The sequence below is a fragment of the Podarcis filfolensis genome (genome assembly GCF_964270895.1).
Source record: "Podarcis filfolensis genome assembly, chromosome: Z".
Lineage (NCBI taxonomy): Eukaryota > Metazoa > Chordata > Lepidosauria > Squamata > Lacertidae > Podarcis > Podarcis filfolensis.
In genome coordinates, this window is record NC_139617.1 from 12,016,053 (window position 1) to 12,160,231 (window position 144,179).

General features: G+C 43.3%; 1 protein-coding gene across 4 annotated transcripts; it reads left to right on the forward strand.

Annotated features, from left to right (window-relative positions):
- Positions 1-28,857: 28,857 nt before the first annotated feature.
- KLHL4 (kelch like family member 4) lies at positions 28,858-79,464 on the forward strand. Of its 4 annotated transcripts, XM_083595310.1 has the most exons (13): positions 28,921-30,061; positions 50,078-50,254; positions 51,333-51,469; positions 58,120-58,316; positions 62,326-62,538; positions 64,160-64,346; positions 67,443-67,667; positions 68,324-68,486; positions 69,097-69,309; positions 71,300-71,471; positions 72,585-72,859; positions 72,908-75,191; positions 76,115-79,464. In XM_083595310.1, the coding sequence occupies exons 1-11, from the start codon at positions 29,637-29,639 to the stop codon at positions 72,642-72,644; spliced, it is 2,169 nt and encodes a 722-aa protein (XP_083451436.1). In that variant the 5' UTR covers positions 28,921-29,636; the 3' UTR covers positions 72,645-72,859; positions 72,908-75,191; positions 76,115-79,464. The 4 variants fall into 4 exon arrangements, with proteins under 4 accessions (XP_083451438.1, XP_083451437.1, XP_083451436.1 ...); XM_083595312.1 differs by lacking the exon at positions 71,300-71,471 and having other exon boundaries at positions 28,858-30,061; XM_083595309.1 differs by lacking the exon at positions 76,115-79,464 and having other exon boundaries at positions 72,585-73,245; positions 73,325-75,810.
- The last annotated feature ends 64,715 nt before the right edge of the window (positions 79,465-144,179 follow it).

Consider the following 144,179-nt stretch of genomic DNA (forward strand, 5'->3'; position numbering starts at 1 on the left):
CACAGCAGAGCATTGATATGTGGATTAGAAGAGATTGCATGGCCAGTCTTTAAAACAGCACAGCGTTCTCTACTTTGCCTTTAAAAAGATTGTTGTGGCAACCTTGCCCTCGCCCCAAGTTGCTGCTCCGCTAAGCTCCCAATACATTTGAACAGCACTGATGCACCTGCAAAACTCTTCTGGGCAATCAAGAAGCCTGGCTGCGAGAGCAGGAAAGAGAAATGATTTATGTTGCAAGTGAAGTTCAAGCAAGTAAGGCAGAAACAGTCTGTGTTATAAGCAGAACTGAAAATTTCAATCAATCAATCAATCAATCACTTAGATAAGTGGTCCAAAAATCCCTTTAGGCTACATTCTTACATCTTGGAGTAGGGAATGTGTGAATCTATCAATTTCAGTTTCTCATTCTTCCAATCTTATGTTCAGTTTCCATATCACATCTCACTTCTCCTCATGAGAATTCATCATTTTTGTTCAGATTTCTCCTAATACACACATTTTCAAATGCAACTTTGCCAACACAACATTCTCAAATTCGGCATCCAGTTTTGTAAGCTAAAATGTTTATGCACACTTTACCCCAATATATGCCTGATTTGTACACATTATTTCTCTGGGGAAAATGAATCGCAAAATTCAACGATGTGTTTGGGTTCATGTGTAACTAGATAGCCTCATCTTTAAATGTGGACTGAATAGAATCCCCCCCCCATCCAAATGTGGATTTAGGGGAGTGTGACCAGTGGGTGATGAGACAGGGGTTCTGTAGCAGATGCCACAACTATTATACAGAATGGAGTGAGAGAGGCGGGAGACCAAATTTTGGTGTTGCACAGGGCACCACTGATTTGGGACCCCAATGTCCACCCGTGCCCCATCTCTATTATGCATGCACATGAAAGCTTTACCCAGAACAAACTTAGTTGGTCTCTAAGGTGCTACTGGACAATTTATTTCGACTGCGTCAGACCAACACGGCTACCTACCTGAATGCTAAAACACAGATATTAAAAAGAGCACAGCACCCCTTAAAAGTAATTTCCTTAACAGAACAGTCAAGTCTGTAAAGCTGGGCAGAATAACAACAAGGAGGGAGGGAGGCTGGTGGAAGGACAACAAGGAGGGAGCCAGTCTATCTTCTCTAAGGGAGGGAGTTTGGGGAGCAGCCACCAAGAAGGCCCTCTGCTTGACTGATTGCCCAGCAGAAACCCTGGATCTTTGGACTGTGCCACACCAGAATTCAACACTGGCCAATTCCCCCAGAGAGCTGGGTGTCTCCCATCAAGTGTAATACCATTCCAGCAGCAAGGGCCCAAAATGGAATTGGTTGGAATCGTTGCATGATTGCTGTGCCAACCCTGCTTGCCTCCTCTCTATCAGTAATGTTGTGGCCTGATTTCTCTCACTAAGGTCTCTCTCTCTATGTTGTGTGTCTTTCCTACTGCACCACCTGCTGCTAACATGCACCTGTGGGAGAACTCAAATAAGTGATACTGTATTCCGAAGGGAAATTGGGGAGGGGGGGAGAGAAGGAACAGATTTTAGGGGGCAGCTAATTTGAAATGTTACACTTGAAGAGCCAAGTCACACAGGCTGATAATATATGCAGTTCTGTCCCAGGCTTGTTTACCTGGCTTTCAAAAATAGCCTGCTGAGATAGTACAGTTGGAGGAGAATTAATTTCAGTAAGAATAAGCATTTCAGTATATTAACCCCAGAACATCTCCACCCCTCGCCCCCCCCCAGTTAAATATAACACAGCAATTAAAACCAAACAAAGACACTTTAATTAAACTGAACAGGCAGCTATGGCATTTCTAAGTGTGCCTCTTCAGCAGAGCTTTTTTTAAAAGCAAGAGGTTAGTGGTAAGAGTAGATCAATGGACCTTTCTGCAAATGGGAGCCCATCTCTTGATGTCTGCAAGTTGAAGGATGTGCTCAGCTCCTCCTCCTGAACTGACATCCAGAAACTGAAGAGGACAGGAAGGTAACCATCTATGTTGGGGGAAAATCTGCTGTACCCTTTCAAGAGGAAGAGACTTCCTCTCCATAAACTGCTTGCAGTTTGTGAGGCCATAAGAAAAAGGTTCTCTCAGTGCCAGTTTAAAGGCTGCTGTGACATCAGCAGCCAAAAGACCAATCCCTTCCCTTTGCCTGCCGACTCTACTTGCATGTTAGGAAGTTCTAGCAGAATCTAAACCTCCCTGCCAGGTATCTAGTTAGACACTACATTTCATTGGGCAAAATATGGAACAGGTTGGCGGGAATTGGGGGGTTAAAATTACTTTTAAAGCAATCCATTACAATGACTTCGAGTTGCCATCTCCAACCGCCCCCAACCTCTGCCTATGCAAAAACTCTCCTCCTCCCTCCGTTCTTCACCAGGGCCATGCAACCCCCCTCTCACTCTCCAACCCACCCACCCACCTGTGCAAAACCTGAGACTCCACCATAGCAGGCCCACCCAGTGCAACCCGCCCCCCGCTCCCTGCGAACTCCGCTGGCACTAAAAATCTCTCAAACTCCTCCTCTTGACCCCACCCGCATCCTGTCTGCCCGCATCCTGTGATAACTCTCACTATTAATGGTAAGTGCAGAAAGACCTTGTATTTGGGGAGGATGGGCAGTCCATATTATGACACACCAGTTTCTTGATTCTGGGGTTGACTTATCAAAGCAAAATAGTGCAACGGCCCTTTGTCTTGGTTCAGTGTTGTGACTCAGCCTGATTCATGGTTCTGCATCAGTACAATGAAATGCCAAGGATGCTAAAATAACTACAATGTCATTTATAACCTTTCAGCCTCATTTACTATGGTGAGTAAAATAACCATTGCTCATCGTGTTGTTTGGTGTTTTCTTTTTGTTGGCAGATGGGAGGCTGTTGCTGCTGTTGCTGATGGTATTTTCCATCGATTTTATATTTTGTTGTGCTTTATGTGGAAATTGTTCTGTTTGATTTTGTATTTTTTAATGCTTTATTTATTGTTTATGACTGCTTTTGTTATGTTGAAGTAAAGCCATTTCCTCCTGGGAGGAGAGGGGGTTGCGGGCTAAACCCTCCACCCACTCACGCGGGGGCGGGATCTTGCCCCCGCGTGGACAGGGAATCCCCGGGCGTGCCTTCCACCCCGTCCGCCAATCGGCGGGCCGGGGACGCGGGGCCTAGCCCATTTAAGGCCAGGCACACCCGGGGACCGCCCTCTTTTCCCTTTCCCAGCCGAGCGGTTTTCCCATTAAACTTAAAAAAAACAACAAAAAAACTCAACGCGGACTTCCAAGTCCAGTCAGATGCGGCAGGTTCCTTGGGTTTTGGAGTTTATTTCAGGGGACAGTGGTGTGCCCAAAGGTGGCCAGCAGACTGGCAGGGCCAGCCCATTACTCGCGACCTTACATTCTTGGAATTCTTCCCTATTGTAGTGGCAGTACATCTTTCGGCAGAGCAGTTCCGCAATCATAGGGTTTGTTTCAACACAGATAACCAGGCGGTAGTAACGGTCCTCTCCAGACAGTCCGCCTGTTCCACCAGGGTGGGAGACTTGTTACGGGCCTTTGTCCTCCTGTGTCTCGAGCAGAATATATATTTTTCGGCCAAATTCGTACCCGGCATTAATAATGACATCGCGGATGCTCTGTCTCGCTTTCAGATGGAGCGCTTCCGCTCATTAGTGCCGGATGCAGAACAATCATCAATGCCTTTCCCGGAGCATCTCTGGAGTCTTGGGAGGAAGAAGTGATGAAGGGAGTATTCGGTGCAGTCGCCCCTTCCACAATGAGATCTTACAAGAAAGCGTGGGCTGACTTCCTAAAGTTCCGCAATAAAACACACAGCTCGAGGCAGAACTCTACTCCCTCAACGAGGGAGGTCCTTCACTACCTGGCCCATCTGAAGGAGCTAGGCAGGGCACCAAAGACTCTCAATATTCAGTCCGTGGGGATCTCATATTTTTGTAAAACCTTTTTTGCCACCGACCCGTGCGCCGAATTTATAGTGCGTAAGACGTTAGAGGGTTGGCGCCGGACCCAGCCCCCCCCAGCTCGGACAAGAGGAGGCCCATAACTTATGATATTTTGACCCAGATTCACAAAAAGTTACGTGCTATATGCTGGTCGAAATATGAAGCGCGTCTATTCTCCGCCGCGTATTCCATAGCATTCTTTGGTGCCCTGCGCATAGGGGAGCTAGTTTGTGAGGGAGGGGTTGCCCACTGCCAGAGGGGCATTCTCTTAAGTGATCTGACCCTATCAGGGAACGACCTAATCGTTCAAGTGCGGAGCTCCAAGACGGACCAACAGGGTAAAGGGGCCCTCATTCAGTTACCAGCCGCACAGGGTAGTGGTCCCTGCCCAGTGAGAGATACAAGGCGTTTCTTATACTTAAGACCCAGTAGCCCTGGCCCCCTTTTTATCCACGCGGATGGATCACTGTTGGCTAGACACCAGTTTACACGGGTGTTGCGCATGGCTTTGGCAGCTTGTGGCCTGCCCGCGGCCGAATTTGCGGCTCACTCCTTTCGGATTGGGGCCGCCACCACAGCTGTCCACCTCGGGCTCTCCGCGGAGAGGATAAAGGACCTGGGGCGGTGGAAATCTAATGCTTACAGGGCTTACGTAAGAAAGAATCTGTGACTAGCTGTGGTATCCCTGACCTCGGTTTTTCTGTCTATTTGCTTTTCAGAGTGCAGGAAGGTGTGCATCTGGTTGGTGGGCCACAGCATCGTGCATTGGGCCAAGAATCGCGCTATGACCACCGGGTTGGGGCAAAACTTGAACTTACCTGCTAATGTTGAGCTGGTGTGGATAGCGCAAAGAGGGATGCGCTGGAACGAATTCAAGCCAGCCGTGTTGTCGAGAGCCGCCTTGGAGGGCCCCCCGGATGCCTTGGTTATCCAGTTGGGGGAAAACGACCTTGCATACCGTAAAGCTATTGACTTGAGATGGAACATCTTTGACGATCTGGCGGATCTGATGGCAGTTTACCCAAACATTACTATACTGTGGTCCTCGTTGCTTGAGAGGAGGACATGGAGGGATTGTGTGAGCCCGGTTGGAATCAACAAAGCAAGAAAGGTTTTGCAGCGGGCTGTGGAGCGTAGAGTGGCAGCTCTGGGTGGGTGCATCATTGGCCACCCAAGCATCCAGTTCAGCAACGAGGCCCTCTACAGATGGGATGGCGTGCATCTGTCAGATGCTGGAAACGATATTTGGCTGGGGGACATCATAGCAGGGATTAGGAATTGGTTGCAGGTTTGAAGGTATTGGCGGCGAGCCTTGCTCGAGTGGCGGTTAGGCATTGGCAGGGGTTAATTGTTATGCAAATGAATGGGGGGAAGGAAGCGCCATCACCTTCCCCAATGGAAAGGGTAGTCCGGTAGAGGACTCCGGGGGGCGTTGCCTTGTCCGAAACCTAGGGAGGTAAGGGCCCCCGGCACGCCCCCGAGCGGTGACACCCGTGGGATCCTAGTTGGCGTACTTCAACAGGACTCCCACGGCTTGTGGACAACCCTTCCCAGTCTCCATGCTGGCTAGTCGATAGGAGCCAATGCCTAAGCCCAATACCTTTCAATTCTGTAATCAATAAAGTTGTGGCCTTTTTATGCCCATTAACCTTAAATAATGTGTCCAGTGTCTTCATTTCTCATGGGGGGAGGGGACTTGCCACGCAATGCATTTTGTTCATGTTATAAGCCACCTTGAGCATTGTGTGAACTGTGGAAAGGCAGCATATAGTCAAAAGCTGTGTCCGGGCGGAAATTGTAGAAATGTCTGGGAAAATCAATTTTGGTGAATTTCCTTAAACATAGCTGAAAAATGTCCCTTTTAAACATAGATTTTGCCAAAAACAAAAAACCAAAAAACCAACAACTTTGCCAAAAAAAGGCTCAACAATTTCTGTGTCTGGATTTTTACCTTTTGAAATATGGCAACCTTACCAGAGGCCATGATGAAGACAAAGGAAAACAAAACAAAACTCAAATGTAGTTATCATTACAGCAATCTTGGCAGCAACTGACAACCAATCAATTGCCTCATCAAAGAAACATGCAATAATACAAAAGTGTAAGAGTCATACTTCTTGCTATTTGTTAGCTAAAAAAACAGTTGATTTTGAAGATCAACCAAAATTCCTTGCTTAATTGTGGCTGGGAGAGCGTTTTGTTTTTGACTGATACATGAATGGGACATTTGAAAAGATAACCTCTAAGGTCCCCAGTTCTTCTGCTCCACAAAAAAACATAAATATGAAACAGGGGTACCCAATGTGGTGCCCTCCAGGGTTGCTGGACTCTAATTCCCATCAGCCCCAGCCAGCAAAGCCAATAGTCAGGAATCATGGGCGCTGGAGTTCAACATTTGGATGGCACTTCATCAGTAAACCCTGAAATGGAGCACTGACTAATCAGACATCCAAAACAAATGTTGTCACCGGATTAAACCTCAGTAAGGTAAGAGTTACTCTCAATGGGTAGCAAGCAATTTGACCAAGATAATCTTGTAGTATTTGAACATCTTAAACCAGGATGTACAAGTTGCATTACTAGTACCTACTAAGATCCTGTACCAATGAATGAAAGTGTCATAGAGCCCAGATGTTGTTGAACTACAACTCTCATCATCCCAAAACACTGACCATGTTGGTTGGGGCCAATGGCAATTGTAACCCAAAACCACCTGGAGAAGACATTGCCAACTGCTACCCCTAACCTAGGCTTATTCTGATTTGGACAAATCTGTCTTTGAGAACAAAAAATAATAATTCTGAGAGAAGTTACGATATTTCTCCATTTGGATGATTATTCTTATTTTACCAAGCTGGTTAGTGAACTGAAAAGAGAGTGGGAAGCAATTGTTGACTATCATACTAATAAAAAATGCTACTATTTTAACAAATCAAGTTCTTTCAGTTAAGTTTTTATTTTTATCATTGTCCACCAGAATTACGCAGCACAACAATAAGCGGTACTGAATAGAACCCTGAAAACAAGAGACACTCGGGCTCACATTACGTTTGTGTGAAGTGGGGGAGGCCTCTCTTTTTAATTCCTTATCTCCCAATTTCTCCCTCTCTCTCTCCCCCCCTCTCTCTCCTTAAACCTTTGGACAGACATCTGTATTACTTCACTGGTAGGATCTATTTCCCAGCAATCCATGTAGCTCAGGAAACTGCCTGTTTTGCCCTTCTGTCAACTTTGTCTACTGTTTTTCAATTTAAGGCAGGAGTGAGGAATCTTCTCTGGCCAAAGGGCTGCACTTCCCTTTGGGCAGGTTTCCAAGGGCCAAATGCCAGTAGTTGTGGGTGGGTCCAAAGGCAAAACTGGGTGGAGCACAAATACTGATTTTATCTTTGTACAGCAGACTAGTTTCTGCACATACGCACACCTTCCTCTGCATCCTCCATCAAGAAGGATTATCAGCATTCAAGGATGCAGTCCAGCCATGCAAGGCCAGGGGGTGTGGGCTGGTGAGAGTTCTGAGGGTTGATTAAAGAGCCAGAAGGGATGCGTTTGGTTCCTGGGCGTACAGTTCCTCATCCCTGATTTAAAGCAACAGACCACTTTATTGATCCAGTCAACAGACCTTACAGTAACCTGTTTGGATCACACAAAAGTGGCATGCATCTATACACCAAGCAAATAAGACATGAGCATCTTGCTAAAAAAAAACAAAAAAGGGGCACAAGTGCTGTGAAATCACAGTCCCAAAATTTGTCTCTTAAACAGGAAGAGGATCGTAAAGAAAGAAACACGGCAACACACACCATTAATTAAACATGGACGATCCTGCCATTACCAGCAATCTACGCAGCAGGGAAATTAAACCAGAGTGTAAAATTTAAAAGGAAAAAGGCAGCTGATATTATCTGGATGACATCATATTCTGAGGAAATGCAGTTTCCCATCCAAAATGTGCTACTGAGTTCCAGCAAACAGTGTTTATTTGCTCAGAACTTCTATGCCACTCAGTATATAAATATGTTTGTGGTGTAAAAATATACATGCTCAGGATACAAAGCACAATGAAAAATAAAACAGTACATCCCTAAGTGTGGCTCAGTAGATATTGCTCTAAATATAGGCCACAACCCCCTGCCCCCACCCCCAGGCATTCCCACCCCCTTTTACTTGTTTAAAACCTAACTGTGTGGCCACTTGGAGATGATTTATCTTCCATACAGGTGAAAACATGAGTGACTATTATAAATTCATCTACATTGTTTTTCTAAAGCGTTTATCTTAATAATTTACTCTATTGGTCTGAATACCAGCTGAACCCAAATGTAGTCTGTGCCCCTAAAATGAGATCTCTTAAATGAAGGCTTCTCCATCCATAAGAATCTGAGTATAGGCTACACTCTGGTTTTATAAAAGGGAGAAAAGTATGGCCTATATTCAGAGCAATGTGGTATATAATTACCTTCATTTCTAAGCAGTGTCTAATAGGGGTACAGCATGCATAATAAAATCAGGTAGAATTAACCATGAAATCAGAAAAAAACGTATTTGAAATGGCAGCTGAAACAAAAAGATGTCTCATCCAAGCACCAGAAATTCAACAGAGATGGGGCTTATCTGATATCAGCCAGGAGGGAGATCCAAACAATCAGTCCTACAATGCCGAATGCATGGTTGCAGATGCCTTGCAAGATACCTTTCAGGAGAGAAAAGGCTAAGGAGTAAACCCTACAAAAATCTGGATTTCCTAATACAGTCGGGTGGAACCTTCCAGCAACTTCTGCAGCCAGCTGGTGCCAAATGTATTGCTCTGCTTTCCTTTTGACCACAACAGTGAGGCCAGGAAGGGTCTTGTCATCTGGGCCTCCACCCAGATGCTCTCCCCCCCTCTCTCGACAGATGGATGCAAACAACATCCAGCTTGATGCAAGCCATAGGTCTGAGCAATAGCGAGTCTCCTGAAGACCTCAGTGATCAGGCAGAAATGCAAGCTAAAAGAGAGTCCTTATGATGGGGTCGCCAATGTGGTACCCTGCAGATGTTATTGTACCCTGACCACTGGCTGTGCTAGCTGAGGCTGAAGGGAACTAAAATCCAAAAGCATCTGCAGGGTACCACATTGGCTACCCCTGTCTTAAGAGCCAAATTGATAAGTACCACTGTTCTGAAGGAACCTGGAGGCGTACCAGACCCAGTTCACACTCTGTGCTTCCAGATTCTGGTGTCTGGGCAACCTATGGTTTGTGCAACCAAAGTGTCACTAAGGTAATGGCAAATTATGGATCACCAAGAAACAGGAAGTCATTTTAGAAATCCCTGCAATTGAAGAGAAAGGGAAGAAGGGAAGAGAGAATGGATAAGCAGTGGGTTTATTTGTAAAGTTCAGGAGGGGGGTGATCTGTATTTGTTTCTCTCTGCTTGTGCTTGCATGGGTATGTTTGCTTGCCTGCAGTTAGTTGTGTAGTGTTTGTGTGGTGTCCACACATGTGCGTAAAAGTGTGGGGTGACCATGCCCTTTTTTGACCACACCCACTGCTGATATGTGGCATCTAGAAGGGATACAGGTGGCGCTGTGGTCTAAACCACTGAGCCTCTTGGGCTTGCTGATAGGAAGGTTGGTGGTTCAAATACATACGAAGGAGTGAGCTCCCATTGCTCTGTTCCAGCTCCTGCCAACCTAGCAATTCGAGAGCACACCGGTGCAAGTAGATAAATAGGTACTGCTGCGGCAGGAAGGTAAATGGCATTTCCATGCGCTCTGGCACTTGTCAAGGTGTCCCGTTGCACCAGAAGCAGTTTAGTCATGTTGGCCACATGACCTGGAAAGCTGTCTGTGGACAAACGTCGGCTCCCTTGGCCTGAAAGCAGAGATGAGCGCCACACCCCATAGTCGCCTTTGACTGGACTTAACCGTCCAGGGGTCCTTTACCTTTTTTACCCAGAAGGATTGTAGCAAAACTATGTGGGACTTGATTTGACCAAGGTTAGCCACCCCTAGTAAACCCTCAACCTATGCTACATACCTTCAAGATGCTTCAGCTCTTAGTTCTTGTTCTGTGCTTTACTGTGCCTTGAAACTCCTTTCCTTCCTTAGTGGAAATTAGCAGTGAAAAATATTCTCCTGGGGGAATTAAATTTGGAGCACAGGTTTTCCAGGTTTAAGTACGCAAAGAGGTTGCCATGGAGTTCTGTCAAGCTCCCTGGTTCATTGATGTTCCACACTGGGCAGCTCCTCCAAGAGTGCTGTGATCAGTATGGGTTGCTGCCTGAATGTCTGCATGATGGTGTTTAGTCTAGAGGTGGGCATTTGAGACAAACAGTGTTATCTGGAAAAGAGGTATCCTGTATTTTTCTGTTGTTAAATTGAAGATTTAAGAAGAGAACATGGGGGTGCCCTTGTTGCTACATTGTGCTGCTTGATGGAGGGGAAGGAAAGGAAAGGAAAGGTTGCAGCAAGGGATGTCTTTTTAGGTGAGTAAGAGGAGATAAGAGAGAAGAGTGCAGAATTATGCACAGCAAGCAGGAAGTGAAGAAAGAATTCTTATTATTTTGTCCCCCTCATAACATTAGAACTCATGGGCTTCCAATGAAGCTGAACGTTGTACGATTCAGGACAGAAAAGAAAGCAAGCACTTTTTCACACAGTACCTTGCCAAACCATGGGATATGTTCCCACAAGAGACAATGATGGCCACTAGATTGGCTTTAGTTGGCCTCCTCTTAAACCATCCTCCTCCTCTTGGGTGTGTAGTTGTGGGGAAGCCACAGAGTAGGGTTGGGCAGATGACTGGTACAAACAAACAAACAAACAAACAAACAAACAAACAAACAACAAAGCTGTCATTTGGATGGTCAGATATAAGTCAGATGTTTTCAAATAATAGTCTGATATTCCTAAAGAGACTCTCCTCCCTGGAAGAGAGGGGAGTGGTTGTGGGCGGGAGCTGAGCACCGCCCCTAGCAGGGGGCATCAGCCCCCTGCCTCCACCTCACCTGGCTGGCGCCCACCCCCCTCGGCAGGCACCCAACCAGGTGCCTCAGAGGGGGCGTGTTCAGCAGCCTTTTGCTGCAGCGCCAGCCTTTCCCCGGCCTCATTCTTCGCCGTCGTCTCGTGTGGACTTGTTGTCGAACATAAAAAGAGACTTGAATGCGTTTGCAGCCTTATGTCCCAGAACGACGGTGTTCTGGTCCTCCTTCCTGAAGAGAATTTTTTGGCGTGGTGCGCAGAGCTGTATGGCCATTGAAAAAACCAGGAAACTCGTAAATCGGGCAGTGGCCCGTTGGGTGCGCTTCATGAATGGCCGAGTCATTTATCATGACCGTATCCGGGTCGGCGACCAAGCCTTATACCGGAATGACGGTGTGCATCTATCGGATCTGGGGAACGACATTTGGTTAGATAGCGTTATCAGCAGCATCTGGGATTGGTTGCAGCCGTAAGGGTATTGGCGGCGAGCCTTTCGGCTCGGGTGGTGGTTAGGCATTGGAATAATGTGTTGTGGTGTCGAAGGGCTAGGTGTGGCCATCGCCTATGCCTTCAATTTTTGGGTATTCCGTTAAAGGAATCTGGCGGTCGTGTATTCTGTCCGATGCCTGCTTGGCGGGAGGCCATAGCACGACCCTCGGTGACATCAGGGGAGAGCCTATAGTTGGATTAGCATCAACAGGCTCCACCTACTGGTGAATAAACCCCTTTGTTTTAGAGATCCAATGCCTAAGCCAATACCTTTTCACTGCTGTAATCAATAAAGTTGTGGCCTTTCCTTGGCCATTAACCTTACATCACGTGTCCTTGTGTATTCATTTCACAATGCGGGGGTCGGGTCCTCGAACCACAACATTCTCATTATTAGACCAACACTGCAGAACTAGGGAGAGAAGGTAAGCAGACCTATTCAATAACTTCTGCTGAGAGACTTCTGTCTCTACTGTCCCCCAGAAACAGCCCTGATCTGCCTGGTCCAAGACTCTTAACTGCTATACCACACTGGCTTTCTGTGTTAATCTGGGGTATTTTGTATGCATTGAGCTACATCACTTTCCCCATGTTTTCTGTCCCATTAAGTGGAGGAAAGGGGTAGTCTTGAAACACTCTTCCTAGAAGCCACCAGGAAACTGCACATCAGTCCTAGTCAATGCCATTTCAGAAGTGATTTTCAGGGCATTATCCAACTGGCAAACAGAGCAACAATGTCAGGAAGAGAGATATATATATATATATCTCGAGGACCTATCCCATCTCTGTCTCACATTCATTGATACAAACCAGTATTGACTGATCTATTTTTGACACAGTGCTGATGCCTCTTAGGACAGGACATCATGGCTAGGTTCCTTAAAATGCAGTGTTGCAAACTGTCACTTTTTGCCTCCTAGACACTTTTGTCCTCTATTTTAGCAGCATGACTCAGAAGAAAGGGAGCGGGGGTTGTATACATGGTGACATCAAAGAGAAAAGGAACAAGAAATTTCCTGCCACTGTAGCACAAAGGTGAGAGTGGTAGGTTAGGACCAGGGAGTCAAACGTTCAAATATCTCACTGAGCCACAAAGCTCGCTGGATCATCTCACTCTTTCGCAACCAAGTCTATCTCACAGGGTTATTGCAGGATAAAAGGAGAGTAAGTCCCCTAAATAAGCTTTCTTGGGAATATTTTTTAGGGTCAGAATAGGGGTATCTTATTGTTTATTTATTGCGAGCAGCTTGACTTGTTATAGGCTGGTTTTCTTGAACTTTTGCAGACATCCAGATTTTTTGTTTCGGTTGTTCTAGGCTAAACCACATCCTGTGCTTGAGATTGCTGAATTGAGATCAACAATTTGTTATTTATTTAACCACCCCAGTTGCACTTACAGCAGGCCTTCATGGGTGCTGTCCTCTATTATTTTAATTACGTGTGTGTATTGTAGTGTTTCACATTAATTAGACAATTTATGCAAACACACGTGTTAGATAACTTATAGAAGCATAAGCACTTTCGGAATCAAACCCCCCCCATTTCCCCCCAAATATCCCTTCATATACAAGCTGTGGGATGTTGTAAAAGGAAGGCAAGGCTATTGTATACAATGAATGAGGACTGAGGGCTACATGTTTTTTAAGAGGCCCTGGTTCAGTTTGCTTCTAGGGTAGATCAGCATATGCTGAGATCATCAGCAGAGAATGCCATTCATGCATTTCCTCCCATTATTCTACTCGCACTGCCTGTCTTCATTGAGAAAAAAAGAGGGAAGAATATATTCTGTGAGAATAAAGACACGGCAGATAAACATCCTGAATGCAGCCCCCTCTCACTTGGCCACACCCCCTCCCAGGCCACACCTCTCAATGGCCCTGCACCATGCTGTCTTGACTGCTTTTGCTTGTCCAGTTTACCTGGCTGGAGTGCATCCTTGAACTCTGATAATTTAGGGTCGCCATATATACTGGAAAATTCCAGTAATGTCCGGGGGTGGGGGCTAAATTGGCACCCAGTGAGAACTTTCAATTTAATAGTAAATGTCCAGGATTTTGTCTGCTCCTCGGAAGAAGCAGAAGAGCTATGCAGCGATTGCTTCCTTGTAGCCTCCTAGATGGCAATTTCAGGAGTCCACTTGCCACCCTGTCATCCACCACTGCCAGTCGCCCTAATAAAGCTCAAAAACTATGGATTGTCCCCCCCCCAAAAGGACAACTTTTTGGAGCAATTGTGTCAGGATTTGTAGAGAGATGCGGGTGCAGCTGCAGACAAGTCTGACTTTGCGTAGAAGGTAGCTCACTGTCCAGAGGTTAAAAAAGAAAAGAAAAGTCACATCCATTGATACACTCACCTGTTGCCTATGGTTTCCTCTGAGAGTTAAAAAAAAGGTGTCCCTGCCCACCCCCACTCCCCGACACTGATCTAAATTGATGGTCAGGTCAAATCAGGCTGCCTCTGCTAAGCACTGGGAAAGTCATCAGTTACCACCTTTACATATATGGGAACAAGCAATGTGGCATTGCAGTGTTTAAACTGTTGTATTACAATAACTTATGGGTGACTCCCTGGAATGCATTTTTTCCCTCAAAATTGGGAGAGCAAAACAAGTGGGGAGGTGATATTCCCAGTCATATAGAACCAGGGCCAGCTGAAGACATTTTTGCTCCTAAGGTGAATCTTAAAATGGTGCCTTCTTGCCTGGGAAGAAGGAGTGTTTGAAGATTTAAATCAGGAATGAGTGGGGCGGTGGCAGGGGGCGGGAATAAAGATCTACGTTGGGAACAAGGGTGGGAATCAAATCAGCCTTACCTGATGGTTGAAGTAGGAATCAAAGGCTGTTACAGGGGGGAATGGACCACCTCCACTGGGTAGGTGCAGAGTCCAGGAGACTCCAGAGGGGATGGGGAAGAGACCAACAGCGTCTCCTATTCACCGAGAAGCCACTGTGGAGGCAGCATTGCCCAGTGGGCTCTCAGCAAATAGGTGCTGCTGCTACTGTTGCTGGTCTCTGCCTATCCCTAGGGATGAGATAAGACTAGCAGTGCCTCCTATTTGCCAAGAGGCCATTACAGAGGTGGGAGGCTGAGGGGCCAATAGATCTTTCTTCCAAGGAGTGTGCTGCAGCTGTCAGCAGAAGCAGCAAGGAATGCATTCCTAGGAGGTTGGATCTGCTGCCCCTGTAGATCCTGCCACCTGAAGCAGTTGTCTCCTCTTGTTTCATGGGTGCACCGGTCCTGTATAGAACTACTTTGCATATTAGTAAATTGTAAAATGGCAGTAGAACATTTGATAACAAATCACTAGGCTACTACTTTTTGTTTTTTAATTAATAGTTCCCTTGCTTTGTATTTTTGTTATTATAGCAAAGACACTATGTTGGATGTTAATATGAAATGGAAAATATATGCCATTACCAGGGCCGGATTTAGGTTTGATGAGGCCCTAAGCTACTGAAGGTAATAGGGCCCTTTATATGTCCAGCTGTCCTTTGTCAACAACAAATTGTCGCTGTTTTTTGTGTTGAATATATGTTTTTGGTAATTTATGGACCTAATAGGTATCTAAAGCCATTTGTGTTGCCTACACAACACAAAACACTGTTGCTGTATGTAGGTTTTATTTTATTTGTTTTTTTATCTTATATTTTGGAAATGTACATCCAGTTTTTTCCCCTTTAATTTTTTTGGGGGCCCCCAAGAGAGTGGGGCCCTAAGCTATAGCTTGTTTAGCTTATACGTAAATCCAGCACTGGCCATTACTTACAAACAGACATATTTAAAGAGTCAGCTTAAGTCAAGCCAAGTCAAATAGCACCCTGACCGCTGACTTCACAAGCCAAGTAAAAATAAAATACACAGGTTAAACAAAACTCCAAGTGATTAAAAATTAATAAAATAGATTATTCTAGGCAGACTTACACAACCAATTATTGACAGAGGGCTGTATCCAACCATGTTCTATGCAGAGCAGAACCATTGAAAGAACCATGAATTTACTCTGAGTAGGACTGGGAATAGATACGACCCAGAATATACACTAGCACACACCCATCATTGCAATACTAGCAATGCTTTTAAGTATTCCGGAATTTTAATTGGCAATAATAAATGTCTCAATATGTGACCCAGAATTACTGACTTGCTGTTATGTTATCCTGATTATGTTGGGCCAGATTGGTGGTGGAGAAGAAGATGCACATGAAGCTTTAAGTCACTGTCACCTTGAATTACTGCATAACCTCTGCAAAAAGGCATTCCTCATAAAGTAATTAAGAAATAATAGATGTCTGGAATGATTTATGGATTGGGGAGCATCTACTGAAGCCTGAAATGCAACAGATTTATGACAGCGGAGAAGAATAAACTGGGGATAATACACAAGGGCTATATAAATTCCTGATTAACGAAGAATCAATGACATTAATGTTTTCACAGTTAACTCCAGAAACTGATGATAAAACTAATGTTTATAAATAAATTGCAGAACAGGTACAATGATCCCAAGAAATGAAGGGTGTAGGACCAGTGAAATAAATGTTGCTGACTGAAGATGACTCAGGTGGGGTCATCTCATAGAGGCTGTTGAACAAAGTGGGAATGAGCAACGCTGCCCGATCTCAGTGTCCCATCAAAATATATTCCCTTTTTCATTTGGGAGAACCCTTGGGGTTGATATTGAGGATGCTGGGAAGAACATAGATGTTATTAGTTGAACCTTGCTGCTGGTAAAACACCCAGAATGTAACACAGGTTGCATCTGCGCTGTTCATTTAAAGCATGATCATACCACTTAAAATAGTCTTGACTTGCCCTAAGAACGTTGGGGGCTGTAGTTAAAGGTGCTGAGTGTTGTTAGGAGATCCCTGTTCCCCTCACTGAGAGGTTTTGCTCTTCTTGTACATAACAGAAAGACATTTAACTAACAGATAAAGCTGAAAAACTCCCTCAAAACTTTGTAGCCAATAGAGCATGAGCTACCTCACTGAAGAACATGCCACTCTGCCTGGGTTCTAAGAAACACCTCCACTGTCCCCCTCTTGGCTAACCGACATACTGATAAAAGGATTAACTTTTAAGTCATACACTGAATGATCTCTCCTGTTTTACTCCCAACAAATATTTGCTAGATTGAGGTGACCCTGACCTGGGTAAATTCAAACTGCTCCAGGGCTATGGCAACAGCCACCCACACAAGGCCTGCTGACGTGAATGACAATCTCTTTATATGCCCTCTGGTTGCCAAGTTGCACAGTCAAGAGCAATTGGGAACATACTCAACCTGTGATGAATTTAAATGACGAAAATATTTGTTTTGAAGAGAACAATTTATTTGTGCTGGAGAAATTCTAAATCCTGTACACTGAGATTAAAAAAGAAAAGGTAAGCTTGCCCTCTCTTTCAGTGTAAATGGCACATTTTGCTAAAATATTATTTTTCATTATGTGTCTGATAGGTCTGAAAGCTTAAACCGGATGAGGATGAATCAGACAAAAACACCACATGAACCGTCATCCAGCAAATAAAAGATAATCCTGCAGAAGAATAAGAAAATATTTGTTGCTTATAGGCACTGAAACTTTGGCTTCTTCCAAACAGTTTGGAAAATCTTGGGTCCTTCTGTACACTCTACGGCCCCATCTGCACTATACATTTAAAGCAGAATCACACCACTTTAAACTGGCTTCCCCCAAACAATCCTGGGAACTGTAGTTTGTTGAAAGTGCTAAGAGTTCTTAGGAGACCCCTATTCTCCACACAGAGCTACATTTCCCAATCAAACTCTTTCCTCAATGAACTCTGGGAACTGTAGCTCTGTGAAGGGGACAGGAGCTGCCTAGCAACTCTCAGCACCCTTAACAAACTATGCTTTCTGGGATTCTCAGGGTTGGGGGAAAGAGCCATGGCTGTCCAGTGTGGTGTGATACTGCTTTAAATGGTAAAGTGCAGATGGGGTCATAGAGGCATCTGTAGGAACATAGGAAGCTGCCTTATACCAAGTCAGATCATTGGGTCATCTACCTCAGTATTGCTGACACTGCCTAGTGCCAGCTGCCCAGGGTTTCAGGCAGAGAATCTTTCTCAGCCCAGTCCTACCTGGAGATGCCAGGGATTGAACCTGAGACCTTTGGCATGCAAATGAGGCACTCCGCAAGTAACTATAAGCCTTCGCCTAAAATTAAAGTGATTCCAGTCTTCATGACTCTGAGTGGCCATAGAAAACTACCATATATTGGCTCAGACCAATGTTCTACCTAGTGTTGCTTACACTGACTGGCAGCATCTCTCGAAGGCTTCAGGCAGAAGTCCTTCCCCAACCTTACCTGAGACACCAGAGATTGAACCTGGGATTTTTTGAATGCAAAGCTGGTGTTCCATCACTGAGCTAAGGTCCTTTGCATTGCAATCAACACATCTGAGTTCAAATGCTGCCACGGCAGTGGGTTACTTACTGGGCCTCATTCCTACTCAGGTTACACCAAGATTTGGAGAGAGAGAGGAGGAAAAAACCCATCTTTCATAAGCAACATCCGGAGCTGACATTTGCTAGAGGTTGGTAATTGCTTCATCCTTTGGGTGAGGGACTTATTTACTCTGACAGTGGACTGAGCACCTCTGAGATAAAGAAAAAGAAAGACATAGCTGAGACTGACCTTAGGCACGTGCACTTATTCTGTCAGGGCTCAAAGATGCTATTTGATGAAGATCCACAGTGATGAATGCCAAGCACTATTGGTAACTCTGTTTAGGAGAATGTCAGATCCTTTCTACATAGCTTAAAATTTACTCAATATTGTTACTAGTTTTGACAAGTTTTGAGGAAGGTCGTGGCACTGAGGCCAGGATGGAAAATGGAGGTGCCTTTTAATTGATAGGCATTTCACTAATGTCACCCCACTGTGGAAGAATATAATACTGCAGATTATATAGACCCAGACCCAGTTTTAGAGCCCTGTTCATGCATTCCTGCCACAAGTTTTCAGAAACTTCAGAGTTACAATTCTCAGATTAGTTTATTTCGCTTCTCAGGGAACTCCAGAAGATTTGGCTCTTTGAGGGGAATTGTTGTTGTGTTGTTTAGTCGTTTAGTCGTGTCCGACTTGTTGCAACCCCATGGACCAGAGCACGCCAGGCACTCCTGTCTTCCACTGCCTCCCGCAGTTTGGTCAAACTCATGCTGGTAGCTTCCACAACACTATCCAACCATCTCATCCTCTGTCGTCCCCTTCTCCTTGTGCCCTCCATCTTTCCCAACATCAGGGTCTTTTCCAGGGAGTCTTCTCTTCTCATGAGGTGGCCAAAGTACTGGAGCCTCAGCTTCAGGATCTGTCCTTCCAGTGAGTACTCAGGGCTGATTTCCTTAACATTGGATAGGTTTGATCTTCTTGCAGTACATGGGACTCTCAAGAGTCTCCTCCAGCACCATAATTCCAGCACCATAATTTGAGGGGAATAGGGTTCTCCTAAAAACTTAACAAACAACAGCCTTAACAAACTACAGCTCCCAGGATTCCTTGGGGAAAGTTATGACTGCTCAAAGTGGTACGATACTGCTTTAATTGTATAGTGCAGATGGCACCTTAATCTGGAGTTTTGGTTGGTGGTGAGCTCTCCTTCACTGTAGGCATCTGAGAAGCTGGACAGCCATCCGTCAGGGACGCTATAGTTTCATATTGCCTTGGAGACCCTGTATCAAGTTGATCTAATTGATCTCCATGGTCCCTTCCAAATTTGATGTTTCCATAAACTTCCATGCACAGCACAAATCAGTCAGAGCAAACCTTTCAGAAATGATAATGTGATTTCTCCTTGGCATGAGAAATCTGTGTTTGTGTTAAACACTTCTCCCTATTTTCATGTATGAAATACTGGAGGATATTTCATAGGAATTAAAAAGGAGCCGAGGCTGCAAAACCAAAATGTATCATATTTGCAAGGGGATTCCCCCCCCATCTCACCCCACTGTGCGAGGCACATTGTCTTTCTATTTTGTCATTCCACCAACTGACACCTGCAAAGTCGATTCTAAGCCACCTTGTTGGAGACCTCCTATATGGCTGCCATTGTTACATTCTTGAAAGCAACATGTTTCATGAGCTCTGATTCAGGATATCAAAAAAAAGAGAGAGTAATATGTCATTCTCTACCTAACAAGTTATTCAAGGAATTGGGGGGGGGGGCTAATTCAAAGACCGGCAACATTAGCAAACAGCCAAGATGATTTTCACAGCTCCCACGGGCTTCTCTAAAAAATATTGTTGCTGAGGAATAACGTGTTCTCTCTCTCTCTCTCTCTCTCTCTCTTTCTCTTTCTCTCTCTCTCTCTCAAAAAGAAGTCATCTCTCAAACAAAAGACAAAATGGATATAGGGAATTGGCTGGAAATAGAGAAGTGGATTGTATGCACCAATCAACTCCAATATTCAATCATAAATCAAGCTATGCGGACACAATATCCCCATGTAACAGGCGAATGGTGCATGAGGATAGGGAACTCATTTATGAAAAATGTAATTGCTTGCCAGAGAGGGAAGCTGACAGGGAATATGTGATGGGTGACATGGCAATTCTCAGGAAACTCAAAATGAGTCAAATATGCCGTAGGAGCATGTAATATGCTTGGGAGGCAAATTCACAGCCACATCCATTATTTAGGCACTTGACAGTTTCTGCTTTCTTGAGGCAGGAGTGAGGAACCTGTGGTCCTCCAGATGTTGCTGGACTCTAGCGATGAACACCCTTTACCACTGCCAAGGGGCTGATGGGGTCCAACAGAGCCTGGAGGGCCACAGGTCATTAATCCACAGGTCAACCCCACCTTTAAAAACAAACCAATAAACCAAGCATTTCTGGTGAATACGATGATGGTGATGGAATAATATACCTTAATCCCACATTTTAAGTGCTTTGCATTTCTCCAGCAAGTTCATATCACTATACATAGAAAGATGTTTCAATCCCTGGAGCATCACAGTTGTTAGGGAACTTCCGCATGACCCAGAAAAGCTGAAATTTGGTGCACATGTAATTCAGGGCACCCTGATTACTAGGAAAACTGAAAATGAGACATTTGTACTTCTCTCTTTTAAAAAAAGATAATAGGGACAAAAAGTCCACTGTAAAACAGTTAAGAGACACTAGTTGTCTGAGACCTTATATAAGAGTACAGTCGTACCTTGGATCCCAAACGCCTTGCGAGTCAAACATTTTGGCTCCTGAACGCCGCAAACCCGGAAGTGACTGTTCCAGTTTGCAAACATAGTTTGGAACCTGAATGTCTGATGTGGCTTCTGCAGCTTCCGTTTGGCTGCAGGAGCTTCCTGTAGAGTAGAGTAGAGGAGAGGAGACACACTGAAAACAAGGGATCTTGACTTGCTTAACCCTATTGACTTCTCTGGAATCTGAATGTCAATGACACTGGATACAATCCTGTATATTTAAAGGGAGCCCGGATGTATTGGACACATTTATGAGGTAGGAGTGTTGCATTCTGAGATGCTACACTACCACTGGTGGCTGGTGTCCATTGGAACTAGTTGGACAGAAAGCAGAGAGACCAACAGTAGGTGGAGCTAAAGGCAATGTTAGGCAGAGCCAATTCATTCTAGTTTTGACACCATCCTCCTCCCTGCTGAAATCTGCAAAGGCAACACTGAGACTAAGGAAGAGGGAGCTGGCAGGCAAGACCTTGTCCAGGTAGTCAGTTGAGAGAAGACTTAGGTTGGTGCCTCACTCACCCTAAAGGACCAGCCTCCACTACTGTGTAACAATTTGGTGGTGGAGAAAATGATGATGGAAGTATATTCCTTCCATGTTTGTGGGCTTATTGGAAACATATAATGGTTCAGTGGTGGGGTTAGATCTGGGAGGGAAACCCATGAATGTAGATATTGGTGGACTTCAGCTGTCATCAACCAAAGCAAGCATGGTGAACAGTCAAAAGATTATGGGAAATGTAGCCCAGTAACTTTTGAAGGGTGACTAGATTCTTGATCCCTGGATTGTGTGGATACTTGATGTGATCCAGCAGGGTACACCTAAAAAACCAGTAACACATTAATCTGATCAAATTGTGTATATAAATATATGCACTCACAGCAAAGATTTAAGTAATGCAAACTGAGTTCAGATAGAAAAGTCCTGATAAAACTTTACTAAGCAAATTGAACCAAAACAGTGTATAATTTGAGGAGAATGGAACAGAGAGATACTGGCTTTCTTAGTTCAGACCTAGCACATAGTACGGAGACATTTAACCAAATATACAGAAGAAAACTCCCTCAGACCTATACAGCCAATCAGAGCAGTGAAAATCATGCCACTCTGCCTGGTTGCTAAGTAAGATCTGCACTCATCCTCCTCTTGGTTAGTTGACTTACTGATAACCAAGGCTGGCCCAAGATATTTTGGCGAACCACAAAATGGTGCCTGACTCCTCACAAGGGAAGAAGGGGTGAGTGAGCAGCTACATCAGGAACAAGGCTGGAATAAAGATCTACATTGGGATCTGGTGCCCCTGTGAATCCTGCCACCTGAGGCGGTTACCTCACCTTGTCCCATGGTTCGGCCAGCCCTGCTGATAGCAGAATTAACTCTTAAGTTACAGACTGAATGATCCTGCTGTTGCATTCCTAATACAGTTGTGCCTCGGAAGTCAAACAGAATTCGTTCCAGAAGTCCATTCGACTTCTGAAACATTTGACTTCCAAAGCATGGCTTCTGTTTGGCTGCAGGAAGCTCCTGCAGCCAATCAGAAGCCGCAGAAGCCTCGTCAGACGTTCAGCTTCCAAAAGAATGTTCGAGAACTGGAAGACTCACTTCTGGTTTTCAATCATTTGGGAGCCGAAATGTTCGATTCCCAAGGCGTTTGGGAGCCGGGGTACGACTGTACTCTTTTTCAATAGCTGGATGTCAACCAGGCCCACCACATCGGTCCACCTCAGAACGAAAAACTATGTTGAACATTTCAGGCTTTCAACAACTATAACTTATTGTGAGAGAGGGGAGGGAGGGAAAAAAAGAGAAAAAAACCAAACTAGAGCTGACAACCTGCTTATGAGGCTCTTTCCCCCCTCTGGTTCTTCCTTAACAAGCGAGTTAAGTGGCAAGTCTGCAAAAAGAAATGTGACATTTGCTCCAGCTGCAATATGATACAAGTGTCTAAATTGAATGTTCTCTTTTTCTGCCTCTCTCTCTTTTATAAAAGTCTCCAGGCTATGTATATTTATATATTCTTTCCCATTAGAAAGTACTGGAACTTCTCAATCCCTCCTAACAAAAGGCCCCTTTCTCTGCTTTTTCTCTGAAGTATTGAAATATTGTGGGCATAATGCTTAATAGTGGAAAAGCAAATGTGTGCTTCATGCTATGGGCCACCCTGCTGAGGCAGCAGTTTGCAAGATATAGGACTGAACGATACACTTTGCTGCAGACCAAGGTCTGTGAATCCTGATTGCTGCTGGAGGTGTGGAAGGAATTCAACCAAGTTTGCATTTAAAGGTGAATCTGAAATTCACACACTTCAAAACAATATGAAAACTGAAACAAAACCTTCCTTCAAAAAACCACTCTGGTCCAGATTCTACGATGCAGCTCTCCAACAAAATAATGTTTGTAAAATTGCATATATTATGTAACAGTGTGCAGGCCATGGTGCTGTATGGATGTACAAGGGGGTGCCAGTTTTGGGAACAGTGGAGGCACAGCCCTCCCCAATAAGAATATAAAGCAATTTTAACCCCCCCACCTGCCAACTCCCCCCCCACAAACAAATAAACAAACTTCAAAGCCGCACACACTTTCCTTTCTTACACACATTTTATACTTGCTTTTCAGCTCAGAGAAGTTCTTCAGACATTTCTGCCAATCTGTTTTCTGGACAGTCCGCTCTCTGTACCACTAAACCAAAAGCATAGCTATGTCAAAGGAGGCCCTCCCTTGTGCCTCTAAGCAAAACCACCAGTGATAGGATTGCCTACTCTCCATCTGCTCTAATGAGGCCAATCTAGCAGAGGCAGGGTTTCCCAATCTTGGGTCTCCAGCTGTTTTTTTGGACTGCAACTCCCATTATCCCTAGCTTGCAGGACCAGTAGTCAGGGATGATGGGACTTGTAGTCCAAAAGCATCTGGAGACCCAAGTTTGGGAAACCCTGCTGTAGGAGATTAGGGAAGGGTGAGGAGGACACTGATTCAAGAACAGCCTTATGGGGTAGCCTTAGCCTAGGTCAGAATCATATAATGGTTCTGAGCATGCTCAGAGCTGAAGCCCACACCAATGCAGCTGAGCTTTAGGAGTGTGCTTGCTCCCTGAGCAGCCTTGCTGCTTCCTCCTTTTTCTTTGCTGCCTCTTTATGAGAGCGAGAACTACCGGCATATGGTGAGTCTCTTGTTTGCAAAATAAATGTTTTTGGTTATTACTCTTTTTATTTAGTGAACGAGAATATTGGGAGGACTTAAGTTATTATTCTTGTTTGTCAATCCTGCAGATGTTAAGCTTCATTTGAAGCTGCTGGGATGAAAATTCATTATGCTGAGACTGAGATAAGGGGAGAGTTTTGGCCTGTCCCATCTTGAAAGCTTGGACCGTTGTCCAAACCTTCACTGTCTTCACTCACTGTGCCTCAACACGCAGGTTTTACAAAGTGCTTAGGCTTGGACTTAGGAGAGAGTCTGTAGCAGGAGGGAGTAGCATAGGCACAACCACTAATGCCTTTCATCTAATTTCTTTCTGAATATAAAAACACAAGAAGAGCCCTGCTGGATCTGAAAAATGCCCATCTAGTCCTGCACTCTCTTCTCATAGCGGCCAATCAGATGCCTGTAGGAAGCCTACTTAAGAACATAAGAGGAGCCTGCTGGATAACCATCTAGTCCAAGATCCTGTTCTCACAGTGGACACCCAGAAGCCCATGGGAGATCCACAAGCAGGATCCAAGCATGAGGTCACTCTCCCCTCCTGCAGTTTCCAGCAAATGGTTTTCTGAAGCATTTTGCCTCCAACTGTGGAAGCAGAACATAGCCATCATGACTAGTAGCCATTGATAGTATCCTCCATGAATATGTCTCTTGGGGGTGTCAGTGCTGCAAACCCCTCCATTGTAGACTCAGACTCAGAGCCAGTGTGGTGTAGTGGTTAAGAGCGGTAGTCTCGTAATCTGGGGAACCGGGTTCGCGTCTCCGCTCCTCCACATGCAGCTGCTGGGTGACCTTGGGCCAGTCACACTTCTCTGAAGTCTCTCAGCCCCACTCACCTCACAGAGTGTTTGTTGTGGGGGAGGAAGGGAAAGGAGAATGTTAGCCGCTTTGAGACTCCTTAAAGGGAGTGAAAGCCGGGATATCAAATCCAAACTCTTCTTCTTCTTCTTCTTCATATGTGTGTAAATAAACCATATATCCTAAAGACACCACAGCCTCTTCTGTTTCTCATTCTGAGGAAACCGAACCCTGGGTAAGCTCCTGGAACCCCTGGGTGGGCTGTTCAGTGTGGTACTCCAGGACTCTCTGTCTGGCTCCCTCACTTGCTCTGCTTCACACCTGCCTTGAGTGTTTTTTTCCTGGCTGGAATACAGCCTAGAACTCTGATCATACCTCTTGCTTCCCTGGGTGGAACATGAGGCGGGGCCTGTGAGTGTGTGCAAACCAGTGTACTGTACAAAGATGATATTTACATCAATTGCCCCACCCATTTTTGCCTCTAGCCCCACCCACTTTTTGCACATGGGCCCTAGAAAAATGCAGAGCAGGGAATGCCGCCCTCAGAGTTCCTTGAGCTTGCCGTAAGGTGTTGTTTAGGCTAACCAAACTCTATTGCACACTCCTTGGTTTTGATGATATCTGTGGTATATCCTTTGTGGGAAGATCATTGGTGCTGACCTTTAAAGCCCTAAACGGCCTTGGTCCAGTATATCTGAAGGAGCGTCTCCACCCCATCATTCTACCCGGACACTGAGGTCCAGCTCTGAGGGCCTTCTGGCGGTTCCCTCACTGCAAGAAGCCAAGTTACAGGGAACCAGGCAGAGGGCCTTCTCGGTAGTGGCACCCTCCCTGTGGAATGCCCTCCCACCAGATGTCAAAGAGAAGAACAACTACCAGACTTTTAGAAGACATCTGAAGGCAGCCCTGTTTAGGGAAGCTTTTAATGTCTGATGTATTACATTATTTTAATATTTTTTTGGAAGCCGCCCAGAGTGGCTGGGGAAGCCCAGCCAGATGGGCGGGGTATAAATAATTAATTATTATTATTATTTATTACCTGATCTTCCCACAAAGAGGGTTGCCAGTATCTTAACTGCTCCTGCTCCTGTGCAGCAGAACATTTCTCATCAGCTGTTTCAATGCCAGGAATAAAGCCATCAGCCTGTCTGCTTGAATTCTATGTGTCAGGCTGGTGTCAGAAACATGGGAGTTTGGGGCTGTCGTTTTTTCTTAAAGTGGAAATTCCACAGACTGATCTGAGCAGCTCATAGGACTGAGTGAACTGACCTCACCAGGAGCACCCTGCAAACTTCAGGAGCAAATGTTCAAACAGGCAAGCACCTTTAGATCGTGTTCATTTTTAAAGCGTTGTTAATACCCAGATGGCACACTTTTCATCACTGTAAAACGGTGCTGAGTTAACAGAAAGCATGCTGAGCACTCCACAAAAACAGGAACACCTCCACGCAACCTCATACTTAAGCCAGATTCAGGTAATATGCTGTTAGTGTCCCGCCAGGATCAATTTAAGTCTGCTAAGCTGTGGATTCTCTGGTTCACTGTTGTTGTTGCTGTTGGATTTTTTAAAAAAATCCTGCTGAGCAAGTGCTTGAACAAGCACACACTCAGATGCACAGCACTAAGAATAATGAAATGAAAAGCATTGTAGATATCACAGCAACTAGGCCCCAATGCATTAAAAAGTCTTAGGAGTTTTTATATTCTTTCCCTGATTTTCAGTTTTATTTTGCATAAAATGTAAATGCTGAAGATTAGAAATGGGCAAATATGTCAGTTTTTGGTTTCTCTGTTTTCTCATTGTCACAGTCTTAAGTTCACATTTTGACATCACTTTGCTTTAAGTGCAGAAGAAAAATTATCAGCAGTTTAGTGAGAATTTGTTCTAATAGGTATCATTTTTGCAAAGCAAATTTCCCCAGTATAATGTGTTTTGGATGTTATTGTACTAATGCATTTCCATGCACACTTTAACCTAATGCAGGTGTGGGGAATCTATTATGGTCCTCCAAATGTTGATGAACTACAACTCTCACAATCCCTGGCCATTGGCCATGCTTGCTGGGGCTGATGGGAAGAACAGCATTGCAAAATCTGGAGAAATGCGAATTTTAAGGGGTTGCTGTGTTTCCATTCTTGTATTGTTTCAGAAAAGACACATTCAGTAAATTTGCCTTGAAATGCAAACTGGATCCAATTTTCTTTCCCCTGCTGAAGATGGAGGGGAAATAAATACATAATGGCAAAAAGCCAAAGCTACATGGGAGGACCTCTGTGGAGCTCTGAAATAGAAAGGGAAAATTGGGAACCTAAGAAGATTGAGAAAGCACAGTCCAGCCAATTAAGCCCTTAGCAGTCTGCCTTACGTTGATTGAAGGCTAAACTAAAGCTTAGCTCCACCTGGACCAGGAACATAAGGAAGTGCCCTCTACCAAGTCAAACCATTGGCCCATTTAGCTTAACATTGTCTACGCGAACTGGTAGCAGCTCTTCAGGATTTTAGATCAGGGTTTCTCCCAGCCTTAGCTGGAGATTCCAGGGATTGATTCAGGGACTTCTGCATGCAAAGTAGAGGCTCTCTCACAGACTCATAGTGTTTTCTTAAGGTAGGAACAGTCCTAGATGGAACCCCAGGTTCGATAAGGTATATAACCTTCTGATACCTCCCACTTATGCAAGTTTAGTGTCATTTCAGCTACGTAAGGACTGGCACTCAGAAGATTGTACTTGCAGTTATTATGCAGAGCAGGGGCCACTAACCCCTTTGGGCCAGTCAGCACTCTGGGAATTTTGAGAAAGTGTTATAGCTGCCTGTCACCAAATTGCTACTGTGAGGGAATGGCATGGCACAAAATGGCTGCTATGAAATTGTGGCATGGGTTCAAAGTGCGTGCCATATCTAAAAGAGCGCCAGAAGAGAGAGGACCACCAGGTGCTACAGACATCACCTCCCATTAGCACCCATCAATGAAGAAATAAAAGGCAGCTATTTGATTACAGAGAGAAGTTCTTTGCACCTCTGTTCAGAATGCAAAGGAGTGTGGATGTCCAGTCCTGGCATTCAGTGAAATAGGAGCATGCTTAAGGGGACATGTTGAATTGGGGAGAGAGGCTGAGCCACTGCAACCAGCAACTGAGCCCGCAGAACAAACAGTCTGTTCTGCATTGTGGATTCTGCAGGTAATATGGGTGGGCAGACTGGGCACCATGTTGGCAGCTCCTAATATAGAGATTCCTCATTGATGCTAATGAGGAAAAGCAATGGCACTTCTGGTCATTGTTTCAACAAGGCCGACATCCTTGACCCCAGGTGCTCCAGAAATGCAGTGTGTCAGGTGTCTGTCTGTGTGCACATACTGCACCCCTCCAAATACCCCACAATAGGTAGCTTCTTCTTCCAAACACCCCACCATCATAAATGGGAGGCATGTGGATCTTTAATAAAATGACAGAGGAACTTTAAATCCATGTGCTGGTTCTCTAGCACATGACTAGGCAAACTAAGGCCCGTGGGCTGGATTTGGCCCAATCGCCTTCTCAATCCGGCCCCAGACAGTCCGGGAATCAGTGTGTTTTTACATGAGAAGAATGTGTCCTTTTATTTTAAAATGCATCTCTGGGTTATTTGTGGGGCATAGGAATTCGTTCATTTATTTATATTTTTCAAAATATAGTCTGGCCCCCGACAAGGTCTGAGGGACAGTGGACTGGCTCTCTGCTGTAAAACTTTGCTGACCCCTGTTCTAGCGTACCCCAGCTGGTTACAGACAACATAATTGCACTGATTCTTTATGCATTGTGTGTGTGTGTGTGTGTGTGTGTGTGTGTGTGTGTGTGTGTCAGAGAGAGAAAATAGATGAGCCGGATGGCATGAGGATATTTACATGGGCACTTAGCCAGGAAACAGTGTTGTGTTTTCCATAGATATGCTTCTTTAGGGAGGGTATCTCATCTGAATGTTTCAAGTTTCCTCTGCAGTCCTTCCTATAGGGAAGGTAAATTCCACATAATTCTATGCCTACAAACTGGGGGACCCTGGGGGAGAGAAAGAAAGTCCATTTATGCCAGACTATGCTATTGAATTTAAAACTGAATGCTGTTCATTTTGTTTACAGTAATATTGTACGATACTTGAGGGCTACCTCCCTCTAGTTATTTCACTTTTAAAAAACAAAACAAAAACAAATAACAAAAACAAGGAATACATGAAAGATATTCTTAAGAAGAAACTGAACTGCTGGAGAATCACGGCATTGAAAAACCGAGCATTAAAAACCTACTTAGAAACATCCTCCCATTAATATCCCTTATAAAATCTTGTATCACATCCCTAAACCTCCTCAACTGACTTGGAAATGAACCAGATTTGATTTCACTGAGTGGCGTTTGCTTACACGTAAGAAGGCTTAAAGTTGTGCAACAAGGCATCCTGACCCTATGTGTGGGGCTTAACTTCCAGGGAAGCGTATATAGGATTGCAGCACTGGTGTGAGGGAGAGGCATTTTGGCTTGCCTTGGGGTGTGTGTGTGTGTGTGTGTGTGTGTGTGTGTGTGTGGAATAAAGTATGAACTGCTTTCTTTTTTACATGCAGCTGAGGTTGCAGGCTAAGATCCCTTAGGATGATAGTGTAGCTCTACAGTGCTGCTTGCAAGAGTGTGTGTGAGCTGAGCCACCGGGTAGTGTAATAGCAGATGCTTGCCTGCGCTAAGCTGATTTACTTGTTTAAGATCTGACCTCATCATTCTGTCAGGATGGATTCCCACCTATACAGTTAGGAAGATCTTAGCAGAACTGTCCGCGACATACAGAGGAAGCCTCAGTGAGAGAAAGGGAAGGACAAGTATTAGGAACACGAGCATTTCTTGCTTTCGTTCCTTATTTTGGAGAGGATGAAGCGGAGGCATTGAAAAACACAGGAGACGAACACAGGGTCTGTTTCCTTTCTGGAACAACAGGATTTTTTTGTAGCAGTGTTTTCCTTCTCTCTTTCTCTTTCCCCTTCCACAACTTGTGAAGATGTCAGTCTCGGGGAAGAAGGAATTTGACGTGAAGCAGATCTTGAGGCTCCGCTGGAGATGGTTCAGCCACCCCTCTCAGAGTTCCACAGGCACCGGAGGTTGCCTGCAGCAGGAAGGATATGAGCATAGAGGGACACCAGTTCAGAACAGGCTGAAGAGCCACTCGCGGGACAGAAATGGGCTGAAGAAAAACAACAGCCCAATACGACACAACATCTTGGCGCCAGTGCCTGGACCAACCCCAGTGCCCCACCGGCCGATCCAGACTTGGCCTGAGCAGCAGAACTTCATCGAGCACCTGCAAGCCACAGAGCAGGTGCCGAAAGCTGTCAGAGAGGAGGAAGGTGACAAAGAAGAGCTGGACAGAAAGGCGCAGGAGCTGCAGATGATCACAGAGGAGAGCAAGGATGAGTCCATCGAGAGGTGGGTGATTTAGAGGGCAGCGCTGAGGAAAATCAGCTGCATGTTATTGCTGTTATTAATGGTCATTGTTTGTGGTTATTGCTAACGTTGTTGTTGTTATATATAAAAAGCGCCACCAATGTGCACAGCACATTGCAATGCACAAGAGAACAAGTCCCTGCCTGGAGGAACTTACAGTGTAAAATATGACATGGCGGGGGGTGGGGGGTGAGAGAGGAATGGCAGAGTAATCGAAGCAGACAGGGTATCCATGTGCATTTATTTTGGTTGCATGTACTTATACTTGGTTACAGCAGGGTAGGGAAAGGGCCTAAACTCAGTGGTAAGGCATCCACATGCAGAAGGTCCCAGGTTCTGTTCCCAGCATCTCCAGGCAGGGCTGGGAATACCCCCTGCCTAAAATTTTGGAAAACTGCTGCTAGCCAGTGTAGACAATACAGTGGTACCTCGGGTTAAGTACTTAATTTGTTCCGGAGGTCCGTTCTTAACCTGAAACTGTTCTTAACCTGAAGCACCACTTTAGCTAATGGGGCCTCCTGCTGCTGCTGCACCGCCGGAGCACAATTTCTGTTCTCATCCTGAAGCAAAGTTCTTAACCAGAATCACTATTTCTGGGTTAGCGGAGTCTGTAACCTGAAGCATATGTAACCTGAGGTACCACTGTACTGAGCCATATGGGCCAGTGGTCTGACCTGGCATATAACACCTTCCCTTTTCCCCAGTTAAGGCTTTGTGAGCCTAAAGTTTAATGAGAAAGGTGAACTTTGGCCTAAACTGCTTACTCTTTCTTTCTCCCCCAACTCTCTCTCTTCTTAAATAAACCTTACTCTTGCTGTTGTCTTGGAAATGAATATACTGCCCAGTTCTTAGGAAGCATGCTTTGTTTCATTTTAAAAAATTGCTGGGGCTTTTTAACCCTAAGTGAATGAAACCCCTTCCTCTAAAATTCACACACATCCCACTGTGCTAAATACTGCTATTTTGTGTGTGTGTGAATGGCGTTTCCTGTTTATAAGATGCAGCCCCCACCAAGGAACAAGGTCCTTTGTGTTTCACCTTGTTTTTACTCCCACCCCCTTCCCCCCTGACACTTCCCTGAGAATTTTCAGTAGCTTCTGTAGAGCGTGTTAATTTGTCTTCAGATAAATGAACCAGCTCAAAACCTTCCCTTTCCCGTGACTTTATCAATAAGTTCAAACTTTGATGAATGGAAAACATTGGGACACACACAGACACTGCCACCAGTCCTCTTTGTTGCTGCTGTTTATTGCCTCACTGATGAATATAATTAACCTTGAACCATACTGGGAAGTGGCAAGGAGCTTCTTAAAGGTTTATTTTAAAATTGCAGTAATCTCACCCGCAGCTTGCTGAAGGGAGAGAACCGAGGGCAGTCATGCACACTTGCTTGGGAGTACTATTAAACTAAATGCTTGACGGCGGGGGCAGTGGGGGCGGGGGGGGGCACTTGCTTGTCAGGGATTGATATGTTGGATTGACCTGTAAGTCCTAAACACACATGGAAGCTGATCCTCTAGGAATAAGTTCCCTTGTGTTCATTTGAACTAACTACTAACCCAGTGTAGACAAGGCTGTGACCTTTCTAAGTAAAATGTCACTGAAAATGAGCAGGAAAGCGTTAGAGTTCAGATTTAGGATGGGAGTCGCTTCTTGTGAGAATCTGATAGCAACTGATAGCAACAAGGGCCAAAAGCAAAAAAACGGGGACGGTGGTGGAAATGTGGTTCCAGAAGTAATTTATTTTTAAAAACAGTATGTTGTAGTTGTTGGAGTGTTGGGACAAGAAACCTGAGAGGTCAGGGGTCAAATTCCTTCTCAGTCCTGAAGCTCACTGGGTGACCTTGGGCCAGTCACTTTCTCTTAGCCTAACTTACCTCACAGAATTGCTGTGAGAATATTTATTTAGTTCAGTCAGGATGCAAATGTATTTGCTCCAATACAAACTGTACATGTATTGCAAAATATATATATAATTTTAGTCTCCAGCATTTTTTCATGCCAGGGAAAAAGGAATCCTGTTTGACAACCTGCATTTTAAAAAATTGCTTCTCATTTCTCCAGCTTGTGATGTGTAGCAATCCTGATTTGTTCAAATCTATGTCTGGGCAAGTTGAACAAAAGGCACGTTGGCATATTGAAATCTATAGAGGATTCATTAAGTGCCTGACACCAGTGTACTTTTTGCACTGATGCCAACAAGAATGCAGCAACATACTCAGTAATGGAATTTTCCTTGTGAAGTCTGATTCTACACACCTTTACTGATAAGTGTTTAATGGAGGCCAATGGGGCTTATTTCCAAGTAAGTGTATGAGAGAGCATAGCTTGAGCAGTAATTTTGAGCATGAAGAACAACAAATATGGTGGAAACAGTGGAAACTGCTATACTAAGGCAAATACAGCACTGCCCAACCAACTTTGTTGTGTCCTCAGCTTGCATGACTTCTTATTTATGGCCTTTCGAAGGGTAGCACTGCTTACTAGCTGTCTACTCCTTATAACTCAGAAGAGAAGAGGATGGGGACAAACAAGAATTACTTGACTCCACCTAGCAGCCCAGATACGCACCAACCACCATTGGCTGGAAAGATCCCTTTCTCTGCTGGTAGCTGGCTAAAGTTGGGCTGAAATTCTCAGGAAAACAATTTTATCAGAATTTCTTTGAATTTTTCTTTTTCTGAACTGTTGGAAAAGGTTGATTCTCCCCTGGAGAATATTCAACAAAATGGCCTCCTCAATTTCTTAATCCAATAATTGGATGGAGAATTTCAGCTCCTGCTAAGCACCCCCAATTTTCATATTGTTTAATATTCAGTAATTCAGTAATATTAAATAAAGCAATGGGCGCACCTTCCTTCTCCTGGTCCTTTTCTCCTGGACAATTGCTTCCTTTCGCTATCAGAATGAATGAGCAACAGTCTCATTCAGCATTAACCTGAATCAAAATGTCTCAAAAGAGAATTTTCTGGGAATTCTTTTTGCCAACACAAAACCTGTTAGAGAATTCCACATCCCTCCCAGAGATTAATCTGAATATCCTCCTCCCCAGTCTTGCCTCCCACAATAAGGGTGGAAAATTTTGGGAGGCCACTTTTGCCCAGCAAAACTCAACAAATCAATATAGTCATCACTGCTGGGATGCCTTCAAAATTGTGTGGAGTCTGGCCTTCCTTTGAGAGTCTCTCCTACAGCAGCTGTCAGGAATATTGAACAGGGACACGGAAAAGTCACTGTGTGAGAACAATTCCAGGCACTAAGGTCCAGTTGTAATGGACCTGGCATGGGGAATCATAAGAAGCTGCTTTGTACCACATTAAGCTAGTTGTCCACCCAAGTTGGATTGCCTACTTTGACTACTCAGAATGAGGTCCTCCTCATCGACTGTTTCTGGATCCTTTCAACTGGAGTCCCTGGGAATTAGGCCTTGAACCTTCAGCATACAAAGTATGCTCTCTTCCTCTAAGCTGTAGCCGAACTTAGAAGCCCCTCAGAGTCTGTGGAGGAGGTCCTTTACATTTCCTGCCTCCTGCTCGTTTTAGCTGGAGGTCCTGGGGAGTGAACCCAGGATCTTCTGTGTGCAAATTGATGCTGCCCTATCACTAAACTATGGTCCCTACCTGGATAGGGCAGCATCACTGTGTTTTGCAGTATCTGTGTTTTGAAACCCTAAAACGTCTTTCCTCTGGATTGGCGAAGTAAACAGCAACAGCCTTTCCAGCTAGGGGCTTCAACAATGGGATAATGAGAAGTTGTTTCCAATTACTAGGCAGGAAAGAAAACCTGTCACTAAAGCAGTGTGGTGTTGTTGTTGTTGTCATTGGTAGTGGTGGTAGTGGTGAAGAAGAGGCTCCAGGTAGATACTCATATGTGTGTCATGGACTGGTTGGATGCAGAGGAATGGTGGGAGGAACTAGCTGGAGAACTTCCAGAAAAGGAAGGCTCAGAGCCCAGGGATTGGTGGTGGAATGATGATGAGTGGTCAGAGGGAGAAGAGGGAGAATACAGGGAAGAGGAGGTGTCAGATGCTGAAGAGGTAACAGGGCTGAGTGAGCTGGGAGAGTCTGTGGCAGAGAGAAGCCCAGAATCAGAGGCAGAAGCTGAAGCAGGAGAAGAGGGAGGCCAAGAGGCAGAGGTGAGTCCGGCTGGTGAAGAGTCATGGGTGTCTCCTCCTCTTGCTACGACAAGCTCCCCTTCCCCCCGGTCTCCCAGAACCAGAAGAGGCATGAAAAGGGCAGAGGAGTGGTTGGCTTCATGCAGGCGCAGTCTCTGATTGCTTGGAAAAAGCCTGAGGAGGTGGGCACTTTCAGTCTTGGCAACTGATTTTCATGGAAGAAGACCACTGGGAATGAGCTACTCTGCTCATTAAGCCTGACAGTCAAGTCTGTGGAGATCCTTCTTTTTGCTAATAAAGTTAACTATCTTTGAACTGTGTGATTACAGACCAGCACACTCCTGTGACAATGTGTTAGAAAAGCCTGATCACTGAGCTATGGCCATGACCCAGCAACTGCTTTAGAACCTGAAAGTTCTAATTGGTTCCCATTAGCAGCTCAATAGGACTGGTAGGCAGGGAGACCAACAGCAGGTGAAGGCAGAGCTAAGGAAGGCAGAGAAAACTAATTTATTGTTTTGTCCCTGGCCTCCTCCATCCCGAGTTGCAGAAGGGAAATGCTGAGAATGAGGAAGCACCAGAGGATAAGCAGTAACATCCCTTTCACTGGTTGTAAGCCAGAAGACAGGCAGGTAAGTAGGCTGAGGTTGGTGGGGCAGTTTGTCCTAATGGACCAGCCTCCACTGTTAAGCCACCAGCAGATCTATCCTCTGTGAAAACAGTCAGTGAAAGGGCCAGTATTAAAAATGGCCAGAGGGTTAGACATGCTAGTCGTGTCGCTTCTTAAACATTAACTCATTTATTATGACATATTCTTCTTCAACCAGATCCCTGCTTCATCAGATGCATGAAGTGTTATCCTCACTTGGCATATGTATGGGTGCAGAAGGGGGCAGAAAAAAAGGAGAGGAGCGAACACTGGTATCAAATGTTCCAAAATGCAAAAAGTACTGTCTGTGACCATCTGCTTGAAGTTTAAAAGCATGCGGTGCAAACGCAAGCTGTTTGTACATTGCATATTTTTCGACTGGGTGTTTTATTCTGTTTTGCAGTGTTAAAGTTAGTGATTGCCTGCGTTAGAAAGTGGAAGGCATAATAGTATTTAACATTCCCGCAGCCAGCAATTAAGGGTCAGGGTATGGCGCTTCTCATCTGTTGCCTAGCTTCCCCAAATCGTGATGACACATGTCTAGCGTCTCTCATGAACTTCACCAAATGACAAATACAGGGATTGTGGACTCATCTAATGGGAACTGTTTGAATCACAACCTCTTTCTATCAAGGATTCGTGACTGTCAGGATTGACTGGGTGTTGCGTTTTTCATTTCCTTGTCAATGACTATCTTCTCATTACCATAGAATATGGTGTTCTTGCCTCTAAAATGTCTAGTGTTTTGACAGACATTCTAGGCATTTTTTTTTAACTGAGTGGCCAAATTTCCCTCCCCTGTGGTTTGGATCCAATGATGACACAATACAAGTGGAAGACTATTCTATTCATAGAAGAGCTGAAGGGGAGGGTATGATGTCCAAAATTCCCTATTACAGCTGCAACCTGCCATCCCACCCCCTATAATAATTTTGGATAACTCCCTCACCACCAGGAGAAGCTTCTCAAACAGTGTGCATGCTTGGCAGGCAGAAGGCCACAGGTTTGATCTGCAGCATCCCCAGGTAGGATTGGGAATGGCCGTTGTCTGGAGAGCCACTGCCAGTCAGTGTAGACAGTATTGAGGTAGATGGACAAATGCTCTCACTCGCCATAAAGCATCTTCTTATGTTCCTAAGGAAACCCTGTTGCATAAGAGGAACTCTGCTCATTAGAAGGCAAAGCTGTGCTGGATCAGACAAGGGTATATAAATTCCAGCCTATTGATGCCCTCTTGATGGCTATCAGATCCTTTCCAGGAAGGTCACAATCCCCCATGGTGAGAGCCTTCCATGCTGTGGCTCCCAGGAAATCATATTCAGTGGTATTCTCCTTTTGTAAATGGAGGCTCTGTTCGGCTCCCATAGCTAGCAACTTTTGCTAAACCTCGTAGTACTTAGGCTCCATTTGTGTGCCCATCTAACAAATGCTTCTCGTTGCCTCTCCAAATAGTCACCATGCTCAATGTATTTATTAAATATTCCAAGACTGAAATGGTCAAGTGTAGAACCTTTTCTTACCCCACGCAAGAAGGAATCAGCAGGCTTGCAAGAGGCTCAGACTTTGCAGAGGGAAGAAACGCCTAAGGGTGGAAAATCTTGAAAAGCAGCTTAGTGGGGACTGAGCATGCTCAATGGGCACGGAATGCTAATTCTTGGGGAAATGGAAATGGAACTCTGGGGAGGGGGAATAGAATGGAATGACACATCCAGAAAGAGGATGCGACCGACCGACCGACCGACTGGAATCAGGAACGGCAACATTTCGTTATTGCTGCTCCTGTTGTTTTTGAGTACATTATGAATGTAGATGACACGTTAATACAGGGCTGGCTAATCTAGATATCATTGGACTACAGATCCCACCACCCCAGACCATGGCCATGGAGGGTCCCGGGTCCCCCATCTCTGCTGTAAGGGAAACACTTGGCTGCGTCGAGGAGCTTACAATCCAGATTTAGACAGTTGCCTCTCTATTGCCTTTGCTGTTATTCTGAACTGACACTTTAATTCAGGAAATATACTTTGAACACAGGGAGAAATATTCTGGCATTTAAACTTATGACCTAGACTTGGGAGTACAGCTTTTGTCTCTACGAGTATTTATTTGCTACAGGTGTTGAAGCTGTTTCCGTAGAACTGGGGCTGCTAGGTAGGCTGGAGGGCCGTGACCCTGATAGAGACGAACCACACAATAAGCCCATTGATGTAGGAACCCTCTCTGGCACCCAGGGCGGGATGCCAAGGGGCAGGGCGAATCGCCCGGTGATGCATGCACGACGTCCGTATGGACTGCGCATGTGCGGCATCCCATATGGAGTGCGCACATTTACAAACTTTGCATGACAGTGCAGAATATTGCCAGTGAGAAGTGGCTCCAAGCAGTGAGTATGAACGACATTGGCCAATTCAGATTTCAGGATGGTCCTTTCAGGCCATTGTGAGCCCTCCAGGATTTTGCTGCCTGCAGAATTGCCCATTTAAATTTCAAGTCACATCTGCACTTTCTATGCAGATGACATTGAACCGGACCACTAACTAGCAGTGTAAGCTTATTCCAGGCTCACACAATGACTTCCAATCAGCGTCGCCTAAATAAGGTCAGGGTCGGCTATACAGAAAATCATTAAGCTGCCTCCGAGTCGGCAGACTTTGGGTGCGAGACTGACAAGGTGAGATGCACACAGCTTGCCTTCAGAAAAGGTGGTTTGGGAGCTTTGGCAGCCTTAGCTCTTTTCACCACCACTATCACCAAATCTGTAGTTTATTAATGTTTTTATCCAGAGCTATATAAAAAGGAGAATAATGATAACTGAAGGCAGAATAGAGAACTGAAGCAACGGGGAGGAACTCCCATAATCCCTGACCACTGGACAAGTTCAGTGGGAGCTGAAGCCCAACTGTATCTGGAGATTCACCATCAGACCAAGAAGCCTGAAAAAATAGCTATCTCTCTTCTTTTTTTGGTGATACAAAATTCACAGGGGAAAAGAAAAGAGGCTTCTAATAGTTGAATTTTCTCCTTCTTACTACTGTCTTGGACTTGTTGAATTACCAACAAATCTGATTTTAATTTTTTTAGATAAATGTGATTATATGGAACAAAACAGAGGAGGGAAATAGGTGAGAAGGAGAGAGATGAAGAATAAAGATTTGTGTGTCAGGGAAGGTGTCAGATAGAGAGCCAGGCAACAGCAGTTGTTCTTCCAGGGTAATAATGTTAGCAGAGCACCACTCTTGATAAGTCATCAGCATTTTTGTGCCAATTTTTACTAGTATACACATTTTTGCAAGGCATTTCCCCCTAACACAATGCAAATTTGCACAGTATTTTCATGAACATATGTGTTTCTATGCACACTTTAACAGAATATATGCATCCCTATGCAAATTACTTGGCTGCAGAACTGCACTGTAAAATTTGGTGATGTGAGAATTTCAAAGGATGGCTGTGTTTTTTGTGCATTGTTTCGGAGAGTGCAAATTTTGTGGGTTCATCTTTAAATGCAAACATAATCAAATTTCTCCTGCATCCCTACATGTGAATAGCCCATTTGTTTTCCCATCATCTCTGCCTCTTTCTTGCCTCCACAGTCCCCAGTTTTTAAGCTCTTATGACCCCACTTCCTTCATTTTCCCAGTGTATTCTTTGATTCTTTTCCCTAGGCAAAGAGACCATTCACTTCTCTCCCAGAAGTTGCACAGTTTGCTAACATTCTGCAGTTTCATTTTCTCTGAAACAGCCTATGGCTGTGTAGGCAGAGACCACAGGCAACAGATAATGTTTTGTTTATGATAAACATGACATTTGGTAAACCTAACACTCTTGTATGGCTGGGCAATATCACCCAATGGAGGGACCTTTTCAATTCTACTGGGCCAAGGAAGAAAAATATTCTTTTGTGAATATACTTAATGTTTTCACCAGCTCATTATTACCTCTTTCTTTTAGTTCTCCTGTGCCTAAAGTTAGACTTTTCTTGTGTAAAGCCTCTGCACTGCAAGTCAGGTTTCCCATTTAATTGCATTACACTCAGTAGGGGCATTGTTTGGAAAATAGCTTAAATTATATATTATAGTTTCTCATTATAGGCAGCAAAAATTGGCTGTAGCTGTTACCTAAGGGAGCAGCAAGCACCAACTAGCAGCATGGAAGTGCCCTTTAAGTAAAGGTTATACACAATTCTGTAAAACGTAGAGGCAATAAGTGAAGTCATTTACACTTCCATAACAGGCTTTCTATCCTCTTCTTGAAGCCAGGCACACACTTGGGGCAAATCACACAACTTTTTATGTTTGTGGCTTGATCCAGATAGCTTGGAAGAATGGCACAACAATGGGCATGGACTCTGAACAGCTGCCCATGATCCTGGAAAGGTGCTCACAGCACCCTTCCCCAACCTATGTGCTCCAGTGGTTTTTGGACCACAGCTCCCATCAGGCTCGATGGTGGGAAATGAAGTCCAAAATTGTAGTCCCATGGGGTTGGTGGGAACAAAACATCTGGGGGGCACGAGGTTGGGGAAGGCTGCATTACTTTAGCAGTATTGCCCTCTTTATCATGGGAAATAAAGATAATGGAATGGTACATTTTACTCTTTCTAATTATAGTCCATAAATCTTTCAACATAGCCATTGATTATTCTTGTGAAAAATGGCATCTCAAAAAAAAAAGGGGCCTGCGGACAGTGTATGAAATAGCAATGAAATTAGATACTTCAAGCATATTAAAGCAGCGTTTCGATTGTTTTCACAGAGAAGTTGGGGTGACACAGCTATGAAATCAACAGGAAATTGCATCACAGTGTGCGCATTCTTAGGAGGACATAAAAAACGATTGCTCGTTTTATAGAAATGCAGTCTAAAAGCACTTTAGTTAGACCTAATGGACAATTAAAGGTTATTTTACGGCTGAATCATTGACTTCCAAACTATTTATGAGGAGTTAGGCACAGGCCATTAGCGCTGTGCGCTTCATGCTTTAGACAATTGTCCATGCTGTGTTGACCACTTTACCCATCAGCTTTGGTCCTTACCAGGGATGGGAAAGAAATTTGGTTCAGTTCCCATTTAAAGGTGAACCCACATAATTTGCACATTTCACAGCTATATGAGAAATAAAGCCTTCAGAATTCTCAGAAATTTGCAATGCAATAGTCAAGCCAACTGAGACCTGTGGGTGTAGGGCTGTGTACAAAATAGATAGATAGATGATTGATAGATGGATAGATAGATAGATAGATGATAGAATCAATGCAAAAATGCATACATTCTGAAAAAGTGTGCATAAAAGTGCATATTGTTGTTAAAAGAACACACAATAACACACAAAAGGCCACTACATTAGGGAAAGTTGTTCTGCAAAAATGTGTATGGTAGGTACACCCTCCCCGAAAAACTTCACTAGGACAACCCACCTGTCTATCACATGACACCTGCCAAAATCTCTTGTGTGGGGTTCCAAAGCACCTGACAGCCAGCCAAGAAGTCTGTTCCTCACACTCTCCTGTGAGTGGAGGGTTGTGGTTGGTGATGCAGTGTACAGACCTCTCTGTGGCAGCACATCCTTTGTGCAATGCACTCCTTCTATAGGTGGGGAAATGCGGGACCAGGGGCTGACTGCACCAGCCCAGGAGCTGGCATACTTATTTCCCCTCCAACCTGCCACCCCCAATCTTCCATCCTGGCCAGCGTGAGACTCTCAGGGTTCTGTTTGGGTGATTCTTTTGCCAGAGGCCCTCCCTCTGATACACAGGCAGAGCAAATAGATGCTCCAGCTTCATTATCTCCTGTTCTTTCTCATGCACACATATTAGAGAGGAGAATGTAAGCAGCATTCCTAGAACTCCATCTCAGCTTCAAATGAGTAACCCTTTGTTCTCTCTTTCAAAACTGCCAGCTGTTTCTCTCTCTCCCACTCTCTCCCACTTTTCCCTAAGTTTGATGGGTGCAACCATGCCAAAGTGCTGAAGTATATCTCATTCAGAGACCAAGAGAGATCCCCAGCTCTCAGGGGACCATCTCCTAAGAATTAATTCCTATCAGCTGGACCTCTTGGACCTCCTAGCCATCCAACTGTTTTACAAAGGAGTGGCTGGACAGCAGCTGCCTAAACTGCATCTATCTTCATTTGTGGCAGGAGCAGGGAGTCTGTGGGTCTTCCAGATGCCATTGAATTCCAGCTCCCTTCATCTTAAACCAGCATGGCCAAAAGCCAGGAATGATGGGACAACATCTGGAGGGCCACAGTGCCCCCTCCCCTCCCCTCCTCAACTACAGTATCTGTTTGCCCTCATTCTCCATGAATATTGATCTACTCCTCTGGAAGTTTCAAAGCAAAATGCTGGTCACACCACATTATGCTTGGCTCAGCTTAGATCAGGCATCCCCAAACTTGGCCCTCCAGCTGTTTTGGGATTACAACTCCCATCATCCCTGACCACTAGTCCTGTTAGCTAGGGAGTTTGGGAATGCCTGGCTTAGATCCATGCAACACAGCTGTGAGTTTTGAGTCAGGATGACCTACAAGAAAAAAACACAGCAGATAAGAGCACAAACCCCTCCAGTTGTCATCCAACTTACCAGAACAGCATGTCTGAGGGAGAGGAAAGGAATTTGTGCAAGGCTGACTGGTGAGCTTTGTGGCTGATCCTGAACTCCACATTGGCACAGAATAGTCAGTGCCCCCCGTTTAGTCTCAAGTGTGCATCCGCCTCCTGTTCCTTTAGCTCCAGAATTAAATTATGCTCAGTATGGATTCCTGACATCTTAGATTAGCATTTGGGTGCTCCTCCCCCCTGTTCCTCTGCACCCTTCAGCTCTAAGAGCTGTCAACACCTATTAATTCTAATCAGAGCAGAAGCCTCACCACATCTTTCAGAACTGGGCCCTACACGCTTACTGCAAGCTGATGTGCAAAGTGCTAAAATGGATGAAATCCCAACTGTGGGAAAATAACAATTCTGAGGTTTTCCATATGGCTAGAAGCAGCACCTTTGCAATAAGTTTTCAGAGCAGCCCTACTTTGTTATTCCCCAGAACCACAGAATTCTACATTTTTAATTCTTCTTCTTCTCCTCCTCCTCCCTCCCCCATATCATTTATAAATTGGTTCCCATGAGGCATCCTGAAGTGATTCACCAAATAATAAAATATATGTATAAAATAGTTTACATCGAAACACTTAGAACAATTGCATTTATAAAAAAACACGAAATTGAAAACACAGTTTATAGTTTAAAACAGTTCAGAACAACAACACATGCATGCATTCAATCAGTTCAAAACAGCACAACAGAGATATTGACTGGGATCAAGATGCCAATTTAGGAAGTTTGTTGAAAGGGGAACTTAACCTGGAGCTGGAGTTCCTTCGCCGCTTAACCCCAGAAACCCTTTCCAGATCTCATATATAGTAAAAGTCACGAAGGGGCAGTATTATTCCTTTGTTTTTGCCCTTGTCTAGCTGGGGATTTGCTCCATGCTATGATAAAGATATTTCCCCTGTCATCTTTCCTGAACAGCTTTTGGTAGATTTCTCTCTTTCCACTCCCCCTCTCCCCCGTTCCAGTTGACAATCCTCTCCTCTAACCCCCTCTTGCTTTTCCGTCTTTTGACACCAAGTATAATCTTCTGCGTCATCGGAACAACAGTGTGAAAGGTATCATCAGGACAGCAGCTCAGTTTCCCAAAGATGCTGTTTCTACGGAAACGCATGTTTCTAATTATGGTGGGTCTTTCTGACAGCTTATACAAAACTACATCACTTTAGAGGGGAGCTTCATGGCACACATGCTCCCAGCACCCATTAATTTAACATTCTCTGGCTCTCAGGTGCTCAGTTACTTGGAAGGGGGAAGAAGGTAGAGATGTTCATCCAGTTCATGTTTTAATGGAAGCTCCCTTTTGGAATTCACATGTCTCTGAATTTTGTGATGCATTTTCAACAGCCAAAAATTGGGCACACAAAAAGTGTCTATTAAGGTAAAGGTGTGCTCAATAGATTAATCAACTAAAGCTTTCATGGAGGCAATTCTCACCAGTATGACTGTGAGCTAAAAGCAGTCTTGCTTATTTTCCCCCTTAGGCTACTTTTAGGCTATTTTTGTTACGATAAATTATTAGGTAATGAAAAATAACATGCTACACAGCGACCTTTCCATCTAACAAATCTTGGTAGCTTTTATCTATGAGAAAGTATGTGTAGAGAAGTTTTCCATGAGAAAATCTGTATAAAGTTTTCCCTCTCCCCAAATACTAGAACGTGTGGAATGTCTTGCCATAAGATATGGTGATGATCACAAGCTTAGATAACTTTAGAAGGGAATTGGGCAGATTCATAAAGGACAGGTCTGTTAATAGCTGAATGGAATCTTCCAGTTTAGAGTCACTATGACCCTATATACCAGAAGGCAATTGCATTCAAGCCCTTCTTGTGGGAAAGGATTTTTCTGAGCATTCTGAGCAGGAAATGAAAAACGCAAGAAACCAATTTGGGAAAAAAATCATTTCCTAATGCAAACTGCCACTTTTCTAGTCCTCATCATATCATCTATTTGGGAAGTCATTTTACTGCAGTCACTGATACCTAAGTCAAATATGAAAATGTATAAGCAATTTCAAAATAAATAAGATTAATTGGAAAAGCAATTATTATAGAGCGGCAGAGTGAACAATTACCGAATCTAGCATAATTAGACTCGCTGTACACAACCACTACAAATAAATTAGGTCCATCGGCGCCAGCTCCTCTCTAAAGGATTTGTGTAGTGGCTCCCCAGTTACCATAATTCTTCTGCATTTTGTAGCCTTTGGACTTGGACAACTAATCAAGCCATAATTGGCTATTTACCTGACAAGCTGAAATGATTATTAGTATTGCAGAGCAAGGCTCATGCTTTATTACCACGTACGTGAAGGCGCATCTTCTGGGATGTTTGGGTGCATAATGAGAGTATTATTTATTAGGTCACAGTTGCCAAATGGTTTCTAATGCTTCATAAGAGTATGAATATGGAACTATATTAATAAGGTTATTGGGAAAATACATAAAGTTTAAACCAGGGAGCATTGTGTTTTATTAGACAGAGACCCTCTTGGTGTGAAACAAAGCAGTAACTTAAAGCCTTTGGAAGTTTACCTCACACATGCTAAGCTCATTGCCCTTTCAGCTTCTTCTCAGGGCCTTTGTCTGCCTGGTTATCCAAGCCTGTCGGAACAGGGCATGAAGGCAAGGATAATGCCTCTCTCTGTCATTGTTTCCAGGCACTTGTTATTCAGTGTCTTATAGCCTGGGAGGGTGTTACAAGAGTGTGCATGCTTCCTGCCTGCTCAACCTATACTATCATCATCTTACCTGTGAGTCTTGGAAGACTTGCTCCCTTGCCTTGCAGGCTTTCCCCCCACCTGGCCTAGGAGGGCAGGGCCCTGACTGACTCCAGCTACAAAAGTTGAGGGAGCTCAGAGAGACCAGATACCATCAGATGCAGATGCATACCTAGGGTCCCTTGAACTCTTGACAAGGGGCCATATGGCTCCCCTTCCCCCTAAAATCACTTTACCACAATAACCACATTAGAAATCATTACATTCTACGTGGCCCAAGTACTCGAAGAATCCTGAGTATGGGAAAGGTGAGAAGGATGGAAAAATTCACATGCCTTGTGTTTGATATCACCACAACAGTGGACTGACTCCAGCTTCAGAAGCTGAGGCTGCTGATGAGGCCAGAGACCACCTTGGCTCCAAGTCCTGAAAGACTTACTCTCTGCCTTACAGGCCTTTTCCACCTGGCCTGTCCTGGGAGGGCAGGGCTCTGACTGACTGACTACAGGGGATGAACAGACTTTTGGGCTGGGATATTGTTTAGAGGTTTTTGTTGGGGGTTATTGTTGCTGTTACTGGTTGTTTTTTTTGTAGCTTTAATTTTAAATTGTATTATGATTTATGTCAAAATTGATTGTATAATGTGTTTAATTTATTGTTTATGACTATGTATGTTATAGGACATGGGTGGCGCTGTGGGTTAAACCACAGAGCCTAGGACTTGCCGATCAGAAGGTCAGTGGTTCGATTCCCCTCGACGGGGTGAGCTCCCGTTGCTCGGTCCCTGCTCCTGCCGACCTAGCAGTTTAAAAGACTGTCAAAGTGCAAGAAGATAAATAGGTACCGCTCCGGCAGGAAGGTAAACGGCGTTTCCGTGCCCTGCTCTGGTTCGCCAGAAGCGGCTTAGTCATGCTGGCCACATGACCTGGAAGCTATACACCAGCTCCCTCAGCCAATAAAGCGAGATGAGCGCCGCAACCCCAGAGTTGGTCACGACTGGACCTAATGGTCAAGGGTCCCTTTACCTTTTTACTTACGTTATACTTATAATTCTGTAGTTTTTTCATGTTGTAAGCTGCCTTAAGTATGGTTTTATTTGTGGATAAAACGATGATGTATGTATGTTTGTATGTAATTTCCTCATGATCATGTATTAGAAAAAGGCAACACCAATCTCCAGTAATCTTTCTTTAGAAGGAAGCACTTGGGGAAAATGGGAGCAGAAAAGAATCAGTAAATCACGCACTCAATAATCTGTGGGCTTGAGATATAGGACACAGCTATGACACCACTCTGACTCCTTGAATGAGAGATCTAATGGCCTGGCATGGAATTGAAAATTGGGAGAAAGTAGTGACATGTTTTATTGAGTTGGGAAAGGTAATCATAAGTCACTAGCTGGAAAGAAGCAGCATAGGTATAGATCTTCAAGAGAGTGATGATGGTTTTTAGGGGGTCTGTCATTGCTTTGGACAAATGCTGCTTATGTGAATGTTCCTCCTCCTCTGCTCAGTCTGTGTATTTGTACATGAATGACTCTTCCCATACTGAAAACTCCAGTTGGGCTGCTGCAATGTATTTTACATAGAGCTGCCCTTGAAGATGTCTCAGAAACTAGAATGCAGCTGCTAGAAATCTGACTTGGACTTCCCATTGGGCATATATCTTGCCAATGTTGAAGTTTTACCATTGATTGCCAACAATTGCCAAGCCCAGATCACACTGCAGGTGTTTGCCTGCCAAGCCACTCATAGTGGGAAGCACTCACATGCTTAAAGACACTCCTGCTCCTGTATCAGCTCACCTGTATACTGTAGTCATCTGTTGGTACTCTTCTTCAGGTGTTTGCATTGTCAGAGTTGAGACAAGTGGAGACCAGGCAGGAGGCTGTTTTTGGCTGGAGCCCTGCACCTGTGGAACTCTTTTTTTTAGGGAACCTAATCTGAAATTTACCATGTTATCTTTTAAGTGCTGGGTCTTTTAAGGTACTTTCATAAAGTCTGCCTGCTGCTGCTGCTACTACCAATATTTTATGCTACTTGATATGTTACTGTCACTTGCTGCATTTATTTTAATATGTTGCACGCTGTCTAGGGATGAATGGTGGAGGTGCAAATTCTCAAATGAAAAATAAATAGCTAGATAAATAAATAAATAAATAATAGAAACATAAACCAACAAAAACAGCACACTCTTCAGCAGTGAGATTTTGAGAGAGTTCAAGTGGATCAGAAGCTGCCTTAAGCCAAGTCAGACCATTGGCTAGCCTGATAGACATTTTGGAAAGTGATTCCCCCGAATATAGTGCACTTTGTATACTATTTTCACTAACATGTGCATTTTATAATGCATGTTTTACCCTAGTGCATGCATTTCTGTACACATTTCTTGACTGGAGAACTGCACTGCAAAATTCAGAGGAGCACAAATTTCAAAGTATAGCTCTGTTTCAGTTCGTATGTTGTTTCAGAAACTGCATGTTAGATATGTCTGCCTTTAAATGTGCTCTGGATGGAATTTGCCCTCCACCTCTAGCTTTAACAGATATAGGTCTTAATGTATCTTCCATTTTGAGTGTGTGATGGCAAAGAGGTGGATGTTTAATCACTGGGTCTTCATGGTACCTAAAAAGCTACACACTGTAAAGCTGCTTGTTCTGTAAGTCTCCTGATAGTCTTACTGCCTCATAAATACAAACAAGTTCCCTGTTTTCTGAACCACATAAATACTCAACAAGAGAGCTGGGAGCAGGAAAATGGCTCATTTTAATCCCAAACTCATAAAAACAACCCAGTGGTGATAAATGAAAATGATTCTCTAGACCTAACATCATATAAGTTTCCATTAATGTTACATGAGTTTCCCATTATATTGGAGACACATCAATATCACCCGCAGAAGACATTTTCACAAGCATCAGAAATGTGTTTCTTTGGGTTCCCCCGCCCCTTCAAAAAGGAAGATGCAGCCCATTCCTATTTGATGATACAATTCGCTGAGACAGTTAAAACAAACATGTCTGCATCCCATTTCTTTGCTGTATGCACAATCAGGAATGTGGGCAGAGCACTCCAATGGGGCAGGGAGAGGGAGAAATTGAAGTGGAAAAACTGCTTTTTCCTATGCCCTGGTGACTTCTATCAGTCAGGCAAAATGTGTATGTAAGAGGGGGGATGGGGGAAGAATTAGATTCAGTCCGCATTTAAAGTTTGAGCACTTCCAAAGTTTGCAGTGCAGTTTTCCATATACTAGGGTGGAGGGTGCATAAAAATGCATATATTCATGAAAATAACATACAAAAACACATTATTAGAGAGCATTGCTTTACAAAAAGGTATAGATCAGGCAAAATTTTCATTCAGATATGTGTATATTAGGAGACATTCCTGTTATTATGCTGATGAATTTTCACAGAGACTTGGTTTTTAGTTTTTAAATGGCAAACAGTTGTGGAAATATGAAGAACTAAATTTAGGATTGGGAAGATGAGAAACTGAGAGACAGCCAGCTTGATGGTTGAGTGGAGATTTAAGTTCTGGTATCCTAGGAACTGTTACGATAGTTTGTAAGGTGGCGAAGGCCACCTTTCTTCAATTGGACTTCCATGCCCATTTATCATGCTAAATTCTTTTCGTTCCATTGCTCCTAACACAGTTTCATTGGGTTCAGGATAATGTCTGCAGCAGTTGTGGAAGTTATTCTCTTGCAGTTTAGGAGCCTTGCTATTTTGGGTTGTAACATGCATGGGGTGCTCAGCACAAAGAGAAGACTTTCTACTGCTGGCATTATCATGAGCACCATGATGGCAAAAGTGGGGCCAGGAGCACCAGGATGACTTGGGGGGGGTATTAAATGCACAGTCATAAGCCCCATTTCCACATTTCCCATCTACATGAGGGTCAAGGCTTGCTGAATTTGGGTTCTATTGAAAACATTTGGATAGATGAGTCATACCTTCCCAATGTCTATCTCAGTTACAAAACTGTGAGATGATAGATGATAGATATAGATAGATAGATAGATGATAGATAGATAGAGATAGATAGGATATATAGATAGATAGATGATAAATATCTTAAAACAGTGGCAAGCCACATAGTGGGAAGAGTAAGGACATAGGAATCTACCTTATATCATATCAGGTGATTGGGCCTGAGTATTGTTTGCATCGACTAGCTGTGGGCTCTTCAGGGTTTCAGACAGGGAACATTCCCCAGCTCTTGCAGGAGATGCTGGGAATTGTCCTTGGGAACTTCTGAATGCCAAATAGATGCTGTTCTACTAAACTATGGCTCCTCCCCTAAAAATAAAGTAAGGTCCCAGTCCTCATGATTCTGGATAAAAGGCTAAAATAAATAGGAGCACAGAAAGCTGCCACTGGTCTACTTATCTCAGTATTGCAGACAGTGACTGGCAGGGGGTCTCCAGGGTTTCAGAGGGTGGATGTTCCCAGCCCTACATAAAGATGCTTGGGATTGAACCTAGAACCTTCTTCATGCAAAGCAGCCACCCTGCCAATGAGCTACAGCCCTCTCCAAACAAGAGAATAAGCTGGCTGTTTAAACCAAGCCCGAAACCATGCTGTAAAGGTTATGCTGCCAGACAGAGTGTAGCGAGGCTGCTGATCAGAAGCTTCAAAAGAAACTCATCAGCTGGAGTGGGATCTTCATTTTTTACTCCCCCACCCCTATTTTTGAAACAATTGCACCAACAGGATTAAAGAGGCCACCTTCAGGACATTTCTGTCCTCCACGGTAATTCTGGTGCTAGCGCATCGCTGTCTTCTGCCCGAAATGCAATGCCAGCAATTCGTTGCGCTATTTACCTAATAGTTCCAATTTTTGAGCTCAGTCTCCCATATTTATCTTCTAATGCAGCAGCCGGCTCGGCGCCTCCGTTTGAAATGTATGGGCATTCCGTTGGATATAATGAGTTTCCGTCAAAAGCTCTGTTAGTGGCTGGCACTGGGGATAACTCATTTTGATGGAAAATAGGAAAAGAGAGTGGAAGAGGGAGTCGCACATTCTCAGTCAACTAGAGCAAATCCTTAAGGCTATGTAAAGATTACGATTTCTGTGCTGCACCTGCACTCCCCCCGCCCCTCTGCCCAGCCACATTCCTACTGCAGCACTCAGTAACTTTACAGGTGCACAACTTAGTGGGAATGCAGGTGGGGCAAGCCTGTTCAGTCCAGTCCCCTCTTACTGGAGCCACTCCTAGCCTGGTGCAAGTTAATGGCACATTGAAATTGACTAGACCAGCCTCAAACTGCTTCTGGTCTAGTCAATTTCACACCAAAAGATAAAAATCCCTCTCAGTAAGAACATGTTCTTGAATGTAGACTTCCCATTGGCATTTAGCTGGCCTCTCTGGGAATAAATGCTGGGCCTTTGGTTTGATCCAACAGGGCTCTTAAATAAATAAAATAAATAGGATGCCATAAAAGCTATTTGATGGTGGCAGCATACACTGTTAGACATTGTAGTAGCCCATGAAGGATAGAACTCCCTCTCCACAGAAGGACATCTGGCGTTTTCTTCATATAGCTTCCACTTCCCTGACCTCTCAACAGCTAAAGTGTGCCAAGAAGGGGCAGGGTGGAGGTGTTGATTAGCAATCACACAGGTTGGCATGAGGTATGCTGAAGGAGCATGTACCCTGATTGGCTCCGTACTTCTGAGGGAGTTCCCCCTTGTATGTTTAGCTGAATGTGTCCTCAAAATATACAAGGCCTGAAGTAAGAAAGACAAAATGTTTTTGTTTCCCTCTCCCCAAATTATATATACCGTTTTTGTTCAGTTTCCTCAGTAAAGCATAATTAGGATTTCCTTTCTCTTTGAACTCTGTGTTGTTTAAGTGACTTTGCTAACAGCTATTACTGCATAACAGTGACCTCATTTTTTCTCCAAAAGGCTATCAATAAGCAGCTGCTCCTCTCCTATGGGAGGGAACAACAACAGATCAGATGAATGCTTTCATTCTGCAAACCATGCAGAGCAGACATTCCGCAAGATGGAGAATTATCTCCAGCAGAAGCAACTATGTGATGTTCTTCTCATTGCTGGAGAGCATAGGATTCCTGCCCACAGGTAAAGATTTTGACCTGCTATAGGTGCCCAGCCTCCCTGACTGCCCTGCTTCTTCTAATATACACATTTTTAAACGGCCTCAGCCCAGTATACCTGAAGGAGTGTCTCCACCCCCACTGTTGAGCCTGGACATTGAGGTCCAGCTCCGAGGGCCTTCTGGCAGTTCCCTCACTGTGAGAAGCCATGTTACAGGGAACCAGGCAGAGGGCCTTCTCGGTAGTGGCACCTGCCCTGTGGAATGCCCTCCCACCAGATGTCAAAGAGAAAAACAACTACCAGACTTTTAGAAGACATCTGAAGGCAGCCCTGTTTAGGGAAGCTTTTAATGTTTAATAGACTATTGTATTTTAATATTCTGTTGGAAGCTGCCCAGAGTGGCTGGGGAAACCCAGCCAGATGGGCGAGGTATAAATAATAAATTAATAATAATAATAATATTTTTTCTGTGCAATTTTGTCTAATATGCACACTTTTGCAGAACAATTTCCCCTAATATAATGCATTTTTGAATGCTGTTTTCCACTACATATGCAGTTATATGCACACTATTTAACCCAGCATATGGATTTTTTGTACACGTTTTGTGGCTTGAGAACTACTTTACAAGATTCAGAGAGGTGCAAATTTCAAAGGATAGCTGTGTTTCAGTCTGCACATTGTTTCAGAAAGTTCAAATTAGGTAAGTTCACCCTTAAATGCAAACTGAATTGAATTTCTCCCCTATTCACACCTGGGTGTAAGTTCCCCTGAAAACAATGATACTTCCTTCTAAGTAGACGTGCAGAGACTTGCACTGTCAGTGTATCAAGCCGGTGAAGGGGGATTTAATTTGCCCAGGGAAGAGAAACAGCTCTCCAAGAGAATATTAAATTACTTAATCACCTTATTCTCTTCACTGCACAGATGTGTGACATTCTAGTCATAGGCCAAAATAAAATAAAATATGTTATTCCATGTGCACACAATGCATCATTTAGAGCAACCCAGGCAAAAAGCAAAACAAAACCAACGCAGCGAGGAAGGTTGATGCTTCCATCAAGATAAAGAGCTGTCACAGATCCTTACCTTCTCTTCCCAGGTTGGTTCTGAGTGCTGTGTCTGACTATTTTGCTGCAATGTTTACCAACGATGTCCGTGAAGCAAAACAGGAAGAAATCAAAATGGAAGGAGTGGACCCCGACGCACTGAAAGACCTTGTGCACTATGCATACACAGGTAAACTCCCTGCCAACTCTCTTATGCACAGCGGCATCCAAATCAACAAACTGTATTATGCTCTTTCACACAAACAGTTGTGCATATTTGGAGGCAGCTTGTGCCTGTGCTCATCGTGTTGTGTGAACAAGTCTATTTTTTTAAAAAAGATATTTATTAAAATTTTACAGACAAAAGAAAGTTACAGAATAAGAAGAGAAAAATAAAAAAAATAAAAAGACAAAGAAAAATACAAAGTACATGAAAAAATAAAAAACAATTAAAAACAGATCAATCTTTTCATATCTTATATTTCAATTACTTGTTTCCTGACCTCCTCACACCTCCCTTTTTTGTATTCCAGTTCACATAGTTAATTCAGCAAATCCTTTCCCTCTTTGTTTTTATCTTAATTCTATGTCTTAACATATTATAACTTTATATTTTCATCTAATTATCAGTCCATTTTTACATATTCTTTTTAACCTTATTGCTAAAGCCACTTCATTTCAATCCAGCATCATTTTAGCATTCATTAATTTTACAATGTTTCTGCAGATAGTCTTTAAACTTCTTCCAATCTTCTTCCACCAACTCTTCTCCCTGGTCTCGGATTCTGCCAGTCATTTCCGCCAGTTCCAAATAGTCTATCACTTTCATCTGCCATTCTTCCAAGGTGGGTAGATCTTGTGTCTTCCAATACTTTGCGATGAGAATTCTTGCTGCTGTTGTTGCATACATAAAGAAAGTTCTGTCCTTCTTTGGCACCAATTGGCCGACCATGCCCAGGAGAAAGGCCTCTGGTTTCTTCAGGAAGAAGAAACCATACCTTTTTCATTTCATTATAGATCATCTCCCAGAAAGCCATAATCCTTGGGCACGTCCACCAAAGGTGAAAGAATGTACCTTCATTTTCTTTACATTTCCAACACTTATTATCGGGCAAATGATATATTTTTGCAAGCTTGACTGGTGTCATGTACCACCTGTATATCATTTTCATAATATTCTCTCTTAAGGCATTACATGCCGTGAATTTCATACCTGTGGTCCACAACTGTTCCCAGTCAGCAAACATTATGTTATGTCCAACATCTTGTGCCCATTTTATCATAGCAGATTTAACCGTTTCATCCTGAGTGTTCCATCTCAACAGCAAGTTATACATTCTTGATAATATCTTAGTTTTGGGATCTAACAGTTCTGTTTCCAATTTTGATTTTTCCACCTGGAAACCAATTTTTTTGTCCAAGTTGTAGACCTCCCTTATTTGATAATAATGAAGCCAATCTCGCACTTTATCTTTTAGTTTCTCAAAACTCTGCAATTTCAGTTTGTCACCCTCCTGTTCCAAAATCTCCCAATATTTTGGCCATTTGGCCTCCATATTGAGTTTTTTCTGAGCCTTCGCTTCCATCGGTGATAGCCACCTTGGGGTTTTATTTTCAAGTAAATCTTTATATCTTGTCCAGACATTAAACAATGCTCTTCTGACAATATGGTTTTTAAATGCTTTGTGTGCTTTAACCTTGTCATACCACAGATATGCATGCCACCCAAAAACGTTATTGAAACCTTCTAAATCCAAAATGTCTGTGTTCTCAAGAAGCAGCCATTCTTTCAACCAGCAGAATGCTGCTGATTCATAATAGAGTTTAAGGTCTGGCAGGGCAAATCCACCTCTATCCTTTGCATCAGTTAATATTTTAAATTTTATTCTGGGCTTCTTACCCTGCCAGACAAATCTAGAAATATCTCTCTGCCACTTCTTGAAACAATCCATTTTGTCCAAAATTTGCAATGATTGAAATAAAAATTACATTCTTGGCAATACATTCATCTTTATAACGGCAATTCGACCAAACAAGGAAAGCTTCAAATTTGACCATATTTCAAGATCCTTTTTCACTTCTGACCAACATTTCTCGTAGTTATCTTTAAATAAATTTAAGTTTTTAGCGGTCATGTTAACCCCCAGGTATTTTACTTTCTTTACCAGTGTTAAACCCGTCTCCTTCTGAAACCTCTTTCTCAATCGGTGTTAATTTTTTTTCAAGAACCTTAGTCTTTAACTTGTTCAATTTAAATCCTGCCACTTGACCAAATTCCTGAATCAATTCTAATACTCTTTTAGTACTAGATTCTGGCTCCTGTAATGTCAATACTAAGTCATCTGCAGACGCTTTAAGTTTGTACTGTTTAGCTCCGACCTGAATACCTTTAATCACATGGTCCCTTCTAATCATGTTTAGCAAAACCTCCAGGACCGAAATGAAAAGCAATGGGGAAATTGGGCAGCCTTGTCGTGTCCCTTTCTCCATCTTAAATTCTTCTGTCACCACGTTGTTAACTATCAATTTCGCCTTTTGTTCTGAATAAATTGCACCTATACCGTTTTCGAAACCTTGACCAACTCCCATCCCCGGAAGATTTTTCTTCATAAAACTCCAAGAAATATTATCAAAAGCTTTCTCCGCATCAACAAATATCAAAACTGCTTTAGTATTAATGTTCACTTGCAGTTTCTCTAAAATGTTAATTATGTTTCTCGTGTTATCAGACAAGTGTCTACCCGGGAGAAAGCCAGCTTGGTCTTTGTGTATCTCCTCAACTAGTACATTTTTCAATCTTTTAGCCAAAATATCTGCAAAAATTTTATAATCCACGTTGAGTAGGGATATGGGGCGGTAGTTCTTAAGTTGTGTTTTTTCAGACTCAGTTTTCAGTATGAGTGTAATATAAGCTTCCTTCCACGACTCTGGCGCTTTTTTCCCCTCCAAAATTTCATTACAAACCTCCTTTAGTGGTTGAAATAGCCAATCTTTCAGAGATTTATAATATATTGAGGTTAAACCGTCCGGCCCTGGAGATTTGCCCAACTGCATATTCTGGATGGCACCTTCCACCTCCTGTTCTGTTATTTTATAATTAAGCATTAACTTATTTTCTTGAGAGATTTTTTGTAATCCATTTGTTCTTAAAAACTGATCTATGTCGGTCTCTTTCTGTGGCCCTTGTGTATATAGTTGTTTGAAATATCTCTGGAAGCACTTTCTAATCTCCACTGGATTCTGTATATTCTTTCCTTCCACTTCCAAGTTTGTAATAGTATTAAGTTTTTGTCTTTTTTTCATCTGCCAAGCTAGCAGTTTCCCACATTTATTAGCCGATTCAAATGTCTTTTGTCTCATCTGCTTGATTTTCCATTCTATTTCCTGATTTATCATTTTCATATATTGTACTTGATACAACTTTATTTCTCTCAGAATCTCTTGCGACTTTGGTTTCGCTCTTAATTTCTTCTCTCCTTCTTTTATTTTCTCCAAAATTTTATCTTTTTTCTCATTTTGAGTTCTCTTCTTTATTGCATTCTGTTGAATCAGAAACCCTCTCATAACCGCTTTACTTGCGTCCCAGATTACTCTTCTTTCAACCGTAGTATTCAAATTTATCTCAAAGTAGTCTTTCAAAGTTTTTTGGGCCTTCTTAGTAACTTCTGCATCTCTAAACAGGGTGTCATTCATCCTCCATCTAAAGGAACCAATTGGTGTTAATTTCATCTCCATTCTCACTGCATTATGGTTGGAGCAAGTTTTAGGGCAAATTTCCACTTTTCGAATTTTAGGAGCCAATCCTCTAGTTATCCAAATTTGGTCAATTCTTGTTACAGATAGGTAGCCGTGTTGGTCTGCCATAGTCAAAAAAAATATAAAAAATTCTTTCCAGTAGCACGTTAAAGACCAACTAAGTTAGTTCTTGGTATGAGCTTTCGTGTGCATGCACACTTCTTCAGTATCTGAAGAAGTGTGCATGCACACGAAAGCTCATACCAAGAACTAACTTAGTTGGTCTTTAAGGTGCTACTGGAAAGAATTTTTTTTTTTTGGTCAATTCTTGTCCATGTCATTTTGGCTTCAGAGAAGAAAGTTCCCTCTCTACCCAAGGGGTTCTTAGTTCTCCAAGTATCAATTAAGTCCATGTTGTCAGTCATGTCAAAAAAAGTTTTTGGTAGTCTGCCATCTTTGGTAATTACCTGTCTTTGTGCCTTATCCATATTTGTGGACACCACTCCGTTCATATCTCCCATCATGATGATGTTATACTCCATGTAGTCCAACAATGTCTCATGCAACTTCTTAAAAAAATTCAGATTTCCCCTCATTTGGTGCATAAACTCCTACTATCAAGAATTTCTCTCCTTGAATTTGTATTTCAATTGCCACAAATCTTCCTTGGTCATCTTTAAAAATAAATTTCGGTGATAGGCTCTCTTTTGCATAGATTACAACTCCTCTCTTTTTAACTTTGTCTGACGAAATAAACTCTTGGCCCAATCTTTTATTAATCAGTACTTTCCTATGGAGTTTCCTGTAAACAAATCAAGTCCAATTGTTCCTTTTTCAATAAGTGAAAAACCTTTTTCCTTTTCTCCGGGGAATTAAAACCGTGAATATTCCAACTTAGTAATTGCAGAGACATGGTGTGGTTATTTTGCTTTTCCTCCAACTGCTCCAAGTACTTGTTCTTCTTCTGTCGGTGGTGTCTCTTTCTCTGGTTTATCCAATCCTGAAGGTAGTGATACTAAGTCTAATAATCCTGGTTTTAATGCTCTTGGCTCTTCTTCTTCTTCGGCTTCTTTTTGTAGATCTTCTTCGTGGTCTCTCAAAAATTTTTCTTTTTCTTCCACTGATCTTATTTTAGTTTTTTTCCTTTTATAGGTAAAAGAAAGGCCTTGGGGAAACTCCCACCTGAAAACAATTCTGTTTCTTCTCGGCAGGGCCACCAGATCTCTGTAGTTAGCCCTAAGATCCAATAAATGTTTCGGAATATCCTTGAAGATCTCTACTCTTGATTCTTGTATCTCCAAAGTCTGCTGGAAATGCAGATTCAATATTTTGTCTCTCTCTTCTTTTGTACGGAGGGTAATCAAACAGTCTCTCACCCTGTTTTTTCTCCCTCCTCTTCTGAGTCTAAAGGCACTTACTATCTTAAAATCTTGCTTAGCATCCAGGTTCAAAAAGTCTGCAAATTCCTGCGTAAGAAAGTCACTTAAACTGTCTTTTTCAAGTTCAGGTACTGCCCTGATCCTTAAATTAATCTGTTTTTCCTTAAGCTCAATCATAGACAGAAGCGTCCTGTGGTCCTCAAGTTGTTTACATATCGGTGTAATCTTTTCCTCCACAGCCGAAGCTTTTTCCTGTGCTTCCTCAGCTGCCTTTTGGTTCAAAGTAGATTTTTGCAGCAGTCTTTCAATGGATTCTGTGTTTGAGTTCACCTTTTGCCCCAAACTATTAATGCTGGTAGTGTTTTGGTCGATTTTAGTTGTTTGTTCAGTAACTTGATTACTTAATTTTTCCAAGGTTTCATAAATTTTGCTTAATACTGAAGTAAAACTCTCTTCAGATGCCACTCCTTTAGGCCCAACTTGTACAGGATCCTTTCCTTGTGTTGCAGTTTGTGCTGCAGTTTGTGCAGGGTCTTTTCCTTGTGGTACTGGGGGGGCGGATGCGGATGCTCTGCGCTGCTGCAGTATGCTGGTCTGTGTCAGTCTAACCTTACCCGATCTTGTTGTCTTTTCCTGAGGCAAGTCTGCCATAACACTTTATCTGAGGATCAAGGTCAGTCCCACGGCTCGTAGCTTGTTTTGCAGTGGAAATTTCCCTGGCCAGTTAGCAATGGAAAATTCCCCAACTAGTTGTAACAATTTCAGTGTTCCTCTAGGGGGACACAGTAACAGTCAATGGTAACAATATAATGTCTTTCCCAATTTTCCAGAGTCCCCCTTCAACAAAATAAGCAACAGTTTCAAGTCCAAAGAAGCCCTTCAGAATAAAAGTATCTCCCTTGCAGAGTTAACATTGTCCATAAACAGTGCATCTCTCAATACTGCGGTTTTATTAATCCTCAAGGATCCCAAGGATTAAGTGGTGGTCTTTATTCCCTTTACTCTCCTCTTTTTTTGCAGGCAAAAAATACTTTCTCCTCTTCCCTCCCCTCTCCTGCAATTCAGGGGGGGGGGGAATTCTTTTAGTCCGATGTTAGGATTTAAGTCCTTTTAAACACAACTCTCCAGGTCTTAGCTTAAAGAGTCTTTGCTTTGATCTATATACAGAAAACAGAAGGCGGACTTCCTGTTTACGCCTTCCCGCTTCGGTGCCAAATTAATCCTTTTTTTCTCTTGTATTCCACGATCTTTAAACTTAACCTATTCACGGGTAGTTGTTTGTTAGCCGAATTGTCACAGGAAAAAGGTCAGCGCTCTCCGGCAACAGCTGTGCGGCTTCACTCCACGGAAAAAGCAGTTGGCTCTCAGCACCGCGCCAAACTCCCCATTACGCTCCGGAGCCCCTTGCGGGGTTTCCTCGCAAATAGGGGGCGCTAAGGGTGCCCGCCGAGTCCCATGGTCACAGGCTTCTCCCGCCTGTGATTTTCAAGGGGGTCCCCGCTTCGCTGTAGCGGCAAGACCCAATTTCCGCGGAGTTACTCCCTCGAAGTTAGAGGGAATCCGCCATTGCCGATAGCGCCGCCTCCGGAAGTCCGTGAACATGTCTAATATCTTGTGCAGTCACAAGAACACTTTCTTTGAGTTTCCCCCACAAAAAAAGAACAATCCATTTTCATGCACCTCTCTCTCTCTCTCTCTCTCTCTCTGAAAATATTAAACCATACAGGTGTCTTGGAACTCAAAGAAGAAACAATTGAAAGCTTGCTGGCCGCCGCTTGCCTCCTTCAGCTTTCACAAGTCATTGAAGTCTGCTGCAACTTTCTCGTGAAGCAGCTCCATCCATCAAACTGTTTAGGGATTCGGTCCTTCGGAGATGCTCAGGGGTGCGCAGAACTCCTGCGGGTGGCGCACGTCTACACTATGGTGAGGTCAAAGGAACAAGATTCCTGGAACTAACGGCTGGGAGGTTAAAGCTAGAAAGGAACTGGCAAGTTGTGGTTGTGGTGGCAAATGGCTACAACAAGATTAAATGCCCAAGAAATCTGTACAGGGCACCATCAAGGTAGAACATTGCAGCACATATCCAGGGCCCAGCTCAGCAGAATGAGTGACATGGCCTGTAAGCTGAGCAAGGCTGGCTCACCACTTTTTAAAGTATGTAAAATAGTATACAGTAGTACCTCTGGTTGTGAACGGGATCCGTTCCGGAGGCCCGTCCGCAGCCTGAAAAGAGCGCAACCTGAAGCGCTGTATCTGCGCATGTGCGTGGCACAATTTGGCGCTTGTGTGCATACGCAAAGCACGATTTAGCACTTCTGCGCATGCTCGAGTGGTGAAACCCGGAAGTAACCCTTTCTGGTACTTCCGGGTCGCCGTGGGACACAACCTGAAAATGTGCAACCTGAAGCGTCCGTAACATGAGGTATGACTGTACGTTTGCAATCTAAAAAGAGCTACCCCCCCCATGTGAGAAAATGATGAAGCAAACACTCAATTCCCCCTGCCTCCAATTTGAAATGAGAGGAAGGGCCAAAGCTCATCTACTTTGCCTGCAAGAGTTCCCCAGTTCATTTCCCAACTTTTCCACGTGGGGCTGAAATCTTAGAGATCTGATGCTAAGCAGCCACCAGATGGACTGCTGGTATCTGACTTTGTATAAGGCAGCTTCCAATATTCCTAAATCATACAACCTCACAACAGGTAATCATTATGTAGGCCTTCTGCTCAATCCCAACCCAACTGCCCCAAAGATCAACATAATGCAGTGGAATGAGGTAGTGAAAAAGTGGAACAGTCCAGAGGTGCCAAAATGGACCCTGCCATTTCAATCAGCAAGCGCTAGGGGAATACATGTCCCTGATGTGTCTGATGCCTATTTTAAGGGAGGGTTGAAGGAATCTTTACAAAATAGCTTCTTCTCCCTCCCCCGTATGCTTCCTAAGAGGTACAGTCCACTCTTCCATCATGCTCACTGCATTTGCATACCCGCCAAGTGTCCTGGAAAAAAATGGGAAACCCTGTTTTTTCGTGCAAGACCACAGTTGCCATTTTGGGTGCCATGATCTTGCGAGCTCTTGCACAACGCTCACACTGGGAAAAAAGCATTTTGGTTGGGTCTGCAATCCTGTGCGGCATCCCAAAATGTGTGTGTGAGATCGCACCCTGAAAAAGTGTTTTTTTCAGGGTGAGATTCCGGCGCGGTTCACGTGACTCGCCCGGGAGCACGTCCAGGAAGATGCACACCCCAGTTTTTGATCTGAAAAAGTTTGCTGTTATGCATTTGTAGCTCCCTAGGTCTCATCAGAACTGGCATGTCCTCAGGTCGTGATGGAAAACTGGGAACAAGAGCCCATCTGCCTGACTCAATTTAATCTGAAGAGGTTTTTTTAATTTGCGACTGAGCTAATCGATTAGATGCACCGATTAAAACCATTCAAGCCTCTTCACTTCTACATTTCATCTTTTTTCAAAGAGCAAAAGGATGCCTTCTCCCCTCTCTCCTGTTTCAAGATGATAGGGCAAACGAAGGCTAGAATCCTCTTTCAACTGTCAATAAAGACAGCGGTTCCCCAAAGAGCACATTAGCTGTGGGTGGGGTTTGATGCCTTTGGTGGCAAGGAAAACACAGTGGTGCTTTTCAGAAAGGGAGCAAATGACTGGGTGTGATCGGGAGCTGGAACAAGCGGATATGTGAAAAATATCTATAATCTGAGGAGCAGAGAAGAGCCTATACACTGTTGCCCATACCCCAGTGATTCAAAGCAGAGGATGGAACAATTGAGACATGAGGTGAGAAAGAGGAAGCCTGCTGTGAAATAAAATCTAGGTATAAATATTGCAGAGGGGAAGAGTTAAGAGAACCTCTTCAAATGCACAAAGAGCAACAATTCCTGTGTCTGAATGTGAAATGAAAGTGATGTGAGGCTGGGCACAAGCTCAACCCAAGTTGCTGTTTGATTCAAAAGCAGCTTAAATCCCTGTGAAGCAAAATAAGAGAATTTCCATGGTTTTTGAAGCCACCAAGATGAGTTAAACTGGAGCATACACACTGCTGCTGAATTTTTATGACCCATGGTGGTGGTATTAAGGTGTGCAAGGCACTGGCTGCATAGACTTCTGGATACTTACCCTAGATCAGGCTTCCTCAACCTTGGCCCTCCAGATGTTTTGAGACTATAATTCCCACCATCCCTGACCACTGGTCCTGCTGGCTAGGGATCATGGGAGTTGTAGGCCAAAAACATCTGGAGGGCCGAGGTTGAGGAAGCCTGCTCTAGATACACCAGGAATTAAGTGAATGCTGGGCCTTTAGGGCAAATGGAGAAATGCCCCACCAACCTCGGTCTGCCCTAAGCCACTCCCCACTTATTTCCCTACTTCCCTATTTCCCAGGGAGTGGCACAGACTGCTGGATCTCCCCTCCTTAGTTTCAGTGCCTCTCCAGCAGGGAGGAGGAAAATGGGGGCAGAGAAAGAATTAGTTGTCTCTGTTGTTGGCGATGGTTCTACCTACTATCTTCCACCCTACCAGGCCCAATGGGCAAACACTGCTATGATTCCATCTAGCTCATCATTGTCAACAGGCATGAGAATGAGGAGAGTGACTCCCAGCAATAAACACTCAATGGATATATGAAGCAGCCTCTAATAAGTCATGTGAGAAAAAAATCATCATTATTTTAGCTTTGTTGTTACTGATGTGAACTATTAACAGTCTCCTACCTGGGAAACTTGCTTCGACAAGCAAGAAACTGTTTACAGTCATACCTCATGTTACGGATGCTTCAGGTTATGTGTTTTCGGGTTGCGGACTGCGGGAAACCTGGAAGTACCAGAACGGATTACTTCCGGGTTTCGCCGCTTGCGCATGTACAGAAGCGCCAAATCGCGGTGGCGCCTGTGCAGATGCGGTGCTTCAGGATCTGAATGCTGTGGGCTGTGGACATGCCTCTGTCATAGATTACGTCTGCAACCTGAGGTTCCACTGTACTATAAACAACTTGTGGTATTTCTTAAGCTCATAGCATCTGAGTAGGGATTAATTCTGCATAGTTTTTAATCAGTTCATATAACTGATTAATGAAATGCTGCACTCCTACTTTATCCTAGAAATGTTAGCAAAAATATTGCATCCAGAGCTCAGAACTCCAGCTGAAGCATATTTCTCTAGAGACTGGTTGGGGTCAGGCAAGGATGGTATGGAGTGAGGAGTTATCTCTTTATTGTCAAAAGTACCCTTATAAGTTAGGCAAAGACAGCCCTGTGTCTCTCAACTCCTCCTAGGTGTGCACCCGATGAGGCATTTGCCACAACAGAGAGGCCTTGTCCCAATCTCATCTTAAGTATCTTCCCCACTAGAGTTGCAGGCAAGCAGGTGAAGACTCCACCTGCATATAATCTGCTTCTGCTCCTCCCACTTCAGTCCTCTTCTGATCCTGGGAGAGATTGGAGTAGGAGAGGTGAGGGCAGGAGGAGGAGGAGGTGAGGAAGCCCTTGACTCTATGCCAGCTGGACCTCTCTCTCCCTCCTCCTGCATCTGCACCTGTTCTTCACCCTCCAATCCTGCATCTTCTCCTGCCTCTGACTCTCAGTCTCTTGGCTGTTACAGACTTCCTCAGAGCACTGACCCCTTCTTCCAAGTCAGTCTCCAACCCTCCTTCTCCCAGCGCCCATGCTTCAGTATCCAGCCACCACTCCCCAGCATCCAGCCAGGCCCTGACACTAGAGTTAGAAGAAAGAAAAGTAGGCTACTTGAAATTGCAATACTATCCTCTCTGAGCCTCTAGGCTCATATGGGATAAAAGGCAGTGTGAATGAAATTCTTGGGAGTTGGGCTAGATGATGTTCAGTGTCTACAATTCTATGATTCTATGAATGAACAAATATGTAAAATGCAGATGCCATGCTAAGTTATGTTTTACTCCCTTCATTAGGAACACTTCACTGAGGTAATAAAGAACCAGGAATTTCTCTTGCTGCCTGCTGGTGAAATTGCTAAGCTCCTGTCAAGTGATGACATCAATGTCCCAGATGAAGAATCCATATTCAAGGCATTGATGTTGTGGGTTCGGCATGACTTGCAACCCAGGCAGCGGGAGCTCGGAATGCTTCTCTCCTACATCCGATTGCCTTTGCTGTCCCCACAGGTAGGCCTCTGGATAGAATGCCTGAGAGATTTGATTTCTTTGAATCCTTATGCACACTGACCTGATCCACACCTCCAGAGTAAATGTGCGGCTTGAAACATCATTATCCTGCTGATTTTGTGCTTCCCTAGATTTTGTGATACAGTTTTCAGCTCCAAACCTCCTGTTGTTATGACTGTTATTAATTTTTATTTTGTTTAACTTATTTTGAACCTACTCTTCATTGGTCACACAATCCTGGAGAGAGCAATCACATTTCAAATAATATTTCATTGAAATGCACCTAATGTGAAAATCAAACCCTACACTAGCAACTAGGACTAAGTGATTCAGATAACACTGAAATGTGAAGCCTACCTAATCTGCATTTTCTGAAATAGCGTGTGGACTGAAACACAACCATATTTGAAATTCAGACTTGCATGAATTTTGCAATGAAGGTCTCCAGCCAAGTAATGTGCAAAAATTCATATACTCACGTATATTTCAAATGCATATATATAGAGATTATTTTTATTAAAAAATGCACTGTATTAGGGGAAATTGCTTTGCAAAATGTAACGATGGGGGCGGGATGTAGAAAAGTATAAAAATGTGTATACTGGAATACATTTTCAATAAAATGTTGATGAACCCTTCACAATCTGATGTGGAAATGTGGATAAAAACTGAAGCTGACATATTTGTTATATCAGCCAAATGAGGGCACCATTCTAACAAAAGAGTTGGGTGAATAGCCATGTTTTTACCTTTGGTATGGCTTGCACCGAGTAAAAACCTTCCACTAGCAATTAGTTCAGTTTAATGTTTGAAGGCCCCCTCCCCAAGGATGATTATGGGACTGTATTCCTTTCATTAGAAGACAATAGGGATATGTCAGCAATCTTGGCACTTAGGTTGGAGCCAAAGCTGGAGGCACCAGAGAGCAGAAGCTGGCCAGGTCTGGTGGTAAATCATATGGCACCTCCCATTGGAGACCAGGCTGTGCTTGTGTGAGAAACTGTGAGTGCAATTGTTTCCTATAATTCCCCCATCCAGACATCCCAGTAGTATCATAGGATCATCAGACCATGGGGAAGTGCTTTGGTAATGCAGTGACGAGGTCAAATTCTGGGGATAAGAGATGGGAGACAATCTTCCAAGCTATGACAAGAAGGTTGAGGATGATAGGGAGTGGGATTTGGTTGTAGGAAGCTTGACAGCAGTTCCCCAAGCCAGGAGTCAGCATGGTTAGGCATCTACTGGAGTTCATGCACCAGCAGGGAAGTTCACGGCTGACCTGCCAACTTCATTCCCCAAAATTGCAGTTGAATTCCAACATTTTGTTTAGTCTTGTGTGTGCAAACTAATATGCATAGAAGCCCATGCAACCTGAATCCTGGGTCCTGTTGGCCCACTTGCCAACCCTCTCCTCCCTTAGCCAACTCCAGGTGTGGAAGAGGAGGAGGATCAGTAGCAGCAACACCAGCCGTGAGGAGGATTTCCGATGGCTGTCTCAGGGTCCCCACTAATTATTATGGTGCCTTGTGGCCCATAACATCTGGAGAAAGACTTGGCTGATATATCTAGAAATGACCTTTTGATTACATCAATATGAACACCAAGACTTTGTATGTCTCAGCTATTAGCAGATCTGGAAAACAGCCCCATGTTCACTGATGACCTTGAGTGCCAGAAACTTCTCATGGAAGCAATGAAGTATCACCTGCTACCAGAAAGGAGGTCTATGATGCAGAGTCCTCGTACTAAGCCTAGGAAGTCCACCGTGGGCTCTCTCTATGCTGTGGGGGGTATGGATGCCACCAAAGGTAAACTGACAAAGTGACCTCTGGCCTATGAAAACTTAGTTCACAATAAATGTAGTTAGCATGTAAGGATGGGGTAGCCAACATGCTATTCTCCTGATGTTTTGGACTACAACTCCCACTATCCCTAATCATTTATTATGCTGACTGGAGATGATGACAGTTATAGCCCAAAACATCTGGCAGACACCCACTGGCTACTCCTGATACAAAGCCAGGATAGTGAATCTGGGTCTCTCCAGATGTTGGACTCCAACCATCATTGGCCATTGGAGATTATTGATGAGGATGAGCACAACTGTGGCAACAGTTTAGATGAACTACAGAAGATCGATATTAGCAAGCTGTGCTCTGACTACTAGATTGCTCAGTCCACAATTCCTTTGCCTTTTGAGAGGCTACCAGGCACTGCCTATACAATTCCAAGTGCATTTTCACATCACAGGCAACATGGGATGGTGAAAAGAGTACTGGGCTTGGAATAGGGAGCTCAATTCAGACTAGGATGGGCAGATGCAAAAGACGACAGGGCCCCTGTATTTAAATAGTTGTGTAGGAAAGGGAATTTTAGCAAGTGTAGTGACCTCTTCTACACAACTACGAGAGGAGCCCTGCCCTCTTGCATCTTCTTTCACCAGCTTTAGCTAGGAAGACAGCTATGCCCATTCCTGGATCAGGATAGCTTGACCACAGTTGTCCACACAAAGTTGGATTACTGCAATGTGCTCTATACGGGACTACCCTTGAAGTGGCTCCGCAGGCTACAGCTGGTGCAAAACCTGGTGACTAGGTTGCTTGTGAGGGCAAACTACTGCTGGCAATCTGCTACTGGGTCAGGTTCAAGGTGTTGTTACTATCATAAAAGACCCTCTACAACTCAGGGCCAGATGACTTGAGAGACCAGCTTATCCATTATATACTCAGCAGGCCACTGTGGTCTGTGGGGGAGCTTCTCCTTCAGGTTTCAAAGATACGCTGTAGAACATCACTCCTATTGAGATATAACAGCTGACCACTATCTGCACTTTGGGAAACAGCTGAAGACATTTTTGTTTCCCAGCTGGAAGTATGCTTATTTTGTATTTTATTGCATTTTGTACACTGCCTTGAGACATAATGTGTGTGGAACGCCCATAATTTAATATAATCGCCATCACCACCAACCACCCCACCTTAATTAGAAGGCAACATCCTGTGTTTACTAATCTACCTTCACATTATTATTACTATTGATTTATTAATATCCTTATAAACAACTGTCTCAAAGCAATTTACACCAAATATATTTTAAAACAGATAAAAATACAAAAACATACAAAGTAGACATGAATGGGTAAAGGCCCATTCATCGTGATGGGAATGTCCATCAGAGCAAGATGGTCTTAAATTGCTTCTGGAAAGTGCAGATAGCTGGCACCTGTTGCATCTTGACAAGAATGATGCTCCACAGAACTGGGTAGCCACACTAAAAGCCCTGCCCCAAATTACACCTTGCAACTCTTGGCATTGCCAAGCTATGACCCTGTGCCCCCCCACCAGGTATTGCTAATTCTGCATACAGTATTTTGAATCCTCAACAGGGAATGCAGGTGTAAGCTCTGGAAGAGAAGGCAATTCACCTATAAACCAAAGCCTATCCGATTCCATCTGCCACTTTAAAAGTGCCACACTTTTTTTTTTTTAAAAAAGGGAACGAATAGGTTTATATTCCGCTGCTACCTGCAGAAACTTTAACCTTACCCCCACAGCATACAACCCACAGAAAAGCAATTATTCAAAGAGATTGTAGTGTTACTTGCTACTGCAGAAATTGCTAGCAAGATTGGATGTTTGAACTAATTTCAAACACGCTCTCTTGCCACCATATTACATTTCGTTATATGGAATGAATATTAACATTATTCAGATACAGTTGCTCACAACGCTCCCAAGGTAAAAAAGGGAAAAAAGCAGCACAGCACTTTAGATCCTCAGGATGAAGGGGAGAAAATGGTTTGGATTGCATTGTGTTTCTTGTGCAATCATAATGGACACATAGGAGATTGAAGCTGAAGTCCGAGCCTTAAGATCTTTGCTTTAGTGGCTGACCTTTAGAATTGAATGGACAGGAGTGGAATGAATTAGAATTAATTGGAATTTCACAGTTGAAAATAGCAACACTGGTTGCCTCGCTTCAGAAAGGATATTGTAGAGCTGGAAAAGGTTCAGAAAAGGGCAACCGAAACCATCAAGGGATTGGTGCAACTTCCCTCTGAGGAAAGGTTACAACTTCTGGGGCATTTTAGTTTAGAGAAAAGGCAGGTAAGAGATGAAATTATAGAAATCGGTAAAATTATGGATGTCAGGGAAAGTGGACAGAGTAAAGTTTTTTGTCCCTTTCTCATAACCCCAGAATTCAGGGACACTCAATGAAGCTGAATGTTGGAAGACAAAAGAAAAGACTTCTTTACACTGTTAAACAATGGCATTGCCACCAACTAAGGTGGATTTAAAAGAGAAATTCAGGAGGATAAGAATGTCAGTGCCTACTAGTTGTGATGGCTGCTGTTCTCAGGGCCTCACATAGACATCTGGTTGGCCTGATCCTGCTCTTTTTTTAAAAATCCCTTTACAAAGCTTTTTAAAAAAAGATTAAAAAACACCATGCACCACTCAGTCTGTGAATATATCCCTAGCTACAAGGTACAAGTCTTGGGTGTTTACCACTCTACTTTTTCAGCCTATTTCTGCATGCAACTGTAAGCATGTAGTTCATTTTCCACACTCTGTTACTTGCCACTGGTACACATGACCACACCATCATTTTAGAATTTTGACCAGTTCCTATCCTTGAAGGTAACTCTAAAAAAACTTCTTAACCAAATATTTAATGGTGCCTTGCACTTCCATGTATTTCAAACATAAATACTTTCCATGTATTTTATGTACAAATTCTCAAGATATCTCAGTTATATAAGTGGTTAAAATTGGCTGCTCATTATCTCCAAACAGTGTCAGCGATATCACTGAATGTTCATGAATATTCCATTGCCACCACTATTCTGTAAGATTCTCCTTCAAATTCACTATTCACTATTCACTATTCATATATTTCAACAGGCACTACCACCATTGAGAAATACGACTTGAGGACAAACAGCTGGATCCAAATTGGAACCATGAATGGAAGGCGGCTACAGTTCGGGGTTGCTGTGATTGACAACAAGCTGTACATTGTAGGAGGAAGAGATGGCCTGAAAACATCCAATACAGTCGAATGTTTCAATCCAGTAACCAAAGCCTGGACTGTGATGCCCCCAATGTCAACCCACAGGCATGGTTTAGGTAACAGCACTTGCAAAATTATCTTCTACTTAAACTGACAATGACAGTTTGTCACACATTAAACATGCACTTGCCGTGCAATGATTCTCCGGACCTCTAACTGAGAACAAGTCTACACATACCTTGAGAACAGGTCTACATATTCCTAGCCATCCCTTGACATTAGATGCATGTGTGAATGGACCACTGTGATTCACTGATCACAGTAAGAGCTTTCCTATCATAGTTCAAACACAACAATTTGGATCCAACGTTGGTGGAAGTCAGAACTAGGTGTGTTACTGGGCTTTCCCAGCCCTCCTCTTCACTGCAGTTATTAAAAAGAGAATGTTTTGAGTACACACACAGAGTTAAAAATGTGATGGAATGCACTGTATGAAACAGACATGAGCCAATTGAAGACCATTCCACCCATCCCTACTCCATAGCCATGAAGCTTCACAGGCTGTTCGCAGCCCCAGAGATTCCTTGTCCTATATTGTTGCATGAATTTCGGTGTTGTGCTTTGTTGTGTGATTGTTATTCCAGTTATCCACCATATGGCTCTACTGGGTGGATGGCGGGGTGTAGGTGAGGAACACAAATACATAATTAAACAGATGTGTCTCTACATTAATATCTACTACTTTCCTCCCAACCCTGATTTTCATCCAAAGGTGTAGCAATGCTTGAAGGGCCAATGTATGCAGTGGGAGGCCACGATGGTTGGAGTTACCTCAACACGGTGGAAAGATGGGACCCTCAGGCCCGGCAGTGGAATTACGTCGCAAGCATGGCAACACCAAGGAGCACTGTGGGGGTTGCAGCACTGAACAGCAAGTATGTACAACACTCACAGATAAGCTCAGTTGATTAGACCATGGGGCTCATAATGCCAAGGTTTGATCCCTGTATGGGATAGCTGCATTGTAGGGGGTCGAACAAGATGATCCTCAGTGTCTCTTTCAGCCATAGCTGTCAACATTCCCTTTCTTGCGGGAAATTCCCTTATTCCAGCGACGTTTCCCGCTGCTTCCCGCTGCTATCTCGGATTGTTAGATATCCCGTAGACTGTCGCCGGGACAGGTGAGGCTGCTGATCCCTTATTTTTGAGGCTGCTGATCCCTTATTTTCAAATCTGAAAGTTTACAGCTATGCTTCCAACTCTATTATGATTCTATGATCAACCCTGAAGAGACACTGCCAATCAGTGTAGACCAGAGATGGAGAACCTTTGGCCTTTTGGATGTTGTTGTACTGCAACAATCACCCTTAAGCATTGGCCATGCTGGCAACACCTGATAGGAGTTCAACAACATCTGGAGGGCCACATATTCTACATCCTTGTTGCAGAGCAAGATGAACCGATGGCATGCTTCCTGCGTCCTTCATTCAAAATGTGGGCAGTTAGATAAGATGCCTTCATGTCTTGCTTGTCCTGCTGTTATAGGTTGTATGCTGTTGGCGGGCGAGACGGCAGCTCCTGCCTGAAGTCCATGGAGTGCTTTGACCCCCACACAAACAAGTGGAGCATGTGCGCATCCATGTCAAAGCGGCGTGGAGGGGTTGGTGTTGCAACCTACAATGGGTTTCTCTATGCCGTGGGTGGCCATGATGCCCCTGCTTCGAATCACTGTTCTCGGCTTTCGGACTGCGTAGAAAGGTAGGGGTGTTTTTAAAAATTGTTACTGCATGTATATAAACCTCCTTTTCTTCAAGGAGGTCAAGGTGACATACAATATTCCCCAACTCCAACCTTATGAGGTAGTTCAGGATGAGAGAAGTTGACTGGCCCAATGTCACCCCAGTGAGGTTCATGCCCAGGTGGGGGTCTGGTCACCATCTCAGGCTGTAACCATTATGCCACACAGCATAAAGGAATTAAATGATTGAAATCTTCCTTTGTGCATTGAAACAGATGTTTTAGGTTTAAACAACATGCTGGATTTATCAGGTATTTGCCAGAGAAAGTAATTTAGAGAATTAACAAAATTAGGGATGCAGTTGGAGGGCCTCCCAAAGAATGAAAGTTAAAATTAGGGAAGTGGTCATACTGTACCTGTGTGCCGCTTCGTAAATTGATAGATTCTTATTGGAGGTGCAGAACTTTCTGGAAGCCACATATGTGGGCAGCACGATCAGGGCCGTCTTAAGCATATCTGGCGCCCCCCCCCCCTTTCCCAGAGTTGCCAACCTTTTTCCAAGCCTCTGCGGGCATCGCTCTCCACCTGTGGATGCTTGGGAAGGAAGATGCACGCCCACCAGCCATATGGTTGATGGGGCACAGCTGGCAGCTGTGCAGGGAAAGGGGAGGCTGCTGGCAAAGCCGTGCAGCTCCCCCAGTGCAGCTCCCCCACTCACTGGGGCGCCCCTGAGAGGCCAGCGCCCTGGTGCAACGCGCCAATAAACCCAATAGGAAAGACAGCTCTGAGGACCATAAGCAACAATGCATATAAAATCGACATTTATACAGTAGGCTAGGTCCTACACACATGCACACACTCTTCTTTATTTTCCTTCCACGGTAGCGAGAAGCATGATCCGTATTCGAGGACATATTCAAGGCAGGCAAAAACACTCAAGAAGGATGCAAAACAGAGTCAGTGGCAGATAGGGGAGAAGTCCTGAGGCCCAGGCAGAGAGGCTTGGAGGTCTGAATTTGGGCCTGAGGTTTCCCACCCCTGATTTATCTGAAGCAAATGCTGCTTCTCTTAATTCCAGATGTATTCTGTATGCACACTTTCCATCTAACAATGAATGGTAGCTTTGATTTATTAAACTGCAAAAGGCTTCTATACTAAGAATCCATCAATTTCTTCAAAAGGCAGCTTGCTGATAATCTAAAATTCCTTAAAGTGTGCACGGACTAAAACATTTCTATGAATTATTATAGCCATCCAGCAAATAGTAATAATAATAATAACAATAAATGCTTGGCTTTTTCTTGAGACATTTGCTAGATGTCCTCTAAATGGAAAGGGAATAAAGAATGGGTGATTGGCTGTCGCTGTTGCTGCTGCATGCTTCAACTCAGTGATTTTATATTGTGACTAAGAAGAAAGGACTAGATCATAAGTCAAGAGTGCCATCTTGTGGCTGAAGGAAGCATGATTATATTTCTTACTTCCTCATGGCTCAATATGGAGTCTTGAGAACCTTTACCAGCTCAGATTTGGGGGACCGGGTGTGGGGGAAGTTTTCCCAAAGCAGTGTCACTCCTGCCTGTTAATCTGGATGTCTTTGTTTTCTCTTTGATTACTCTTTGCTGCTGCTAGGTATACCTACTGCCCCAATGCCATCGATTCCTTCCTCCCCAGATGGCTTGCTTTCCCTGCCCTCACTCTGATTATTCTACCCTGAAGCCAAATCAGAGTGAGGGCACAAGTGGGATGTGACATGTCCTGTCTAGAGAGGAAGAAACAAAAGGAACTTTGCAGGGGTGGGGAGGGGGGAAGAGAAAGTAGCATGTAGTATAAGAGATGAGGATGAATGCTACTGGGTATATAATTCACCCTCTTCAATTTCCCATGCCCAAATCACCAAAATGGCCCCATCCAATGGGGCGCTGCAGCTGAAGGAGGCATTTAAGCTTAGTTATTTTATTTACTTATCTATTCTACTAATAACTGCAAAGATCTACATAAATACTCTAGGTATGATCCGAAAACAGACACTTGGACCACTGTAGCACCTTTGAGCGTACCCCGTGATGCTGTTGGGATCTGTCCTCTTGGAGACAGGTTGTATGCAGTGGGTGGTTACGATGGACAAACCTACCTGGATACGGTGGAATCTTATGATGCACAAAACAATGAATGGATAGAGGTAATTTGCTTGTTATTGCATTTATATCCTGCTTTCCCTCCAAGTAGCTCAAGCTGCTTTACATGGTTCTCCTAACATCCCCTTTTTGTTCTCACACCAACCCTGTGGGATAAATGGTGGTGGCTGGCCTAAGGTCACCCGAGGAGCTTCATGGCTGAGTGAGTCTAGCCTGCTAACAGCTACACTACACAACACCATCTTGCCTATTGCCACTAACCAAGAAATGCCCACCTGTCTCTATTGCTCTTCCAGATGTACCAACCCCAGCTGCTCCAGGGTCTCCCTTTCCCTCAAATGTTTACACTCATTATCCCTGGCTGCCCCTTCTGCTTAAGCCTGACTCCCAAGACATCTCAAGTGCAATTATTCTGTAAAGCCTCTGGTACAAGTCCTTACTCTGCACAGAAACTGAACTTTAGTGTGTGTAACTGTATTTCTTCCATATTAGTTACTTTGCCCAAGTCTTCCTCTCCCCTCTCTGTCAAAGTTTACATTGTAAGGGTCTTGGGGCAGGGATCTACCTTTTTGTCTATGTTACTCTGTAAGGCAATTAATAGATAAGCAGCAGTTTTTAAGCAGAGGTTGGATGGCCATCTTTCAGGGATTCCCCAAAAAGTACCCCTCCTTTAACACCCCATACACCCCAACAATAGCCCTAGCAATAGCAATATACAGTGGTACCTCTAGTTGTGGACACAATCTGTTCCGGGGTGCTGTTTGCACCCCAAAAAGTCCGCAACTAGAGTGGCACTTCTGTGCAAGCGCGGAGCACAATAGAGCAGTTCTGCGCATGTGCAAAGCGTGCAGAACGCTTCTGCGTATGCGCGCGGGGTTTGCTGTGTTCGCAAGCCAAAAAGACCCAACATGAACCTAACGCAACACGAGGTATGACTGTAGTATTTAGAGGGAAATTATATGATGTTCTTAATTAATTTAGATCATGGCTGGGGAAACTTTCACCCTCGAGGTGATGCTGGACTCCCACCATCCTTGGCCTGGAACCCAGATGGAGTTCGGGTTTGACATCCAAAGGGCAGCAGTCCCCCTCCCACCGATTCAGAATGGCATGTTAGATGGAGTTAACAGAGCACATTCTGGTTTTTTTTTTTTTAGGAAGTTCCAGTCAATATAGGAAGAGCCGGCGCCTGTGTTGTAGTCGTGAAGCTGCCATAACAGAGCATTTCCAGGTGTGAAATATTAATAAGAAGCATGGCAGAAGAGGAGATGCATCCTTGAAAACAACACAAAGCGCTTCCACTACAGGAGGAGGAAAGACAAGGATGAGCCTGTGTGGAGCCTGAGCACGAAAATCACATTTTCTGCATTCCAAAGACACACTTGGCAGGTGTTTGATCATCATGGGTGATGTTAATCTCTATCTGTAGGGAGCATCTGGGTACACACTGTGCATCAATAGAGAGAGCCTCATTCTAAAGCAATTCTGTGTCAAGAACAGCTGAGTGTGCAGCTGAAAAAGAAACCTGTATCTCCCCCCCTATAATTGCTTACACTTGCATTATAAGAACCCCTGGACAGCTTGATATGGAGAAGGAGGGCAGGGAGCCATGTGGAGCCTTGAATCCCTATTCCCTCACCAGAAAGGCGCCTTGTGTAGTCTCCTCCTCATGCACAAAGATACCTCTGCTGGGTCTTTTCTGCACCACTTAGCATCCATGAACAGTTGCCAGGTCCCCAGGACTTTGGCAGGGCTCATTGCTAATGCTTGCCTCTTTTGTGCTTTTTCAGGCTTTGCCCCTGGTTTTGATCACCATCAGTTAGCTGGATCTAGTTGCCCTTAAAGTTTCTCACAGTGCTCTTGACCTGGGGTCATATTGCATATGGAAAAATACAAGGGTAGCTAGGCAAAGCTGGCCAGTGCTATGCGGAGCACTGCTACTGCAGCAAGATGTCCACTGATGGAAGGCAGTGCTGAGAGGACACAATGTTCAGGGCCACTTAATGCTTGAGCTGACCCTGATTCTTTGGATTCTGTGATAAATCTAGACCAGGAGTTGGCAATTTAGCACATGTTGGCACTGAGGTGCCTATGCAGCTATGGAATCTCTGAGCATTCCCTGTCACTATCCCCATGGTCATAAGGTAGCAAGGGGGGGGTTACTTTCTTCTTCTCCTTCCAAAAGTACATACGGTTGAAGGAGGAAGTTGGAAAAGTGCCACTCTTTCTCACATCCTCTTTCAACTCTAAGATTGTGTGTGTGTGTGTGATTCAGATTAATTATATTGGTTCTAACTTTGACCCAGAACCCTAGTAGAATCTCTCTCTCTCTCTCTCTCTCTCTCTCTCTCTCTCTCTCTCTCTCTGTGTGTGTGTGTGTGTGCACATGTGTTTCATCTTTTTTGTCTTTGGGTGGGGAGGTGCTGATCTGGGAGAGGGTGGGAATGCAGCCCTTGCTCAAAATGTGGCCAATAGTCATAAAAAAGGGGTCAGTGGCTCCTAATATAGGCATTGCTTACGTATCACCCAATGTCTAGAAACAAGGTGGCTCCCATCTCTACCCTTCCTGAAGCATGTGCTGAGTTAAAGGGGGGGGGGAGCAGATTGTGATTGCAGAAATAAAATACTTGGTAGGTTATAAGCAGCAACTCAATACGATACGATAATCTTTATTGTCATTGTCCCATACAGAACAACGAAATTGAAAAATCTACATAAAACATTCAAAACTTAACAGGCCTTCTATCCCAGCTATCCCAACCTAGTTAGCGCACTAAAAACTCTGATACCCTATTTTTAAATACAATATACTCCCACAGAGACTCCTTACACTGCGTTTAAAACCAAAATCGCATTTGGGTAGAAACTGTTTCTCAGGCGGCTAGTCCTAGTCTTTGTAACCCTGTACCTTCTTCCAGAAGGCAGAAGCTGAAAGATATCATTTTCGGGGTGCGCACTATCCTGCACTATCTCTGCTGCTTTCTTATGGTACCTGGAAGCATAGATTTGATCCAAGGCAGGAAGAGTGCACCTAATTATTCTCTCCGCAGTCTTTAGAACGCTGGACAGCATTGTTTTTCCCCTAACCGTGCAGCTCCCAAACCACACGCACAGACCATAAGTTAATGCACTCTCCACAGTACAATGGTAAAATGCCATCAACATGTCCCTTGAGAGGTTGTTTTTCTGGAGGATTCTCAGAAAATATAGCCTCTGCTGTGCTCTCTTCATTAGGCCTTTGCTGTTTTCTCCCCAGGTTAGGTCATCTCGCAACTCCATTCCCAGAAATTGAAACACCGAGACCCGTTCCACGAATTTCCTCTCAATAATAAGAACACTCAAATACAGTGTCACACTGACGTTCCTGGAATTGCTAATGGAAAAATGATTATAAGACATAATTATTATGGAAGTGGTCTTTAGTCTTTCTGAACACAGGACTCTGCTAGCATGGGCCCAGTTTTTGTTTTGTAAATGTATTATATGATTACCCTTGCTGCGTATAGATCTGCCCTCTTTTGTTTGCTTTCCTTCCTTCCTCTGACAGAAAAAAAAGTCACTGCCGTGCTGCTTTCACCCACATGAGGTCACGTGCTTCCAGTTCTTCAGTTGAGGACCAGTGTATTGCAAACGCATGATTGCAAACGCACCCAGAATCTCTCTGCTTTGTTGGGCAGAGACCTTAGCACCAAATAGAAGTCCTCAGGAGAAGGTGGTGCGATGTGGCAAACCTTGTCAGTTGGGCCATCCATGCTGCCCCTACAGTTCTCCCACCTGTGGCAGATCAGCCTAGGTCCCTGCAAAGTGTTGCATGTCTTGCAAGCATCAGAGTGCTTAAAGAAGGGGTGGGGGGCCTCAGGCCCAAAAGGACCCAATGAGACCCTGCTCACTGGCATTGCATCACATCACATCTCCCTTGCTGAAATGTGCCATTGAACTCTGATAGTGCCTCTTGCTTGCTTGCCTGGATGGAGGATGCACAGGTGCGTATGTGCGTGTATAGAAACTAACTTACTGTACAAAGCTAGCTTTCCCATTCATTGACCTGCTCACTTTTGCCCCTGGTTCTGCATAGCCCAGGTCTGTGGCTCATAGAAGGTTGCCCCGGAAGTTCTTTGGCTCAGAAATGTTCCTCACCCCTGGTTTAACTAAACGCAACCAACACCCAACCCCTTCCCTAACAAAACATCACAGACCATCAACTTCAAGTCTTTTACCATGGTACCTCAGGAAGGTGGCAAGGTCCCAACATTGTCTGAGAACACAGCTACGTTGGCAAAGAAAAAGCGCTTTATATGTGTCTGTATATGCATTATAACGCTGTGACACCAGATGGCGCTGTGGAGTTCTGCTTTTGCTAACCCGATTTCTCATACAAAGTTTGCAACGTGTTTAACTGAAACACTTCTTTGGTGTGTCTAGATCTAGCCTGGGATCTAGAATCATATAGAATTGTAAAGTTGGAAGGGACCCTGAGGTAACCTAGTCAACTAATGTCAACTAAGGCATCTGTGACAGGTGGCCATCCAACCTCTGTCAGAAAGAATCCTGTAGACTGTAATCTGCTACGGGTGCTGAGAGTTGCTGGGAGACACCTATTCCCCTCACGGAACTACAGTTCTGGAGTGTTTTAACAAGTAATCTCTGTTCGCAGGGAACCATGGGAATTATTATGTGAGAGGAATAGGGGTCTCCTGACAACTTTCAGCACTCTTAACAGTTCGTAAGATTCTCTAGGAGGAGCCATGACTTGTTTAAAGTAGCATAATACAGATTTAATTGTATGGTGTGTTTGTGTCCTTAGTCCTACTCAACTCAATGGGGCTTAACTTCTGAATAAACATTGGGCTGCCTAGGACAAGCTACATCAGGAATAGGGAACCTCAGGCCCAGAAGCCACATGTGGCCCCCCAGGATTCTCTGTTTCACCCCCAGGATCACCTAGGCCACACCTCCTCCAAACCCACACTCCATCACCTCCTTGCTTTGTTTTTGACTGGCTGGAATATGTCCTTGAGCTCTGATCATGCTTCCTGCTCTTGTGGGTGGGGAACTGAGAGAGGTGTGTGAGTTTGTATAGAACCTAGCCTGCTGTATGAAGGTGAAATTCACATTTGCTGTTCTGGTCTGTTTTGCTTCTTTCCCTGCCTGCCACTGGCATGTGGCCCTTGGAAGGTTGCATAACAAAATGAATAGGTCCCTCTGGCTAAATAAGGCATTCACACCGCTGCTTTGCATGTTAGAATGGCCATGGCCAGAGAAAGGAGAGTGGGTTCATGTCTGTAGTCTTCTCCTATGTGCAACCTACATATGCACCAGTCCAGTGGTCCCTCCTAGCTCCTAAAGAGTCTGGATGTACTTTGCACATGAAGTTTGCACATGCTGAATAAGCGTCAAGGGCAGGGCCAATGGCTGCAGTTCTGCTCCCCTTTCTTTGTAATATGTGAAGTGTTCTTAAGATTTACTTTCTGAGGTTGTGTAGTGGGTGCAGCCCTCCAGAATCCAAAGTCTATATACCACCAAAAGCGAAACCTCTCTCCCTCTCTCTCTCTGAAGGATTTCTAATGAAGATGGCACATAAAACATAAGCTAAAAACCACACAGCTGCTATTATATTAGTCACCACATGCCCAATGATTCTCGGAATTGTCTTTCCTTTGCAAATCCATCTGTGAGAACCATTTTGAACCAATTTTGCTTCCTCTGGAATAATGGCTGTGGGTCGAGACCCTGTTGGCAGTGTGGCATTAATGTAATTGCATTTGCGGAATGAAACATACACAGGGGAACTATGTATATCATATTGATATGACAAGTCTGCGACCTCAGCTGCGGGGTGCAAACCTTGTGATGCATTCCGATAAATATTGTGTTAAGTTCAGAACTGGTGTGCTGCAGGGAACTACAGATCATTAAAATAAGTGTGTTTACACTTTAATTCCAAAAGATGCTGAATACTAAAGAAGGTGATTTGTTGAGCACTTGCTGTGGAAAGGAAAGGGCAAAGTACATAGGAACATAGAAAGCTGCTCTCCACTGAGTCAGATTGCTAGCCCATTCCATACCAGTACTGTCCACACTGACTGGGAGCAGCTGTCCAGGGTTTTAGGCAGGGTGTCTTTCACAGCCCTAATGAGATGCTGATATGTTCTTCCCAGTGGAGGCCGCTTCATCAGGGCAAATGGGGTCCTGCCCCATCAACCTTAGTCTGCCCTCACCCATCCCCTACTTGCCTGCTTTCTTACTTGCACCCAGTCCAGGTGGTTGGCACAGTTGCCTGCTTCCTCCTCCTCCTCCTCCTCCTCCTCCTTACTCTCAGTCTTGACCCTGAAAAACTCAGTATGGAGGAGGATGAGGACAAAACCTAGACATTAGTTGTTTCTGCCTGCCATCAGCTGTGTCTCCATCTACTCCTGGCTAACCTGCCTTTTGTCCTATTTTGCACCAGCCATCACCGGGCACATGGAAAGATGATACTTGTGTGCTCTTCTGCCCTCCTCTTAACTTATACTGAATGGGCAGCAGATGTGTACTTCTGAGGATATGAATGTGTAAAGGTCAGTATTTCCTACTCCAGTTGGCAAGAATCATTGTGAACAATGCTAACCTGAGGTCTATTTAACTGGAAGGGGTCATTTGTATGCCAAGCATTCTATCACTGGCCTATGACTTTTCTCCATGAGAAAAGAATCCAAGAAAAATGGCGGATCTACTAAAGCGAATGCAGGGAACCTATGTATTCAGGAGTTCTATCTGTGCATCAGAATGCTGGGGATGCTCTAACATAGGAACACAGAAAACTGCCTTAGAGCAGGTTGAACTGTTTGTCCATATAGTTCAGGGTTGTCTACTTTGACTGGCAGCTGCTCTCCAGTGTCCCAGGCAACTAATGGTTCCCCACCCCCATACCAGCTACCCTGACACGTGCAGGGTAGGCACAGTGGTAGGCACCCCCCACCCCAATCTGCCTTCACATAGGTTCCCCATTGCCTGCCATCTTTCTTGCAGCCAGTGACTGGCAGCAACCGTTCAAGATTTCAGGCTGGGTTTGTGCCTCTGATACCTACTTGGAGATGCTGAGGATTGAACCCAGGACCTTCTGCATGTAAAGCAGGTGCTCCACCCTGTGGAATGCCCTTGCATCAGATGTCAAGGAAATAAACAACAGTCCGACTTTTAGAAGACATCTTAAGGCAGCCCTGTTTAGGGATGAAGTTTTATTTTGTTTTTAATGTTCTGTTGAAAGCTACCCAGAGTGGCTGGGGAAACCCAGCCAGATGGGCAGGGTAGAAATAATAAATTATTATCATTATCTTCATCATCATCATCATCATCATCATCATCATCATCTACTAGTGAGCTACAGCCCTGCCGTAAGGTTAACAACTTAAGGGGCCAAGTGAAATTCCTCTAGTGGGTGGGATTTGCTTCAAGGTCATCTAATTGCTGATCCCTGCATTAGTGCTCAACACTGCCAGCCGTTATTGCTTTGAAATGAAGATACAGTAGTACCTCGGGTTACAATTACAAACACTTGAAGTTACAGACAAAGTAGTACCTCGGGTTGAGAACTTATCCCCAGGATGAGATTGGAAATCACACACCAGTAGTGTGGCAGCAGCAGGAGGCCCCATTAGCAAAAGCGCGCCTCAGGTTAAGAACAGTTTTGGGTTAAGAACGGACCTCTGGAATAAATTAAGTTCATAACCTGAGGTACTACGTAATAGTTTATCATCAATGTAAGCACAGATGGTACAGTGGACGCTCGGGTTGCGAACATGATCCGTGCAGGAAGCACATTCGCAACCCGCAGCGCCACATCTGCACATGTATGGGTTGTGATTCAGTGCTTCTGCGCACGCGCAAAGCACGATTTAGTGTTTCTGCGCATGCGTGAGGGCCAAAACCCAGAAGTAACCCATTCTGGTACTTCCAGGTTTGGCGCAGTGCGCAACCCGAAAACACACAACCTGAAGTGTCTGTAACCTGAGGTATTACTGTAATCATCCCGTTATTAAGGAAAACAATGAAGTCTTCTTTTTTTAAAAAAAGAATTTTAGAAATAATCCAGCTCCCCCAGAGAAAGAACAAAGCACATGCAGATATATTTCCTTTCATGTGCCAATCTATACAGTGTGTGTGTGTATTTCTGATTATTTCACCTGTTGCCATCATATAAGCAAGGGGATATTACACTGTATATAAGAAGCTTGGTCTGGTTTTGTTTTGTTTTTTTAATAAAAAAATACTTGGAATCATATGTGTTTACCCACATAATTTTGCAAGTTGACTTCCTCCCTTTTAAAAAGTTATTGTGACTTGGGAAAAAAGAAAAGTTTTACAAAAAAACAGACAATGATTTCTGAACCCTGTCGATGTGCAATTTTTTAAATAAATGATTTTAAAAATAACATTATACTATTTGCTGGGCTTAGATAAGGAAAAAAACACACGTGCAGAACATGGAAGTGTTTAGTGGGGGTGGGGGGGAGGGAAGGGTGTGTGTTTGTTGTTGTTGTTGTTGTTGTTTTTTTAAAAAAATACTGATCCATTCAAACATTAAAAATACCTTATATTTATAGTGCAGCAAGTACAGCATGCAGTTGAAATAAAGTCTACTTTCTCTGACAAAGAATTCGTGGTGTATGTTTGGCTACGATGTGTTTTTCTTTTTCATGGTATCTGTTGCTGCAAACAATCAAACGAGAGAAGGGATGCTTTTCCAGTAGCTTTAGGTGAGCAACCAAAGGATATCGGTCACAAGTCTAGTCACAATGGGGTACTAACTTGAATAAAATATTGGGGGGCCATCTGAGAGGCAATGCCCATCAACTTGGGGGGAGGCTGTCCCCTCAAATATTTTATTGGGAGAGGCAAAGCCCCTTGGATTTGGCTCCTGTGCTGGAGAGCCAGTGCAGCACACTGGTTTGGAAAATAAGCTGTTAGCCACAGAGCGTATATTACTGTCCAGTACTGTCCAGTCATTTCTTTGCCTTTGGCCAACCACAGTATCTCAGCCTGTTCTGTGGAAGACATTGGATCTGGCCTACTTTAAGAGATAGTTGTGTAAGAACTACTGAGGACCAAACTAAGTGAGCCAGAGCATGCCTGTGATTGTGTCTCTTGTTTCTATTTTTGTAAAGAGCATCTGTATGGCAGCTGTGTAGTTCTGATGTGAACCAAAGCTGTAGAACTGCAGGAGGGGCTCCGACCCCCGCTCTAAGTAATTTCTTCATTAAGGGCACTTTTTCTCTCTGATGGAGTAGTTAAAAGTTTTAGACGGGTGGGGTGAGGAAAGAGGGACTTTAATGAAGAAAAGGGCACCAAGGGGGAAAGATTTTTTTCATCGAACACAACATCATGTGCGCTCGCCAACACAAATACATGTTACGCTCACAACCCTGGAAGGCAGGCTAGGCTGTGTCTCAGTTAGGCTGAGGTTTAGTGGTGGTTGTTGAAAGAGCAGCTGCTCCTCCACCAGTTTCCCCCTGTCATCTGAACAGTAGCAGGAAAGGATTCAATTTCTCTTCCCTATGATCTCTTTCTCTCTATGCTGCCCAGCTGCTCATGAAACAAATGAGCGGTGGGGAAAGCGTGGGAATATGTGTGTGTGAACACATTTGTTGTGATGGGCATGCATGAGGCTGAATTCAGATGTGGTCTTTATGGGTTATAACCAGGCATCCCCTAACTCGTCCCTCCAGCTGTTTTGGGACTACAACTCCCATCATCCCTAGCTAACAGGAGCAGTAGTCAGGGATGATGGGAATTGTAGTCTCAAAACAGCTGGAGGGCCGAGTTTGCGGATGCCTGGTTATAATGCAAGCATCCCCTGTCCTGTTTTCTAACATTCCTTTTTATGCCACAGTTCCTGTTGCATTGTGGAACTGTGGCTTTTTGATCCACCACATTCTGATTATTATTATTTTAATGGTGGGGAAGAACTGTACACTGGGGTACCACCCCAAATGTAATCATATGAGAGTGATGGTGGCATGATCAGAAATTTGCGGGGAAAACAACAACACAAAACTCCCACGATTTTCCAAGTTAGAAGGGTTGCAAATTGGTTCCCCACAACCCATGGAAATGATTAACAGAGAAGTGAGCACGAAACACCTGCAAGATTTCACTGGATTTCCAGAGGTGTCATTTGTGTCATGCCAAAGATTACAAAAAAACAACCACACAAATTAACAGGTAAAGAAGTTGCAGGGATACCATAGAAATGCAGCCTAAATGGGCTTTATGTGTGCAGATGTATCTTTTGGCCCACCCAGTTTTAGGTTGGGCTCCACCTCCTTTGGTATTCAGGCTCCACCTACCCCCTTGTGCAAATGAAGCCCAACTAATCACTGTGTCCTGCAAGCGAGGGCCTCCTGCAAAGACTATTTCATCACCAACCCTTTGGAATCATTTCTCCCCAGCACCGATTGAAACCCTTCAATGGAGAAAGTGGATAGAGAGAAGTTTTTCTCCTACGCTCATGACGCTAGAACTTGTGGCCATCCCGTGAAGCTGAATGTTGAACTATTCAGGAAAGACAAAATAAAAGTACACAGAGAAGCAGGAGCCAGTGATGGCCACCAACCTAGCTGGCTTTAAAAGAGGATTTGACAAATCCATGGAGGACAGGGCTGTCGATGGCTACTTGCCACAAAGCCACTTCCAACCTCAGGAGGAGGTGGTGTTGTGGGCTTCACGCCCCCAACACGCGTGCGGAGGCTGGCTTCCAGCCCCTGCGCGATCAGGGGAATCCTCGGGCCGCGTTGTCCCCTGCCCAGCAATCGGCTGGCTCAGGGGATGTGGCTTGCCTCATTTAAGGCAAGCGCGGCCCGGGATCTCCCTCTTTGGCCGCTCAGCTTCTTATGACTTGTCACTTCATACCTGACTAGGGCTTGTCGCATTCTTTTCTTGCAGGAGATGTGGCTGTGCGCATTTGGATTATAGGCCACAGTATTGTCCACCGGGCTAGAAATAGTGCCATCAAATTGTCACAACTTCTTTGGTTTTGGCGGTTAGGCATCGGTAGGGGTATTGTTATGTAGATGTGTTTGGGGGGAGCAGTGCCATCACCTCCCCAAATATTGAAGGGTAGTCCAGTAAAGGATTCCGGGGGGGCATGGCCTCGTCTGAAGCCTATGGAGGTCAGGGTCTAAAGCGCCCCCTGAGCGGTGACCCCTGGGGGAGTCCCTAGTTGATGTGCATCAGCAGGTGTTAACCCTTCCCGATCTTCAAGCAAACAGGCTGAAACTGGATAGACAGATAGGACTAATACCTAAGCCAATCCCGCTCTTTACCTGTAACACATAAAGTTGTGGCCAATTTCAGCCCATTAACCTTAAAGATTTGTGTCAAGTGTCGTTATTCCTACTGGTGGGAGGAGGGAACTCGCCACGCAACGGCTATGCTCTGCCTCTACAGTTGGAGATGCCAGCGCCAACGTGAAGAGACTGCTCAGCACCAACTCACTCTGAGGAGCATCTGTTTGCTTGCCCAGTCTGAATATTCCTCTCACTGTGCTAACGCTGTGCGTACCCTTATCTTTTAAAACAAAGAGCAGGGGGCGTGTTGCTCACTGGATCACCTCTTAACTTGCATAGCCATGCAGTTCACCTGAAGTGCCTTTAACCCTCACCTCCACCCATGAATCATGTTTATCTGAGCATTATAGATTTTTGCAGAAATTTTAACCTGAGTTCTTTATCAGCTGAGAGCCTGGACAAGCAACATACTTGTGCTGGCTGGACATAGTTGTGCAAGAGAAATCACATCACCAAAGACTGGTGGATTGCACAGAAAGAATCAGCTGACTGGGAGGAAGGATAGGATAGAAATTGAGCGAATTAGTAAATAAAAAGAGAATAAAAACAAGCTTCTGCAAGTGTATCTGTCACACTGGATTCATTTGTGCCACCTACTAGTGCAAGGACTCTTGTGCTAGTGAACAGAAAGTTGGATATGACACTATGCCTGCTTTGATTAAAATGAAATCTTTTAATCTTTGTTTTGATTAAGAAGGAGCATCATTTAAGTTTGTAAACAATAATTATTGATGGAAATAACTGATCAATGAACTAAAAATTGAACTAAAAAGTGCACTGGGGAAAAGAATTCTGGCCTCTCTGCCTGATATATCTCCCTGCCACCCATGCATGGTTTTTATATCCATGTGTTCATGTATTGGTGGATATTCAAAGATGTTTCCACACTCCACCCACAGAACAAAATGGTAAACTCCAGCTAAGGTCTCACCATGTAAACCTACTGCCTGCCTAACTCTGTTCTAAATCGCTTGGGAAGAGCTGGTTAAATTCCTTTTCGTTAGAAAGTGTTTAACATTCTTTCAGATCTTGGATACAGAACAATTAATTGAAGAGGCATCTAGATTGCACAGTGTGTCCATGAATATGATTAGTGCATTGAATTATTGAACAACATTGATAATACAGAGAGCAAACATTTGTAGCGGTGTTTGTTCTCTTCAAGTAAATAGCAGAGTTAGTCTTCTGGGCTGGGAAAAAAAGCCCTATTCTTTTCTCACCCCACTCCCTTTCAAACCATTGATTGTAGGAGATGGTTTGGTAACATTAGGAAAGAATGCAGAAGTGATGATACTACTCACTGGTGTGTGAGAAAACCATGAAGGTGTCCTGGTGTCTCCAAAAATGAGCACGTAGAACTAAGATAGCTACACTGATGCTCTCCAGAGGTTGTTGAGCCATGGCTCCCATCCTGCCAGAATAAGTCAATGGTCTTAGCTGTAGTTCAACAACATCTGGAGGGCACTGGGCTACCCATCCCTGAGTGTAGATGTAAGAAATGCAGAATGGATTTCACAGGGAGGATTTAGGTTGGGCCACCAGAATTTCTAGAAGGTTCTTGAAAATGTTTGAAATTGTACGGTTCAATTTTGCACCTGGTGAATTCTAGTAGTGGCATTTCTTCATTCGCGGAGGCTTTTCTATCCCATATTTTAATTATTTTATTTATTTATTGGAGTATCTATGGGCTGCAGTTCCATGAAAAAACACAACGATGTGGTATTCAGAATACAAAGTTGCAATAAGAGAAATAAAAGTGCAATAAAAACGATAGGGGAAAAAAGTATCAGGAAAAGCATCAATAAATACTGGTTGGTGAAAATAAATAAGTACTGGTTGGTGAAAACCTCTACCATCAGAGAATTCCAAAGGGCAGGGCCTCCCATACTACAGGCTTAGTCCCTAATAAAAGCCACCTGAACCTCAGGGACAGGGAGAACCATGAGATGTGCCTCCTCAGAGGTTCCTCAGTGATTGAGGCAGAGCATAAGGGAACCAGAACTTCCTTAATGTGGTGCGGGCCCAAATTATTTAGGGCTTTCTAAATTGCCACAATTAAGTAAACACGAAATGGTTCAAAAATCAAGGTGTGGCTTCCGATTGGCTGAAGGAGCTTCCTGCACTCTATTGGAAACTGTGGAAGCCACGATGGATGTTCAGCTTCCAAAGAACGTTTGCAAACCAGAACACTCACTTCCGAGGTTGCAGCATTTGGGAGCCAAGCCATTTGAGTACCAAGGTACCACTGTACACAAAGATTGGTGGATTGCACAACAAGAATCAGCTGCTAGGGAGGAAGGGTAGGATAGAAACTCAGCGAGCTGATGAATGAATAAATAAGGATCAAAGCAAGCTTCTGCTAGCATACCTGTTGCGCTAGATTCATTTGTGCCCCTTTTAATCTTTGCCATCTGCTCAGGCAAGGACTCTTGTGCTAGCAAACAGAGAATGTTGGCTATGACACCATGCCTGCTCTGATTAAAATGGATTATTTTAATCTTTGTTTTGCTTAAGTAGAAGCCTCATTCTAGTTCATTAACAATGATTATGGATGGATATAACTGATCAACGAACTAAAAGTTGTAGCCCTGAAGAGAATAAATACATCTGGGAAAAGAGTCTCAGAAGCCGCATGGCCAATGATCAGGGAAGATGGACCTGGTAACATCAGGAGGGCACCCTGGGTGAAAGTCCCACAATCCTTTGCTTCTAATGTCGTATGTATGAAGCAGGCGAATACTGAATATTGCACCGCACCAAGCCTCAAGTATACTTCTTGCAATAAAAATTCTGAACAGAAGATGGCACTGTATGATCGCCTTTAAGGGAAAATACACTTGTTGAATAGAACATGTTAGTGTAATAGTTTGATTAGCTGCAAGTCTATCTTCTTTTGCAACTTTATTTGGGGTTCATGCATTTTGCTGCTGTGATGTGCCTGTCCATATGTAACAGCTCATATTGTTAGGCACACAAATGCACACAGTTCCTTTACACTCGGCTGTTGCTTCTGCCAGCTCCAAGTTCCTTCTCAAGTGTGCTTGCAGCCATTGCCAATTCCGAGCATGGGTGGTGTGCATAACGCGTCCAGCATTCTCCAGCTGGCATTTGAGTCTGATTCCTTCTATTCACCAGGCTAGCTTGCTGGATTAAAGAAATGCGACAACAGTGTAAATAGAATATAAAACAGACTGAACCGTGTGATTAGAATCTAAACTGACTTGACGGTGATTTCATTTAATCATCTTTCCCTGCAAGCACTATTTAGCATTTATTTAGAGCCACCAGGGGACTAAACACTGCAGATAACATGTGCTGGAGGGTGGAAGTGAATGCAAGAACAGTGGACTGAATGGAAGCAACAAGTTGGACTTTGGCATTAACTATACTACAAAGTCTTATCTGATCTGAGAGACAGTGTGTAGCATAGTGGTAAGAGTGCCAAACTAGGACCTGGGAGATGAAGGTTCAAATCCCCACTCAGTCATGAAGTTGACCTTGGGCCATACACATTCTCAATTAGGAGTGGGCAGATCTGTCCATTTTGGTTTCTCTTAGTTTTTCATTTTTCCTGTTTTAAGTTCTCCACATTTACTGATGGTGTGTGTGCTTTTTAAGTCCTCTTGAAAATCCATCCCCATCTTAGTGCAAATTTCTCCTAATATTCACATTTTGCATGCCATTTGGCCCAATTTATATATCTCTGCAAAGCAATTTCCCCTACCAAAATGTGGTTTTGTATGCTGTTTTCACGAATATATGCATTTGAATGCACACTTTGCTTGGTGCACAGTACTTGACTGGGAAACATTGCAAAAAAACTGAATTGATTTTCTCCCCCCCCCCATCTCAGCCTAAACTACCTCACAGGGCTGTTGTTCAGAGAAAATGGTATGTGTGTGTGGGAGAACTATATACACAATATTAATCTCCTTGGAAGAGATATAAACACAATAAATAAATCTTGCATCACTTTATAGCACTCATGGCTTGCCTCTGAGATTGTGGGTACTTTTTTGGCAAGGTGCTGAGGATTCAAATGAAAAACCCCACTTGATCAAACCAAAGGCGTATATACAGCTCCAGTTTCCTGCTTCTTACAGTTGGTATCTGGGTGCCTTCTTAGCTTTTATTCTTAATATCTTGCATAAGCCTGATGGAATAGTTGAGTTTTCAGCAGGTGTTTAAAGGTTGAAATGGAGGACACCTGCTGAATCTACGCTGGCAGAGTGTTCCACAGGACTGGGCCAATGACACTGACAGTTCTATTTCATCTTGAGGTCAATTGAGTCTTGCCAACTCAAGGAACAACCAATGACACACCTGCTGAAGATATCGATGATAGAGCTTGGGATTTAAGCACTCAGATAAAGACATAGGCTAGCACCCAGTGGAGGAGCGCTTCTGCTAATGAAAGGATTTCTGCTTATGCAGTGGAATTTCCCTCCTCTCTCTTCTTTCCATGCATTCCACACACCCAACCTAAATCTGCTCTGAAGAGGACCACCACCAGAACAGATTTATGGGGTCTATGGGGAAAGGAGAGGAGAGGAGAGGAGAGGAGGGGAGACGCAAGATCTACCCACTCTGGAAGAATGGCAGATGAAGTTGATTGACTGTATGGGACTGGCAGAAATGACCGGCAGAATCCGCAACCAGGGAGAAGAGTCGGCAGAAGAAGATTGGAAGAAATTCAAGGACTATTTACAGAAATACTACAAAATTAATGAACTCTGAAAAGATGCTGGATTGAACTTATGTGGTCTCTAGCTGTTATAATAAAGATAACTGGGATTAAAATTGTTTAAGTCATAAAATTTAAAAAGTTGATTGGAAAATAAGGTGTTAGTTAAAAGGAATGTTAAGAGATTAGGATTTGCTGGATTAACAATTTGAACTAGAAAACAAGAAGGGGAGGTATGAGGAAGTCAAAGAAACATGTTACTGAAAAATTGTTATTGAAATTGATTTGTTTTTAATATTTTTCTTTTTCTTTGTCTTTTTGTGTTTGCATAAAATTGGAAAACTTAATAAATATTTATATAAAAAAAAGAGGAGGGGGATGTTCTCTTGCACAGCCAAAATCCTTGCACTAGCAGAAGCTAGTTGGATACCAACCATGAAGTGCTTCTGCAACGGTATTGTCTGAATATTTAATTAAACATTTTTGCGCCCATTTATGGATATCTGATTATGAAATAATGATGATGATGATAGATGAAAAGTGCATTGTAAAATGCTTTAAAATTACCACTGAGACATAAGTGTGCACATGTTTACAGATTGTATCTTGAGTATTCACTGGTTGCATCCAGAAAAAAAGCTGGCATATAGCAAGAAATTACTGTTCACCTGGGCCCTCTCGTATGAGCACCAGTTTTAATTCAGAGGAACTAGTTAGATCAATACATCCTTGCACATCTGCTTCTATGCTATGCCATAACCAATTAAGCGCATTGATCTCTGAGGACCTCTGGGGCAAGCAGAGTTGTTCAGCTTGTTTTTGAGTACACTTTACCATTCATTAAACATGACTTTAAAATCCAGTAGTCTCATTACTAGGATATAATTGGATTTATTCACAATGAAGCCCGAGGTACACAGTGATAATGAAGTCTTCCCTTCACCCTCTAAAACTCGGATTCTGGACCATTTCAAAAGGAAGAGGAATGGAAAGCTCTAAGGTCAAGGGATGAAAGAAGTGGTTTGTGGGTCCAGGCACTCATCATCCCGAGATGATGAGAAGTCCTTGCTTATCTCCCTATGTCTCCCAAAGAGAGGAAAGCAATTCTCAAAATGAAGTTTATTCAATGAATTTGCAATCCAGCACACAGCTTGTTATGCTGAAATGTATCTGAGCTTGAATTGTGAAACTGCTGCCAGGAGGTTGTCCCTGCGTTCCCTTGCTGTATGGACTTGCTGCATGGATGGTAAATCGACTCCCTTCTTCAGTTCAATTTATTTAGGACTTCTCTACATTAGAGATTAGGATGGGAATGTGGAAGCAAGAGGCTGACATACCATAAAGGGCATAAGGGACATGCCCTCTCCTGGCAGTAACTTCCACACCTCTAAGGGTGGGCTTTACATGCAGTAGTTCAACAGGTTCAGTTTTTCCACCACTGCAGGTCCATGGTGAGGGAAGCAGAAAACACAGATGCTCCTCTTGACCTTCCAAAAACAGTGAGGTTTCATTCAGGAATGTGGCATATAATAAACTAAGAAGAGCTCCACCAGAGCAACCTAGTCCAGTATTCTCTTCCCATAGTGGCCAACCAGATGCTTATGGGAAGCCACAAGCAGTGCATGAGTGCAAACAACAACAACAACAACAACAACAACAACAACAACAACAACAACAATTATTATTTATTATTTATACCCTGCCCATCTGGCTGGGTTTCCCCAGCCACTCTGGGCGACTTCCAACAAAACACTAAAATACAATAACCTATTAAACATTAAAAGCTTCCCTAAACAGGGCTGCCTTCAGATATCTTTTAAAAGTTATTTTTCTCTTTGACATCTGGTGGGAGGGCGCTCCACAGGGCGGGTGCCACTACCGAGAAGGCCCTCTGCCTGGCTCCCTGTAGCTTTGCTTCTCGCAATGAGGGAACCGCCAGAAGGCCCTCGGTGCTGGACCTCAGTGTCCAGGCAAAACTTTGGGGGTGGAGGTGCTTCTTCAGGTATATTGGACCGAGGCCGTTTAGGGCTTTAAAGGTCAGCACCAACACTTTGAATTGTGCTCGGTAACGCACAGAGTTTGTTATAGTGAAATGCCTCTGAGTCCAACATGCTGAGTTATGTTCTTTGTGTAAATGAAACCCTGTTGCTCAGTTTTCAAGATTAGGATGGAAATACACAACATTTGCACTACGTAAAGGGGGCAGGTTGCCAAACCCTTTCATAATAACATGTCCCATGCCTCTAACAGAATAGAGAAAGGCCATAACTTAGCGGCAGAATATTTGCTTTGCATGTAGAAAGCCTCAAGATCAATCCCTGGCAACTCTGGGTTAAGCTGGGAGAAGAAATTGCTGCCTGAGATGTGGGAGAGCCAGTGCCGGTCATTGTAGACAAGGCTGAGCTAGTTGGAGCAATTGTCCAATTCAGTAAAGGTAGCTTCCTAGTTGCTTTACAGGCAGTAATTCAACAGGGCCAGTTGCCCCATCCTTGCAGCTTCATGATGGGGAAAGTTGAAAATGCAGACTTTGTTCTTGCTAATGCATCTATTGAAAACAAATCAGTTTCATACAGGGACACAGCATATAAGAATATGGAAGAGCTCTACTGGATCAAACCAAAGGCCTATCTAATCCTGCATTTTGTTCCCAGAGTGGCCAACCAGGTGCCCTTGGGAAGCCACAATCAGAAAATAATGTGTGCAATAGTGTAAATCCAAAATCGTGTATAGTCAAAAGACATTGGGCTCAATGGCAGGTGGGATTGGCAAAGCCTTTTTTTTTTCTTTTGCTTTCCACCCCCTTAAAAAAAAAAGCCAAGTGCCTAAAGAAAAATGTGCACAAATTAAATGAACAAAAGTTGCAAGTTACCTTTTTAAACTTTAACTTAAACCATTCTTAACTTACCAAACATGTAGCCTTTTTCTATGCTAGGAGAAGGGGGAAACCTTTGAAGGAACATAGAAGGGCATGTTTTAAAGGTCTAACAGCCTATATTTGCACACTTTACTTTGCTGCATATTTTGTGATTCAAAACTTCTGCTGGGGTTCTCTCACCAACGAGTATTTCCCCCAAACCTGGATCTTGGCATCCAGGGAATTCTCATTTGTATACCTATTTCCTGCCTTTGTAACCAACAAATAGCACTTTTCTATGGGAAGAAGCTGATAAAGTTGGTGATGACCAAATCCATCTGTGACGGAGCTGCTTCTCAAGTACAGCAAGATGCATCAGGGTTGCTTACTCAAAGAGAGTAAGGCAGGTGTTAACGCCAAAAGAATTTGCATCCTTGATTAAAACAGAGGACTCCCCCTTCTTTTGCTGAAGAAGCAAAGACGACATGAAAATATTTAGATTTCCCCCATATTTTCCCCCTAAGTATGTTTTTGCTCATTAAAATCACAACACTGGGTTTATGCCATGATATACCACTCTAATTAGGAGGATTACAGCACTCACTGGCAATGAGATTCCATATTGCCTGCTAATCCTATTAACATTCTGTCAGAGATAAGTTGAGCATCTTCTATTTACAGTAATGTTTACTCCAATTATGAAAGATTAGTAGACAGATATGGGATCTACTCCATTTCCGAGGCAGGGGGGACAACCACCACCACCAAGAACATTCGGAGGCACAACTGGAGAATACATGGAAGCTGATGAATCAAAACCAGTAACCCAGTAGCTAGTGGGGAGTACCCAGTGCTTCCCAGGAATCTGAAAAAAAAAACCCCGTCCCAAAGTGATTTTTAAATGGATAGTGTAATTTGTGGGGTTCGGTACTGCAAACACACACACACACACACACACACAGAGAGAGAGAGAGAGAGAGAGAGAGAGAGAGATGCATTGTTCATTGCATCTTATGGCATCCAAATGTAGGTGGAAATGTCTCATCCACCTTAGGAACTCTTGTTTTTAACAGTCAAACCCATATGGGCAAAGTCACACCAAAGTCCACCATACTTTCAGTCCACCATATTGATTCAAAATGGTGTCCAGTGTCCAAAGATAAGCAAAGACTGCCCCCTTTACCTCAAGAACGCTTTTGACAAGTTGAATAACCATGTCCTGAGAGGCATCCAAATCAGCACAGTTGTGACCTGCCACGCCAAATTTGGTGACCGTACCTTCAGAGTCCACAAAATCCGCACAGTTTAGACCATGACACTGAACTGGGCAAAGTTGCACCAAACCAGGCAACAATCTGCAGAGGAGTTGGTGCACATTGGTGCAGTTTAGGGCTGCCACACCAAATTGGGTGAAGTCAGTGCCGGAGGAAGAGGAGTGTGGGGGGAGTGCACCGCCCCTGGCAGCGTGATCCTGGTAGGGTGCCATTGAGACTGCCCCCCGCCTGTGCTGGGTGCCACGCCCCCAGGTGGCATGCCATGCCCCCGGGATGCGTGCCAGCCCCGCCCCGTCTGCTCTCCACCCCCTGGTGCCGGAGCATGAAGCTCCGCCACTGGGTGAAGTCACACCAAAGCCATGTTTCAGCTTGCCATTTTGATTTCAAGTGGTGTCTATCATCCAAACATCAACAAAGACTGCTGCCTCCAGCTTGGGAACCTTCATGCAGAGGTTTGGTGATGATATCTCAAGAGGTGGCTAACCCCATGCCCCCAAATAGATGAAGTTATGTCATAGTGATTGTTTCAGTTGACTATCTTGATTCAAAATGGCATCCAGCAGCACATTATCAATGTAGACCCCCCAACCCCAACCTTAGGTACCCTTATGCTGAGTTTGGCAATAACTGAACGTGTGTCCAAACCCAGAGAGAACAAATGGACAGAGAAACAAGCCTCTTTCCAAGAAACATAGTAGATATAGAACATGTGATAGTATGTCACTGTTCCCTCAAGAGTCTCTGCCTGAACCTGAATACACCTAAGTTAATGTGTCCATTGGGTACCTAATGGTTAGTACCGCTGGCATGTAACTCTAATAAGCATGAGCGTCCCCCTCTCTGTGAATGCCAAGATCTATTATTCATGTGGACATTTTTCCATGTGGAGTGCCCACCCTATTCAATCAGCGTTGTGGGACCTGTGGCTCTCAGATGTTGCTGGGCTACAACACCCATCATTCCTAACCATTGGCCTTGCTGGCTGGGGCTGATGAGAGTTGGAAGCCAGCAACATCTGGAGGCCCACAGACTGCCCCCTTGCCTTATATTGTAAAGGCAGAAGAAGAGCCTGACTACATCCGACCTCAAGACCATCTAGTGCATCATCCCTGTCCCAACAATGGCGAAGCAAATACCTACAGGAAGGTCATAAGCTAGGAAATGTGCTTTGGCTTTCAGATAACACTACTCCCTTTTGGAGTCTGGTATATATATTGCAATCGACTGTAGAAGTTAATAGTCTGGAAAGGCTGCTGGTTGAAATAATATAGAAGCTTAAGGTTGTTTTTTACTCATGGCAAACAAAGCTATTCAGGGTACAGGATTACTTGTGGCTAACCTAGAATCAAGAGGCTAAGACCAACACTAACTGATTTGGAGAAGAAGCAGGAAGGAAGTAAAGGCTGAAGAAAAGCAATCTACAGGAAGTTGTTCAAGAAGGAATCTGTGAGTGAAGGATAGTTAGCCTTTCCATCACAGTTGTATCTTGGTTGTCAAATGCCTTGGTACTGGGATGTTTTTGCTCCTGAATGCTGCAAACCTGGAAGTGAGTGTTCCGGTTTGCGAAGGCTTTTGGAAGCCAAATGTCAGACGCAGCTTCCACGGCTTCTGGTTGAGTGCAGGAAGCTCCTGCAGTCAATCGAGAGCCGCGCCTTGGTTTTCGAACCGTTCCAGGAGTTCAACAGCCAAGGTACCACTGTACTTTCTACTGGTTCAGGTAACTTATTGCAAGCATTGTTTCTTTGCTCCCAACACTCCACTCAGGAATCTCTAGTTCTCATAAAGGCTTATCTGGGTATGGGAACAGCTTGATGTTGTTTATACATTTAAATCAGGGATGGAGAACCTGTGGACCTTCAGATGTTATTGGACTCCAGGTCTAAAAATCTGTGACCATGGGGAATGCTTGTGGGGCTGATGGGAGTTGGAGTCCAACAACATTGCGACAGTCACAGATCTGTTGTCTCTGCCTTAGTTTTCAAGATGAGCATGCTTTACCAGGAAAAGAAGCGCTTAAGCCAATCCCTGTTGGTGAAGATAATCTGTAGCTTTCAGATCACAGCATGACATGAGTTGTCATGGTCACCACAAGAACTACTTTGCTGACGCTGCTTCGCCTCTAAGTGCAGGAACTTACTTTAGCCATTGAAACACAAGTCATTACACAGGAAAACTACAAGTTAAGCCAATCCATGCATCAGGCGGCACGATTTCTTTTCAGCTAAGATTAATTCAGAATTTCTCAGGATTCCTCCCCCCACCTTAATTTTTAGCTTTGAAGAGGACTACAATTTGCCTGTGATACACTGAGCTTTAAATTACTGTTGTGACCTCTAACCCTTAACTTAATCTTAACATAGCTTTTGTCTTTTGGATAAATGGAAATTTGTGTTAATCTTTTATTAGATATACTTACTTTGAATTATAATTGGATGACCTATGAAGATAATCATCAATTTTTGATCAGGGCCCAGATGAAAACAGAAGAATGTGAATCATTAATTATGCATCCTTTGAAGAATTGTGGTGGTGCAAAATATATCATATTCCCCAGGATGGAAAAGGTTTTTTTTCTGCTAAGATTTGCAAGTCTGCTAAGGGAAAGCAGAAAAGCTTAGATTATAAGAGAATTTCCTTTTGGGGACATTTTTAAAGAAGTAGTTGGTCAGTTTCAAAATGTTCAATTCTAAAGTAAAACCGAGGGTTGCACGTCTTCAATGCCCTCATTCTGTTAGTGCAAGGATTTATGCTTGCAGAATAGAACTTTGCCCCTCTCCTCACTTATATTATTCCCTAATCTGCTCTAGAGGGTTGGATAGGGCTGCCTTATGTATGGAAATTCCTGGACATATACGGGATTCGTCCACTGAAAATAGCGTCCGGGCGGAATTTTCAGAAATCAGTAAAAAATTCCAGGAAAATCCGAGCCTAGGGCTGCCCATACTGGAAGGTTTGTGTGTGTGTGTGGATTCCCTAAAAGATGCATGAAAAAACTTACCGTAATTTTTCATGCATAACACAACCCCATGTATAAGACAACCCCTATTTTTGGGAACCCAAAATTAAGAAATTTGGGAAATTGCAAAAGCAGTTGCTGAGTTTCTTTTGTAAGTTCACTGAGCTGCTGAGCTGTTTTTTGATGATCCCCCACTCTGGCTGACAACTGGATATTTTGGAGATTTTGCAAAAAACAACAACCCCAAACCCTCAAATATGGCAACCCTAGGGTTGGGAGAGCCCCTAAAACAGATTTAAGTGGGTATCGGGGGGTGGAGAGGGGAAATATTTGTTGCACATCTCTAAATCCTTGTGCTGATGGAACAACTGGCTTGGTACTACTTTTGTATTTAGAAATGTAACATTTCACAATGATCCATCATGATGCTAAACATTATTTGGAAAACAATTGCTTTTAAGTGGATTCACCTGCGAAGAGCATGCTTAGGAATGGTGTCCACCACTGTAGTTTTCCTCAGCCCAACAGAAGAAGTGTGAAAAGGGACATCAAGACTAAATCTACGGTACTTTGAGCTCAAATGGGGCTGGACTCAAGTAAATGTTTGTGTTTCAATGATCCCCATTCAAAGGTTTGCACCAGCATAATTAATCATGGTTGATGGAAGCCTTCAAATGGGGGATTCAAATAATCACATCCCAATGTGGAGACAGTTACTGTGGAACATTTTCAATGATGGGCAGCTTCTCAGGCTCGGCAGCTACTGCCAGATAAGTTTGTGATTGGAGGAGCGATGTGCCTGCTCTTTCGTAGGTGGCAATGCTTCTGAATGCCAGTAGTTAGGAATCACTACTGAGTTGGTGTTGCACTCAGGCACTGCTTGCAGGCTCCCCATAGACATCTGATTAGCTACTGTAAGAACTGAATGGTGTACATGATAAGCCATTGTCCTGATTCAGCTCTCCTTATTTTCTTATGATAACAGGCAGGTGTGAGGGCCAAGTATCAGCACCAAAGGGCTCTGCTTCAGTTAATGGGCCTTGGCAGGTGCATGGGGTAGCTGCCTGTTGATATCAGCACTGGTGACGTGTGTGTGTGTGTGTGTGTGTGTGAGAGAGAGAGAGAGAGAGAGAGAGAGAGAGAGAGAGAGAGATAAATGAGCAAACACCCAATTGATCATAAAGTTATGAGACCCAGTTCCAGGAAGTGCAGCTGCACTTACAACTGGGAGGAAGGGATCTGCCAATTTTGGTTCAGTTTCTCATTTTGCTAAACTTAAACTGATTTCTCCATGTTTTGGAGAAATATCAATATCATGTCATTGGCTGAAGAAGTCCAAATTAAGTAGCCTTTTATTAAAATGCAAACAAGTGGACCCCTGCACCCATTCAACACTATTGTGGCCAACACCAGCAAAAAAAAATATGCACATAAACCCCTGGGAATAAGCAGCAGGCTTGACAGGAAAACAGAAAAAGGGAAAACAAATATCCATGTGCTCAACCCTAAGATCAGGGTGAGCGAGAGGAGAAAGGGGAGGGACTTGCGTAGTAAAAGCAAATGAGCTGTGGCAAACTCACTTTGGGTGATAAATCACCTGGCCGGTAACATCTCATTTCATGCATGCCAAATTTTACTCTCCTTACAGTGAATCCTAGTAAGGATTCAATTTTCCAATTACCACTCCAGCATTCTTTAAACTGATGATCAAATCAAATTCTCTCTCATAACTTTATTTAAATCTTTCCTCCTCCACTGAGCTATAAAAGCATTTTTCTGGGAGAAAAGAAAATGTACCAAGGCAGTGGTGTGCTGCATCCTAACTAACCTGTGTCTGCATAAGAACCTGGTTGGGTTTTCTTCCCCTCCTCTTCCTCCTTCTCCTTCTTATTAGACATCATGACTATATTCTGGCCTTTTAAAAGCCCGTGGCTTTCTGTTTGTTGCATGATAACTAAATTGTGTCTCTATATGAGCCTGGGAGGTCTCCTTCTCCCTCTTCCTTTAAAACTACACATTAAACTAGTTTGGGAATCTCATTCTGCTGTCAAGATGGGCATGGCATGCTTTGACTAGCATCAGATCAGAATCAGAACAGGAAGTGGTCTATAGGTCAAGCACATGTTTTGCATGGAAAATATATCCGCTTCATATCGAAACATCTCCAGGTTGGGTGGGGAAAACCCTGTCCAACAGTATAAATGATGGCAGGTCAACACAATATCCTCCAGACATTGTAGATTACAACTTCCACCATCCATGGCCTTTGGCCATCCTAGCTGGGGCTGATGGGAGTTATAGCTCACAACATCTGGAGTGCAGCACATTGACTAGCCCTGGTGTAGACAATACTGAGCCAATGAATGGCCTCAGTGTAAGGCACTGTCCTATGCTCTAGAGGAAACAGAACTAATCACCCAAAGGGTCCTTCCTCCTCCTCAGGAACAGCCAGCATGGTGCCTTTACAACTCCAACTCCCATCATCTCCTTCCAGCATAGCCAATTTTCATAGCTGGACCCAATAACTACAGCGGGGTACTATGTTGGCTGTCTCCATTGCTAGAAAAAGAGGTGTTGGAACTCACCATGAACGCTTCTCTTCTTCTCTTATAATGGCAATGGCACCCACCTGAGAGGTGCTGAAACTGAGTTCCGGCAAGTTCCCACTAAAGAAAGCCCTGGCTGTCTCCAACCTGATCTTAAACAACATTCTCCATTGAGGGCCTTGTTCTGGCATTATCTTTGCAGTGTGGGAATTTTTGTTGCACTTCTCCCTCTTCTAACACAATGCCAGAATAGCCCAGCCGCATGGCAGGAGTCCATGGGCAGGAGTGTATGAAGATATAAAGCTGCCTCCCATTGATAAGATATCAGATTTTTTCCTATTATTTTATTGAAAACTTTCTGCTCCTGCTGAATAAGAGAAGCATGGTAAAGCTAGCAGGCTGTTAGTCTTTCTATATGAATGACTGTGGAGGAAGTCAATGATTCGGAGGCGAGAACTCAAAGCTTCCTTAAAGTGCTAGTTTATGAGCCTATCAAGCCCAGTATTTATTGACTACTCTGTCCGGTAGTGGTTCTCCAAGGCCTTCAAGGAGATGTTGGGGATTGAACCCAGGACTTCATGCATGGGAACCAAATGCTATCCCCTTTTAAAGTTTATTAATGATGGGGGCAGGGGCAAGAAAAATCACATCATATTAAGTAAAATTGCTTTGCAAAGGGGTGCATTGAGGAAATTGATTTTTTTTTTAAAAAAAACACAACACTTGCATTTTGGGAGAAGTTCACACCAGAATGCTTTCATGAAGTCTTTCTTATTTTTAAAATCCATAAACTGATGCAAAAATATAGAGAACTGAACTTAAGGCTGTAAAAATGAGAAACAGGGAGAAACCCAAATTGAGAGGTTCGCCCATCCCTACCCAGTAATTTTTAGTCCCTGGCTCATGCATGAAGACAGAGTGTGCTCCCCTTCAGTTCTGGATCCCAAGGCAATTGGTAGTTGGAGTCAGATGTTCTTCTGCCTGAGAGGGGAGAGGCAAACTCCCTTCAACTGCTCCTTCTCTGGCTGGATAGGGCCAGGTTGATCTCCTTTTGCTGTGAGCAACACAGCCTATCAGTATCCTGATGGAAGAACCAAAAGGACACACAACATCGCACATAGTTTGGCTCTTCCGTGCTCAAAACATAGATTTTCATTCATGGTCAGATCCTTGTGACAAAATGAATTTTACTATTCATGGATGTGAATAATATCCATGTTTATGTCCATAATGTTCAGAGGCCCAGAATATTCTACCATTTCCAGTCCTGAGTGTGCTGTATTTTTGAATATAGGACATGTCCCCCAACTCCTCTCTTCTTGACCTTACGCTCTGATGTCTTTCCATTCCAATTTACCCTTCTGAGCTGTCCTTTTTTATCTTTCTTACAGCACAGACACAATATTATTATTGCAGCCTTAAGAGGATTTGCTGAGGCATTTGAAAGTGTCTTTTATGCAGATTCCCACACTCCTTTTCCCATTTGTGCCAGACACAGCTATAATTGCAGTTTAATGCGCTTTCTCTCCTCAAAATAAATAAAAATTAAAAATGGTCTGTAACTGTTTCCAACTCTGACCAATGTTATTATTTTAAAAAGGGTGGTAAACTTAGTATTTTAAAGTGTAAGCAAATGGAAGCATAATTCAAGACCGCCAAAGAGTTATGCTACTCCAAGGAAGTCAAAATGCACTCATTTGCATTTCAGCACTCAGCAACAAGGGATACAAGGTGTCGATTATGTTCCATGTGTGACCTTTTTAGTTTTTAGGTAATGTGCCTCAATTAATTGTCTGTGGCATCATAAAGAACCCTTTTTGCTGCAGCATGACTCTGAAAAGCCATAAAATGCTTCCCGTACAGCTGAAGTATGAAATGCACAGCTGACCTTAGCACTTAGTGATAGCTCACCGAAGCTAATGCAGACTTTCTATTGGCATAAATTACAGTGTAACCCAAACTGAATAAGCTCAGCTAAAGCTTTCTTAGCCAACGTAGCTGGGTTTGGTAAAGTCATAGAAACCATCAGGCTTTTGAATTTGTTTCTCAGCCCATCTGTGGAGCTGTACCCCAGGATCTACTAAGAAATACAGTGGTACCTCGGGTTACATACGCTTCAGGTTACATACGCTTCAGGTTACAGACTCCGCTAATCCAGAAATAGTGCTTCAGGATGAGAACAGAAATCGTGCTCTGGCGGCGTGGCAGCAGCAGGAGGCCCCATTAGCTAAAGTGGTGCTTTAGGTTAAGAACAGTTTCAGGTTAAGTACGGACCTCCAGAATGAATTAAGTACTTAACCCGAGGTACCAGTGTAGCTCAGCTGGTCATGAGACTCCTAATCTCTGGGTCATGGGTTCAATCCCTACATTGGGCAAAAAGATTTCTGCATTTCAGGGAGTTTGGACTAGATGACCCCAGTGGTCCCTTCCATCTCTACAGTTCCTTGACTTGATGATCAAACAAGTTTGAATGTTAGAATATAGGGCAGGGGAAGGGGGAAAGCTGAGTGGAAGAGACATGCTTTGCATGTAGAAGTTTGGGTTCAATCCCCAATATATCCAGATAAAGTTGAAAAAGATCACAGCCTGAAATCCTGCGTACCTGCCTACAGCCAGTATAGACTAGCCTCCTCCAAACTGCATTGGTAGACTTTGGGCTCTCAAACCTCAGTGACCCCCTGTGTGACACTAAAATTTGGCATCCCCACCTCTTGTGCTCTGTCCTACAACATCATTGTGGTGTCCTTGCAGCTTGATGTCCAGTATGGCTGCATCACTCATGCTACCCTAAAACCGATACAGCAAACTGGTACCCTTCAGATGTTTGGGAATGCTAATTCCATGATCGCCAGCCAGTGACATAGCCAATTTATGATTTTTTCAAGCTAGTTCTCTAGCCAAGTAATGTGTACAAAAATGCATATATAGTCATACCTTGGTTGTCGAACGCCTTGGTACTCAGTCGTTTTGGCTCCTGAACACTGCAAACACAGAAGTAAGTGTTCTGGTTTGTGAACGTTTTTTTTTTGGAAGCGAAATGTCCTTTTCGGCTGTCGGCATTGTTTCCGGGGGCCAATCAGCCAATCAGAAGCTGTGCCTTGGTTTGCGAACGCTTTGGAAGTCAAACAGACTCCCAGAATGGATTCCATTCGACAACCAAGGTACCACTGTACTAGGGCACTAGTGTTCATATAGATGCATATTTATTAGTGAAAATAACATGAAAAACTTCATTATATTAGGGAAAACTGCTTTGCAAAAATGTGTATATTAGGCAAAATTGCATAGAGAAATGTGTACATTAGGGAAAATTTGCACTAAAATGCTGGTGAATTTTCATGAGCATTTTTTTAAAAAAAATTGCAAAATGATGTGGAAAACTTCACCTGACATTGGAAAAGTAAGAAAACAAGAGAAACAGAAACGAACATAGTCATCCATTCCTAATCCTGACCAACACACTTCCCACTAAGCAATTGTGATAATATATAAAATCACTTTTCTTCCTCGGTGCTGCATGTGACATTGGAAAATGTTCGTCTAACAGAGGAATCAATGTGGGCAAGTAAATGGCGTGTAAAATTGAGTCGAAAGAGCTTTACTTTTTCCTCCATATTTATTGTCACCAAGTATCCTCGGAATGGCAATGGGTTGACAAAGCATTCAGGTGAAGCCCTCCATCCATCTGTGGCTTGTTTTCATTAAACACTATAATTTCATGTCAACAGAATTTATGCCCAGTTCTGACATGCATCATACTATATGTTTAAGGAGGATTTAAAAAATGTTTTTGATCATCCAAGTTTCACTCATTCAGCTTCCTCCACTCAGAATATGACCTTCACTCCATAATGAAAGCTAAAACTGCCTTCCCTCTGAGAGCAATCTGCTGCAATTCTGTTGCCCCTTAATTATGGAAATCCTATTGCCTGAAGTGTGTATGTGATCAGAAACAACACCATTCACACATTTAATGAAAAGCAATGGCAAAATCCTCTCTTTGTGTCTCTAGTCACATCACACCATGTGTTTAAAGCGCTCTTGCGATACTTTAACAGTCATGGCTTTCCCCAAAGAAACCTGGGAACTGTTGTCTGTTAAGGGTGCTGAGAGCTGTTAAGAGACCCGCTGCAGAATCACAATTCTCAGCACCCTTGACAAATACCATTCCCAGCATTCTTTGGGGGAAGTCATGACTGGTATAAATGTGATTTCAATGTTTGGTGTGATGCAACTTCTGACTGTACTGGCTTAAGATGCTTACACAGCTGGGTGGTCCTCTGCTTGTAGCAGACTTCTTCAAGGGCACAGTGACATTCCAAAGGGTGAACTGGTTTGCAGTTGACAGAAACGAGGACAAATGTTATGCTATGCATGGCATATTTTTTTCATAGGCATTCATAGACCACACTTCATCATGTAGTCCCAGAGTGAACTAAATACTGCTCAATGTAACAAGTCAACCATTTATTAGATTATGAGACCATAAACTAAGCTGACAGAAGTCAGAAAAAGCAACAGCACTACAAATGGGAGGGGTGTTCCAATCTTACCTTCACCTCCCCCCATCCTGTGAAAAAGGTGCATCTTCTTCACCTGATGTCAAAACAATGTATACTTCTGAATTCCAGTTGTGGTGACCACTGGAGGGGAGAATGCTGCTGAGCTCAAGTCCTGCTTGTGTCTTTCCTGTAGGCCAGCACAATGGTTGGCCACAATCTGGTTGGTCAGCAGCACAATGATTTGAGTCCAGGTAAGGATATGGCTCCAAAGGAGCAACCAGGAACTGGCAGGGTACTCCACTGGGATTGGCCCCACTAGGGACTTTTCCATCAATGTCAGCCAACCCCACAACTCACCTAGGCCTACAAAGTCCTGGGCTTGCCCATCTGTCTGAGAAAACTCTTTCTTATGAGTAGCCGCTGCAGAATGTCATGAGTCAGGGATCTTGTCTTGCATGGCAGAGTTGTTTGATGAGGATAAGACTGCTTCTTTCGAGGGAGAACAGAGAGTTTCTCATTCACACAGCCCTGCTGTCATCCTGTGGCTCAGAGGATGACTCCCTTGCAGTGCCTCCACCTCTCCAGCTTTGCAGAAACCAAAGACTACAAAATAAGACAATGTTTGTTACAAGGAGCTGGAGCCTACCACACTCCAGGGCTCATCAGCCCACATAAGGCACCAGCGAGTTCTAGCTCTCTGTAGATAATAGTTCTGTCCAAGGTCCAGTGTGGTGGCTGATTGACACAGATGCTTCCTGCTTTCCCTGCGAGTTTCCAGTTCCCACCAAACTGGACACAGACTTTGGGTACCTTGCTTTGCCTTGAACTGCACATTTTAACAGGCCTCCCCCTGGTTTCTTCTGCTCTCATCTCCTTGCTCTGTCCTTAGCCTTTGGACCTGTTTGGGCCATGTTATTTTTTTCCACCTGACAACCCAGTGAGGCCTCAGAAGAACCAGATAAATTCTTTAGGTGGTCAGGCTCTCACAGCTCCTTGCCTGGAACTCTGACCCTGCTGATTTCTCTGTGTACTGTAGCGCTGCTGCTGCAAGGTGAGGTGTCTATGGAAAACTACTGTGTTCAACATGATTAAGCATCCATAGCTCTAAATGCATTGATTACATTTATTAGGGAGGTTTGAAGGGATGGTTTGGGGATGAGGAAACAATGAAATTTTAAACTTGACATTCAGTGCCAGTATTGAGCAAAACTATGCATGGGGAAAGGGTAGAGAGAAAATTAATTGGCTGTGTCCATTACCACTGTGCTTGCCTAGGAGTCCCCTGAAGCTATCGCTGTAGCAACTGTTATGGGAGGCTGCAGCAGTGATGAGAGGCCTGGGCAGAGCTATTATTATGGAAACCACTAAGGCAGAGAGTAGAACAGAGAATCCAGAGGGGCTAATAGGCTATTGGTGCATGCCTTATATTCTCATTTGTGATTCTGGCAATAAAGAGATTAGAGAATATAATAAAAAGGGCTCTGTTTCTTCTAATGAGCTGCTGAATTTCTTTCAATGGACTTTGGGGACCTTAAGTGATACAGCTGAAATAGAAGCAGAGGCTCTATGAAAAGACTTTTGGGTGGCTCATCTCCTGTATTTTAAAATAGAATAGAATAGAATGATTTGTAAACATTGCCAAGTGCTGGTGACCTAAAGGAAAGCATCAGAGGCTACAAAGCTTGAAGGAATTGCAAGGAATTTAGAGGATAGGCCCCCAAATTAAAAATGACCTAAACCCAATAGACAACTTGGCAGAAAGAAATAACAGGGGAAATGTTCTGGTTGTCTTCAAATGTTTGTAGATATTGGAATCAAACCGTTGTGATAATTTTTTTGAATGACAAGAAAAATGATACAGGTTGGACCTTCTATAACACTCTTTATTTAATCCATTGCTCCAGAGATGGGGAACCTGTGGTCTTCCATATGTTTTTGGACTTTAGTTCCCATCACACAACAAAGACAATGGTCAAGGAAGATGGGAGTTTAAGTCCAGCAACCTTGGGTGGGCAGTGGGGGGACCACACAGGTTACCTATCTCTGCATTAATTCATCATCCTTGGTCCTGTTCACTTTGATGGACAATAGCTCTTCAGGATATTCCTTGAAATATTTTAAATTGAGGATGCTTGGAATTGAACCGTGGAGAACCTAAGAAAAACCTAATAAATCAGACTGCAGGTAATCTAGTCCAGCATTCTGTTCTCATAGTTGTTGACCAGATGCCTATGGGAAAACCACAAGCAGGACATGAACACAGCAGTCCTCTCCTCACTCATATTTCCAGCAACTGGTACTCAGAAGCATATCTCTGCTGGAGGTAGCCAGCATCTCATCGTGACATCTCATGGTAGCAAAATATTACAGTTTAGCTATGCACTGTGTTAAAGAAGCACTTGCCTGTCCTGAATCTTCCAACATTTTATTTCATAAAATTTATATACTGCTTGACTGTGGAAAACAACAACCCTAAAGCTGCTGTTTATAAAACAGCAAAAACTATGAAGTCATGAGTTAAAAACAGCTGTTGAAAAACATACAAGCTATAAAACCAGATTAGAACATATATTCAACATTCTACATGCATGAATAGGCTTGCCCAAAGAAAAAATGTTTTTAGTAGGCACCGAAAAGACTAAATGAAGAGACTTGCCTGGTGCCAATACACAGGGAGCTACAAAGTGTGGATGCTGCCACACTAAAACTATTTTTATTTTTTCAAATTAATGGATAACTCAGGGTTTTCCAATCCATTTCCTGCACACCATGCATAATATTGTATACTTCCAAGATGCACCACTTTAAATTTGCTTACACTGACCTGCAACTGCCATTTCAACACTCGTTCACCCAATTTGGAGCGCAAATCTTTCTACAACTCCTCATAATACCTTTTTGCTGTAGCCACCCATGTATCATTAGCAAATTTACACATGTCATTATTCACTCCTAACTCAGGATCATTTATGAACAAGTCAAAAAGTACTGGTCCGACTGCAGATCCTTGGGATCCAACTTCTTACATCCTTCCATTGTGGGAACTTTCAATCTATTTCAACTTTCTGCTCTGTGTTCTTTAACCAAGAGTATGTGTTCTATGGTATGCCCCACGGAGGACCTTATGGTCTGCAAATAACAACATCTTGGAGGTCCCGAGCCTCAAGGAGATTAGACTGGCCTCGACCAGGGCCAAGGCCTTTTTGGCCGTGGCCCCGGCCTGGTGGAACGCTCTGTCACAAGAGACCAGGGCCCTGCGGGTTTTGACATCTTTCCGCAGGGCCTGCAAGATGGAGCTGTTCCGCCAGGCCTTTGGTCAGGGTTCAGCCTGACTCCCCCTTCCCTTTCATAAGAATTTGCATGAAAGTGGCCTCCTAATTTTTCTCACAGGCTCATATAAGTTCAGCACAAACAGTTGGACCTGGTGAACATTTAAGGTCCCCAACCCTAATCTGAGGGTTGCCATCTGATTGGATTTTATTCTGATCCTGATCTGATTTTAGGATGTATTTTAACTGATTGCCTGATCTTATGTTAATGTGTTATACATTTGATGTTAGCCGCTCTGAGCCCGGTTTTGGCCAGGGAGGGTACGGTATAAATAAAAATTATGATGATGATGATGATGATGATGACTGAGCTATGGCTGAGCTCTCAAATCCAATTTCCGCCCAGACACTGCTTCTGACTGCGGTATTCCGGATATGTCCAGGAAATTCTGGACATATGGCAGTCCTAGATTTAATCTCACAGACATGGGAAATAACCACAACCCACAATATTCAAAGTCAGATGAACAAATATTATAGCTTGTTCATTTATCCTTTAGATGGCAGCATAAGCTAATACAAAGAGAAATTCAAAGCTAGCCCCACCTTACTTCTGGTGCAAACTGGTTATTACAGAAACATAATGCCACTCCGTGTACATTTCTATATGTAACCACAGTATTATGTCAGAACTGTCTAAACCAGACTGGAAAATACATTGTTTACAAGTAAACATACTAATAAACTGAATTTCAACTCTTGTTTCCATTTTTCTTCCTTCATTTAAAAACAACACACAATTTGGGTGACTTCCAAGTCACTCAAAAAGAAGGGGGGGAAACCCCAAACAAAATAAAAATATTTCACATGACATTCTGATTAGAAATAAGAACATATTTACTTACAATAAACCAATACATTGTAAAAATTGTTACCATGCACATCTTTGCATAGAAATTCGAAATCTCCTACTCCAAATTTACAGGACTTGTTTTAATATAGAGTTTGTCTTCATTTTCTGGTTGTTTTATAATTTGTGGACCTGTTTGCTGCCCTGGGCTCCTTTGGGAAGAATAGCAAGGTGTAAATTCAATAAAGAAATAATAATACATCAATGCATTTCTGTAATTCAGTGTATGATAACACTGAGAACCAATTTTTTTCTTTAAAAAACACACTGATTAAATACATCAGCCCTCCTCAGATGTCACAATGAAGTGTTAAGCTACCATGTGTTGGGGGGGGGCATGTGTGAATGCCTGCAACAGAAAGCCTGTTGTAGCTGTGGTGTCAGAGGGATGTTCACTCTGTGCTGGAATTTGGGGCTCCCATGGGAACCTAATGGGGAAGTAAGATGTGTTGAGGTGTTAAAGCTGTGAGCCCCTCCACCCTGTCCCCAGGTTGTATATATGTGTAAATAAAACCATACATCCTAAAGACACCACAGTCTCCATGGACCTTCATTCCAAGGAAACCAAACACAATAACCCTTTGAGTGTCTTACCACTTGGAGATTGGGGTGGTGCATAATAGTAATGAACTCAGCATAGGCCAAACCATGGCTTATACTACCCATAGCTGGCAACCCAAGTGAAATCTTGAGCTTTGGGCAAACCATGGTTGCTTGATTTCATTCTTACTCCTCCCACTTAGGACCTGATGACTAAATAAAGTATCAGGCACATCAGATTGGGATGAACTAGGGTCACTTTATTGACTCTGAACCAACCAACCAGCAGAATTAGCTCAAAATATCAGGCAAAGCCTGCAGCCAATAGAGCAACCAACCCCAACCTGTGGAAAGTGGGGGTATTGAAGTACTGCCTAACCCCTTCCTCAGGCCTCACTCTGAAAGTGAGTAGGTAGGATTTCCCCATATCACCCCTGGTTGGGGCCCCAGAGCTCTAGGTGGCTGAGGCAGGTTGGCATCAGAGGCAGTCTCTATCCAGCCCCAGGGCCCATTGTCCCAAAAGCCAGCTTCGGGCATTTCTCTTATCTCGCCTATGGGGTGCACCTAACTGAAACCTCCTGTTCCACTTTCCCAAAGTGCCCAAAGTAATTGCCCAAAGTGACCAAATAAATCTATTTACATATGACAGACTGCTAACACCATCTTTGAGCTTCTCAGTGGAGTAGGTAATAATAATAATATCCAATCCACTAGGCCAATCAGTGGGTGGGCCAATTTTTTTTACTCAGCCCAGAAGTGACCAAGGAATCACAGGCAGCTCCTTAAATTTGTGTGGATTATTGCTTTTGTTTGTTACTATGGTATGTATTTTTGTGTTTTTATATTGTAAACCACCTTGTGAGCCTTGGATGAAGGGTGGCATAGAAAGGTCAGAAAAGGTATGAAGAAGGAGGAGCAGAGGAAGGCATGGTGTAGTCGCAGATTACCTAGGGTGGGGGGAAGAGGAGGTTTAGGCAGCTGTGGGAAGGTAGGCACCTTCAGCCTCCACAAATACTTCATAGGGGCAAGATTTACTGAGAAGAGTTCCTGTACTCATTAGGCCTGGCTCCTCTGAGAAGACCTTGTTTCTTCTAATAAACAGTCAGCTCCACTTACCCAGTGTGATTTATTGCTGGCTAGTTTCCTGGCACTGGCAACATTTCTCCAAGGCCACAGGAGGCACCCCCCCCCAATATCCACTACCAGATAGCCATTTCACCTACTACTACAGCGGCAATTTCACCTGGTTCTCATACTGAAAATGAATGTACAGTGGTACCTTGGTTGTTGAACTTAATCTGTTCTGGGAGTCCGTTTGACTCCGGGAACCATTCGAAAACAAAGGTGCAGCTTCCGATTGGTTGTAGGAGCTTCCTGTACTCAATCGGAAGCTGCAGAAACTGCGTCGGAAGTTCGGCTTCCCAAAAACTTTCGCAAACCAGAACACTTACTTTTGGGTTTGAGGCGTTTGGGAACCAATTTGTTTGGGAGCCAAGCCGTTCGACAAACAAGGTACCACGTTACCTGGGAAGCAGAGAAATTCCCTGAACCTTCTTTCTTTTTGTGCTGCATTCAGTTCAAACTTCTTTCCCCCCTTTTTCACTTGCAGGGACCTGTTTATTCTATTCTTTTCACAGTGCTTAGCAAAATTTAAAACAACATCATAAATAATAATGATAATTAAAAAAGGGTTTACTTCACTGCTCCAATTTCTTAAGGTTAGATCATTTTCATAGGAAGTTTTTTCAAGTGATTCGTGCTTAGTATGAGTGATGATTGCATAGGCTGGACTCTTCAAGAACACAGAATAGATCAACTTAAGCACAAATGGGTGGAGACCTAACATGTATAAAATAAAAACAAACATCTATTTGTCATGATATTTCACAGACCCAAGTGATGGAAGCACAATAACAAATTTGGATACAATTTTGGCACAAAGTGCATGCAAATACTTGGCAATTCCAGCAACAAGACACAAAGTTTAGTGAAGCATCTTCAGGGTCCCTGCCAAAGGTTTTCTTTTCTTTTTCAATATCCCACATTTCCACTGGTTAAATATTCAATATGAAGCTTCACATAAATGTTTCAAGTCTCCAGAACAAATGAACTCTCTAGAATGCATCTCTATAATTGTTCTTGCTTCGGATAACTGACTCTAGCTCACGCTGTTGCCAAGATTAAAAAGTGCTCCATTATATTCATTTATTAGTGGGGATGGCATCCAAGTTCATAATGAACATCCAACTAGGGCTGAAGAATTGAACTTCAACTTCTTCATTTGGATGCATGTATCCAGAAAATTAGCAAGCCAGGTAAATTCACATTTTTCATTTATTCTTTCTCAGCATCTATGTATCTGACATATTATTTACTGGTAGCTAATTAAAGGGAATCTTTTTTGAGCCTAGGGGCCAAATTCCCTCCTGGGCAACTTCCCAGGGTCACGTGCCAGTGGAAGTGGGTCCAAAAGTAGAAGTGGGGAGAGCAACAATGTAAATCCCTCTCTAATCCTCTATCCAGACATGCAAGTGGTATTGTCAGAGTTGAACAACATGTTCCAGCCAGGCAAAATCTTTCAAGGATGGTGCAAAGAAGGGGAGGGGAGAGGGGCGAATGGTACAGGGAGAATCCCAATGCCCAGATGCTGATGATTGGAGGGCTGGATTTGGAGGCCCCACTTTAAGACAACTTGTTGTTATCAGACCCATTAGAACTTGGGGGGGGGCTGTAGCCCTCCCAGAGAGAGTCGTGTCTTTGGAATCCCCTCCCCCCTCCATTGTCTCTATACTCAAGGAGGGGCTTGAAGTGATGGGAACAATTAGAGCTGCTTAAGGAGTAGCTGTCAGGTGCTTGAGCAATCTGTCAGACAAGGGGGTTTAAGAAAGCAACATGGCAGGAACAGGGCTACACTGTTGTTCCAGTTGTCCGAAATGGAGCATGGGTCTACAGCTGTATGTTGCCTAGACCAGCTGTTTAGTGGAGAGCGTTGTTGTACATCACTTGCACGGTCGGAGCTCATTTAACTGAGTGCTTTGCCAATAAAGAACTCAAAGTCCAGTCACTTGTCTTCATTTTTCTGGGTGTGTTCAGGACAGAAGGTGCCTTTCTAGGGATTGGATGGGAGGCAGGTCCGCCCACCTTTTTCAGTGGGCGGCCAGGGATCTGGGCCCCTGCAGTGATCCAGCATGGTGGTGGGGAGTTGATGACCCCCTCATGCCATCCCGGTCATGTCATCAGTGCGGGGCGGGGCCCCACTGGCCAATCAGTGCCAGTAGGCGGCATGGCCATGGGAAATTTAACTGCTGTGTGGCCTTGACTCACGCCCTTTCACCAGATCTTGCCTTTCATCATTGGGCACTCCGTGGTGATCCTCTTTTGCAGCCTTTGGATTGAGCCTTTTGGTTTTGCCTTGGATCAAGCATCCCGGTGGCTGGGAAGTTCCCTGCCTGCATAGCCTCGCCACTCTCTCTACTGCTTTTACCTCCCAACCTTTTGATTGTGAGGCAGCATGCTTGGGAAGGGAACTAAAAACAGCTGCTTGGTGGAGGATGTTTCTGCATTGATTCCAGCCTCCACAGGGAGGAGTGGGCAGCCAAGGTTCTGGTGTGAGAGTGATCAGCAAACTTGGCGTGGGCCGGTGTGGTGTTGTTTTGTCAGCCACGTTGAGTGATTGAATTGTGTGTGCTGCTTCTCCTGAGGTTGAAGAGGATAAATTCAGTTCACTTGCCACCTGAGTTCCCTAGTACATCAGCTGTTGTCTTTAGCGACTCTCAATTCCGCCAGTTGCAAATCATATACCTTTTGGGACTCTTGGTTCAGCACCAGCTTTTCCTGTTCACCTTCACTTGCACCCATCTTCAGCTCAGGCCCCATCAGCAGTGCACATATCGCCTGAGCTTGCAGGCCCTTCTCACCCCAGTCCCCAAAGTTCGCATAATTACAACCTGCCCCCTCCCAGCCCTTTGCCTCATCAGTCGGCAACAACTTTTTCCATTGTCTTGCAGGGTGCACAGACTGACACACACCCTGCCACCACTCTGCCGCAGGTGGCGGGTAGCACTGGGGTGGGGGGTACTGGAGCCGAAAAGAGGGGCAAGGCTCTGAAACCTCCAGCTCGGAGGAGTTGGGCTACCTCAGAATAGTGGGTCTAAATAGTCTTTAAATTTCTTCCAATCTTCTTCCACCAACTCTTCTCCCTGGTCTCGGATTTTGCCAGTCATTTCCGCCAATTCCATATAGTCCATCACCTTCCTCTGCCACTCTTCCAGGGTGGGTAAATCTTGTGTCTTCCAATACTTTGCAATAAGTATTCTTGCTGCTGTTGTTGCATACATAAAGAAAGTTCTATCCTTCTTTGGCACCAATTGGCCGACTATGCCCAGGAGAAAGGCCTCTGGTTTCTTCAGGAAGGTATATTTAAATATCTTTTTCATTTCATTATAGATCATCTCCCAGAAAGCCTTAATCTTTGGGCACGTCCAGCAAAGGTGAAAGAATGTACCTTCATTTTCTTTACATTTCCAACATTTATTATCGGGCAGATGGTAGATTTTTGCAAGCTTGACTGGGGTCATGTACCACCTGTATATCATTTTCATAATATTCTCTCTTAAGGCATTACATGCCGTAAATTTCATACCAGTGGTCCACAACTGTTCCCAGTTAGCGAACATAATGTCATATCCAACATCTTGTGCCCATTTAATCATAGCAGATTTGACCGTTTCATCCTGCGTGTTCCATTTTAACAGCAAGTTATACATTCTTGAAAGTATCTTAGTTTTGGGATCTAACAGTTCTGTTTCCAATTTTGATTTTTCCACCTGGAAGCCAATTTTTTTGTCTAAATTATAGGCCTCTCTTATTTGATAATAATGAAGCCAATCTCGCACTTTATCTTTTAATTTCTCAAAACTCTGCAGTTTCAATTTGTCTCCTTCTTGTTCCAAAATTTCCCAATATTTCGGCCATTTGGCCTCCATATTGAGCTTTTTCTGAGCCTTTGCTTCCATCGGTGACAACCACCTTGGGGTTTTGTTTTCTAGTAGGTCCTTATATCTTATCCAGACATTGAACAATGCTTTGCTGACAATATGGTTTTTAAATGCTTTATGTGCTTTAACCTTGTCGTACCACAAATATGCATGCCACCCAAAAACATTATTAAAACCTTCTAAGTCCAAAATGTCTGTGTTCTCAAGAAGCAGCCAATCTTTCAACCAGCAGAATGCTGCTGATTCATAGTAAAGTTTAAGGTCTGGCAGGGCAAATCCACCTCTTTCCTTTGCATCCGTTAATATTTTAAATTTTATTCTGGGCTTCTTGCCCTGCCAGACAAATCTAGAAATATCTCTCTGCCACTTCTTGAAACAATCCATTTTGTCCAAAATTTGCAGTGATTGAAACAAAAATAACATTCTTGGCAATACATTCATCTTTATAACGGCAATTTGACCCAACAAGGAAAGCTTCAAATTTGACCATATTTCTAAGTTCTTTTTCACTTCTGACCAACATTTCTCATAGTTATCTTTAAATAAGTTTAAGTTCTTAGCCGTCATATTAACCCCCAGGTATTTTACTTTCTTAACCAATGTTAAACCTGTCTCCTTCTGAAACCTCTCTTTCTCAATCAGTGTTAAATTTTTCTCAAGAACTTTAGTTTTTAACTTGTTCACCTTGAATCCTGCCATGTGACCAAATTCTTGAATCAGTTCTAATACTCTTTTAGTACTAGATTCTGGCTCCTGTAACGTCAAAACTAAGTCGTCTGCGAACGCTTTCAGTTTATATTGTTTGGCTCCGACCTGTATACCTTTAATCAGATGGTCCCTTCTAATCATATTTAGCAAAACCTCCAGGACCGAAATAAACAGCAATGGGGAAATTGGGCAGCCTTGTCGTGTCCCTTTCTCTATCCTGAGTTCCTCTGTCACCACATTGTTAACAATTAGTTTAGCCTTTTGTTCTGAGTAAATTGCACTTATACCATTTTCAAACCCTTGACCAACCCCCATCCCCTGGAGATTTTTCTTCATAAAATTCCAATAAATATTGTCAAAGGCTTTCTCCGCATCTACGAAAATTAAAACTGCTTTAGTATTGATATTCACTTGCAACTTCTCCAAAATGTTAATTATATTCCTCGTGTTGTCAGACAAGTGTCTACCTGGGAGAAAGCCGGCTTGGTCCTTATGTATCGCTTCCACTAATACTTTTTTTAATCTATTAGCCAAAATGTCAGCAAATATTTTATAATCCACATTAAGCAGGGATATGGGGCGGTAATTCTTAAGTTGTGTCTTTTCAGACTCATTTTTCGGTATAAGCGTAATATAGGCCTCCTTCCACGACTCTGGCGCTTTTTCCCCCTCCAAAATTTCATTACAAACCTCCTTTAGTGGTTGAATTATCCAATCTTTCAAAGATCTATAATATTTTGAGATTAGGCCATCCGGCCCTGGAGATTTGCCCAACTGCATATTCTGAATGGCACCTTCTACCTCCTGTTCTGTAATTTTATGGTTCAGCATTATTTTATTTTCTTGAGAGATTTTTTGTAATCCATTTGTTTTTAAAAATTGGTCTATCTCAAACTCTTTCTGTGGCCCTTATGTGTATAACTGTTTAAAATACCTCTGGAAGCATTTTCTAATTTCCACTGGATTCTGAATGTTCTTTCCTTCCACTTCCAAGTTAGTAATAGTGTTGAGCTTTTGTCTTTTTTTCATTTGCCAGGCTACCAATTTTCCACATTTATTAGCTGATTCAAATGTCCTTTGTCTCATTTGTTTGATTTTCCATTCAATTTCCTGATTCATCATCTTCATATATTGCACTTGGTATAACTTTATATCTCTCAGAATCTCTTGTGACTTTGGTTTCGCTCTCAGTTTCTTCTCATCCTCTTTTATTTTTTCCAAAATTTTATCTTTTTTCTCATTTTGAGCTCTCTTCTTTATTGCATTCTGTTGAATAAGAAACCCCCTCATAACTGCTTTACTTGCAGTCATAAGGATGACACTGACGAGGAATCAGGTACATCCAGTTTGGAGTATGATAGCGATGCCTCGCTGGATTGTTAATAGGTGGAGGGGGAAGATTCAGATTGCCATCTGTTCTCTGCAACCTATGCCATTGAATTCTTTGGGGCCCTCAGGGTGAGAGAATGTGTCAGTTAGGGTGAGCCTGGCACCTTCTCCAGAGGGCTATTACAAAAGGACATAAACCTTAGCCGCTCTGCATTGGTAATCCACATTCGTCACTCTAAAACAGACCAGTCAGGTAAAGGCATGCTAATCAGGTTCTCAGCTTCAGAATACAAGGGCCCTTGTCCGGTAAAAGACACCAGAAGATATCTATACCTCAGGTCTCCTCGCTCGAGCCCCCTAAGATCATTCCCACAAAGACATACAGACCCGGCTGTGGACTTCACAGCTCATTCCTTTAGAATTGGGGCCGCCACGGGTCTTCCTACAGACAGGATTAAAGATATGGGCTGTTGAAGTTATTATGCATATAGAAGATACATCCACAATAACCCACAATATCTGGATTGTCGGACACAGCATAGCCCATTGGGCCCGCATGCATGCCATCGCTACTGGCAAAGGACGCCGCCTGGGGCTCCCACAGAACATCAGGGTCTCTTGGCTGACAAGACGCGTTAATGAAATGGCACAAATTCATGTCCATCATGACAATGGGAAATGCACTGAATGGCCTTTATGTTTAATTGGTCATTCAGCTGGGTGAAAATGACTTAGTTCTAAGGAAGGGCATTGACCTAACCTGGAACATTAAAGAGGACTTTGATAAGCTTGCTGCCCTGTACCCGGCTTAACCATAATTTGGTCCCAGCTGCTGGAGAAGCCTTGCTGGCGTGATTGCCCTGACCTGGTTGCCAATAATAGAGCTAGAAAGAAAGCAAACCACACAGTTGTGCAAAAGGTACAACACTTGAAAAGCTGTGTGATACATCACCCTGCCCATCACCTTCAACCAGCAGGCCTTTCCTCCCTGTAATGACAGGGTGCACCTTTCTGATGTGGGCAATGATATCTGGTTGAATGACATTACAGAGAGCATCAGGGATTGGTTGCAAGTGTGAGGGTGTTGGCGGTTAGCCGTTTGGGCTCAAGTGGCGGTTAGGCATTGGGTAAGCCTTCGTTTGGATGGAGAGGAGGTTGTAGCCTCCGCCTGCCGGTCCCGGCCATGCCCCCACCAGCCAGCGGATTGGCTGGCCAGTCGTTAATGTATCCGGGATCCCCCGGGCAATGCAGGACTTTGTTCCCCGCCCCTGGAGGAGAGTGGGTGGCCACACGGTCCACCACAACTCCTCCCCACAGTGAAGTGGAGCAGACTTGTAGCCTCCGCCTGCCCCTCCTCATTAAGAGTATCATGTTAAAGGGATCTGGGGGTATGGATCCTGTCCGATGCCCGGACGTGGTCTAGGACCATGCCACGACCCCAGTAGGGATACCTCAGGGTGCTCCTATTTGATGTAAGTCATAGGGCTCCCCCTATTGGTGGTTTACCCTTAGATGGACCCCCAGAAGACAAGCGGGAGTTGAGATATAGCCTCGCTTCACCCAATGCCTAAGCCAAACTGCTCACATCTGTAACCAATAAAGTTGTGGCCTATTTGAACCCATAAACCTAAATACTTGTGTTCATGTGTTTAGTAATCACTAGGGAACTGTGGGTCACAGGGCCTTGGCACCCACTAGATTTCTTGTTTGTAGGAGTGCTTAAGCTTGAGGTGACATGCAATGTAAAGCAATGCGGGCTTCCAGTTAGGGATGAATGAGGAATTGTTTTCTGTGAATTTTGTTGGGAATTGACTTGGTCTGCCTCTCCCAAATTAATGTGCAGATCAGAATGGATTTATACTTCAGATTTTCCCCTTCAAACTTCCCCTTAATTTGTGATACAGGTCTCCACCTAACAACAACAAAAAGTGCTATTTTTCTAGAAAAAAAGATGCCGGAACTCACCACAAACACTTCTCTTGTTCTCTTATAATGGCAATGGTGCCTATCTGAGAGGTGCCAGAACTGAGTTCTGGAGAGTTCCAGCTGAAAAAAAGCCCTGACAATACTACTACTACTAATAATAATAGTTGCCGCAATGCATGACAAAACATATGTCCAGAAATGAGTACAGTGAGATAAAAGATGAATTTAAATGCATATTTAAAGGCAAATTTAATACAGTTTTTTCTAAAACAGGAACCAGGACAATATGTATTTATGAATGAATAAATATGAAAATTACACAGTCGGAAATAGATTGATTTCTCTATCCCTAGCTTCATCATAATACTTTTTCTCATCATCATAAATGAAGCAAATGAGGCGGGTTTGATCCTATAGTCATTTGCTGGAGTGTAAACCATTACTTCTAAACTGAGAACATATAAACATCCAGGAGAAACCTGGGCGGGCAGAAGAAGAGTTAAATAAGAGAACATCAGTTTAAACCAACATAATTCGTCTCACCTGGGTTGTGAATTTGGTTGTACGTCTGTGATTGTTGGATGGGCCATAATTCATTTTCTCCCATTAAAAATCTAATGGAAAACACAGGGCATTCTTTAGCAACCAATTTCCAAGGAGCAGCTAATGAAGGCAGCACAATGATCCTATGCAGGAGCTGAAAGCAATACCAGCAGACTGAATGTCATCACAGCATGAGCCTAATTATTCAATTTTTAAACTAATTTTGAGGGCTTTCCAGTGACTATGGAGTTTAATAGTTTTAACGTGCTTTAGTTTAATGTATTACTCAGATAGGAAAGACTGATTGTTTTTTGGGCACTGGAGGGGGAAAGAAGCCCTAGCATGACAAATGGACCTTAATGCTTTACAGAATGTTTTTTGCCTACTATCTCATTACCTCATTCATAAAAAAAACCCCACCATGGTTTGATCTTGTGACTCCTGCCGAAAGCTTTGCTCCCTGTTTCTACTCAGCTACCAAATTCTACTCAAATCATTGCGTCCAAGTCCTGCTCTAAGTACTGTAGACCAGTTTAAACCAAATGGACATGTCCCCCCACACCTGCCCATTTACTGCAGTTATCTGCAGGTGGCCTTCCTTGCGGTGCTTCATGTACCTTGGCAGCTCAGGCTACATCCTTCAGTGCAGCAGCAACTGCCTTGAGGAAGGCACTGCCCATTGCAGTTAGTCAAGCTCCAACACCGTCTACATTTTGTTGGATGCTAAACGCGGGTGGCTCTGTGGTGTAAACCACTGAGCCTAGGGCTTGCCGATCGGAAGGTTGGCGGTTCGAATCCTCACGACGGGGTGAGCTACCGTTGCTCGGTCCTTGCTCCTGCAACCTAGCAGTTCGAAAGCACGTCAAAGTGCAAGTAGATAAATAGGTACCGCTGCAGCAGGAAGGTAAACGGCATTTTTGTGCACTGCTCTGGTTTCGCCAGAAGCGGCTTAGTCATGCTGGCCACATGACCTGGAAAAACTGTCTGTGGACAAATGCCGGCTCGCTTGGCCAGTAAAGTGAGATGAGCGCCGCAACCCCAGTGTCATTCACGACTAGACTTAACTGCCAGGGGTCCTTTACCTTTTCAAACACTCCCCTCCCTATTTACAAGTTTTCCCAGAAGCTGTGAGCAGCATGCATTTAAAAATAATTAAATACAGAACAGTTTTATCTGTTTTCTCTTGTTTTCTTTTATTGCTTTATTGTTGCACAACACTATGGTATTTTGTAGAGGTCTGTGCATATACCAAGTGAAGAAACCATCTGCGATTTTTTTTTTTAAATTGGGATGGTCATACAGACTTGTGATTGATAAAAAATAGGCTAATCCATCCAGCCCTAACTGTGACATGGAAACCAACCCATGTCTTAGAAGCCTATTTGTTGCTGGAGCCATTATTTCATATTATGAGATTTTGTATGGAGGGTGTCTGCTCTTCTGTTCCATCAGTGGAAGGAAGGAGCTTTTTCATGACTTGACTCTTTTTAGAAGATGGTAGTGGTTTAGTTCAATTGCAAGCTGGCTATAGGGTAATAACCTTACACTCAACCCAGCAACCAAAGGGAGCAGCCAAAAATAGAAGAAGCAAGAATGAATCAGGCAAACTTGCCCAAGCAGTCAAATGAAATTCTGTGTACCCGCAGATGATTTTTTAAAAGTACAAATGATAAAAGATTGACTGGTGGTAGATAGTATAAGTAAAGAAACTCCCATAAGCCTTTGACTTTGTACATTTCTTGACCCACTTCAACAAATATCTTAGTATCCTAGTTCCAAAGGCTTCTGATAGTTGGAGGGTAGGTAGGTGTTGCATCAACTAACTTTGAAAAGTTCTGTGCCAACTTAAAATGCCCGCTGAAAGCTTTTTTATTCCACTGGGCCTATGCAAGCAATAAAACATACATCCTTCCATAATAGTCAACTGATGTCTATTTTTGGTTTTATTGTATTGTATTCTGTTTTTATGACACAGCAGTATACAATTTTTTAAAAATAAGTAAGTAAGTAAGAAAGTAAATAAATACTCTTACACTGTACCCCCACTTTATTTTAAAGCATGCAACAGTAAGATAAATATATTCCTAGGATCTGGGCACAAGTCACAGTTTTGATGTGCCTCCTGACTGGAGTGTGGCGAGCCTAAATAATTGACTTGTGGAAAGGAGAACAGGGACCTCAGCTATGGGCTTGCAAATCTGCATCTTTGCAAGGAAAGAGAAATAGAACAATAATAATTTGTCCAATACAAAGAGGAATCAGCATTACCCATCCAACTGGAATCTAACTGAACAGAGGGGAAGGATACAACAATGAATCTTCCATAAAAATGGACTCTGATGTGGAGGGGTAGGTTGCACCCAGAGAAGGCTTTAATTATGTGATTTCATTTCTTGTGGCACAATTACATGCCTCAAGCACTCGAGAACGGGGAGAAATTTGATTCAGTTTGCATTTAAAGGTAAGCCTAACTAATTCACACTTCCCAAAACAATATGAAGACTGAAACATGGCCATCCTTTGAAATTCATACATTTCTGAATTTTGCAATGTAGTGCTCCAGCCGAGTAATATGTTGAACAATTCACATACAGAGATAAAATGTACATAAAAGTGCATGCATCAATGAACATAATATAAAAATGCATTATTTCTGGTAACTAGCTTTGTAAAAAACGTATCAGGCAAAAGTTCATAGGAATGTATGTATTAGGAGAAAACTGACACCAAGATACTGATGATTTCTCATGAGGACTTTTTAAAAAGTGGAAGCTTAGATGGAAATATGGAGAAAAAAGAAAAACTGAGAGAAACCAAAATTGACCAATCCACCCATCACTCCTTAGCTCATAGATGGGAATTAACATGAATAAGCTGCAACACAGGTGAGCTGCTGCACATGCACTATATTCAAAAGACCCAGATTTAATCTATGACATCTCTAGTTGAAACTGACTCTAGGAAGGAAGAAGTTGTTGCTCTCTAAGATGCTCTTGATCTCATCACTTTGCAAACATCAACACATTGGTCAGGACTGGTAGCAGCTTACCATGTAGGCATGGAAGAATCCATCCATTTTGGTCTATCTCAGCTTCTTAGTTTCAAAATCTTAAGATCAGTTTGCCCCATTTCCTCAGAAACTTGTATGCATTTTCATGTGCCTTGCCCCTAATACACACATTTTTGTGCACATTTTTGCCTAATATAATGCATTTTTGCAAGCAACTTCTCATCACATTTTATGTTAACTTACTGCATGCTTCCACTTCATAAACACAGTTTTTGTATGCATTTTTAGGCTGGAGAACTGGACCACAACAATTCAGAGAAGGGTGAATTTCAAAGGATATATTTGTTTTAGTTTGCCATGGTGTTTGAAAGTGTGAAATAAGCAGATTTGCATTAAAATGTACAAAATTCTCCCTCACCCTTAGTACAATGTATCAGAATAATTTCTGGGCCAGCACAAATCCTGACATCATCTATAACATTCCTACAAAAAAGCATCACTAGAGGGGCAATATATTTCACTGCTGTGACATGCTTAAGGCCCACTAATGAACTAATCTCTCCTATTTTAAAACTCCCAGTTTTGAATTTTGTTTAATTAAATGAAAACCACTAAGGCATATGTTCCCCATCATCTTTTCTCTGCTGACTTAGAAAGGCTTCTGGGATTAGGAAGCCCTATGGGGAATTGTTGTGAGATTAAAATTTAGAAAAGGATTTTCCATTATGTAGATACTTATAATTAATATTTTGTCATGTTCAGGGCTCAGTGGTGCTGCCATTAGCTACTGCTCATAAAGACAAACAAGAAAATGAGGTTTAAACTTGATAACTTCATTCCTCCAAATATAGCCCGGTATTAGGAACTTTGTGCAGTTTTCAGCAAAGCCTGCCACCAAATTAGCAGAGAGATGGACAGCAGCCAATTCAATTAAAAGGCCATGATCAGGAAAGAAGAAAACCCACCAAAAACATAATTTGCCTCCATGCCGCTTGAGCTTAGACAGATAACTTTTGGGAGAACATTGGAGGAACTGATGAGATTCCCTTCAAACCTGTTTAGTTTTTCATTTAATTTTTTTAGGGGTAGCTGCACCTGTCTGCTCCCTTGTGTACACTGAACTCTCAGTAAGGTGGACATGTTGTTAGGTCACACTGAGACAAAACATTTTTATAAAGTGATTAACAAATGAAATGTTTGTTAATGTTTATTTATTTAAGACATTTCCAAGTGGTTATGTAAAATCAAACCATACATAGAGTTATCATAAAACCGAACACTGCCTTAATATGCCTTTTGGAATAAGAAAGTCTTTGTCATACACCTGAAGTTCAGCAAGCAGGGTACCTGCATAATCTCAATCAGGAGAGAGTATTGTTAAAGCTATGGTATTCCCAGTAGTGATGTATGGAAGTGAGAGCTGGACCATAAAGAAGACTGATTGCTGAAGAATTGATGCTTTTGAATTATGGTGCTGGAGGAGATTCTTGAGAGTCCTATGGACTGCAAGAAAATCAAACCTATCCATTCTTAAGGAAATTGTGCTCATCGGAAGGACAGATCCTGAAGCTGAGGCTCCAATACTTTGCCCACCTCAGGAGAAGAGAAGACTCCCTGGAAAAGACCCTGACGTTGGGAAAGATTGAGGGCACAAGGAGAAGGGGACGACAGAGGACGAGATGGTTGGACAGTGTTCTCAAAGCTACCAACATGAGTCTGACCAAACTGCAGGAGGCAGTGGAAGACAGGAGTGCCTGGCGTGCTCTGGCCCATGGGGTCATGAAGAGTCGGACACGACTAAACAACAACAACAAAAACAACCATAGGATTAGTTTTTCAGCACTGAGTGCATTGCATTGCAGCCATGGGGAACCACCAACAGACTCCTCCAAAGATCTCAGGGATCACACTGTCTGTAAGATATCGTGGAACTAACTTGTTAAGGACCTTGAAAATTAATACAAGAACCTTGAATCTGATCTGGTAACGTAATGGTCATGCCAGCTGGGGCTGAATGGAAAGAGTGTGCAAATGAATTGCAATGAAAACATTTCCATTAAAAGTTGAATTTCATCAGCAGAGAATTCTGCAAGTGGAGCATCACAACCAGAAAGTCACCCACTTTACTTCGGAAAGGCCACATGCCTTAAAGCACTATTATGATGCAACTTTAAACAGCCATGGCTCCCCCCCTCCAAAAAAATAATAATCCTGGGAGCTGTAGTTTGTTAACGTGCTGAGAGTTGTTAGGAGACTCCTATTGCCTCACAAAGCTACAATTCCCAGAGTTTCCAGTGAAAAGAGATTGACTGTTAAACCATCTGTGAATTGTAACTCTCTGAGAGGAACAGGGGTCTCCTAACAGCTCTCAGCACACTTAACAAACTACAGCTTCCAGAATTCTTTTTGAGGAAGCATGACTGTTTGAAATCATATCATAGTGCTTTAAATATATGGTGTGAATATGAGCATAGTGGGATATCCCTGGGGAGTGTGATCCTGTAGTTTGTAAACCATTATTTAGATACAGTTGCTTTACTGCATCTGCACCAGTTCTTAGCGTGCACTGATCCCAACTTACTGTGCTACTCTCTCCTATGTAGAGAGTCACCCCAAAGAGATTTTTTATAGCAATAGCAAAAGTCAGTAAAGACCTGCTCTATTTTTCCTTAAAAACAGGAACAGCAAAATTCAGCAAGAGCTTGCTACCTTTTTGTTTTTTATTGCTGAAAGAAATGGGCCGTGACATTCCTGTCGCACACCTGATGGTTATCAAAGCTCTCCATGATTAAGAACCAATGACTAGCAAACTTTCAAAGTGTCACTTGAAATTATCAAACTGGAATGGATTTTTTACAACCACATCAAGGTAGCAGCAGTTGATAAGAAAAGTGCAATCCAATTTTCCTAGATGAATTAACTTCAAGCCGTCAAAAGCTGTTAATTTGAGTACACATTTCCCCCTCTTCCAAAGGAAACAGTTTAACCCCCTTCAAAATGTGCGCAAGGTAGCAGGTGTATTGTATATTGAATAGATAGTATTATTATTAATATGCAGCTGAGTAATTTACATCCCATCGGTCCTATGAAGATTCAGAAAACTAGAGCTGAACTACAGGTTATGAAGGCCATAATGGCATTCCCACACCAGTCTCAGTGGTCTTCTAAGGATCTCAAAATGTTATACACAGTTCTTCTCCATCATAACAATATGTGATCTGGGGATTATTGTTACTATTGAATTTGTGTACTGCTTAATGGACAACAGACCTCTAGGTGGTTGCACAAACATTAAAATGTAAGCTAGGTGCCCCTACTCAGTGAGGCTGACTTACACTGGGCCAACCTTAAAACCACCTGCCTTGTTCTGGATCTGGTTTCCAATTAGTTTGGAGGTCAGAACATTAGGAAAATATGGTAATAATTTAGCCCTTGGGTCAGCATCCAGGTCAGGTTTAGTATCTAAGGGATGGTCATCTTATATTAAGTTCTGGCTCAAGTTCTGGGACTCCAATTGGGATGTCTGAATAGGAGCCTTCCCATAGTACACACCTATTCCTAAGGTATGTGTGGATAATGCCATTTGTTCAAACATCAAGAGTGGGTTAATATGAGATTAACAGCACAATGAGCAGTACTCAGATTGATTTTTTGTTCAGTACATCCCACCTTCTCCCAAGGTTCAGCTATGCTGAAGGAAGTCTGCATCTTCAGGCCTCACTGTCTGCTTGGAAATGCAACCATTGAGTAGGGTTCTTACGGACACACAGAATTTCACAGTAGTGCAGTAAGGAACCCCAATCAGCAAGTGAGAGCATAGAGGCTGCAGATGCAACTGGGGTGTATTGTAAGAGGGAACTCCATTGCAAAATTAGGAGAGGTGCAAATTTTGAAGGATGGGTGTGCATCAGTTGGTGGGCTTTTAAAATGTGAATTATGTGGGTTGCCATTAAATGTGAACTGAATCAAATTTTCCCCATCTCTACCAACAGTAGAAATGGCGGAGCCACTGGTGGCTACTATTTTTTCCCCCCCCATGCCCTTGGAATGATGCTACATCATAATATAATGCTAATCCAAGGGGTTTTTTTGGAAAGAAAATGGCAGCTCTCACTGGGGATAGCCTTTTAAAAACAACAACAATAACAACACAAAAAGATGCCCCCTTGTGGCAGAACATTCTGAGAAGATAAAACCAAGTTTTTCATAGGGAGCTTCTCTGAAGCAAAAATATGCAACAAAATAAAAAAGGAACCACCATCTTACAACCCAGCTCTCCCAATCACACTTTGTATTCATGAGTGACTGCACTTCCATCTTCCAGTCTATTGGATCAATCTCTATTCCTTCAGGGCTGCCTTGGTCTAGCCAGCTACATTATTCAATAGAGTTTGCTATAGAAGTCTGTGTTTTCTGAAAAATAAGGGATGACAACAGTGATAAGAGAAATTGTCTCTCACAAGCAGGACTTGCTATCAAGCCCATCACACCGGCCAAATCTAGGGGATTAGGGATGGGCCCCATAGTTCAGTGGAAGAGCACCTTCTTGGCGTTCCCTGAGAGCCCCTAGAAGGTTTAGCGCTTGCGTAGCTCCAGCTAAAAGGAACAGGTGACGGGTGATAGGCAGAAAGAGGACTTCTCACAAAGCTTTAGCTAGCTCTTGTCATGGTAGACAATATTGGGCTGGGTGGGTAAATGGTTGACTCAGCATATGTACCTCAAGGACCGCCTCTTCCTGCATGAACTAACTCAGGCCCTGTAATTGCTTTCTTTGGGTTTTTATTGGTTGTGTATGTTGCAATTGGTTGTTATTGCCAGTGTGGAGAGCCAGTGTGGTGTAGTGGTTAAGAGCGGTAGTCTCGTAATCTGGGGAACCGGGTTCGCGTCTCCGCTCCTCCACATGCAGCTGCTGGGTGACCTTGGGCAAGTCACACTTCTCTGAAGTCTCTCAGCCCCACTCACCTCACAGAGTGTTTGTTGTGGGGGAGGAAGGGAAAGGAGAATGTTAGCCGCCTTGAGACTCTTTAAAAGGGAGTGAAAGGTGGGATATCAAATCCAAACTCTTCTTCTTCTTCTATTGTACGCTTTTTCTAGTTAAGCAATCTTTTAAAAAATTAAATTTATAAAGCATATTTTCAAAGAGAGGCAGCATAAGGCAGCATACAACACAGGAATCTAATTATATAATTGTGAGATCAGTGTTTTTTTAAAAGGCATCAATAAGCTGCTTGGTAAAAAAATAAATAAATCACACTCACCAGTCTGAACAGTACAGTTTTCAAAGCAGAAAGAAAGTGAGGATGACCCCTGCCAAAGTACTAGTGGCAAGGAATTCTAAAGGGCTGGGCCTGCCATGCTAAAGGTTTAATACAGTACTAGTGCTTTTTTTGTTTGTTTGTTTTAAATGAGGTGCCTGTAATCGTAACTTGATAAAAGTGCTGCAGCTGCCAGCACAAAATATCACTCCCTTGGGTGTCAGCAGGGCTGGCCCAAGACATTTTGGCACCTGAGGCAATCCATCAGGTACTGGGTGAGTAGAGATCTACATCAGGAGCAAAGGGAGAATAAAGAGGTATACTGGGATCTGCTGCCCCTATGGATCCTGCAGACTGAGGTGGTCTCCTCACCTGGCCTTTTGAATGGGCAGGCCCTGGGTGTCAGTATTCAGTACTGGTGAGTACCACCACAAAAAAAATCACTGAGTACAACTCCCAGCAAAGCAGGAATATGTTGTGCACGGCTGTGAATACACCCTGCACTGCTTGCAGGGCCAGGCGTCGGGTTCCCATACCCCAACCCATGCAAATAAGAGACCAATGAGGCTGGTATTTGGGTCAAAACAGGCCACAACTTTATTGAATACAGATGAAAGAGGTTTGGCTTGGGCATGGGGCAATCAAAATACTTCTCGCAAGGGGTGGATCCGAGGGAAGCCTACCTGCTCTGTCGGCTCCACCCCCTAATGCAGCCCCAGCCCCAGCGTGCATCCCCATTAGCCTGGTGCAGGCTAGGATCCAGTTCCTGATAGGCAGAGGGGGCTTAGGCCCCCACCGCCTATCAGGAAGGGCACCACTGTTCCAGTTCCCTCGTCAGGGCCCCGGTGAAGCCTCTGGGGTCCTGCAATGCCGCAGCACCGAAAGGGGTGAGGGACTTGCAGCTTCCAGTCTTCACTATTCACTGCAACCAAATTTCATCACTTAGCTCTCTCAATTTTCTGGGTTAAGGGTTATCCCCCACCCCCACCCCCGGAAGCAATAAACATGGAAATGAGGACGAAGCTTCCACTAGATTCTGCTAGATTTCCAGAACTGGCTTTTATGTTCTGTGAAAACTCAAATATAATGTGGAAATTTACAGTTAGGGAAACAGAATAAAGTGCCGTGTGAATGCAGTCATAAATGTACTAAATAAATACAATATCACCTTTCAATTAAAAATAAAAGCCTCAGTGTGAAATTCAAGTTCTGGAAATCATTCTGTTGCTTAATGTAGGTCAGGATCTTTTCCGCATAAAACCTCAGTGTTAACACCACGGGCTAACTCATTCTGAGAAAGCCAAGTTCATTTGGCTTGATAGATATTGCCTTTCACGCAACAAAGATGATATTGGCAGAAGGGAAAATGCAATGTCAGTTGCACTTTTGTCTCACTTTGTTTGCTTGTTTCTGCACTATACATAATGGTTAGAGTTGGAGATCTATTGGCAAGAATTCCTGACAATTAAATGGAAGCCTGTGGGTGGGGGTGGGAGTACTACACAGACTAGAAGTTGTTCACTGATTATTTATATTACAGTTCAGGGATTTCACTAGTCATTAGAACAGTGCAGTGCTCCCAACGGTGTACAGCAGTTATCATCTTCACACCGCGATCATAGAAAGCAATGGCATAACATTTTTTCCAGTCTGGTTACATCCCCAGGTAGACATGCTGAGGGCTGACACTTGCAAAAAGGAACTGACATTTGTGTGGCTAATTAGCATTCATTTACCCTTAGGCTTTGCCCAAAGAGAGAGAGGAAAAAGCCCCTCATAGTGTTGTCTTAATGACAGCTATACAAATTCTGAACTCTGATATTAATGGGAAGTAATTACTCAGCTTCTCTGCTAAACAGTTTGTAAACTAGCTAGCAACTATGATACTACCAATTAACTGTAAATTAAAGGAGTGGGGGAAATGGGTTTTTCCATTTGAATGCCAAGCCCCCACCCTAAATAAATCATCATCATCATCATCATGTTTTATCCAATTAAGTCTATAGAGTAGATCCATTGAAATAAATGGAAGTTAGTAATGCCCATTCATTTCAATGGTTCTGCTCTGAGGAGGACTAGTGTTGGATACAACCTACTATTATTATTTCTCAGGCACCTTTTTCCATATCTATATCTATATACACACAGTATCATCACACCTTACACATGTTTAACATGTGCAATTTCAACTTTACATTGTTGAAGGCCAGTCAGTTCAAATCACATAAATCAAAGGAACCAAATGCAGAGAGCTTCAGAGCTCTTTTGCAGAGGGTTTTTCGAGGCAAAACAAAATTTAAGCTCCGAGACTTGCTAACTGGGCTCTGAGGCTCTCTTGTGTTGGCTCTGGAAGGCTCTTGCAAGGTCTCACAAGAACCTTCCAGAAGTCTAAATAGCTCTCTGCCTTCCTTTTTTTTTTGGGGGGGGGGCAAAGCCCACTTGGGGCATGGCTCCAGAAAGGGAGTGGTTCCAAGGGGGTGGTTTGAGTTTGCATGTTTTTGCATAGATGTGCCATCCCTGGAACATAACCCTCATGCAGGACACAATCATTATCTATATCTATATATATATATCATTACATATCATGCACAAATATATATACAAGCAGAAAAACAGAACTAGTTACCTATATAACCCAAAATAATCGTTTCCCACAAAAATGACACAATCAATATCTGTACAATCAATAACCAAGGACTGTCAAAAACTGAATAAAAAGGTTTTCTTGTGGGCTTTAAAAAAAAAAAGTACTTCAAAGAACTATTCAAACTCTTTGAGTAGAGATGATGGTGAGACTCAAGCTCCATTGCACTATACATCTAAAGCAGTTTCTTACCATATTATTATGAATTTTGTGTGGGGTAGGTTGTTTGCCTGGGTGCCCTTTAATTCCTGAAAAAACCAGAATAGCTTCTTGGTAAGCTGATCCTAGATAACAGGTCATTAAGGCAACGAAGAATGTGTCTCTGTTCTAGATGACAAATGGGTGGGACCACTCCCTCAACTGCCTGCTGGTTAGAAATACAAAAGCCAGAGTTGAGAGTTGAATGATGTGAGCTAGAAGCTGGAAGCAACAAGCTAGGGAGTGAGAAATTCAGAGTAATGCTTAATTTGTGTTTGAATACAATACTATGGCCACTGGAGAAGCAAGGCTCTCTTGAGGTGTCAATGCTGTGAACCCCTCCATCGTAGGCTCAGGTTGTATATAAGTTAAATAAACCAAATATCATAAAGACACCACAGTTTCCACTGTCACTCATTCCGAAGGAACCCCTGGGATCTTGCGCCACTCGGAGATTGGGGTAGCCAGCAACAATGTGAAACATTCATGGTTTCCCCAAGAATCCTGGGAACTATAAGTTCCCTAAGGATGCCGAGACTTGTTAGGATACTCTTATTCTCTTCACAGTGCTACACTTCTGAGTGGTTTAAACAATCAGCTTCTCTTCCTACAGGTGTGTGCACACTTTTCCAATCACGCCCTGCTCCCTTGGCACCCCATATACCATATACGTCCACCCCAAGCAGCTTTGCTGGGTTTTCATGGGCAGTTCTTCTGCCTTTGAAATTGCATGCCAACACATTTCCTGACTTGCTCTGGCGGCTTATAGAAGAGGAGTTTGTATGCTAAACTTTTTTTTAGCCTTTAATAACATTTCCCCAAAGTTATAAACCCTTGAGGTTGTGGCAGGAAAAACAACACTTTCAATAATAATAAAAAATAGTGACAGAGGTTTAACTCCACTTTTGTGAGTTGTGACATTATAATTACAGGTAAGAATCTATTGAAGTAAACACTTCATTTGTGCAAGCATCAGCCTTCACAAAAGTATGTTGCAGTGCTGACATTTCAGCGCAAGGCAATAGGCTGACAACAGGACTGACTGACAACAAGCCACTCTACGGCAGAGAAAGAGGGAACAAACACAGAGACAAATGGCTTTTAAGCACATAGATGTATGGATTTTCCTTTCTCCTTCCTCTTTCTCTGCCCTCCAGGATAAAGTGGGTAACAAGGGCAATTAAGTGAGGCAGGCCCATCATGCTATCTTTAATTAACCCCTGTGTCTGAATTGTCACTAGCGGAGGCAGGAGAGTGGGTCATATTCATCTGATGGCTAGAGCCCAAACAAGAGCAAAAGGAAGTGATGGAATACCTCTGCCTCTCCAGGTAACCTAGAACTAGAGATTGCTAAGAAATTCATTTTTTTTTTTTTTTGCATTTTAATGAGAAACTACCTAATACAGCTATCCTTCAAAATTCTCACCTCTCTGAATTTTCTTATGTGGTTCATTCTCCAACAAAAGAATGAGTACCAAAAAATGCATACATTATAGGAAAATGTGCCTAAGAATATTATATTGAGGGAAAACCATGTGGAAAACGAAGTACAATCTGCATTCCATACAATTCAAAATTTAAAACAGTAAAATACAATATAAGAACTAAAAGAAGCAATAAAAATACAATGAATATTTAAATTGGGCATGCCATGGGCCACCTGAACCAGCCCACAAACCAGTGGTGGTTCATGAACCACAGATTGGGACCCCTGGTATAGTTCATTGTATATTTTGGAATCTTAACCAGGGATAAGGCAACAGACCACATTTAGTGTTAACCTTTGGATAAGATCAGCCTTCCCCATCCTAGTGCCCTCCACATATTGCAGAACTGCAAATCCCCATCAGTCCTGCTCATGGAGCTGGAGCATATGGAAACTGGAATCTGGCAACAATTGGAGGTCACCAGTTTGGGGTAGGCTGGATAAAAGTTGTTTACCAGGGTAGTGACAAAGTCACTCAAAGAGTTTCCTGTTTGATCAAGTATTATAACACGGTTCCCTGCAACTGAACATCGTACCATACCAATCCTCTAAAAACTCAGCAGGGGCTTTTACTCTTGCTGTCAGTATGAGTACTTACACACAGAAGGGAAAAAATGAACACAAAACCCATTAAGGCAACATGGGCCTGAACTATTGTGGGGAGGGGGAAAGCAATTGTAATAACCTGAAACTATTGTCTTATCCTTTTGACCTTAAAGGTTCATAGCCATTTCTCCATACAGCAAAAAAATAACCTGAAACATTCCATCTTCCTATGACATGACGAATGAGCTTCGATTAACAGCAGCTAAAAGAAGAAAAAGCCACTAATGTGTTTTATACAGTCACTGATCAGTTCCTGACATGTAATATTTCATTGGTTTGAAGACATTAAGAGATGTTGTGTACCTAGAAACAACAGCTTGCATGATGGTACATCTATCATTACATGTGTCATAAAAACAAGGAGGACATAAATTTGTTTCTGCCTGTTAAAGTCTAATTACCTGTAAAATCATTACTTGGCACTTTAGCAAATTGACACAATCAAGTTAATGATCCTCAACATACTAAAAAACTCACAACGTGTTTCCTGCTTGCTCACATGCCCTCAAATGCCAAAACATGTTTGCTGGGACAGATGACATCATATGCACAACTGTGTTGTTTCTAAATATAGAGGCAGGACCACACCAACTGAGGACAAGTGACTGCATCTCCAATCAGTGTGAGAGACAGATGTATGAACGTGCTCCTTCCAGTGGTATGCAAGTATGGTTCTACCAGATGCATTGCTTATTTTCTTCTTTCTGTCATAGATTTGGCAGCAAGGTCATTTGTGAACGTGAGAAATACCGAAAAAGTGGAAGAAGTGTCTGTGAAGACCATCTCAGCTAAGGTAAAGCAATGTAGAAAACTCAGGGATGGGGAGGCTCAAAAGCTGGGATCTGCCCAGCATCTGTGAAGGTATGACATTGCTACTAGCAATATATAAAAAAGTATATATAAAACCTCTAAGCAGCAATATGAACAAACTACTTCACACCTGCCTCTCCTTGCAGGGGGCAGCGACAATCCATCAGGTGTAGTTGAGTCAGTGGTGCCAGGAGTACATGGCCACTGGGTATTCATGCTAGTCTCCATAACCAGGTCCCCTGGAGGAGACAGAACTACTCACCCCACACTAATTGTAGCTAAGAATGGGTCAAAAGTAACTGCACACAAGCTGTCATCTCACTTGCAGGTGGTGGATTGAGAATCACCATTTTGAGGGTCATGGTTAGACCTCACTGGTTGAGAAAAGGTGGAGCTTTTGACATGTCTTACTTGTTCTTTCTTTCTTTTTTTAAAGCCTCTTAACATTTTTTAAAATTTACTGTTTTCTTTTAAAGCAGAGCAAGACGGTCTATTGTAAATGAAGACAGCAAGCAGAGATTAACTTTTCTCCATGGGTAAGAAGAGGAGTGGGGGGTTTTTTGGACAATGATGGCAATGGCGGCATTAACAGTGGGTGTCTCTTTTACACCTGTGAAATGGTACGACAGCATGGAAGGAGAGAGGGAGGAATTTAAAGTTAGGGATTTCCTAGTTTCTAACACGCACTGGAATCAACTGCCATAGATCAGTTGATCACCTAAGCCAGTCTTTTTGTGCCCCCTAGATAATCAGTGATTATAGGAGTTATAGCCCAACAACACCTGAAATGCTGATCTAAACCATGGTTGCAGTGATCACAAATGATCCCGCAAAAGCTTCAGGCTTACATGCTCCACTCTCCTGTACCTTCACACTTTCAGTTTAGAACAAACTTACAGAACTGCTTTGTTCTAACTTCAGTTAGTTAATAAGCCATGGTTAGAACAAACACAGTTCCCTGAATTCATAATAGGGAACTGTGGTTTGCTCAAAAGTGAAACCAAAACAAAGAAAGAGGATGGGGAGGGGGAGTACAGGATCCTCAGGCATGTAAAGTCTTTCATAATAATCAAAGTGATGGTTTGGATAATCTGAATTGGGACATTATTTTGGGAGGGAGCGGCTGCAATGACGGAAATCAGGGATGGGGAACCTGTGGCGCCCCAATTGTTGTTGGACTCCAAATTGTATCAATCCCAACCAGCATGGCCAGTGGTCAAGGATGGTAGGAGTTGCAGTCTAGCAATTTCCAGAACTCCACAGCTTCCTTGCCCCTGACTCACATTGCTAATATATTATGTTAGAATATATTTTAGTAGCTACAAGTGTAAGAAGGAAATTGTTGTAAGACAGTCTGAAGTGACAGGAGCATGGAACAACATGTTGAAAAGCATAAAGTGAATATTGTCTTGGTGCCTGAACAATATTATTAGCATCTGACACTAAACATATGCCGCCAGCTTTTTAATCTTCCTTTTTATTTGCATTGCTTACCAAAGGGAAGCTGTCAGACAAAATGAGATGACTGAAATGCCAGAATGTTTCTCCCCCACTTACCCCCAAAATGAAATTATTGAATAGTCTTCACCTAGTTTTCTGACACATTTTAAATGGAAATCAGTTAACACACTTAGTGATTGATACAGACAGAACTTCAGAACACATAATCATAGAACATTATGACCAACCCATATATATATATACAGAGAGAGAGAGAGAGAGAGAGAGAGAGAGAGAGAGTTATGAAGAAAGCACTACATTAAAGAAGACAGCCAAGATTTAATAGAACACAAGGGGGATAATAACAAAATTAGCAATTATATGAAGCTTATTTGTGCAGTCTGGTGGTCTGCTCATAAGTTATATTGAATTCAATGCAACTTATTCCCAGGTTCTCCATCCTGTCCAGTCTACTCAAATGCAATCTACGTAGGTCTGTCCTTGGTCAGGAAGCTTCATCTTGTGTGGAATGTGACTGCTATCTTAATTAGGGGGGCAGCCATTATGTGTCGCTGGTTCTTATAGTGCTGCACTGTCTGCCAGTGAGCTACTGGGCCCAATTCAAGGTCCCATTACTGTGTATAAACCCCTAAACAGCCAAGGAGCACTACAAGCAAATTAAGGCGTAGTATGCCTTTCCATTTTATAGTATTTTATTGTTATAGTGGTGTTTTAGCGATTGCTTTTTTCCCCCCTACGGCACAAGCTGTTATTTATGTGTTGTTTTTACCTGTATGGGCCTATGGCCGTAATAAATGAAATTTCCAAATTTCCCCTAAACAGCTTGGGAGCCAAGTACCAAAACTAGCAAGTCCCCTGTATCAAACACCTTGTACCCTACAATCAGCATGTGAGGCCTTGTTTGTAGTTCTGCTGCTGTCTGTTGCCTAGCTAGCAATGATCCATGACAGAGCCATGTCAGTGGTGACTCCTAATTTGTGTAATGTTCTTGATGGTGAAGTGTACCTGTCTTTCTCATTATTAACATTCAGGAGGGATTAAAAAGCATTTCTGTTCATTCAGGCAACTGATGTCTGAAATATAACGTTCCTGCCAAGATTGAAATTATTAACTTTGAGGGAACTTTGGGAATTGTAGCTCTGTGAAGGGGATATGGGCTTCCTAATAACTCTTAGCACCCTTAACAAACCACATTTCCCAGAATTCTTTGGGGAGGGGTGGGAAACCATGTCTGTTAAAAGTGGTCTGAGACTACTTTAAGTGTATCATGCAGATGGGACCCAGGAAGCTGGAAGGACAGTTTAAATTACTTTCTAAAACCCCAATATATTAGAAGGTTAGGTGTAACTGTTTATTTTAAATATAAAGCACAGTCTTGAGCTTTTGAAGTCAGCTGTCTTAACAATACCAACAATGATGGTATTGGGGGAGGAGGTGGTAATAAGCACAAGGGATTATTTTCCCATGCTGCCTCTGGAAGATGGATCATCTCTTCCTACAATTATTAGCTTTTCACTCACTAAACAGGCTTCCTCAACCTCAGCCCTCCAGATGTTTTGAGACTACAATTCCCATCATCCCTGACCACTGGTCTTGCTAGCTAGGGATCATGGGAGTTGTAGACCAAAAACATTTGGAGGGCTGAGGCTGAGGAAGCCTGCACTAAAGTATGGTTGCTTTGCCACACAGGCATTCCTTCAGTTTTTCATTCCTGATCCTCCAAGAATGATCCACGTTCTGTGGCCACTGAGCATGCTCAGCCTTCATTGGTCTACTTTGGGGCTTGCCTCCCTCATCCCCCCCCTAAATATTTGTTGTACTTCTTAGGGCTCCTCCCTCCCAAGCCTTCTGATAGCCCCCTACTGTGTTTCCATTTTAGGTAAGTATGCAATGGCACTCATACCATGAACACTGGAAATAGAAGGAATGATATGTTTGAGCTACTGGATTCTGAAAGCAAAGTCTGATGTGTTAAATCGGGGCTAATACTGGTCAGATAAAATGCCATGCTGGGGTAGGGATGTGGTGTAAATGAAATTCCGTTAAGATCTAAAAGTGAATCTATCTAATTTGCCTTTCCTGAAGTGACATGTAAACAGAAATGTAGCCTTTCCTCAAAATTTGCACTTTTCTGAATTTTGCAATACAGTTGTCTAATTACCTAGCATTTACAAAAATGCAAACATTACGGTAAAGTGTACAGAAAAATGCATGTAAGTGAAAACATAAAAACGTGGTCGGCTCCCACAACAGTTGTTACCTTTGCACCATCCTTCTGGACCAGATAAATATTCAATGCTAAGAAGGAAAACTTGAAACATGCATCCCTGCAAACATATAGGTTTGCAGTGAGAGAAAACCAGGAAATAATGTTAGATGCCTGAAGAGGGATCAAGAATCCAGCCTTGAGGTTCAATAGGTTTCAAAAGTTTCCCTCTGGCTCTGCAATAAGTTATTTATAAGGGCTGTTAATACCACTGTTTGTTTTGGAAACAAGTGCATTATGAATATTCATTCCAACCAGTTTCTAATTGTGAACCACTTACATGATTGGCTTGATGCATATCAAAATGATCTGAGATTTGTTTAACTATCTGGAGATCTAAATGTCCCTGGCTTAAAAACTTTCCATGACCAGGAAAGTTAACAGATTTCTCAGATTGGAAATGTGTCCCTTTAAAATATTATATTTAGAGAAATAGAAAGGGCAAAAGGAGAGTGAAATGATTTTTATTATGTATCACATTTGTATCCCAACCTTTATCTAATTAGCTCAAACACCACTGCCCTGTTCCCATGCCCCCCTTAGGTTAGACTGAGAGAGAGCTGACTTGCCCAGCAAGACCAACCAGCAAGTTTCATGGCTGATCAGGATTTGATTTCAGGTCTCTAGAGTTTGAGGCCAAGAATGGCTCTTTCCTACTCCCCTTGACCGTCACTCCTGCATGAATTAATGGGTCTCGCATCCGAGTATGCATGTGCTCCTGCCAATTTGCCACTCATTTCATTGTGCTTTGGAGTTAGGAAGTTCCCAGTGGGTTGAGTCTCTGAACTACGTCAATATATTTAGCTGAGCATGGGTGTGTTGGCTAGGGCTGATGGGAATTAGAGGACAGCACTGGGTGCCCTGAGTGCATATAACTCATGGTTATGGTTACTGGTCACATTCACACCATATATTTAAAGCACTCTTACACCAAAGCACTTTGCTTCCCCAAAGGAATCATGAGAACTGTAGAGCTAGGATTTGTAGCTCTGTGAGGGGGTCTTCTAACAACTATCAGCACCCTTAACAGTTCCCAGGTTTCTTTGGGAGGAACCATGACTTTAAAGTGGTATAAGAGTGCTTTAAATGAATGGCGTGGATGTGGCCAAGTTATGTGTTTACACACTGCAATTAACTTACAGACCAAAGGAAGAATTTCTGTTGAGGCCAAATCTACTTGTCATTTTCTTCAAGTGTCTATATAGCCACAGGGGAGAGTACATGAGAAGGATGTAAGCATGTGTTTGTAAGTGTGTGGTTTTAGAAAGTGTTATTGGAGATAAACTATTTTTCAAGAATCCATGCAAATTGCTAGTTTCTTTGTTTAATCAAGCCCAGCACTGATATATTGCCAACTCATCATCTAATTAAAAAAAGACAGCATCCTGATCAACAATTAATCACAGAGAGCGAGCATCAATATAAGTAGGTCATTACATGATTGGATTTGTAACCTCTTTGAGTCCTCATTTCTTCAGCACCACACACACTCAAATGAAGTAGCATGATTTCAATGGGAACTTCCTCTTTAAAGCTGCCTATTTATCACAAGTTCTTTTTAAAGGTTAAGATAACCCTAAACACATTGTACACTGTTGTTACAGTGTTGTTATTGCTCTAATTAGCTGTGCGCGCACACACAAAAATCTATTCAACAGAATCAACAATTTAGGTTGCAGTCTGGAAAAGGTAAGAAGGGGGGGGGGAGGGAGGAGAAATGAAAGCAGATGAACTGTCATTTCCAACACCCTGTGAGACTTGTGGCAGCAGGGAGGAAGTGTGAGTGAAGAGGCATGATTGTGCTATTCCATAATTTTCTGGTCCTCTGTCACAATTCAGCAACACCCCTCCCATTGAGAATAATGGGAAGGAAATGCTCTACATCAGCTCTGGGGCTTTTGCAGTCGTCTCCCTGGTTTTGGTGGCATGCCCAGAAATTGGAATCATAGAATTGCAAAGTTGGAAGGGACTCTGAGGGTCATCTCGTCCAGCCTCCAGGAATATCAACACTTGCTCCCCCACCCCACCAATCTAGGGTTGCCATATTTCAAAAAGTGAAAATCTGGACACAAAGGTTGTTGAGCTCTTTTTGTGTGCTATATTTTGTTTGGGCCAAAGTCGTTGAGCCATACGCCCAGATTTTCATGAACATTTTAACTGATTTCTGAAAATACTGCTCAGACGCTATGGTTCTTTTGGTTCCATAGTCTTCTACAGTTCTGCCTTGGAATACCACCTTTTCAGCCTCTTCTAATGCCCAAGCTTCACGCCCTACAACAATGTGATTATTATTTGATTGTCAGGGCTTGTATAGCTTCATGCACTGCACAATGCAAGCACCAACATTGAGCTAACTGTCGGCATTTGCAAAGCTCTGGATGTGAGTCATTTAATTTACTTCCCTCCAACAATTATGTTATTAAAGACCCAAAGTGGCTACAAAGTAATGCAAGAGAATGAACCTGAAGACAGACTAGAAGTCATTCAAAGTTCTACTCCAAAACCAATTTAACTCATGTTCACCTGGCAGTTACGGGATTTCCCTTCAGGTGTAGTTCAGAAATTTTCTAACTAATTCAGTGAAGTTCATTAAACTGAACTAATTCATTCCAAGCATTGCTAACAACTGGAATCTCATGAGCTAAACATCAGGACCATCAATATATTTGGAAGGCCTTTGTTAGCAGTACATTCTATAGATAAGGTCATTATTATGGAATTATTTTCCTATCTCACAGCAACCTCATTGACTTTAAGAGTCTGCTGTCTCTCTTTCCCCGGAACAACCTATATACATTTTTTAAAACTACGTGAGGGATCTATTTATCCTGCTGTGACATGCAAGGGTAATTTCCATTAACATTAATGAGACGTGCTCAGGCCATGGATGTATCAAGAGAACAGGTCTCTAATTAATATCTTGATCCCATCTTTAACCTATCCACATTGCACCTCCTGCTTCTCTCATCATTAGAAGTAGGTGAAGACAATTAGATCTCCTGAAACACCTAGGTGCTGTGCAAATTTATCACTACTCAGGACAAAGCCTCCCCCGCCTTGGAAACAAGCAATTAATTTCTGGTCAATGAACTGTTCTCTCCCATTTTCTGGGAGGCAGAGAAAGGAATTAAGCTGAGCACAGTCATGGTCAATTGCAGGGATGGAGAACCCCTTTTTTCAGCCTGAGGGCTACTTTTTCTGCCAGGCAGCCATTTGGGGGCCACATCCCAGTGGTGGGTGGAACTGGAGCAAATGTTATCTTTGTACAGTTGGCATTTTTAATATCCTCCGTCCAGGCATTATCAGAGTACAAGGACAGATTCTCGGCAGGCAGAAACACCCAAGGAAATTGCAAAGCAGGGCTGGTGAAAGTTCTGGTCTGGAGAGGGTGTGTGTGGCTGGCAGGGCACTGTGTGTTGGGCAGGTTCCTGACGACCAGTCAGAGAGGCTTGGAGGGCTGCATTTGTCTTGAAATTCCCCATTACTACTCTATTGGGCCCACAGCCCATTTTCTGGGAAGACCAGTGGCTGCATACTGGGAACCAACAATCTGAATTCTTAACTACCTGACTGGTGCTTGTTTAATTAGCATTCTCCTGCAAAAAAAGAGGGAGAAGAATGAGAGCAAGAGGAAGGGTCAGAGCTTAGGGTATAGCGGGAAACAACAATGTGTATTTTCCTCGACTATCTGTTAGTCTTAAACCTTCCCTCTGCTGGTTGCAGACATGTAAGGTTGCTTATACCCAATACAAATACTGAAATGCTTGTGTTAGCAGCTAGTGCTTCTTGTTTCCCATGGTAGGCATATAGCTACCTTGCAAACAGATGCCTCTCCCCTCCCAGAGCTCCCTCTGTCAGCAGCTTTTCTACCAGGTTGCTATCTAAGTTCATTATGCAAATGGACGCAGATTTACTTATTTTCCCCGTTCCCTCTCCATTTGTTCCCTTTCTTTTGTATCCTGTCTCCTAGATTGTCAGCTATTATTATAAAACATAAAGCATCTAGAATTCCTTGGCAGGCATATATGCATTTCCATTTTTTGTGTGGGAGTAAAACCCAAGGTACTGGTATGCATATCTTTATAAAAGTGTCATGGGTGCCAGCAAACAACAAGTGGGGAGGAGTGCTGCTGGTTCTCTCTCTCTCACACACCCACCCACCCACCCCATGTGTACATATTCTTATGAGTCTGGGAGGTTAGCTTGCATGATGCCTGAGTTCCTTTAATGTTCCTGGATCCAGCAAGGGTTAAAATCTAATGGAGGATCCATTTGATTAAAGTAGCCAGAGCTTTTGGGAAGCCAGACCAGTTAATGGGCCAAAGCAAGGCTGCTAGTATAAAAAAAGGAGGTTGCTCTGTGACAGAGGGCAAATGGGTGGGACTCCTCCCTCACCTGGCTGCTGGTGAGAGTGACAACAGCCCGAGGGGAGTGTGGGAGAGCTGGGCTAGAAGCCGGCAGAATCCAGAATCCAAGGCTGTCTCTATGGGAGAAGATTGGGGTGGCATGCAACAGTATAAACGAATGTAAAATACATACAGGCAACTCCCAATTTACATGGGGGTTATCTTCTGATGTCAGTGAAACTGTGCCTATTTGAAACGCCATTGGAAAAAGTCTGCACACACCCTCTAAACCTCTGGAAACCCTTGCAAACCCCCTTTTAAAAACCAGCAGCACTTACCAGACTGGCAAGAATGGTGGCAAACTCCATCACAATCACTCCTTCCAACCCTTTCTCACACTCCAACTCTTCACAGGCCTCAATGGTTGGTGCAAGGGCTCCTGGGATTGCACTTGCAAAGGCTTGTGGGATCGCTAGGTACTGTTTTCACACCTTTTTGCCCTTTCTGGGCTCTTTTAGGACTGTTTTTACCGTTTTAAAAGTCACTTCCGGTTTCAGAGTGATGTGAGCATGCACGGTTGCACATCAGTTGGACAATCGTAAATTGGGAGTTACCTTTAAATAAAATGAGTTATCCTAACACTCAGTGGGGCTTACCTTTCTAATATTGCTCTGTAAGTTGAGGGTTGTTGTTTGTGTGTGTGCGCACATTTAACGACTTTAACAATAAAGCAAGTCATCTGAACATTTAAAAATTATTGTTTTAATCTAAGTTCAGTTAAGCAGGAATCAGCACATAAGTTAATGATTCATCCCACACCCATTCTAGCCAATTTATACTTGTAATCCAGCGTGTCTCAAAAGTACCTTCTCAGCCTTTGCCTTGCGGTATATGGCACCTAAAGGGTTGAAAGGAGCAGGGCCATCTTTACCCGGGGGTGCAAGGGTTGTGGGGCACCCGGGCGCCTAATTCTGGGCGGCGCCATGCACCCGCCGCTGAAGCCACCTAAGCTCTTAACTATCTACCTGTTATGAAATAATAAATAATTTTCATCAAGCTAGAAAAACAAAATACATACATACCTAGGTACAGTGGTACCTCAGGTTAAGTACTTAATTTGCTCTGGAGGTCCGTTCTTAACCTGAAACTGTTCTTAACCTGAAGCACCACTTTAGCTAATGGGGCCTCCTGCTGCTGCCGCGCCGCCGGAGCACGATTTCTGTTCTCATCCTGAAGAAAAGTTCTTAACCTGAGGTAATATTTCTGGGTTAGCGGAGTCTGTAACCTGAAGCGTATGTAACCTGAACCCGAGGTAGCACTGTATTACCGAAATGTATACCTACTGTTTCACTAAAGGATTTTTGACTTTGTGCGCTCATTTACCGAAGACGCGCCACCCCAGCGGTGGCACTTGTCATTCACAATGGTGGCGCTTGTCAGACTCAGCAACGGACCTTGTCATTCACAATGGCGCCATGCACGCAAAATTAACTCTTACATCAAAATATTATGTTACGTATTGTATTGAGCTGCTATGTGGCAGCAGGGTCAGCGGCACCTTTGACACGACTGATGTTTCTCCTAAGTAGGTGCCTAAACAATACTTATAAGTTTAAGTGTGGTGGTGTTGTATGCTTAAGTATAAGTCTATTGTAAATAAATAAGCAAATAAAAAAGTTTGTTTCTTTTTCCTCCCTTCTTTCGTAAACAAGAGATAAGGCGTAAGCGTGGTGTCTGACATAAGCATAATAAAAGTTTATTTAGGGGTAAACTAAATGTGGGGACTCTAGACGGATCTTTGCACCCTGGCAGCATGTATGCTAAAGACAGCCCGGGAAATGAGATTGACTGCAACCATCATCCTTCCTATGACTCAGTGAGCGGGATCTACGTGGTGTGTGCTTTGACCCTCTAGCAAGGCAGTTCTGTGTAAGCTGACCTTAGAGCTGGCACTGCTTATCATCTGTTTTGTTTTTTAAAACAAAACAACCATTCTGCTGCACTCTGCTGCTGTGTGCAATGAACAGGAAGGAATGCAGCCATGTGCGTTAGATGCACAAGGGACCCAATCTTGCATCCCAATGCGGTTTGGTGCTACTGGAGCAGCCTGTGACTGCCAAATTTTGATAAATCCACTGAAATTACTTCTGACCATACTTAATTGGAATCCATTTATTATGCTCATGGGCCTAAGAGTTATAAAGTGAGCAGCACTGCAGTACATCAGCAGTCAGGGAAAATTAAAGGGGAAATCCAGAGAGCTTTTTTTTCTTCACACACACACACACACAGAGAGAGAGAGAGAGAGAGAGAGAGAGAGAGAGACTGTTTACTTGAAGAGTTTATGAATTTGAATTAGCCCTAAATTAAATAAAAGTATCTGAATTTGTTGTGGGAAGAAACCTTGCACTAAAATAAGCATTTAATTAGACAGGGAAAGTTCAACTAATTCATTAACTTCCATTTGCCTTCTGCTGTAGCCCAATGGTTCAGGGTAGGAACAATATTTTTACCCTTCTTAAAAATTATGCAACTTGTATAAACAGTACAAACTGAGTGGCTCTGTATAATTTCTCTTATGCTGCATAATTTATTCTGTCATTTTGCCCAGCTTATTCTGCATAATTTAATGATTGCGAGAGGGAAGGAGCAGGGCACTGTCTTATTCAGCCAAATCCTCTAGTCTTTGAGAAAAGAAGCATGCATAATTTCATGCAGACCTGAAACTTTTTTAAAAAAAATTAAAAAGCTAAATTCGGAACTTGTACCGCATTTTATCATTTTCTTGCACATTCACAAAGTTCTGGCATAGGCACAGCCCTATATTTAAAAATATGAACTAAATTAAAAGATAATGCCCTCCTGTTTCTTATTTGCTGCAATTCTTGTGATCTTTCATGTTGGAAACATGCTGTAAAGTTTATGCGACACAGGTATAAACAGCTGCAGCTGCTATGGCATATCCCCTGGTGTGCAAACAGCCTGACAAAAGTAGCACAACCACATCTTCAGAAATAAAGAGTTGCTAGAGCTCCACATGTGTTTTGAAGTATATTTGGTGCTCCTGAAACATTATGAGCTTCTTCTATTCACTACCTTGAAGGCATAGCTCAAGAGATTTGTAGCTGCCAAGAAATGTGTGCAGAGAACTACACACTCCAGTTAAAAGGAATGGAGGAGCTCTCAAAGGCAGGGACTTATGTATGTACACAGGATCCTCTTCAGGACATGATGGACAGTCACATGTTTCTAATGCAGGAATGCCACGTCAAACTTGTCTTCATCCTGAGATTTGTCTATCTAATCTTTGTAATGCTTCAATTTCTGTCTAAGGAAAATCCATCAGACAGGTCTTTCTAAATTGCATAACAAATTTGCTTGGCAGCTCTATCTGCCTCTATCCTGCAACCTAGAAAGATTCATTCACTACTGGACAATCCATTCCAACCTGGTGGCAAATCCAAATATACCTGTTCTGACATAGCAGTAACTTTATTAGATTTAAGGAGAGAAGAATGAACACAGCAAGTGAGGGGTGACACCACATACCCAGCCTCATGGCAGTAGAGTCACTGCTACTTATTGGGGGTAGGGGGACACTGGTTGTGTGCAGGCATATCAATAAGAGCATTTGACTGGCTACACTTGTTTGCCTGTATGACATTGACATCCCCACAGCTTCCCACTGAGAGCCAGCATGGTGTAGTGGTTAAGAGCGGTGGACTCATAATCTGGTGAACCGGGTTCGCTTCCCCGCTCCTCCACATGCAGCTGCTGGGTGACCTTGGGCCAGTCACACTTCTCTGAAGTCTCTCAGCCTCACTCATCTCATAGAGTGTTTGTTGTGGGGGAGGAAGGGAAAGGAGATTCTTGGCCACTTTGAGACTCCTTAAGGGGAGTAAAAGGCGGGATATCAAATCCTTACTACTACTACTGCTACTATTGCTCCTCCTCCTCCTCCCCCTCTTCTTCTTCTTCCCCCCGCTTTGTAAGCAGAAGTGACTCTGCTATGGGGTCAGGTTCACAGGGGCGCCCTTCCCACTACTTCTTGCTACTCACACATGGTGAATGGTGAACACTCTGAAACAAACGGCAATTCCGCAATGAAGAGATCACAAATGCCAATAAATTTACAACTTGCAAGTCACTTGCCAAGTGGCTCAGAATTCTGAAGGCTGAGTGAAAAGAAACATCTGTCCATGTGGAATGGTATCATTGACATTTGCTAGGTAAAGGTAAAGGGACACCTGACCATTAGGTCCAGTCGTGACCGACTCTGGGGTTGCGGCGCTCATCTCGCTTTATTGGCCGAGGGAGCCGGCGTACAGCTTCCGGGTCATGTGGCCAGCATGACTAAGCCGCTTCTGGCGAACCAGAGCAGCGCACGGAAATGCCATTTACCTTCCCGCCGGAGTGGTACCTATGTATCTACCTGCACTTTGATGTGCTTTCGAACTGCTAGGTTGGCAGGAGCAGGGACCGAGCAACGGGAGCTCAACCAGTCACGGGGATTCAAACCGCCGACCTTCTGATCGGCAAGTCCTAGGCTCTGTGGTTTAACCCACAGTGCCATCCCTTGACATTTGTTACTTCGAATCATTTCCTTTTATTACTTCCCAAATGTTAAATGAATATGTAAAATGTGTTCCATTCATACATATCCCAAACCTGTGGCCAGGTCCAGAAATCTGTTCCCAGCATTGACACGCTCCACTGGCCCCACTAGCTGTGCATTCTGTAGGATGTGTGGAAAGGGGCACCTTTGTACAGACAGCTCCAAGTGATTGGGAACCCTGAAAGTGAAATGGAGCATGTGCAATAGCACTAATATATGTGCATGTGTGTGTGGATAATGTATTAGTAGTTCCATCCCTCACCTATGCTCAACCAGTCACCTGTTACATGCAAAAGGCCTCTAAGTGACTTTAATGTTTTAAGAGCATAAACATACACAACCCCCACAAAACCCCCAACAACATTATAATAAAACCATGCAGGGTTTTCTTTTAATCCAAAGAGCAACCTCCAATAACAGCAGCAAAAAATGCATGTGGGGCTACCTTTGAAGGTGACCTGGAAACTACAACTAATCCAGAACGCGGCAGCTCGACTGGTGACTGGGAGTGGCCGCCGAGACCATATAACACCGGTCTTGAAAGACCTACATTGGCTCCCAGTATGTTTCCGAGCACAATTCAAAGTGTTGGTGCTGACCTTTAAAGCCCTAAACGGCCTCGGTCCAGTATATCTGAAGGAGCATCTCCACCCCCATCGTTCTATCCAGACACTGAGGTCCAGTGCCAAGGGCCTTCTGGCGGTTCCCTCACTGCGAGAAGCCAACTTACAGGGAACCTTGCAGAGGGCCTTCTCAGTAGTGGCACCCCCCCCTGTGGAACGCCCTCCCACCAGATGTCAAAGAGAACAACAACTACCAGACTTTTAGAAGACATCTGAAGGCAGCCCTGTTTAGGGAAGCTTTTAATGTTTGATGTATTACAGTATTTTAATATTTTTTTGGAAGCCGCCCAGAGTGGCTGGGAAAGCCCAGCCAGATGGGCGGGGTATAAATAATAAATTATTATAATTATAATTATAATTATAATTATAATTATAATTATAATTATAATTATAATTATAATTATTATTTACATACAGCAAGCGTTGTTACTGTAATCCAGCAAAAGTCTGGTAAAAGAGGTCAGTTTTTACCTGGATCTGAAAAGATTTCAGGAGAGGCATCAGTGGGGAGAGCTTTCCACAAATGGGGAGTCAGAACTGAGAAGGTTCTCTCCCTTGTCACCCCTCTACAAATCTTCACATGTGAAGGGACCCAGAGAAGGGACACAAATGAAGATTTAATAAATTTTTATTGATTTTCCAACATGAATTGAGACACTTCACAACTAACAATACATAGACAAACAAACATATAAACACGTATAATTTCATAACCTTTTTTTCTTAAACCTTATTTCAACGACTTCCCCATACCTCCCTTTCCTGCATCCTTATTTTAAACTTTTTCAGCAACCCCTAATTTCAATTACTTATGATTCAATTTCTTTGATCCTTTTTCTCTTACCCAATCATTTATTGCTGCAATTCTGTTTTACATTACCCATGACATTTTAGCACTCATTAATTTTACAACAGTTCTTAAGATAAACTTTAAATTTCTTCCAATCTTCTTCCACTGTCTCTTTTCCTTGGTCGCGGATTCTGCCAGTCATCTCGGCCAGTCCCATATAGTCTATCACCTTCGTCTGCCACTCTTCCAGCATGGGTAGTTCTTGTGTCTTCCAATACTT

What these genes read in the sequence shown, in the direction of transcription:
- KLHL4 (XM_083595310.1), top strand. Translation starts at nt 29,637, where the DNA reads ATGTCAGTCTCGGGGAAGAAGGAATTTGACGTGAAGCAGATCTTGAGG. An exon ending in TGGCGCACGTCTACACTATG is followed by an intron (nt 58,317 to 62,325) that starts GTGAGGTCAAAG and finishes TCCCTTCATTAG; the next exon opens with GAACACTTCACTGAGGTAAT. An exon ending in AAAACAATGAATGGATAGAG is followed by an intron (nt 71,472 to 72,584) that starts GTAATTTGCTTG and finishes TTTTTTTTTTAG; the next exon opens with GAAGTTCCAGTCAATATAGG.